Source organism: Schistocerca serialis, chromosome 1 (assembly GCF_023864345.2).
Source record: "Schistocerca serialis cubense isolate TAMUIC-IGC-003099 chromosome 1, iqSchSeri2.2, whole genome shotgun sequence".
Classification (NCBI taxonomy): Eukaryota; Metazoa; Arthropoda; class Insecta; order Orthoptera; family Acrididae; genus Schistocerca; species Schistocerca serialis.
Genome location: NC_064638.1, coordinates 82120910 through 82265088, shown reverse-complemented (window position 1 = coordinate 82265088; position 144179 = coordinate 82120910). Strand labels below are relative to the sequence as shown.

Genomic DNA, 144179 nt, shown 5'->3' with positions numbered 1-144179 from the left:
CCACCCCCTCGTACTTTTACAGATTTATGGACAGCCCTGCAAGATTCATGGTGTCAATTACCTCCAGCACTACTCCAGACATTAGTAAAGTCCATACCACGTCGTGTTGCGGCACTTCTGCATTCTTGCGGGGACCCTACACGATATTAGGCGGGTGTACTAGTTACTTTGGCTGTTCAGCGCATGCACTTAAAGGAGTAAGTTGCACCTGACCTGCGATGATAGTTGTGGAGTCAGAATCTTTTACCTATTCAGAACATGAACAATTCCTTAAAGCAGTTGTTAAGCACGGAAACAAAATCTGAGCTGTTGTAAATCTGTGGAAGGTTCACAGAGCCGACTCTCATTGTTGTGGTAATCAGTTGGTATCCAGAGTAACAGCTGCGTGGACAGCGGAAGGCGGGACTGTAAGCGACGCAGCGTAGTTGTGGAACTTAAGGTACGTTTCCTGTAAGCTTTTGATTTTTTGCGAACTCTCTTTAAATTATACTCAATAATTTAAGACGTGGACGATATACAAAGTGATTATTACTAACGTTTAAAAAACCCCGAAGCGACGTAGATGACGATGAGACAAATGATTTGAGACATATGGGGTCACAAATGTTGGGAAATACCCCAAAAGTGGATGACACATGTTGAACATGTGACCTCATACGTAAAACACGGAGGGGTCTAGTTTAGCAGGGGATACAACCCGTCGGCTTTGACCAATGACGTCAGAATTGGCCAGAGAGCATATATTACAAAGATGAAAGATCTGAGAAGAATGTTCAGAAACAAAGGAATGCAAGAGAAGAAACTGTACTTCACATATATAAGAGCCAGAAGTATTTTCACGTTAACGATGTCGCGTGTTTGTATCTTAGTATTTCTCCGCAGAATACAATGGAAAGAAATGAATGAAATATATTACAAGCAAAGAATACATCACGTTACATGTATGTCAGTTGTATCTCGAAACTCTTTAGAACTGTATTGCTTAAGCGAAGTACGGGATACAAGTTCAGCGTACGTCGATTTCTTAGTTTCAACTAGCATTGCTGCCCTGTTGTTCACTTGAACTATGTATCCCCTGCTTCAGTAAACCGTAAATGAAACACCGGATACAAATTAAAACCTCGCTCGAAGTGTGTTGCTTAAGTACAGTACGGAATACGAGTTTGTCGTAAGTCGATGTCTTCGTTTTCACTAGTATTACTGTCCTGTTCTTCACTTGAACGATGTATCCTCCGCTTCAGTAAACCGTAAGTGGAACACGGGATACAAATTGTAGATGTGTTGTTTATTTCGTCTCCGCTATTACTAACAGTCCTTTCTTACGTACATATAAGTACTACTGATGACAGACGGACCTACGTATGTGATATATGTATACCAGACTTCCTTGACCTCTATAGATGTACACTGATAACTAGAAGGTGGAAATAGACGTAAGTTACATTTGCAACCTGTACCACAGCTGAACTACACGGAGACAAGAAGACGACACATGTACAATTTGTATCCCGTTCTTCGCTATAGGGTACAGTTTTCTTGTTGCCTTGGACGCTAATAGTATCCCATTCGTTACTTGAGCTATGTAGCTATACGCAACATTTGTATCTTGCCCGCCAATTGACATATATAGTGTCGGTGTAAAGGCAAAGTGAAGGACGGGATACAAATTTTAGTTGTGTCGTCAGTGTAAAGGCGGAGTGAAGGACGAGATACAAATTTTAGTTGTGTCAGGCTTTCGCCTGTAATATAGCAAGTACACATTCGAAAATGTCGTACTGATACTAGTGCTGGGAAACGAAAGAAGATCGACAGCTGAGAAATTTCTATTACGTACTTCACAACACGAAAATACACATATAGGTGGAATAAAACAGTGAAATATGTCAAAATAGTGACATACAGAGAAAGAAGCAAATGGAAAACTGAGCTTACGACACTGAAATATCGAGGAATAACCGAAGCTCACCTACACAGACAGTAACGAAAATTACATACCCACAGACAGACTAATCCATTCCTATAAACGAAAATAAGACAGTATAAATTGTTCTACAATAACAAACTAATACTCCAAATTACCTCAATATCATTGCGAATAATTTTAAAGTACAATGATAGCTTTTATCCGGAACACAGAACTGTTTTATTATCTATGCCACGAAGTGAAGACATTACTATCTATGACTAATGTATGACGTCATTGGTCAAAGCCGACGGGTTGTATCCCCTGCCTCACTAGAGCCACACGGAGTGTATTTCCTAGCGCGTGCGTGAACGGTTGACTGAGCGATGCGATACTTCCATTGTAGCAAACGGTGCAAATGTCGAATAGCTTTTACAATGTGATCTATTATAAACGCACAAGTTAAAAAATTATTGTTCTGGCTGTAACCAATCAAAAAGCTGTTCCTACTTAAAGTGTCTTTCCTTTACCTACTTTTTTGTTTACAGACATCGTATGGTAAAGCAAACGTTGGTCATTCACTGGTAATGACGCAGCTCGGAATCTTATGCTTATTTGCTTGTGACGCAATACGGTAAGTTTTTGTTGTATCGTACTTCGCAATAAATCTGCGGAGACTATGCGACCGGTAAACAAATTACTCTCTCTATGTAAACACATAACTGTGTCAGGCAGTGAAAGAAATACTTCGTCCTAAACGCATGACTCAAACGCCGAGCCCCACGTGCTGAAGTCATGCACGTAGGCGCGCAGCCATACCGATGTGAATACTTGACTTGCGCTGGAATGATCATGTGTGACAGAGTGATAGCCTCAACCGTTGTAAGTGCGGCGAGGTACGTCATCTGGTGACGTTACATGTTCAACATTCATCATCCATTTTTGCGGTATATACCGACATTTACGACTCCATGTGTCTTCTATTAAATTACTTGTCTCATCATCATCTACGTTGCTTCGGATTTATAAACGTTAATAAGAATCACTCTGTATAAAGTTCTTTGCAGCTGACTTATTTCAGGCCTTTCATTAACATCAGTTCCTCATAATCACGCACAGTTTCTACACAGCAAAAGAAATGCAATTCGGATTCCGGTTATTAGGTATTACACATTAGACTTTTATGCTTGGAGATATACTGCCAGAGACAGCAAGGCTAATCAGTACGTCTTACAACAAAATGATTTCCTATTTGTCTTTATTGTGTTAATGTGATTTGCAGGTGAGGTTCCGAAGCTTATTATTAGCTTTTCCACACGTACAAGGTGAAGTATGGCATGTTTACGACTAAACGTGAAGAATAAGTCATTGTAGAAGCAACATAACGAATTATGACTTTAGAAACAATGTTGTGATTGTGCTGAACTAATTTTGTTTTCGTGAGTGTCGATACAGATAGAAATAATTACTTCGCAAATCATTTGACGATTAGTTTAAAAGGTGTATGTGTGTTTGCATTTGCTTTCACAATTCTCATAGGTATTGATAGCCAAGGCCTAATATTTTAATCATGTGCAAAATGTAATACGAAATGCCACGAAAATGTTTGTAAAGGTTCCTACGTGACCAATACCTCTAAAATTGTCACACAGCAAACACTTTCATACAAATGAGCGCAGAGAGAAATGTTAAGGCTATGCTTATTTGAAAATAACACAAATTGATAAATAAATAACCTCATCAAAACAACAATTGGTGCTAACAGATGCTGTCTTTTCGCTTATAGCGATTGTCAGTCCAGAGGCCAGAACACGTGTTAATCAGTTCACAGTTAGTGTAATTATTAACCGTTCTGTAGAACACAACACCTCTCGTAGGTGAAAAACAATAATTCGGTTATATTCTATGTGTAACACACTAGCGACCTGCAGCACAGGAATGTACATCGCATTACCGTATACCTACCCTGCAAGAGATAGCACTAAATTTTATCAACTGATTTGCATTACCCTATACCTACCCTGCAAGAGATAGCACTAAATTTTATCAACTGATTCAGGTCATATCGCATAACATGTAAACTTAATAATCAGAATAAGTTTCACCTCAGCCACAGTTTTGCAGCTCGTATCAAGATGGCAGCATGCTCCTTAAGGCACATTTAAGTAAAGCATAAATCCAGGAAAAAATGAGTAAAGCACTCGTTTTGTTAATAACCAGTTGTATTATTCCTCATAAACCAGCACTCGAACTACAGTCCCATGATGACAATCACATCCATACCACTATTTACAAAACCAAGCTTTTATAGTTGAAGATACAGTCTGATGCCATGCAGATAACAGATCTTGCACTTCTCGTGAATTTAGAAGTGACTGAATACGGACGAAATGAGCTTAGAAATGATGCAGTACTAGTCTCCAGATAATATTTCGCTATCTCTTCAAGCCTGCACTACAGCACGTGACTACGCGGAGCCATACCAGTGCGCTGAGTGATACAAAAGCACGACCTAACCAGACTATAGATCAGAGTTCATCAATAAACAAAGGGAATGATCGTACCGGTAATATGGTTGTACGTAGAACAAACTATTCAAAACCCTGGCTGCCCGTCAAACACAAGTAATTTCATCAGAAAAGCATGCTCTTTCAAATACAGCTCCATAACTAGACACGTCTTAATACTTCCAGGCACTGTACATGACACACTGTGTAACTAGAAGAGCTTACCGCTTTTCGAATAAGCTAACACATGCTATTCTCAGCACGCTACTGGCGGAGGGTCAAACGCTCACTAAAGACCAAGTTTCCGACGCAGTGGCTGATCAAAGAGTTTACGAAAGTGTCTGAATAGATACATATTGAAACTACCTAACATCTCACAGATAAGATCATATCTCTCGAAAAAGAACAGTAAGTGGCGAAGGAATGAAAGAGGCAGCAAACAGATATCTTTCAACCTACCTTCTTTCTACATAAATTATGTTGAATAGAAACGAATACAAAAACAAATTTCAGCATTCGAACAAACTACCAGTTATTCTGAAGAACCATCGTCACGCCTCCATAACTAGATAATGACAATGAAAGAATGAAGATATATGAAAAGATGGAAACGAAGGTCCTTGACTTCAATAACCGAGCACAAGTTTATGAATGTAGGGAAGAGCTAGTAGCCGTAACATATGTCGCATTCGAAATAATGTGCTACATCTGACCCTTCTTTAGAACAACTGAGCTACGAGGATTAATACGGACTAACTATGGACGAGAATCAGCTGTAATCTTCCTATCTGCATTTTTCATAACATCCAGCTTACAATTACAATAATTACTATTACAGTTACATTAATTTCCCCTCCATCTTCATCCACTCTCCCCCCCCCCCCCCCCCCACACACACACACACAAAAAATTCCCTTTGCACTCATACAAACACACGATTTACGGAGATTGGTCTGAGTAGAGACTAAATTGTGAGACCTTAGTTTCTCAGGTCGTGTACAATATGCAAATAACTTAAGGAATGCAGCCAATTAACGTCGTCGACAACCGCCGAAATTTCGACAGGAGCACACCCTGCCAATTTCAAGGCAAAACTGCAGCAAGTAAGCACTGCGAAAGCGAATTTAATATCTCGGTTTTCACTGAAATTCCGTAGTGATACACACACACACACACACACACACACACACACACACACACACACACACACACACAACACAACACACACACTATAACTACTAGCGCCATCACAAGTCAAAGATGACCGACGTCAGAAATAATCGATAGTGTAATTAATAATCAACGCACGGGGTAGCATAAATTTCGCTTCCACTCATTTGTTGTATGGGGTACGTCCACCCAACAGTAATATCACAGCGGCTGACAGGGTTGCTTTATGTTCCCAGAGTTGATCTATACTATATGATCAAAAGTGTCCTGACACCACTAAAAACATACGTCTTTCATATTAGGTGCATTGTGCTGCCATCTACTGCCAAGTACTTCATATCAGCGACATTAGTAGTCATTAGACATCGTGAGAGGGCAGAATAGGGCTCTCCGCGGAACTCACGGACTTCGAACGTGGTCAGGTGATTAGGTGTCACTTGTGGCATACGTCTGTACACGAGATTTCCACGCTCCTAAACATCCCTAGGTCCACTGTTTCCTATGTGATAGTGAAATGGAAACGCGAATGGACGCGTACAGCACAAAAGCGTACAGGCCGACCTCGTCTGCTGACTGACAGAGACCGCTGACCGTTTACGAGGGTCGTAATGTGTAATAGGCAGACATCTATCCAGACCATCACACAGGATTCCCAAACTGCATCAGGATCCACTGCAAGCACTGTGACAGTTGGGCGGGAGGTGAGAATACTTGGATTTCATGGTCGAGCGGCTGCTCATAAGCCACACATCACGCCGGTAAATGTGAAACGATGCCTCGCTTGGTGTACGGAGTGTAAATATTGGACGATTGAACAGTGGAAAAACGTTGTGTGGAGTGACGAATGACGGTATACTGAAACGTCCCCTTTGAACAATTATACATGACTGTGCTTAAACTGACACACAATATTTTGTTAGCGCAACGCAATCTGACTTTCAAAATTCCCTACAAAAGAATGGCCCTGACTAACATTAAACTATACCTTTCACAAATCACTTACCTCACAAAAATCTTCGCTGCTCAAGCTACTGCAATACAGCGAGCGCCACTACTGCCAGCTAAATAAAAGATTCAAACTATGGAAGGCACTAACTACTGATAGGGATAGTTAGCAAATGCAAGATATTAATAGAGAACAAACAATGTATTTACCTTGATATCATCATATATAAATACAGCAGTTCATGACAAATTTCAAAACTCCGCCATCTCTCTCCCCACATCCACCACTGCTGGCGGCTCACCTCCAACTGCGCAACGCTACGTGCTGTTCACATCCAGCTGCCGCTGCCCAACACTACAATGGCGAGTATTACAACAATGCAAAGCAGCCACAGACTGCACACAGCACAGCCAGTGATTTCCATACAGAGGTGGCGTTACCAATAAAAAAACCTAAACAGCCTACTTACATAGCCCCCATGCTCCCCACAAAAAATTTTACAAATTGGATTGGGCAGTGGCCAATACAGATTTGATAAAATTTTTCATAATTACAATAACAAAGATATCAAATGCACACACTTATTGATACAATGTTGGTCAAAAGCTAAAATTTTCTCACAGTCCATAACGACAGTCCTCATCATTCGTCACAGTAAAATTGCCATTTCTTTTCTCAAAGTCTGAGCAGTAAAAGAAAATGCACACCGAAGTAGTGGATTTCCATGCAATCTTGAAGAAGTAGTGTTGTCCTTCCAACGGAAAGACAATGCTGACTCTTGACATGCAGACATGTATTGGTCCACAACAGAGCAAACCCACAGCAGAGTCAGTCGTAGTTTGGAAGAATATTGGTAGGTAGGTCATCACAGAGTAGACCCACTGTAGTCCTTGTAGAGATTACGGTATTGGTGGGCCACCAGAGGTGCAGACCCACTGCAGTCCTTGTAGAAATAATGGTATTGGTGAGCCATCGAAGGTGCAGACCCACTGTAGTCCATGTAGAGACGGCCAGCAGCCATCTGATGCGACTGTGCAGGTGCACAATCACCATCGAACAGTCTTGCGGAGAATATAGCAAGTCCATAAACCACCACTTGTCCACTCACAAAAAATTTTTTTTTAAATGTCCTTAGAACCAGCCATGCTGTTATCCAGTCCCTTGCTGAATTATTAACACACGTGCAAACACTATCAGTCCCTACTTCTCACATATTGTCCATATACTACGACCAACAGAAACGTGTGCAGTGAAATGTAACTTACAAGTTAATAATAAGATGAACTGGTGTCAATTACAATTTTATAACATGAGAATACAATTACAAAGGTACAAAATACATCATTAAAGAACGTAACAATACAGATAACATTTGTAGTAAAACAGGCATTACAAAAGAATAGAAATAGACATATACGTCAGTGTTACAGGAATTGTGACATAAGTAAATATATAAAATAATGAGAATAGTTTTCGAAACATTACTTTCACACATGAACATTGAAACAGAACAGAATTGTAAACAACTTTACAAAGAAAATAACATATTATTAATGCAACCTATATTTGAGGATAACAGTATTCCTCCTCATAGTGAATATAGCTTAGTACTAGAAAAATTCTACAACATAAATCGTATTAGCTAAACACACAATGACAGGAAAAACACAAATACACAAGAGTACACACACATATAATGGAATAATACAAAAGGAAAAGGACAGGGTTTGTTTTACTGCAGTATTTTGCATGGAGATCTCCCTTTGTTCGTCATTATTCCCAAAAAGTCCTATCTAAGCCTGCTTTCTGTATTCTGTCCATATTTCTTTCAAAATAATTATTTCTGATTGTACAATACTCATTTGGGCCCAAATCTTTTTCATATAACTTCGCAGAGCATTCTTTACCTATTCTCCATAGTCAGTTTCTTATATAGTCTACTCCTCTTAAGCTAACTTAAATCTACTGAGCTCAGATGCTAAACTAAGGGATGGGGCAATGCAGCAGCACATAACAAATTAACACAAACAGCAATGCAAAAAGAATGGAAAATTGCAAAGCAAGCTTCAGTAAATATAAATTACCAAGCAATGCAACATTACAACTAATATGAGCCAATGTGCAGTAACAAGAAAAATAAGTCAGTAGTAAAACTAACTTAACAGAGTAACACAATTTAAAATTCAGTAGCACTATGCCTGGCAAACAGAAGCAGCAAATATAAAAAATATAAAAAATATAAAACTTATATCTATACATGACAAAGCTCAAGCAGAAAAGATATTACAGTAAAAACAACAATGCAGATAAGGGAAGTATATATTCACATCTTAAAGTCTATGTGAATTAAAGTGGTGCACCACAAATTATTCTACAAAAGAAATTACCAAGTACTTGAAAAGAAAATTATAGATGCAGTTACTGTTATTAGTCCCTTCTTATTGTTCTCTCCATTCCAAGAGCCCCTTTTTCGAAGAATGTGGATCAGAAAATACTTATTTAATAAATCTGTTGACAGAAAGTGTTCACATTAGCAGATGCATTTAAGTTTATTTTATAAAACCAATGCTGCAACACAGCTGGAAACCAGATATTAAACAAAATGAGCAATCTCTTAACTACAAAGACAATAGATGTAAAATGTTTCTAATCATTTCATTAGGCATTTTAGTAAATATCATAAATTACGAGCTCCACAGTATGCTTTCAACAAGGAAATGTCAATAGCGAGGACAATGGCCTCCCTTTTCTTTTATTCTACCTGTGCTTCTGATGAGGCACTCACTAATGACTTGTTCTCCCGGTGTCTGACACAGCTGCGTGCCCACGAAGCATTACGTGCAGGTGGTCACTTAACTTTCTTACGGAAATATTTACGACAGCAGTTTCCGCTACTGTGACAGTCTCATATACAAAATTTCACGGGTCGAGAATTTGCGTTGCAAATGTGTAGAAACAAAACCCTATAAATATAAGTGTCCAAATAAAATATTCGTCAGCATTGTGATACAGTCACGCATTTACGCACATTTCATAACTCTTAAAGTACGATTCTTGGTTTCCAACAACCTTTTCCACAAATCAGAGTCCCTAAACACTACTCATTATTCCTTACCTTATTCATCGACACTTCTTCAATATTTCATCATAACAGCTACGTGGCTTAATCAAATAACTCATATAGCATCAGCCTATTAATCATAAACATACCTCAGCAGCATAATACACATAGTCATCGTAATAATAACATCATAGCACCTCAGTCAAGTCTCAAAATCGTCGTAGCTTTCTCCAATAATTTCAAAACCTAAAAAAAAATTCTCTCCTCATTTAAAAAGTGTCATCTACCTCAAACGTACTTTAAAAATCATGATCTCATACCAAATACATCATTCAAAGCTCTCATAGTATCACAATGGTTCTGAAAAAATATGAACAGTTTACAAAGTACAGACAAAATACAATTTCATAAGTGTGAAGTTATCCAACTGTGTAATTACGTAAACATCTGTCACTGATATAGTAAAATAAATGTTTGTCTCTCTCAGTTACATGATCAGATAGCTGTGTAATTTGTGTGTTAGAGAAATATGGTACCGATATGTAAAGTTGTATAAGCAAATACCATATTAGCTAGGGTTCCTTGTGGTTGCCACACACATGGTACACAACGTAAGTGTGTACCCCCCTGAGGATTAATGTAATTATACCCTCAGGTGTTACAGATTACAACAATGGAATGAAATGTATTACAGAAAACCTTTGTATCATTGTCCTTCAAATATCTTTAAAAATAAATGATTTAAGTACAAAATTAATCACTCAAACACATGTCCTGTAGCGCTAAATGTGCGTCTTGCTGTAAGATAATCTCTGTGAAAGTGTCGCAGTTATTGTCCTCTGAAAGCTAAGTTCTGCAGAAGTCAATGTACTTACCTCATAATACACAAAAGTGAAATGCTTTGCGTATAAATGTCTTAGTTATTACGCTTATTGCCGTGATGAGGAAAGTACTGTGCTGTAACGTATTGTTGTGCTACGGAAAAGGCAGTCTCATTGTAGCTATACCACAAAAGTTACTGCTAAAACCTGTTTTACTTTCCAGAATAATTCAGAAAAACTGTGCAGATATAAAACAGAAACACTGCTAAAGCAACATTGTAAATTGTCACTCATTAGTAGCATCGTGATAAAATCGTGTATCTGTCACATAAACTAATCACTCTGTCGTCTGGTATCTCACAGAAAGTACTTTAAACCCAGAATGTATTTTCAAGTAAACCAAAATGTTGCATTAAAATCTCATTAGCACTACTGGTAAATGTTCTAAGTATGTGAGCCTTATAGTCGTTATGTAATCGTGCAACTAAAAGCAAGAATGTACACACACAATAACACTGTGTCGTCTGTTCACAATAACAATGCACTCGTAATTTCTGTTTCAATCAGTTCTCTTGGTTCTTGACTGGATATTTAACTTCAAACATTGTTGCATGTTAACAGATTCTAAGTCTGACAAGCATACTAGTAATCTAAAGTGAAAAGTCTTATGGCAATGACAAAGTTAAAAAGTAGATTATCTTTCAATAAACGGTTTTACATGTGAAATGTGGTGTAAACCTTTACTCTTCCTAGTACGCAGAGTTTCAACTTCAACGCAATAATCATGTGGTATACGTCGGTAAAGAATACTGGAATTTTTCTCAAGGTTAGCGTCTATGTTATTTTTCTCTGAGCCAGCCGGCGCACGCGGATGCCTGCGGTGCGAGTCATTGTCTGTTCCTTTGTTGGCGCGCGTCGTTATTGGGATTAGGAGACCTAACTTCTACAAATTCACCTTGCCGAGAGGGCCCAGCTCTGTTAGAATCCCGCCAGTTCTGATGAAATTCACGTCTGTCGTTTTGTCGGTACTTTACATAGTTTCTTGTTTGTCGGTCATGTGGTGGAGAATTTCTCCCTGAATCGTAACTCTGCGCCGAACTGTTGCGTCTGAAGTTATTCTGCCTCCCTTGATAATAATTGTTCTGGTTCCCATATTGTCTGTTTCTCTGATTGTCTCTGTGATAGTCATTACTACGGAAATGCGATCTTTCTTTGTAACTATTATTACTCTGCCAGTGGTTGTCATATGGGTGGTGTCTGTTTTGGCCACGATTTGCGTTGTAAGAATAGGCTTGTCATGTCCAGTTATTGCTTTTGTCGTCACGGAATTGTGACGGATGTGACCTGTAATTGTTGTGTTCCTGGTTTCGCGTTCCGCGATTGTCAGTGTCAATTTCTAGTTCTTGTAAGAGTCCCTGAAATGCTTCAATGTCGTCTTTGCAACGTCCTGCCAAAATAATATGTCGTAAATGTTCAGGCAGTTTGATTAAGCAAATGCGGATGAGTTCTGAGGGGCTGTATGGGTTTTAAAGATACTGATTCTTACGCAACATGTCTTCAAAATATTTCATAAGACTGGAAAATTCAGATTGTTCGAAACGTTTCATCATTATGATGCTATGTTTTACTCGGTCTTGTGTGGCTTGAGACCAATATGCTGAGAGGAAGGCATGATAAAACTCTCCTTCACTGTGGCAATCGTGAATGACCGATCGCATTCTTACAGCTGGTTCATTCTCTAAGTAGCCACACATAAATTCTAATCTGTGCTCTAATGACCAGTTGGGAGGAAAACAATGAGAGAATTAATGGAGCCACGCTTGTGGATGAATGTCGTTGCCAGAATTCTTAAATATTTTGAATTTACGTGTAGTAATGAACAGCTTATAGTCAAAGTCATCATGTCGGCGAGTCGCATATCGGTCATTGTTATGTCGTTTCGGCGGTTCCATTTCAAAATTCGGTGCACCTTGCCAATTTCTTTCATAATTTCCGAAATGCCCTGTGTTATTATTTTGTGGCTTTTCCGTATTTCTAAGTTCCCCTTCCCATGTTGGAGCGCGAGTGTCCTCTGAAATATGAAATTTTTGTATTACTTGTGCCAACTGATCTTGTACTTCCCGGATTTCTCTTTTGTATTGCGTATTAATTTGATTCTGATTTTGTTTGAATTTCCTAATTTGTTTGCACTCTTCTGTGTCATTCAGATTATCATCTACCTTCGTAGATAAATTATTGAACTGATCCGAAAGTTTGGCTACTTTCTCTGATAGTGAACACATTTCCTCAGTGTGTTTTTCTGAACCAAGTTACAGAGTGTCCATTTGTGTTGAAATCGAATCTACCGTGTCCTTTAAGTTTTCCTGAGTTCTTGCAAGTTGCGTAACCAAATCGGTAGATGCAACTGAGTCAATTTTAGCTTGCAAGGTCTCATGATTTTCATGAACAATAGTTTGCAGTTCTTTTATGGCTGCTTCGTGATTCTGTAATACATTTTCATGACGCGAAAAAATAGGTTGGAAATGCTCACAAATTTGTGATTTTACGTCATTACAGACCTTTTGACATTTCGATTCAATGTTATGTAACTCAGTAGTTAAATCTTCACGTGTTTTTTCAAGTGTGGTGTCTAACTTTTCAAGCTTTTGCTGTGTTTGTCTCTGATTTTGTTCCAGTGTGTCTAACTTTTCAAGCTTTCGTCCCATTTGTTGCATTAATTGTAATAACAGTGCACTGGTGTCCGAAACATGTTCCTCAGTGCTTTTCGGCAGTGAATTTGCACCGGCAACATTCACATTTTGACAAGCGGAAAATGTGTCTTGACTCATTTGAGAAAACGGTGAGAACCCAAAACCTGAGTCTACAGTATTTGCAAAATTGTGTCCTGTCATTCCCGATTCCTGAGGCGAGCTGTTGCCGACCGATCGATCGATAATGCGTCCCAGTTCACTACCTGTTTCACTGTCTACACCATTGTTTGCAGCCCGCTCCATTTCCCTATGCACAATTACCAAATTACTACTTTGAACATCATTTAATTCATTACTCGGTGGCGCTAACACACTGCTTTCACTTTCACTGTCATTTCTCAGTTTACTTTGGAGCCTAGTATTACGCTTTTCACACGCCATTATTGTCACAATATTTCACACGACAACACAGAAAAGCACAATTTGAAGAGCAAAAATAAGAGAACATATTAACATAACACTGAAAATAATATTTAGTTAATTGCAGCTGCGAAATACTTGGTGCAAATCTACATGCATGCCACAACTGTTTTACTGTACAACAATGAAAGTCTGCAATTACAAAGGAGATTTTCTCTACAATTGCGCGCTAGCAATAAACAAAATCTACACTAATTACACAAACTACAACAAAAAATAAGAAGATTCCAGTGAGGTATCCTCGGCTAAGGGTCGACATATGAAACGTCCCCTTTGAACAATTATACATGACTGTGCTTAAACTGACATACAATATTTTGTTAGCGCAACGCAATCTGACTTTCAAAATTCCCTACAAAAGAATGGCCCTGACTAACATTAAACTATACCTTTCACAAATCACTTACCTCACAAAAATCTTCGCTGCTCAAGCTACTGCAATACAGCGAGCGCCACTACTGCCAGCTAAATAAAAGATTCAAACTATGGAAGGCACTAACTACTGATAGGGATAGTTAGCAAATGAAAGATATTAATAGAGAACAAACAATGTATTTACCTTGATATCATCATATATAAATATAGCAGTTATGACAAATTTCAAAACTCCGCCATCTGTCTCCCCACATCCACCACTGCTGGCGGCTCACCTGCAACTGCGCAACGCTACGTGCTGTTCACATCCAGCTGCCGCTGCCCAACACTACAATGGCGAGTATTACAACAATGCAAAGCAGCCACAGACTGCACACAGCACAGCCAGTGATTTTCATACAGAGGTGGCGTTACCAATAAAAAAACCTAAACAGCCTACTTACAATACAATGTGGCGATCGGATGGCAGGGTGTGGGTATGGCGAATGCCCGGTGGATGTCATCTGCCAGCGTGTGTAGTGCCAACAGTAAAATTCGGAGGCGGTGGTGTTATGGCATGGTCGTGTCTTTCATGGAGGGGACTTCCGCCCCTTGTTTTTTGCTTGGCATTATCACAGCACAGGCCTATATTAATGTTTTTAACACCTTCTTGCTTCCCGCTGTTGAAGAGCAATTCGGTGATTACGATTGCATCGTTCAACACGATCGAGCACCTGTTCATAATGTACGGCCTGTAACGGAGTGGTTACACTATAAAAGCATCCCTGTGATGAACTGTCGTACACAGAGTCCTATAGAACACTTTTGGGATATTTTGGAACGCCGACTTAGTGCCAGGCCTCACCGACCAACATCGATACCTCTCCTCAGTGCACCACTCCGTGAAGAATGTGCTGCCATTCCCAAAGGAACCTTGCTGCACCTGACTGAACGTAGGCCTACGAGAGTGGAAGCTGCTATCAAGGCTACGTGTGGGCCAACACCATACTGAATTCCAGCATTACCGATGGAGGGCGCCATTAACTCGTAAGTAATTTTCAGCCAGGTGTCCAGATACCTTTGATCATATAGTGTAGATATTTTTAGTTTAACTGCGGACAAGAGCAATCCTGGACAAGGAGGATTACGTTCAAAAGATGCAGTGTTTACTGCTTGATTCAGCGTGTTGCAGAATCGGTGCTGACCCAACAAAAAGAGATGAGAGAAAAAATAAAAACCTCATGAAGGTAAGTTCATGATGACAAGAGACCATCAAGAGTCTCAGTTCTTACTGTGCTTTCACCCCCATGGTTATATCGGTTCCTTAAGGTCCACAAGGAAGAGGATCCACTTCGTCCAATTGTGAGTGGTATTAATGGGCCGACATATCGTGTAGAAAAACTCCTTGCTATCCCGTTGAGCACTATAGTAGGTCGGTGTAGGCGCCGCGTTAAGAGCTAGGTAGATTTCTTAGTCACTTAGAGGAAATGCGTTTGAATGACTGATATTCTAATAAGTTTCGGTGTGCCCTCTCTTTTCATTCGTGTTCCTCTGTCTCACTCGTTTCGCTTGAGTGGGGTTATGTTTGGTGCTGAATTCACGAAACTATTTAGACATGTGTTGACTTCCACTTACTTTTTTAGTCATTGACCAGTACTACGAACAGACACATGGAATGCGATAGCAAGCCGGTTGTCTGCTATTATCGCCAATCTGTTGACGGAAGCTTTCAAGGAACGTGCTGTGGAGTCAACTGTCTTGAAACTCGCGTGTTTTTACAGATCTTGTAGAGGATACTTACGTTACTTGGCCTTGTGGAATTGAGAATTTGAACGACTTTTTTTAGAGCATCTGAATTCAGTCCACCCGAACATTCGTTTCTCGATGGAGGTGGACAAGGTTGCCTGTCCCCCCTTCCTTGATGTACTGGTCAGGAGGAAGGTGGATGCTACGTTGGGACTTGCTGTTTATGAGAAGCCTACTCACACTGACTTGTATGTGCAGTCTGACAGTTGTCACCATTCGGCTCAACTTGAAGGGATACTTCATATCTTGGTTCACAGGGCTCATGTCATCTCGGATCCTGAGAGTTTGTCAGCTGAGTTGGTCAATTTGGAAGTCACGTTTCGTCAAAAATGGTATAGTGAAAGACAGATTAGACATGCGTTGCCCCGTCTACCAAGCCCGCAGCGGAGATTCTGGCGTTCAATTTCAACTATTGAGATAGTGTTCTGAACGAGCAAGTAACCTTATAAACAGAGATGGTGGTTATTGTTTAGGTTCTGCTTCGAATCCTCCTTTCTCACTTGGTGTGGTGTATGTACTGTAAGACCTTCGGTACACACACCATCAGATTATTTGACTTGTCGCTCTAACGAAGTAGGGGAGTGTCAGCAATATGTCTCGTGGTCTTATAGTGGCGTGTTTATCTTCTGCCGTTAGGTCAGACGATGGAAATGCCACTTGCACTCTTAGATTAGCAGATTGGGGGTGACCAACTTTAAACAGAACTTGATTAATTTTCACACACATTTATTAAAAAAATAAGAAGCATAAACATTACTTAACTTGGTTCTGGATGCTATTTACAATTGACAATCTGAAGTTCCTTTGGTCTTGGTACGTTAATCTTATTCTCACATATCTCTGATACTTGACAAAGTGTCTATACATTTATCTTCACGGCTATGTACAGGAATATGATGATCTTCTTAGGTGCAGACTTAACCTTAACTATAGACTGGTACAGACTAATGCAGACTGGTACAGACTGGTGCAGACAAATGCAGACTGATTAATCGGAGGTCTGTACACTCGTTATAATACCTCACGCATTCAGGTATCACTGCGCGAGTGTGATCCGCGAGGAGAAAAGGTTCTACGTTAGCAACAATCTCATTGGCTGCGTTACATATTAATGCGTGGATCGGCGGAAGCAGAATTTGGTCCGTCTCTAAGGCAGCGCCCTCTCATAGTGCGGAGACGGACGAGCGCTGCGCCTGCGCTGTTGTGCTTGGTGGGGCGCGCTGTAATGGGAAAGTTGTGTACGCGCTGACTACGCGGAACTATGTACACAACACTTGGCAAGAAACAGAAGGACAGAGCTCGTGATACCTCACCCATTGATTATAAATTTCACTATCGATAACTTCTGGTGTCGGTCATTTTTGGTTTGTGAAGGCGCTAGTGTTTACAGTTTGTGTTTGTGTACTGTCTTTACGGAATTTCTATGACCACCAAGGTATTAAATTCGCTAGCTGCAGTTTTGCTTTGAAAATGGCAGGGTGTGCTCCCGTCGATATATCGGCGGTTGTCAGCGACGACACTCAGCTGCATTCCGGTAAGTTATTTGAGCAGAGAGTAAACTGCGTTGAAATCCATCCCAAGGGTGCTGATTAGGATTAGGGGTTGTTTATCGCCGAGGCTACGTAAGAATTTACATGTCCGTGTAGTTTTGATGGTTCTGCAGAACGTATTAGTAGCATCCTCACGCTATCGCCAATAATTGTGGTCTGTGACACTGTATTGTCAATCTGAGATAGAGCAGAACCGATTGGTAGGCTATAAAATGATAATAACGTGTTTAAAGTACATTTTTGAGACTCATATTTCGTTATAATACTAGGAATAACTATATCCGCCAACTGGATAAATTCACAAGATACTAAGCGTCCATGTGACGTATGATAAATGCAACTGCCAATGTTACTCTTACGTTCCTTTCTACGCCTCCGTTACTCGTGGTCGGTAGAATCAAATACAAAGTATGTGCGCACATTAGACTTACGTAGCGCATTATTGGGCCTCATGGTACTGTGGTACATTTTCGTTAAGTGTGTGCGTGGATGAAGGGGGTCAGCTAAAATGAGTTTTTATAATGTTATAGTTTTCCTGTTCACTCCTTGTTAACTATCGAGATGTTCTATCGGTCATGATTTTTCGCCATCTGATATCTAACTGCAATAAGAAGTCAGATTGAAATGTTTTCAGTTAGTACATTTACGTACTTTTGAGCTATGGAGCTCACCCTAGTGCATCGTTGGTTAATGGTCCTGAATGACATGAGAGTGTTTAGTTGCCCTGGGTGTGCTCCGGTTAACGATATGTATATGAAATGAAATCGTTGCGGTTAAAAATACAGTTTTTGTACGTTTCCACAACCAGCAGCTTCTGTTTCATAAAATTATAGGTTGCTCTTGAAATAAATGTAAGGAGAGATTGGGTGGGGGAACAGTGCTCACCGACTTAACAGTTTTCTATGTCTCTTTGCAGTCGGAGAGGAAGGCTTTTAGACTTTCGGATTGTGGCACTTCCTGCCGAGCTACTGTGGGTAGAGTCGCGTTCTCGATGTTGACCATGCACTGGATAGATATCCACCTCACGAAATGAGACTATTTACACCTCCTGAGAAGGCCGGTGACCTTTGTATTAGATTAGATTTCATAAGTCAATGTTTTCGGTTACATGTTATCTCATTAAAATTTGCAGAATTTGTGCCTAAGTGTCGCGTTACTAATGTTTAGATCTGATGATGGCTGTAAAGCCGTCACCAGATATAAATTCTAATAAAGTAATTCGTGAGCAGAAAGACTTTTGTGATCTAATTAGGTGTGTGCCCAGTAGAACAGTTCGTGATCTGAAGGACGCTCCATGCTGTCATTGCAAAGAAACTTACAAAAAATGGTTCAAATGGCTCTGAGCACTATGGGATTTAACATCTTAGGTCATCAGTCCCCTAGAACTTAGAACTACTTAAACCTAACTAACCTAAGGAGATCACACAACACCCAGCCATCACGAGGCAGAGAAAATCCCTGACCCCGCCGGGAGTCGAAACCGGGAACCCGGGCGTGGGAAGCGAGAACGCTACCGCACGACCACGAGATGCGGGCAAGAAACTTACAGAGACTACTGCTTATCAGGTGTAAAACGAAGCATAGTGCTATAGACAGATGCTTAATTAAACGCAGTTGGCTGTCAAGAAAACAATACGTGAAGCCTTCGATGACTACCGTAGCAGAATACTATCGAAAGATTTCTCACAAAGCCCAAAGGAGTTCTGGTCGTTTGTGAAGGCTGCTAATGGCACCAAAGGTAGTGTCTAGTCACTCACAGGCGTGACAACTGAAATTGAGGGTAGAAAAGCAAACGCAAAAATGCTCAATTCCGTTTATTTACAAAGCAAAACCCAAGGTTATTTCCGCATTTTAATACTCATACCACTGATGAGAACAAATATTAGTGAAAAATTTGGAAATTTGTGGTAAAGTCTTATGGGACCAAACTGCTGAGGTCATCGGTCCCTAGGCTTACACATTACTACCTAATCTAACTTTAACTTACGCTGTGGACAACACACACACCCATGCCCGAGGGAGGACTCGAACCTCCGACGGGGGGAGCCGCGCGAACCGTGACAGGACGCCTCAGGCCGAAATATTAGTGCCAGTGTCGTTTAGAGACAGTAGTAAACGCTAAAATTTAATAAAGCTCCAGGGCCCATGGAACCCCTATCATGTTCCATGAGGAATTTGAGGCTGATCTAACCTTTCTTTTAATAATAAAATACCGTACATCATTCGGTGCCCAGTAGTTCGAAGAACGCACAACTCACACCCGTACAGCAGGAGCAGCAGTACAGCAGAAATGATCCAGAAAATTAACGTCGAATATCCTTGATGTCAGGTTTTTGCAGAATCCATATCGTGTTCTGACCTTAAACGTTATGAAGTATCTCCAACATATTGCCATCCAGCATGGATTTCGAAACATCGATCGCGCAAAATCCAACATGCGTCTTTCGTATAAGACATCCTGAAAGCAACGGACAAAGAAAGTCAGCAAGGTAAAGTATTTTTTGACTTCTTAAAGCCTTTGACTCAGTACTGCATCCACGCTTTTATCGAAAGTACTACTGTATGAATTGCCAAGCGAAATTTGTGACTGGATTTAAGAATCTTTTGGTTGGGAGGGCGCAGCATGGTATTTAGGATGGAGAATCAGCGACATAAGCAAATGTAATTTCAGGTGTGCGCCAGGAAAAGTGTATTGGAATCCTTACTGTTCATATTATCTTGTAGTCAATACTAATAGTAATTTCATATTGTTCACCGATGAAGCGGTTATCTACAACCAAGTACTGCTGTAAAAAGTTCTGCAAATGTTTAGTTATATTGTTAGATTAAATTTTAGATGTCCAGAAACGTTAAATTGTGCTCTTCACGAAATGAGGAGACTTAGTACCCTATAAATATAATATCAGTGAGCGTAATTGGAAATTATCAGTTCAGAGAAAAACCTGCGTTTAACACTTTGAAGGACGTGAAACGGAACTCTCACGTAGGCACAAGCGTAAGTAGATTAGGTGGCAGACTTCGGTTAGTTGGTAGAATATTAGGGAAATGCAATCAGTGTACACTACCGGAAAAAATACGACACCATCGAGGTAAAGGTCATTTTAGTGACAAATGAGGTGACAGCTAACTCATCATCATAGCGGTATGTGAAGACAAATGCAGACTAAATGAAACACATATATCACAGTAGAGGCTGCCCAGATAGTGGCAATAATACAGAGTTGGTCAACCTCTGGCGGCAACACAGACCAATATACTTCCACGCATATCATCAGAAAGGTTCTGAATGGCATCCTGCGACAGATTGACCCAAGGATCTTGCTACGGTTCGGCGATGGTTCTTGCAGACCCTGGAGACGAGTAAGTTCCCGTTTCATCATGTACTGCACGTATCCAGTTATCAAGAGTGATCTTGCTGGCCAGGACAGTAATCGTACTCCACGAAGTGTACGTTGCGTCGCTGCAGCTGTATGTGGATGTGCGTTGCCCTGCTGAAAAAGTACATTCTTTCCTGCGAAAGAAATAGTAGTAGAACGCGGATAACAACCTATGCAGTGTTGCGGGCGCTGGTGTCTTTAACCTGCAGAAACGCCAACTCAGACAGCGAGTTGTAACTAAATGCCCCCATACCATGAAGCTTGAGACTGAACCCGTGTGTCGTAAGTGAATGCGCTCTGGAACAGGCAGCTCACCAAGTCTACGCTATACACGTGTACGTCCATCATCAGCAAATAGACATAACTTTCATCACTGAAGACAACAGAACTCCATTCCACTCTCCAGCCGGCTCTTTCACGGTACCAAGGAAGCCATGCTTGGTGGTGTCGTCGTGTAGGCCCTTCCTTGGCCAGGGACACAAATGATCTTAATCCTGTTGTACGAAGATGGTTACCTATTATCCTTGACGCCCGGGATTGGTCTCTGGATGACGTTCGGTCGGTCGTCGCTGCTAGCAAAATGCATCGATTTTTACTTGCGTCTGTATTCCGTGGACGTCCAGAATATGGACTAAGGGTGTGTAAATGTTTCACAGATCACTACTCAAAGCAACGGTACACCTTAATACGTTGTGCCCAGCAGGTGCAGCAGTCCATCAAAAGTTCAGTGGAGCTTCCCACATACTCACAATGCGACCCCAATCATATGGCTCTTCTTCACCAAGATTAAATACTGCCGGCGGATATGGCCGTCGGTTCTAGGCGCTTCAGTCTGGAACCGCGTGACTGCTACGGTCGCTGGTTCCAATCCTGCCTCGGGCATGGATGTGTGTGATGTCCTTAGGTTAGTTAGGTTTACGTAGTTCTAGGGGACTGATGACCACAGATCTTAAGTCCCATAGTGCTCAGAGCCATTTGAACCAGTTTTTGATTAAATACTCGTAATATGGAGAATCGTTGTACCGTGAAGTGAATGTTGAAAACATTGTTTTCACCTCCAAACTCAACCCTGGGGAGTCGAAACATACGATGAAGATGATGATGGTTTATGGGGCGCTCAACATTGTGGACATCAGGGCCCGTGCAAGTTCCATATCTTTCCATTTTCAATCTCGACACTTCCTGAATGACGATGAGATGATGAGGACCACACAGACACCCAGTCCCCGGATGGAGAGAATCCCCGACCCGGCCGGGAATCGAACCCGGGAGCCTGGTGATCCAGAGACAGTAACGCTAGCCACTAGACCACGAGCTACCAACGAGTCGAAACAGAAGGAGCAAAAACTGGCCTCACAGTGCAGGCTGATCGTCAATGATCGTGGCAACACTACAGCCCCCCAGTACATGGTTAACTATTATAACCTTTTATGACTGCAAGCAGCCCTTGAGATTTTTGCTTTTTTTCGGCAGTGTACAACGAAGATTGCTTACAAATCACTCGTGTAGCACATCCTAGAATAATGCTGAAGTGTGTGGGAACCATACCAAATAGAACTGAAAGGGGATAGTGAAGGTATAGGAATGAACGACAGCACGAATGGTCACAGGTTCGGTTGACTGTCACGAAGATGCTGAAAAACTGAACTGTCAGGTTCTGAAAGATAGACGTAAAGTACTCCGAGAAATTCTGCTTAAAATGATCTGTCTAGGCCATTTATTACAACCCCACATCTCGATTTTTATGGTTAGAGAAAAGATGATTAGACTAATTTACATTTCTCACAGATTATAATGTCAACGCCAGTATTTTGTGTCACCAGTGTATGGGACAGTGCTTGAGATTTATAAAGTAATGAATATTTTTTCCAGAAATGACTTTTCAGCCTATATGTGAGAACTGAGAAAAGACTTATTATTGTGTTGTGACTTATTCGTATATTGTGAAATAACGACAATAGGTTTTATTATTTTTATAACCAGTTTTCCACAAAGGATAATCATGTTAACAAAAGAGAATACCATGAAAGGAATGTATTGGCATTGTACTGTCCCTGAAATTTTTCTTTCTTCTGTTGTTCTCTATGATGTATGAAGCAGATGAGATCGAGGATACACTGAGGTCTGTTCTTTTAAATACTGTTATCAAAAGAAAACTACAACGTACAATTTACTAAATGGAATTCTAGTGTACGAACTTTCATTTGTAACTAGATAACCAACTACGAATGGTTTAAGTTTTGTGTCCGCAGCAGTCCAGACTGTGCTGTGTCTGCCGCCATTACATGAGCGTATGGAGCGTGGATTTCAAACTGCAGAAATAATCAGACATTATTTCTTTCGATCAATATTACACTATTTGATCTCCGAGGGTAAGAACCAAGAGAAACTAACATGCAGTTGAACAAAGTTAGATTTTACATAAATGAAATAATTTTTATGGCTGGTGCGTAAGATTAATTTTTCTCAGAATAATTTATTAATGACTTTAAATAAAAATATTAACGACATCATTGTTGTTATGGATAGGGGTTGTGGTGTCATAGATTAAATATTTGGTGCATGCATTTTAATGTCAAGTATTGAATTATTGAAACAGCATTTCAGTATTTATTTGTAGTGATAATGTATGACAAAATATGATTCTTGAGTTTCTCCTGGCGTATTTGATAATCAAAATATCCACGAGTGTACTGCCGGTCTACAGTGTCCAACGGACACAATATTTCGGCGATCATGCATGTCGGCATCATCAGGTAAACTGACGGACTGAGCTCCTGTGAATGTGCCGGCACGGAGATCCGTACGCTATGGCTGCTCGGGGGGAATTGGGTTCGGTCGCGGCGGCGGCCGATTTAAATACCCTCCGCCCGCGGCGTGCTCCATCCGCCGTCCGCGCCCCGCGCCACGGTCGCGCGGTGGAACAGATTGCGACGGCGTCTGAGATGACGCCGGTGTGACCTGGCTTTGCCCGCCGTGGTCGTCACAACTATACGTTTGCTCGATTTACTGTTGATTAACCGAATCACTGGTTCCCAAGCCTTGCTAAGATTATAGCCACAGTCACGGTTTATGAGGTCGTCTTTGGTGCGAATTTCGATGGCCTCTCTAACAACGCTGTCCCAGTATCTCGACGTCTGTACCAGAATCCTCGTGCGTTCATACTCCACAGCGTGATTTTCCGACAAACAATGTTCAGCGACCGCCGACTTGCTCGGATACATCAGTCGAGTGTGCCTTTGGTGTTCACGGCATCGATTCTCGATGGTACGCATCGTCTGACCAATATACGACTTGCCACATTGACACGGAATCTGGTACACGCCGACCTTCCTCAAACCGAGGTCATCTTTGGCGCTCACCACCAGTGCATGAATTTTATTCGGAGGACAAAACACAGTTCCGACCCGGTGTTTCTTCAAAATGCGGGCGATTTTCCCCGAGAGTGCGCCAGTATATGGAATAAACGCAGTGCCTACCTCCTCCCTCGTGATTTCATCCATCTCCACAGGTTGTGCTGTAGTGGTTGGACGGAGAGCACGTTTAATCTGCCACTCTGAGTACCCATTTTCTCGAAACACAGATCTCAGATGTTCCCATTCCTGGGGTAGACTCTCTGCGTCAGAGATAGTGCGCGCCCTATGTACTAGAGTTTTAAGTACCCCATTCCTCTGTGAAGGGTGGTAGCAGCTGTCTGCGTGCAAATACAGATCAGTGTGCGTTGTCTTCCGATACACCACATGACCTTCTCTTCACCAAGACGTCAAGGAAAGGTAATTTACTCTCCGTTTCAGTCTCCATAGTGAATTTGATGTTGGATTGTATGGAGTTTAGATGTGTAAGGAAGTCAAGGAGTTTATCCATACCATGTGGCCAGATGACGAACGTGTCGTCCACGTAACGGAAAAAGCAAGTAGGTTTCCATTCGGATGACGACAGGGCTTCCTCCTCGAAGTTCTCCATGTACAAATTCGCTACCACCGGTGAGAGTGGGCTACCCATGGCGACTCCCTCCGTTTGTTCGTAGTATTCTCCATTAAAAAGAAAATACGTGGAAGTCAAGATATGCCTAAAAAGTTCAGTGGTCTTCTCGTCAAACTTCTGACTAACCAGTTCTAGTGACTCTCGCAGGGGTACCCTCGTAAACAAGGAAAAGACGTCAAAACTCACAATGATATCTGACTCATCCAACCTGAAGCTATCAAGGCGTTTAACTAAATCCACGGAATTACGGATGTGATGAGGGCATTTACCCACATAAGGACTTAATATTCCCGTCAGGTATTCGGCCAACAAATATGCAGGTGCCCTTATGTTGCTGACAATGGGGCGTAATGGTGCCCCCTCTTTGTGAACCTTCGGGAGTCCATATAGTCTAGGCGGTACCGGACCTTGGGGTAACAATTTCTTAGCGTCACCCTCCGATAAATCTGCGTCCTTGAGAAGCGACCTCGTCTTGTTCTCCACCTTCTTTGTAGGGTCAACGCTGATCTTCCGGTAGCAATCGTCATTTAGCAGGCTCTGCATCTTATCAGTGTAGTCCTTATGGGAGACAACAACTGTAGCATTGCCTTTGTCAGCCGGTAAGACAACAATTTCAGAGCGCTCCCGCAGATCACGAATGGCCGCTCTCTCTTTACTGGTGATATTAGACTTCATCGGCTCGGATTTCGTCAACGCACGACAAGTTTCACGACGTATTTCCTCAGCTGATTCAGGCGGAAGTCGAGTTGAGACCTGTTCAACAGCACTAACAATTTCTGCGACCGGAGTGAACTTGGGGGTGGGAGCGAAGTTGGGACCTTTCTGCAAAACCGAGACCGCATCATCACTCAACACCATGCCACTCAAATTGATGACAGTCTTGCACGGAAACTGCGGAGATGGTTTGCCAAGGAGACGTGAGAACTTAGCTGTTTGACGTCCCGTTGCCTTCTTATGGGCGGAATCAGCTGCAACCCAGGTGACACCATCAATCCAATCCCAGGAAGAAGAAGTGAAATTACTAGCCAGTTGCAAATGTAGTTTGAGTAATTCCTGTGAGGTAACTCAAGGCTCCGGCGGGTGAATTGCACTGTCCGCCGCGGGCGGAGGGTATTTAAATCGGCCGCCGCCGCGACCGAATCCAGTTCCCCCTGAGCAGCCATAGCGTACGGATCTCCGTGCCGGCACGTTCACAGGAGCTCAGTCCGTCAGTTCACCTGATGATGGCGACATGCATGATCGCCGAAATATTGTGCCCGTTGGACACTGTAGACCGGCAGTGCACCCGTGGATATTTTGATTATGACAAAATAATTCATTATAGTTGGGTTCAGCACACGTAAGTAAGAATTATCAGAGATTATTTTTTTCTTTCAAATAATACTGCTATTCTTGCTGCTACATTTTCATGCGTTTCACGACAGCACTTACACACCACCACAGGAACTTAAACGAACCAAAAAAACTCATTACAAGAGCCATTTAAGTAATCATTCTTTCAACGCTCCGTACTAGAACGGAACAAGAAGATAGACTAGTAACTGGCACAGTAAGAATTACCCTCTGTCATGCACTTTATTGTATTTTGCAGAGTATGGATGTCAGTGGACAAGTCTTCCCGAGTCGAACAGAGGTGGTAACATTTGAGACACACGGTATTGGATTCATGGAGGTGACTAGAGTTGTGGTCTGCCAATACTGCGGTTCAGTAGTTTTGATGCAGTACATAAATGATGTAATAAATTGTAGAGTTATCGGTAGTATTGGTAGCATTGGTAGGAAAAGGAACGTAAGTGATCCTGTAAGACAAAAACTGGAATATTTCCTTTTTTTCGACATAGTTTGAACTGCACATCATTCAATGTTGCTCCATTGTATATATTTTATGTCCTTACAGCATACAAAATTGCATTTTATAAGTAAAAAAATTAGTTGATCGCATAACTTATGCACTTTTATGTAATCAAAGCAATTACCTTCGATGCAAGTACAGTTTATATACACAAACGTTAAAAAATATATGTGTTATAGTTGTCTTGCACTCAGTAGAATGTTCTTCCTGACGGTCAAGGGCAACAGTGTCGTGTTGTTAAAGTTAAATGCGAAATCTGTTTATGAATAATAGAATCATGTTTTATGTAATTTCGACATATTTTTGTTTTGCTTTTTTTTCTTTTTTTTTTAATTTTACGTTTTTCTGGCGGTGTATGATAGATCTGTACTTTTTAATTTTTTTTATTTTTACTACAATATCACACTGTTTTACGCTACAAGACAACAATTTTCCAATAAATCCTAAATTTTACACTGACAGTTACAATTTTCTATATATAATCTTTATTTTTAAGTAATATATGGGAAGATAATAATGAAAAAGAAAACGATCCGAAGCTTATGTTGACCTTTATTCACCCTCACTCAGTTTCGAGACGGTTCACTGCTTTCCAATTGTATGGGAGCCTACTAAGATACTGATCGCATACGTAAAGAAAGCTCCCATTATGATTTAACACCCAATACGTACGCAACACATCTAACGTACGGTAACGTGTACTTGTTTGTGTGTGCGTGTGTGTGTGTGACTGTGTGTGTGCGAGTGTGCATGCGTGTGTCTGGAGCTTACGGGCGCTCACCGGTGAGATTATCAGCGCCCGCACGGTAATGCGAGCACAACCTTAACTGACCACAGCTTCTGGGAAAACTACTGTAGACTGCGCTTACTTATGGTAATCTTCCATAGTCTAAGGTAGTTTTACAACTCCAGAAGTGACAGGATACATTTTCTTCCAACAGGGAAACAGTTCACAATTTAAATTTTTATCACTGACACTCTGTAAAATAACTTTTTTTGAATAATATAATCAATATTTATATATGTGTTTGGAGGGACAGAGATTGATTTTTGATTGGGATTTTTACTTTAAGTCGTAACTGGTACCTGAATTTTTGGTTGCTGTCTCCTTGAATGATCAGCTTCTGCACCAGTTGTTGACATATTGCAATTTGGAGCAAGTTATTGTTCTTTAAGGTTTAAAATACGACTCTGTTTGTTACTTGGCCGTATTGTGGATAGCTTTGAGCCCAAGTTTTCGTAACTTTTCACACCTGAGGGACCACTGTTGTAAGTAAGTAAGATCAAACAGCAGTTTGCTTTTCGTGGGAAAAGGAGATTGCTTGACACACAAACTTCCTTCTAACTACACATCCTGCTACATAATTGGTCACTGGAGTTCAGCACCATACTATTGTACAAGAACATAATCCAATTACTGTAATTAAGAAATTATGAGAGGTTGTTACTTATTGAATGAGAACTATAGAGAATGCATTTGTTTTCCGGTATTTTAGTGAACTTTGTACACTTACAATTCTGTCAATTGATTGATGGCGACAACAATGAAGTTCACCTCCTTTTCCAAAAACAAGACATTTGTATTCTTCACTTCCAGAAAATTTGTATACATAAATGTTTGGCAAGTCTTACACATACTTCACTCGGTTTTTTTCACTAAAATATGAATTTTCATTAAATATAACAATACGTTCTAAGCGACGGCCTAGCAGCACATCCTCTTTCCACAAGATACAGATTGACAGTCCTCTTTTTTTTTAATAAAATCAATTGTCTTTTTTTTTTTAGAGTCCTTACTCAAAGATTCTCTAATACTATCGTTGCGAGGATTACGCGCTAAAGAGTTTCTTGCTGTCCTGCTGCGCTTCACTTCACTTCAAGTACTTTTTGAATCACATTTACATTTTCGGTATTTACATACATTACTGAGCTTGTCAGAATAAGATCAGACACAAATTAACTAAAGGAGAAAAGCAGTGAGGCACACATAACATTACAACTCCACTAAACCATGTTCATTTCAATTTGTCATACACACCTAAATGAGCAAATTTTTTTTTTTCCTTACTGATACAGCTATTGAGAAGGAAGTGAGGCAGCGGCAAGTGAACCATTCGCAGGCGAGCCGAGCACCAGCCCCCACCATCGCCCCTACAGGGTCGTAGGGATTCGAAGCCGGGAGCGCCGTTGCGCGGCCTCCGGGTATAAAACGTTTATTGGAGGCGCGGCTTGCGGCGGTCGTAAAAGCCGGGAATCCCCGGCTCTGTAAGATAGGGGGGCTGCACTGTGCCAGGCTGGGCATCCACCGCCCTGCCTCGCTTCCCGCCGCCGCAGCCGCAGCCGCTCCTCGAGTAGTCGCCTTCTGACTTCAATTAAATCTCGGCCCCGCTCACAGGCAGAGCTCACCAGTTAGGAATGTCTGGTCCCCGCATGAGCCGCCCTCTGCTGTGTCTGTCATTTACATAACGTCAACAGATCCCTCTCAACAACCGGGATACATTCTCCATATCGGAGGCGCAGTAGCTTCAAGACGTTAAGCAGAATCAAGAAATAAAGTCGTACGTCCTCAAGGGCATGCTGCTCACGGCTACAAACAGAACCAACCGTTTTGGGACTGTTAGTAAGACATCGCTCCTACTTTTTCCACCAATTTCCCCTTTCCTCCATTTTGTATAACTTTTGGATTGTAGCTTGGATAAATTAGAGATTCATTATGTCCAAGCGGGACACTGAGACATAACATGAAATGGAACGAGCTCAGAAGATCAGTTTTAGGGAAGACGAATGGCCGACTGCTGTTTATGCGGAAATTTCTGGGAAATTGTAGCGCACAAGTCAGGAGACAGCACATAAAACGCTTGCGCGACCTACTCTTGAGTACTGTTCTCTTGTTTGGGATCCGCATCACGTCAGATTAGGGGAAAATGTTGTAGATATACTGCCTCCAACATTCATGTAGGGTACGGACTGCAAGGACAAAGTAAGGAAGATTAGGACTTATATTGAGACATTCAGGAAATTGTTTCGTTCCCTCGCTCCATCTGTGCGCGGATCAGCAAAGGGAATGACTCGTTACGGTACAATGCACCACACAGCGAATTTTAGATTCCCTGTCGGACTTTTACGCCGACTCTGACGATCAAAACCTTTTTTGTGTTTATCTTATTTTATATTTTAAATTGAGAGCAGATGTGAACAAGTAGTTTAAATGCCTAGGAAGAAACGAAAACAACAGTTTGACACCGCACTAAGATAGATGTCGAACACTAGCACTGTCTGCTAAGGATAACAAACAAAATTGGCACTCAGTTTCTTTAGGAAATCACTAGTCTTCAACCCCTCTATTAAAAAGTGCTGCCACTTATGACGTTAACCAATTGTAGGCTTAAATTACATTGCCTGAAAAGAAAGTGAAGCACACAGAAGACATGGTAGAATGTCAGTATGTACTTATCAGCGTGTAGATGATTATTGTTGAAGTTCAATGTCACACATAGAATGGCGATCAGAATGCATTATCGTTGTTCCTGTTTAGTATTGTTGCCATTTCTGATAGGATATATAAGGGACGTGGACAGCGTCAGATGTTGAGTGGTTGTTGTGGAGGGCACGAACATGCTGCATGCTAGTCCGGGACAGATTTAGAAAGCATCCTCTTTGGGGATCTCCTTTAGGTAACAGTTAGAGTTGTGAAATATCCAGAGTGGGGGTGTGGAGTAATCTGATGTGACGGTGACCCAATACTGGGCTGCATGGAAACGTGAAGGCTGACACAATCGCCGTCAAAGTTCTGTTGCCCATGTCTGACCACCACAAAGGACGATCGCCAATACACCACGTGTATCGTAACCCCTTCATATATCCGCGTGCCATTCAAGAACAAGTAACGGACTACCTGAAACATCCCACACTATGGTATGGGAATAGCAGCAGTCAGAAAGAGAACTTACCATCCTACGCATAGTTTACCATTATCATCAGAACACAGATGGCTACTTTTGAATAATACCATGACCGGGAAGCATTAACTACTGATGAATGGCACTGCACTGTACTGCGTTCAGCCACGCACTATCCCAGATCACCATCGGCAAGTACGGCAGTCACATGCAGAAAGGTCCCACTCTTCCAGTTTTTGGATGTGCCCAGCGGTTTTAGTCCTGGTTGCATGGTGTGGGGAGCTATCAGAAATGGGTTGACATCGTGGCTGGTAGTGATTGAGGGAACTCTGAAAGCACAACGATACGTCATTGTATCATGCACCTTCATGTGTAGCCGGCCGAAGTGGCCGTGCGGTTAAAGGCGCTGCAGTCTGGAACCGCAAGACCGCTACGGTCGCAGGTTCGAATCCTGCCTCGGGTATGGATGTTTGTGATGTCCTTAGGTTAGTTAGGCTTAACTAGTTCTAAGTTCTAGGGGACTAATGACCTCAGCAGTTGAGTCCCATAGTGCTCAGAGCCATTTGAACCATTTTGAACCTTCATGCGTTTTTTATTGTATGATCCTGCCAGATGTGGTCTCCTATGTGTGAGTGTAGGGTAGAGGGGCGGAGGTGCAATAGTGGTGCCCTGTGGAGCACTGAGGTGCTCGCGGACCTCATTCAGTTAAGGTAAATTTCTTTCTGAGATATTAAAAATCACTTTGTCTTCTTTCCAGTGCTTACTAGCAGCTGCCATGCTGAGCTCGTGTTGCACTAAGGCACAGCGTAGCACGTCAGCGCCTGGCGAGGAATTTCAACAAACTTTATCTGGCGTTCTCTGGGGCAGAGCCGCAGCCCGAGGGTCCAGCGGCTGGTGTGTCGCTACAGCCCAGCGCAGCTACGGATGTCAGAGCCTCAGCACTCTCGTTGAGTGAAGCTGCATGCTGTTGTCTGTCGTTGAGATGGCGTGCAGATGGAATGGGCGACACTGACATGGACATCTCAAGAATCGGTCCCAGCGTACAGTCGGTAAGGCGGTATTTGCACTGCCCGGGAGTGGCGGCACGGGCACTGCATTCAAGTAGAACAGCTCGCAGATGGACAGATCGATTTTTCATCTATTAAAAACTGGCCCAATCCTTATCTTCCTTCAGTCACATTTCTGACCAACAGGAGTGCAGCTCTCAGAGTTAAAGTTCCCTTCACAGCTAGAAGGCTCTTGATTCACAGCAGTGGAGTCCAAGGTAGAAGAGGCAGCAGAAACTTGGTGGTATTCAGCAGGGCATCTGCAGCTAGTAAAGCTGACCTTCCATCGGTATCAGTAATGGAGCTGGAGTGGTCTGACTCTGAAAATGAGTGGAAGGAAGGCGAGGGTTTATAGCAGTCAGTGACATGTTTGCTCGGATACGAGTGACCGAATATGCTAACATTTTCTGAGCCTTCAGCACTGTATGCTAGCCTGACACTTAACTTCAGGATAAAAAATGTGTGATGTTGAGGTAACCAACATCTGATGATCTGTCCCTAATAGATCATGTGTGGGACCAGCTCGGACATCAGATCTGTCATAAGGCTAGGATCCAGGATATCAAAGACCTGTTATAACAATTGTAGACCAGCTTGCCTTAGGGACCTATACCAAAGCTTTATGACTTGTTTGTCAACTGAGTGCAAGGGGGTGCAACGTCATACTGATAAAAGGGCTACTACTGCGGAGGTCCCTGCAAATATCACTCTATTTTGTTATCACTGAAATAACATAACGTACAATCTCAAAATCTCAAGTTTCGGTTTGTTACGTCTTCTTTTTATGAGTGCTTCAAACTTTTTTATCCGGCAGTGAATTTTAAGTGCTATACTGAAGTGTTTCTCCGCCTCTGTAGTTGAGTGGTCTGCGTGGTTGACTGACGTGCGGGGGACCTATGTTCAATTCGCGGTACTGTCAAGGACTATTCCTTGGTGTTGGTGCTGGAGCTGGGTGTACTCAGCCCTGTGATGCAAGCTGAGGAGCTACTGAGGAAAGTGGCCAACGCCCTCCAGGATCACATGGACCTTAGGCGAGTAGCTGTAGACAGGACAGACACTGTTCTCTCTGCAGCTCTGGATCGACGGCCACGTCACTCACCTTGAATCAGCTTATGGGATTGTCAACAACAAACTAAGTCTTTACATGGTGTGTGTGACGATCTATGGAGCACCACGGACTGTCAGCCTGCCGGCATTGATGCGGCTTCCCTTGACGCCCCAGCAGGTAGATGAATGCCGAGATTGATGCCACTCACTGAGAAGACTGTATGTAATAGGACAGCCCACCACAGCACGTTCTCAGACAAGTCTTGGTTGTGTGTACAACATAAAGATGGATGTATCTGTGTGTGTGTGTTCTGAGGAGAACCATCATTGCCCGACTGCGTTCATCGTAATACAGGACCAACTCCTAGTGCAATGGTGCCGACTGCTACGGGCTGCACAATATGATTATCAATGCTTCGGAATAGCGGTAATTTCAACTGCAGGCACTATATTTCTAACGACTTAAGGCCTGTGGCGATCCCTTGTTTTTAAGTCTCTGTAACATTACCTTTCAACAAGATGGACGTGTTGTTAGTATACTTATGGGGACTTCAGCCCCACTTCAAATTTCCTTTGCTAGTCAGCACTGCAGTCACGGTGGTATAGTAATAGATGGTGGTGAATAAATAAAATGTTCAAGATGGCAGACGTCATGGAATTAAAAAATCAAAGATGGCCCTTGCAGAAAATTGAAAACGCGAGACGCCACTGTTAGAAAAGCAAAAAATGCAAGATGGCAGAATTTAAAAAGAAAAAGAATAAAAAATGAAATCCTAAATATCGTAAATTACAGAGTTGGCCCAGCTGTGCGTTATAGCACCTCCCTTCAACTCTGATACCCACTTCGCCTCCCCTCTTCTCCCTAAACTGCGTAAAATGATACCATACTAAAAAATACAACCAACTCTGATATCACAATTTACTAAAAATGTTGTGTAATATACTGTCAGTAAATTTCATCTCACGTCTGCAGTTTTCATCGAAAACTATATAGCTTCAATATGGAATATGATTACAAAACATACTACCCATAAATAGTTGAAAACTAACGTCCGCCTATGCAACGTAATTAATGAATTAGAAATATGTAGTTGCCAAAGATGAGTTTTCCTTTAACTGTTGTTGTTGTGGTCTTCAGTCCTGAGACTGGTTTGATGCAGCTCTCCATGCTACTCTATCCTGTGCAAGCTTTTTCATCTCCCAGTACCTACTGCAACCTACATCCTTCTGAATCTGCTTAGTGTATTCATCTCTTGGTCTCCCTCTACGATTTTTACCCTCCACGCTGCCCTCCAATACTAAATTGGTGATCCCTTGATGCCTCAGAACATGTCCTACCAACCGATCCCTTCTTCTGGTCAAGTTGTGCCACAAACTTCCGCAATCCTATTCAATACTTCCTCATTAGTTATGTGATCTACCCATCTAATCTTCAGCATTCTTCTGTAGCACCACATTTCGAAAGCTTCTATTCTCTTCTTGTCCAAACTATTTATCGTCCATGTTTCACTTCCATACATGGCTACACTCCATACGAATACTTTCAGAAATGACTTCCTGACACTTAAATCAATACTGGATGTTAACAAATTTCTCTTCTTCAGAAACGCTTTCCTTGCCATTGCCAGCCTACATTTTATATCCTCTCTACTTCGACCATCATCAGTTATTTTGCTCCCCAAATAGCAAAACTCCTTTACTACTTTAAGTGTCTCATTTCCTAATCTAATTCCCTCAGCATCACCCGACTTAATTTGACTACATTCCATTATCCTTGTTTTGCTTTTGTTGATGTTCATCTTATATCCTCCTTTCAAGACACTGTCCATTCCCTTCAACTGCTCTTCCAAGTCCTTTGCTGTCTCCGACAGAATTACAATGTCATCGGCGAACCTCAAAGTTTTTATTTCTTCTCCATGAATTTTAATACCTACTCCTAATTTTTCTTTTGTTTCCTTTACTGCTTGCTCAATATACAGATTGAACAACATTGGGGATAGGCTACAACCCTGCCTCACTCCCTTCCCAACCACTGCTTCCCTTTCATGTCCCTCGACTCTTATAACTGCCATCTGGTTTCTGTACAAATTGTAAATAGCCTTTCGCTCCCTGTATTTTACCCCTGCCACCTTTAGAATTTGAAAGAGAGTATTCCAGTCAACATTGTCAAAAGCTTTCTCTAAGTCTACAAATGCTAGAAACGTAGGTTTGCCTTTCCTTAATCTTTCTTCTAAGATAAGTCGTAAGGTCAGTATTGCCTCACGTGTTCCAGTGTTTCTACGGAATCCAAACTGATCTTCCCCGAGGTTGGCTTCTACTAGTTTTTCCATTCGTCTGTAAAGAATTCGTGTTAGTATTTTGCAGCTGTGACTTATTAAGCTGATAGTTCGGAAATTTTCGCATCTGTCAACACCTGCTTTCTTTGGGATTGGAATTATTATATTCTTCTTGAAATCTGAGGGTATTTCGCCTGTTTCATACATCTTGCTCACCAGATGATAGAGTTTTGTCAGGACTGGCTCTCCCACGGCCGTCAGTAGTTCCAATGGAATATTGTCTACTCCGGGGGCCTTGTTTCGACTCAGGTCTTTCAGTGCTCTGTCAAACTCTTCACGCAGTATCATATCTCCCATTTCATCCTCATCTACATCCTCTTCCATTTCCATAATATTGTCCTCAAGTACATCGCCCTTGTATAGACCCTCTATATACTCCTTCCACCTTTCTGCTTTCCCTTCTTTGCTTACAACTGGGTTTCCATCTGAGCTCTTGATATTCATACAAGTGGTTCTCTTATCTCCAAAAGTCTCTTTAATTTTCCTGTAGGCGGTATCTATCTTACCCCTAGTGAGATAGGCCTCTACATCCTTATATTTGTCCTCTAGCCATCCCTGCTTAGCCATTTTGCACTTCCTGTCGATCTCATTTTTGAGACGTTTGTATTCCTTTTTGCCTGTTTCACTTACTGCATTTTTATATTTTCTCCTTTCATCAATTAAATTGAATATTTCTTCGTTTACCCAAGGATTTCTACTAGCCCTCGTCTTTTTACCTACTACCTACTACCTAAGTATCTACAGACGTAGCGAACTTCACCCGGATGTTATTTCTTAGTACTTTCGTGTCCCACTTCTTTGCCTATTGATTCTTCCTGACTAATGTCTTAAACTTCAGCCTACTCTTCATCACTACTATATTGTGATCTGAGTCTATATCTGCTCCTGGGTACACCTTACAATCCAGTATCTTTAACTACGACTACTATAATCGGCTAAGGAAGAATTGACAGAAGTTTCAATAAATGAAGAGCTGGAAAATTCAAAATTTGATACAAAAGCAGCTTTACTATATGATCCTATTGCTTGTCATCAGCAGCAGATGTCAGCACTTGTAAAAGTTCGTAGTCTGTTTACCGATCTTACAGGTTGCAAGGCGGAACAAACACTCAAATTAATTTTTCTCCAGCTCTAAATTCCTGTATGGTGCGCTTCAGGTGTCGTAATATTCCTTCCATGTGTAAAGGTATGCAATCATTTGTCAGCGAAAAAGTATTCTTTACTTCAAGTGTCACGTTCCTATATTCCATAGATACGCTGTCAAGAACTATCTCGATACTAGAAGTATTTGCTCTGAACAGGGCCTCCTCCAGATCTATCATTCATTTGAAACATCGTGATGTGTTGCCAGAGGCAGGTACGCTTCTGCTCCCCAGCCACATAGAGTTGATGCCGCCCGGTAGTCTGGAAACTCAGTTCAGTTCGACATGGTATAAATTTTAATATATTCATGAGCGATTCCTGACTGGGGTATCGTTGCAAGACAGTCTTTCGAATTTCGAAAATTTGTCCATGGGCTGTTGTCTCAAGAAAATTACTTAAGAGGAAAGATTTAGCCTTAGTAAGCTTTTGGTTCTTATTTTGCAAGAGGACTAATAATCAAGCCATTTAGTGCCTTGAAACCAATACCACCTTCATCACCATAACTGTCATTATAATCATCGTTATCATCATACGTGTTAGTGCCATTGATGCTGCCAGAGATGGCAGCTGTGTGTATTAAATATTGGATCCTCTGCGATCCCAAATCACGTAGCAATTTAACCGCGTTTTCTTCCTACTATAGTGATGCAGACAATAAGTAAAATTTCGTTTCTCATTTTCCTTCTTTGTGTAGCAGTTGTAATCGCCAGTAGCGTAATATTTATCAAAAACTGAAGCTAAGTATAATAATGTTTGTTTGTCGGAAAACATTATCAAGCACACCACGGGTGTTCCAGTGCATTATTACAAAGAAAATCTTCGTGTAGAAGCTTCGTTGTAGACTATAGGTTCCCAACTTTTCTTTGCCTATCACCCCCTGATATTAAAAAAAAAAAAAATACTCGCTGACCCCTTTACCGAAGAAATACACTGAGACTCTTTACCTTCAAGTAAATAAGATAATAGTTTTACAGCTTTTTCCAGTCACAGCTCATGTCTACCTGCAGTGATTCAATGGCGTTCCTCTTAGGTGAAGGAAAAATGTCAGATTTTCATACTTTGTTAAAAGGTGTTAACAGTAACTGTTTGATATTCGAAAGGCCGGCCGGTGTGGCCGAGCGGTTCTAGGCGCTTCAGTCTGGAACTGCGCGACCGCTACGGTCGCAGGTTCGAATCCTGCTTCGGACATGGATGTGTGTGGTGTGCTTAGGTTAGTAAGGTTTAAGTAGTTCTAAGTTCTAGGGGACTGATGACCTCAGATGTTAAGTCCCATAGTGCTCAGTGCCATTTGAACCATCCGATATTCGAGAATTATTAACAAATATATATTACAGTGACATTAATTTTACGATATTTCACCAAATATTTGTAATCACCAATCTGCAATCCTATCGCTCGGCTGCTGACAGCGTATCTCTTCTCTTTGTTAGTAATTTACTGGTTGCACTAAATTCTCTTTCGGCTACTTATGATGGTAAGAATGCAGTGAAAAATTTCTTTCCGGCAACGCGTAACATTATATGTAATGTACGTAACTTTGAAGCCAAATGTCTTGATTTTTCTTTTTCAGTTTCAGCTCCAGCTCTTCATTTATTGAAACTTCTGTCAATTCTTCGTTAGCCGATTATCCTGGTGTTTTTGAGCTTGAGAAAAGTATAGTACCCACTCAACAATGATCATATTATGGACATCCTGAGATCTATATCAAAAATCCTGTTTAAGTGCTTCCAAATGCCGGCAATGTACCACAATGTCACATTCATTTATCTCCACGTATGAAAAGATTTGTAAAAACGATATACCTTCCTCCCAACTGAACTTTGTTTCTACGAGGCAAGTCTTGGAATGAACTCGGGAATAGGTGCTTCTCCTCTGACCAAGTTCGAATCATCTCCTTTTAGCAGTAGATTCATTTCGTTAAATTTATTATATCTACCTGTTAATTAAGCGATTTCAGCCTAAAATTTCAATACATACCTCCATAGGGAGTCGCCTTTGTTTTCAGAAAGCGACATAAGTGAATCAAAGAGGTCATACAATCCTTCAAGGCAAGTACCCTTTAATAACCAATGAACTTCTGTGGACAACGTTAAACGATTGTAATTTTCCTTATCTGATACTATTGTCCATCCAATTTTCCATGGACGAGGAACGCTTTCTTAGATCGCTTCAACTTTCACCACTGCTACAGACTATCATTTCCCGTCCGTAGTATCACCTAATGCTTTCCGGTTTAACTAGTCTCTGTCAGTTTGCCGCGTATTATTGGACTCTTTGAGGAAATAATAAAACTCAGCCCAGATCCAACAGATGAGAAGAATTTAGTCACTAGTTAAGATATTTCTGCTAGAGACACACAACCAAATTACGAAATATGTGCAGACGTTGATTTTCATTTTGTTTTCAGTCTTAAAAAGCCGTAAAGAGATGGCGAGGTAGTTTCCACGCAATGAGGTATTATAATTTCAAATTTTCAATTCAAGCATAAAGCTTTGATGGAATGACAACATTTTATTTATAATATGAAAGACTACAACATAGTATCGTTGCACACAATCCTGTAGTTAACTAAATCTCTATGAAACTCCTTTGTGTAACGTATTGCCGTTATCTATTGTTTACCAGGTTGATGTACGATTTATACATACACTGTCTCACAAAGAAAAATAGATCAGGAAACGAAATGAAACTTAACGAATTAAGAAGGTGTGTGAAGTTATTTCAGTGATTACAAAATCGAGTCAAATGTATAACGAATTTGGCAGCATGAGCCCACTTGGCGGTATGATGTTACACCCCTCTGGCATTGTGCCTGCAACGATTGATCTGGGGAGGGTACCATACGTCCGTTGAATCCTCTCCTGCGGCAAGGTGGCCCGCACCTGTTGTGATGCCTCCTTCATATTCTGGATACTGCTACTGGAACAGAGATGAAGTCCGGGTTAGACCCATTGGACCCCACTTATGTTATATCGGGAACAGAGCTGGAGATCTTCCTAGCAACGGGAGTATCTCAACATCGCGCACACAGCTCATAGCCATGTATGGATGACCGTTGTCCTGTTGAAGAATAGCACCACGATACAATGACATGGGAGGCAACACATGAGGATGTAAGGTGTCCGTCACGTACCTTTCTGTTATCAGAGTTCCCTCAATCATTACCAGCCGTGACTTGAACTCATACTTGCTGGTTCGCTACATCATTACGTTAGGATCAACATCAGTGTGTCTCTCCAAAGTATAGGAAGAATTCTTCTCCCGAGGTCCGCCACTATTCTCGACAACTATACTTATCTGGAATCGTGAACAACCGCTATCCATCGCTAAATACATTACAAAGACATTAATTAGCAGGCAATGGTTTCCGGTCTTGGCACCACGCTACATGTAACCATTTTTGTTGTGATATTAACGGCAGGGTTCGCATGGAACGATAATTCCCTACTCTGACTGCTGCTAGTCTTCAACCATTGACGCGGGATGACACAGAATGTTTCAAGGAGGCCATTACTCGTTCTCGGACGCCAGGCGCACATGGGAAAGAGTCATTATGTACTTGGTGCAAAGTACGTCTGTTCTCCCTTGTGATGGTGGGACGCGGTCGACCGAAACCTTGACGACGAGTAGGGCTGCCCCCACACTCCCATGTTGCTCAAAACCGGCCGACTTTCACATAAAGATGCCCCACATATTTGGATAATGCACGATTCATCTGGACAAAAGAAAACCTCTGTCTCACACGAGTGCAGGGTGTCTCTTTGTCTCTCACAGTGATTAATCAACATCTGACGCTGTTTACGTCCCTTACATACCCTGTCAGGCATATCAAAACACTAAACACGAAAAACAATAATCCATGTTGGTGGTCGTTTGTATATACTGGTTGTTCAGCTGTCTTAATAAATCAGTTTCCCACATAATATTTGATGCAGTAGCGATAAGGTCAATCGTCAGAATAGAGCGCGTGTATGTGAATCGCTGTTTCGACTATAACCAGTCATTGCAGAAACGTAGTTTTTGAGCGGATTATGAATGTAGGAACCTTATACGAATATACATGGGTTTTAGATCAGAGATATCTCCTGATATGCAAATTACAGAGTTCGTTTCCCGTTTTCCGTAAATACATTAGTACTGTATAACAGATAACACTATTTAACACTACACAAATATTTAACTTTGTCACAAGCAAATTTAAACACTGAACGAAGAGTTATGCATGTTGATCCATTTTTCAGATATAGTTATGTACAGTTCCGTATTGCACTTCGGCAGGTGTCTGCCTCTTCAGTTTATGACTAAGCATTTAGATACAGTTGTGCCCTTTATACTGTAGTAGATGTCAGATTACTTATGATCACTGTAATGATTCTTAATGCTTCATCAGTAAGTGGGAACTGCACCTGGGAGTGGCCGATGGCCAGTCGCACCACAAATTGTTGACGATATTACTGTTGGTGATAGTGTTGGACTCGTTGTGCAATCTTCAAGCAGTGCACGAGCAGTGTCGCGGCAGTTGAACACTCTGCGTTCCACCTTAGCTTCGGACAGCAGAAGAACAGTCTCTCGTGTGGTTACAGGCTGCTGTGCATGAAGCTGGTCGTCACGCTCAGCAACGTCTGTAATGTGCAACGTAAATATGATCCGCAATTAACAAATTTTATCCTGTCATGTGGAAATTAAAATGAGTTTGTTTCGATGGTTTATTCGTCATTCCTCTTCGGCATCTCCTTACAAATGATTCCACAAACGTTCACTGTCCTACGATCACTCATTGTCCATGGGGGAATTTCAAGTCGAAAATTATAAAAAGATGGAGAACCAAAGAAATACACGGTAGCATAGTTTTACGCAAGAAAGAAATGCATTCTGGACAGTCGTGTGAATTCACAGATCTAAGTGATTCACCGCTGTCGTAATGTACTTGTGAAACACCGTGCAGTGTTTAGCTACCCAATCCAGACAGCATCCCATAGCAGGACACTGCTCTCCATTTGTCCCTTCAAGATGAAATGCAGTCCTGTCAGAAAAATTAGTGTCTAACATTCAGAGGGACAGGATACGAATAAACAAAGACGGACCAACTTCGCGAAAAGGATAAAAGATTGGTGTACAGGACCAAGTCAGACAACTGCAAGATCCTTGAGCGTATTCGAACCTCAAACATTAAGACTTTACTGCAGGAAAAGAAAGAAAAAATTCTTACAATATATTTTGCAAAGAAAAGTTGCAAGTGGAAAGAACTTGATATTGTGCCACATTGTCAACTACAGATCATCAGCTAATCATATGGAGCATCCCTGCAAATATGTGACTCGCTCGAAGAATATTTCATCAAGAGAACCTAGTGCGTTGTACTGGATAACGAATGTTTCACAGAAACTAAAGGAATTTAGGCTGTACTTCAACGAAGCATATCAGGACCTATAATGTTCTCCATGTACACTAAACGAGTTCTTCGCCAGCCCATGAAGTACCAAGGGATGTTGGGGTCGCCGTGTCATCCTCTGCCTTAAAAGCACCATGCGGATGCTATATGGAGGGGCATGTGGCCAGAACAGCGCTCTGCCGGCCGTTTTGTATACTATCCACTCTGCTCGATCAAGTAGCTTCTCAGATGGCATCGCGAAGCTGAATACCCCCCGCACCAGTCCTCCCACCAAGCATAAACCCTTCAGAGCGCCGGGAATCGAAGTTTTTCTTCTCTGCCGCGACTGTCACTGAACTTAACTCACACTCTCAGAAAACCACATAAAAATTAGAATCTGTTGGTTACATGAAGTCCATCTCTCGCGAAAAAATCCAAATGTGACAACTACGCATATTGTTCAGAGCCTAAGTCCAACTACGTATTTGTACAAATTTAGAAGTTAAGCTACGAAACGATCCGCTCAAAATCAGAGGTCTACTGCCTGTCTCACAGTGAAGATTTACTAAATCCGAGGCCAGCCATCTGCTGCCACCTACAATATGCTGCTCCAAGCCCAAAAACGTCTGGACCAGGAAGTGCTGGACACACTGCCACAAATAGGCCATGTCCCTCTCCGCTACCTACTCCCACTGACGTCCATCAATCGAATGGCGCAAAATTTAGAAACTAGTCATTTGTTCGAATTTAGACAGTAAATACATCAACACATTATGATTATTGTACAGTACTGGCCATTAAAATTGCTACACCAAAAACAAATGCAGATGATAAACGGGTATTCTTGGACAAAGATACTATACTAGAGCTGACATGTGATTACATTTTCACGCAATTTGGGTGCATAGATCCTGAGAAACAACCACCTCTGGCCGTAATAACGGCCTTGATACGCCTGGGTATTGACTCAAACAGAGCTTGGATGGCGTGTACAGGTACAGCTGCCCATGTAGCTTCAACACGAGGCCACAGTTCATCAAGAGCAGTGACTGGCGTATTGTGAAGAGCCAGTTGCTTGGACACCATTGACCGGACGTTTTCAATTGGTGAAAGATCTGGAGAAAGTGTTGGCCAGGGCAGCAGTCGAACATTTTCTGTATCCAGACAGGCCCGTACAGGACCTGCAACATGCGGTCGTGCATTATCCTGCTGAAATGTAGGGTTTCGCAGGGATTGAATGAACGGTAGAGCCACGAATCGTAACACATTTGAAATGTAACGTCCTCTGTTCAAAGTGCCGTCAATGAGAACAAGAGGTGACCGAGACGTGTAACCAATGGCACCCCATACCATCACGCCGGGTGATAGGGCAGTATGGCGATGACGAATATACGCTTCCAATGTGCGTTCACCGCGATGTCACCGAACACGGATGTGACCATCATGATACTGTAAACAGAACCTGGATTCATCCGAAAAAATGACGTTTTGCCATTCGTGCATCCAGGTTCGTCGTTGAGTACACCAACACAGGCGCTCCTGTCTGTGATGCAGCGTCAAGGGTAACCGCAGCCATGGTCTCCGAGCTGATAGTCCATGTTGCTGCAAACGTCGTCGAACTGTTCGTGCAGATGGTTGTTGTCTTGCAGACGTCCCCATCTGTTGACTCAGGGATCGAGACGTGGCTGCGCGATCCGTTACAGCCATGTGGATAAGATGCTTGTCATCTCGACTGCTAGTGATACGAGGCCGTTGGGATCCAGCACGGCCTTCCGTATTACCCTCCTGCACCCACCGATTCCATATTCTGCTAACATTCATTGGATCTCGACCAACGCGAGCAGCAATGTGTCGATACGATAAACCGCAATCGGGATTGGTTACCATCCGACCTTTATCAAAGTCGGAAACGAGATGGTTCGCATTTCTCCTCCTTACACGAGGCATAACAACAACGTTTCACCAGGCAACGCCGGTCAACTGCTGTTTGTGTATGAGAAATCGGTTGGAAACTTTCCTTATGTGAGCACGTTGTAGGTGTCGCCAGCGGCGCCAACCTTGTGTGAATGGTCTGAAAAGCTAATCATTTGCATATCACTGCATCTCCTTCCTGTCGGTTAAATTTCGCGTCTGTATCACGTCATCTTCGTGGTGTAGGTATCTTAATGGCCAGTGGTGTACATTTTTTCACGCCAGATCTTTCTACATTTGCTGTTTATCAACCACAAAATTTGTAAATCTATTAATCTGTCAAAAATACATTGTGCAAAGAACGTATCTAAATATTATTATACTGATCAATACGGTGTGTCATTATAAACCAGTTTTTTCTGCTCTTTTCAAATTATCTTTATGGTCGAGGGTGGTTAATAAGACGGTAGAGGAGACGAAATGTGTTATATTCGTTAAATAGTTGATTAACTGGTCACATACTATATAGTTGGAAGAAGACAATAATAGGGCGTCAGTCGAAGGGTGCTGTAGCAGCGTCATCGTCGGAACGCAGTTTTACGAGGCCAGGACTCTAGACTGTATGGATGATGATGTTTGGTTTGTCATCATCGCCTGTATAAAGTCCCAATTTTTACACAGTCAAAATTTTTACTCAATCAAATATAGCCACTGTCACGAATGGCGATGATGAAACGAGAAGGACAACACAAACACGCAATCCCCGGGCAGAGAAAATCCCCAACCCGGGCGGGAATCGAACCCGGGACCCCCCGATCAGGAGGCAGCAATGCTAACCACTAGACCACGAGCTGCGGACGAAGACTGTGTGGGAAACTCTCGTGATTAACGAGTGGTTCGAGATAATCAATCGGACTGTGATGCCATAATGTCCATTAGATGCTGATTTGATATGCATGATGGATTTTTAGCCGGCCAGCGCGGCCGAGCGGTTCTAGGCGCTCTAATCTGGAACGGCGCGACCGCTACGGTCGCAGGTTCGAATTCTGCCTCTGGCATGGATGTGTGTGATGTCCTTAGGTTAGTTAGGTTTAAGTTCTTGTAAGTCTAGGGGACTGATGTCCTCAGCTGTTAAGTCCCTTAGTGCTCAGAGGCATTTGAACCATTTGATGGTTTTTTTTTTTTTGTGCTAGCATTAACATGTTTAAGTCAGAATTTTTCCTTGTTACTGCTTGTTTTCATGAAATAATCAGTAGGTCAATGTTTTGTTGGAAATTCGATTTCGGTTCCCGGAAAAAGGAAGCAATGGATTAGATCCTTAATCAAGACAATGGAACCAGCTGCTGCTCTTACTTAGCCTATACCAGGAGTACGCAGCTCTCTCGATAGGCCAGGTGGTCTTTTTCTGTTGCTCGGAAATGTACAGGCGTGCCTGATTTCAGCATTTTTCGTAGCTTTATTGATTCTGTTCTGTTTTTGCTTCTAGGAAATGTGATTTTGAGGAATGGGATGTAGTTTGTATAACCGGTAAGAAGGAACTGTTTAAGTTCATTCACTAGCAAATGTGCAAGTTTCCTTCACACTTTTCCGGTCTTTTGCGGAGCATATTTGTCATATAGTCGAGTGAATTTGTCAGTAGAATGTGGTACAGCCTTCGTCTGCCGAAACTCAGTGAGGCGACATGGAACTGACGTAGCCTACAGCTAGCGCCGCCTGCTCAGTGCTCCGACTCGCGGCCTGGACGAAACAGGGATTCGTGTGTGAACTGTTGGATGACTGCTGTCGGAATCTGTAAGATGGCCTTTGATGTACTGAAATCACAAACGGCTGGAAAATGCCAGATTGTTTCATCGATGCTGAAGGACATGCATGCACAGGCATGCTGTAGGTCAAGCTGCGCAAACGTTGTCGTTTGTTACTCACTGTGATCGGTGTTAGACTGGAGACTAATGGGGCTACCGATTAAATTCATTACTGTTATACGGCTGTTTTGAACTGAGAAGATTATTACAGCATGGACTGTGTGTTACTTAAGTCATTAGCTTTTGTGTGTTATACCAAATTAGGCTGCAAGGAGTTTGGTTGGTGTTTAGTTTGATAAAATTAAAAGCGAGAGTTATCCTGCTATTATTGAGACATTTCGGTTTTAATTCATTATTTCAATTCAAAGGCAAGCTAGTTTTTCTTAAAGTGAAAAATCTGAATTGTCGAACGATTTCCCATAATATCGGTATTGTTGATGAAGTTTGTCTTTTCTATAGCAAACTAGGAGAGTAACTAACGTTGCCCATATTTTATCTCAGTCTTCTATTAGTCTACCTCTCATGTCGTCGTTCTCCCTCTTTTCACCCCCTACTCCCCTCACACCCTGTTCATGTGCTCCTGCTCTTCTTCTGTCCATCGGCTCCTACCCCCTTCTCTGTCCCATCAACTCCTTCCCGCCTTTAAGTCCATCTCGTCTTCGCCCAATCTTGGTTTATCTCCGTTCCCTACTCTATGTTCATCTCCTCGCCCTCCTAAAGACAGATTCCTCCTCCTCGCCTTTCTGTCTATCTTTTCCTCCCACTCTTTCTATTCATCTTCTCCTTACCCCTCTTTCGATCTGTTTCTACCTCTTCCATTTCTTCGTCCATTTCCTCCTCCCTCTCTCTCTGTCCATCTCCTTTCCCCCTATCTGTGTCGATTTCGTCCTCCCGCTTCTCTGTCCTCTCTCCTCCCCAACTCCTATAACCATCAAAAAGTTGTCACGCCTACCACAATAGCAGTCTGGTGGTTCTTATCCCAACAGCACTTGTTTCTAGATAGTAGGTAATACGTACACCAAGTTTGGTTGAAATCGACCAAGAGACGTAGAAGAAGCTTTTCCACGGGACTTTGCCGAAGTACGCACATTTCACTTATATTTCACATATATTTCACATATATCACACATATTATGCACATATAACACATTTAACCGCCGCAGATTTCGTCCTGTAGTTTCATTTTCAACAGCTTAGTGTTTATGACGTCGTATCTCCTGAACAATGCGTTGTTCAATGTCATAATTTGGCAGGTACATTCTGAGCTATGTTTGTATACTGTCTGCAAAACGTGTTGCGAATAGAGCCGGTAGCAGAGAAGTAATAAATTTAAACGCCATGCATGATGCGGAATTTTTCACTTATCTCAGAGTTGAAGAATATATCGTACAATGATATAACTTTGCAGGTGAATTCAGTGGTGTTCGTGAATGAAATGGAAATGAGTGTTTGGCGTGATTGGCCGGGAGGTCCCTTACGGGCAGGTCCGGCCGCCTTGGTGCAGGTCCTGCTACATTCGACGCCACATTGGGTGACCTGCGCGCCGGATGGGGATGAAATGATGATGAGGACAACACAAGACCCAGTCCCTGAGGGGAGAAAGTCCCCGATCCAGCCGGGAATCGAACCCGGGCCCCTTAGGACGGCAGTCTGTCACGCTGACCATTCAGCTATCGGGGCGGACGTGTTTGTGAATACTGTATGCAGACCGTGTCTTGGATAAATTTAGTAGTAAAGAAAAATCTTGTCTGATACGGCAGATTGACTGCATGAACAGCGAAAAGGTAGTGAGCGATAATTTTCTTTTCTCCTTTCGTAAATTTGTGGGCGTTGTCAGCGAGTAAAAGTTTCATAAAAATTTGAAATTATGTATAAAGTTTGCTGGAAGTCACTAAGTGCTTCCATTCTGTGGCCGAGCGGTTCTATTCGTTTCGGTCCAGAGCCGCTCTGCTGCTACGGTCGCTGGTTCGAATCCTGCCTTGGGCATGGATGCGTGTGATGTCCTTAGGTTAGTTAGGTTTAAGTAGTTCTGACTCTAGGGGACTTATGACCTCAGATGTTAAGTTCCATAGTGCTTAGAGCCATTTGGCTCCCATTCTGAAATAACGCATGAAGAAAGTTTGCGAACTGGTGTGTTGATAGTTTCACTAGTTTCCCACCCTCATCCCTGCCCCTATGATAGGTACGTGGTCCTTATCCCCACAGCGATTTTTCTCTGACAGTAAATGATAAGCATACCACATTTGCTTGAAATCGATCCAGTGGGTTAGGAGGAGATCTGAAAAATACATACATATATACCTACTTACATACACTGATAGGCCAAAACATTATGTCCACTGGGCACCGCGACGCTGGATGCCGCCTGGGGCCGTTGCGGACACGTGACGTGCTAATAAAGGTGTGTAAGCGGAGCAGCCACTGACGGAGGATCACACTATCGCCGATATGAGCTGCAAATGGGGATAACCATCGAATTAAGCGATTTTGATAAAGGACAGATTATCACAACTCTGAGTCTGTGAACGAGTACCTCGCAAACGGCGAAGGTGGTCGAATATTCGCGTGCTACTGTCGTGAGCCTCTACAGAGAGAGGTAGAAACTGCCACTGGGCGCTAAATGGTTGAACGTACACGACTCTTCACCCGAAACAGCACAATGCTGGTGCATGCACAAGTGTTTCGGAGCACACCGTTCATCGTACACTATTGAACATAGCAGACCAACTCTGCACGTTCACATGTTGACCAGCAGCAGTCCACCTCTACATGTTTACATGTTGATGCAAAGGAATCGTCAGTTACGATTCCTGCAAGCAGAGAACCGTCAGGATTCGACCGTCGATCAATGGAAACGTGGCGGCTCTTCTGACAAATTACAGTTTTTATACTCTAGGTCGATGGTCGTCTCCACAAACGCCGTCATCGAGATGAACGGCTGCCCAAAACATGCAGCGCGCCACGGACGCAGTCTGGTGGCAGCAGTATTGTGCTGTGGAAGACATTCTCATGCTCTTACGTGGGGCCTATATTAGTAAGACACGCTGACAGCTGCAAACTGCCTACGTCCCTTTTTGCTTGATGTCTTCCCCAATGGCAATGTCATCTTTCAGCAGAATAATTATTCGTGTCTCGGAACCAGAACCATGCTATAGAGGTTTGAGGAGCATTGCAGTGAACTCACGTTGACGTCTCAGTGACTAAATTCGTCTCATGTAAATCCTGTGGAACCCATCTGGGTCGCTATCGGGAGACATGACCGCGTACGCAAATCAGCGGTACACGTTATTTACGCGAATTACATGACCTGTGCGTAGACATGTAATGTCACATACCTCCACAAACCTACAAATTAACTGCCGGATCGATTATACGCAGAATCAGTGCTGTATTTCGTTCCAAAGGCAGACAAACAAGTTGTTAAGCAGGAGGTCATAAGGTTTTGCGTCATCAGTGTATACAGGATGAATCACCCAATACATCGTATTGCAGACATGGAAAGTGCTATTGACGTGCGGCTTTCATAGAATGGTTTGATAGTCAGCAGCTCGTACTCTTAGCCAATAAACAGATTATAGTACTACCTAGAAAGCATGTTTTTTGTGCAAACATTCAAACAGAATAATGCTTATTGACATTAACAAATGAAATGGAGGTTAAATTAGGATGTCAGTGGTGTTTGTTGCATGATGCTAGTGGGAGTCGCTTCGAGATATCGTATTTTGAAAAGTTTCCTCACTGACACACAGTCCAAGCAGTAGGCAGTGAGTGGACGATAGGATTTACCAACGTAGAAGAAGCCGACATGCTCATGGTGTATGCAAGCTGTAGGAAGAATGAAGTTCTTCTCTCGGACGGTGTATGCGCCAAGATATCCCAATAGGCGTCAACCATCTCGGCAATTGGTTATCAGCCTCTTCAAACAGTTACGTGAAACTGTTAGTGTAAAACTTCGACAAAGGAAACAAGTGACGACAGAAGATGAGGAAATTAAGCATCTGGCTGCTGTTGCAGTTGATCCGCACCATAGTTCCCTCGCAATCACATTAATAAATGGCATGAATCAGACAAGTGTTCTACCAATTCTCCATCTTCATTGGTTCTATCCCAATCGTATCTCTCTCCATCAGGAGCTTCAGGGAAATGATTTTGAAATCCTGTTAACTTCTGTAGATAGGTATTGAGACAGGATACTCCAGATGCACCCTATATCTTGTTTAGTGATGAAGTCACATTTACCAGTCATAGCCAGAAAAATTCGGAGTAGGTATTAAAATTCATGGAGAAGAAATAAAAACTTTGAGGTTCGCCGATGACATTGTAATTCTGTCAGAGACAGCAAAGGACTTGGAAGAGCAGTTGAATGGAATGGACAGTGTCTTGAAAGGAGGATATAAGATGAACATCAACAAAAGCAAAACAAGGATAATGGAATGTAGTCTAATTAAGTCGGGTGATGCTGAGGGAATTAGATTAGGAAATGAGACACTTAAAGTAGTAAAGGAGTTTTGCTATTTGGGGAGCAAAATAACTGATGATGGTCGAAGTAGAGAGGATATAAAATGTAGGCTGGCAATGGCAAGGAAAGCGTTTCTGAAGAAGAGAAATTTGTTAACATCCAGTATTGATTGAAGTGTCAGGAAGTCATTTCTGAAAGTATTCGTATGGAGTGTAGCCATGTATGGAAGTGAAACATGGACGATAAATAGTTTGTACAAGAAGAGAATAGAAGCTTTCGAAATGTGGTGCTACAGAAGAATGCTGAAGATTAGATGGGTAGGTCACATAACTAATGAGGAAGTATTGAATAGGACTGGGGAGAAGAGAAGTTTGTGGCACAACTTGACCAGAAGAAGGGATCGGTTGGTAGGACATGTTCTGAGGCATCAAGGGATCACCAATTTAGTATTGGAGGGCAGCGTGGAGGGTAAAAATCGTAGAGGGAGTCCAAGAGATGAATACACTAAGCAGATTCAGAAGGATGTAGGTTGCAGAAGGTACTGGGAGATGAAGAAGCTTGCACAGGTTAGAGTAGCATGGAGAGCTGCATCAAACCAGTCTCAGGACTGAAGACCACAACAACAACAGCCAGGCAGACATCCGATACATCCACTACTGATCTCTTGAAAATCGCTGTTGGCTTCGTCGGGTGGAACGTCACTGTCCATGGAGTGAAAAAGTGTGGTGTGTGGTTGTCAACTATTTTTTCATAGACGGAACACTCAACACACAAGTATCGCAGCCTCCTAACAGACCACATTCCACGGATGCTAGAAGATGTTTCTCTGCAGACTAGGAGGAACCTCTCGTGCCAACATGATGTCTGTCCAGCCCATAGTGAACGAAGTACTACAGCTTGTTTTCACGAACTGTTTCCAAATAGTTGAACTGCATGCAAATGACCTGTATCTTGGCTGGCCCATTCCCGGATTTCACGACTGTGAATTTCTTGTCTGTAAGGAAAGGTGAAAGAAGTTGTTTCCAACCACATACAAATTACACCCGATGATATGCAACGACGTTTTGCTGCAGCCTGCTCGGACATCCCCGCTGAAACGCTAGCACACGTGCAGCTGTCGTTCCATACCAGAATGAAGACGCGTATTGCAGCTGCCGGTGGTCGTTTTGAACACAACCAGTGATGGTCAGTTGTCTCGTTATTCTCCAGGGTCCACATAACTAGTGTATGCACCTGCGTTGTTCTTTAGTGTGTGCTACTACAAGTATTGTACAAGAGTCGATGTGGGAACTTTCCAAAGTGAGATATCTCGCGAACGACTCTCACTATAATCGTGTAACAAACATCACTGATATTCCAATCTTAGTCTGTTACTATCAATAGGCATTGTTCAATTCAAAAAAGTACATGTTTGCGCTAGAAATACGCTTTCTAAGTAGTATTAAAAATCTGTCGATTGGCTAAAATATGAGGCCCTGACTACCAACTCATTCTGTGAAAAGTACTCCGCCATCAGGCTACAAGTGGCCCATCGGGACCATCCGACTGCCGTGTCATCCTCAGGTGAGAATGCGCATAGGATGGGCGTGTGGTCAGCACACCGCTCTCCCGGCCGTTATGATGGTTTTCTTTGACTGGAGCCGTTACTATTTGATCGAGTAGCTCCTCAATTGGCATCACGAGGCTGAGTGCAGCTCGAAAAATGGCAACAGAGCATGGTGGCCTGCAGGGTCACCCATCCACGTGCCGGCCACGCCCGACAACGCTTAACTTGGTGATCCGACGTAAACCGGTGTATCCACTGCGTCAAGGCCGTTGCCCAGCATTCTGTGAAAACCGCATACAAATAGCACTTTCCATTTCCCCAATAAATGTGTTGCAAGTTTTAGGTGATTCTCCTGTATATATACATACATTCTTATAATATGTATGAATGCTGCTTGCTTTTCTTAATTATGATTAATAATCAATGAAAGCACGTGAACCCACCCCAGGCCTCCACTGTGAGACCATTGGTCTCTCATTACAAGAGAATATCGAAAAACCTGTAATAGAATGACATATCAGGAGACGTCATATAATATATTTATTATATACATCAATAAATGCGTGTTACAGGCCACCGAGGTTATTTGGAAATATCATGAAGCGAAATGCGTAAAGCATATAAACAACCAGGTTTTCATTTACACTACTGGCCTTTAAAATTGCTACACCAAGAAGAAATGCAGATGATAAACGGGTATTCATTGGACAAATATATTATACTAGAACTGACATGTGATTACATTTCCACGCAATTTGGGAGCACAGATCCTAAGAAACCACTACCCGGAACAACCACATCTGGCCGTAATAACGACCTTGATACGCCTGGGCATTCAGTCAAACAGAGCTTGGATGCCGTGTACAGGTACAGCTGCCCATGCAGCTTCAACACGATACCACAGTTCATCAAGAGTAGTGACTGGCGTATTGTGACGAGCCAGTTGCTCGGCCGCCATTGACCAGACGTTTTCAGTTGGCGAGAGATCTGGAGAATGTGCTGGCCAGGGCAGCGCTCGAACATTTTCTGTATCCAGCAAGGCCCGTACAGGACTTACAACATGCGGTCGTGCATTATCCTGCTGAAATGTTGGGTAGCGCAGGGATCGAATGAAGGGTAGAGCCACGGGTCGTAACACATCTGAAATTTAACGTCCACTGTTCAAAGTGCCGTCAATGCGAACAAGAGGTGATAGAGACGTGTAACCAATGGCACCCCAGACCATCACGCCGGGTGATACGCCAGTATGGCGATGACGAATATACGCTTCCAATGTGTGTTCACCGCGTTGTCGCCAAACACGGATGCGACCATCACGATGCTGTAAACAGAACCTGGATTCATCTGAAGAAATGACGTTTTGCCATTCGTGCACCCAGGTTCGTCGTTGATTACACCATCGCAGGCTCTCCTGTCTGTGATGCAGCGTCAAGGGTAACCGCAGCCATGGTCTCCGAGCTGATAGTTCATGCTGCTGCAAACGTCGTCTAACTGTTCGTGCAGATGGTTGTTGTCTTGCAAACGTCCCCATCTGTTGATTCAGGGATCGAGACGTGGCTGCACGATCCAATACAACCGTGCGGATAAGATGCCTGGCATCTCGACCGCTAATGATACGAGGCCGTTGGGATTCAGCACGGAGTTCCATATTACCCTCCTGAACCCACCGATTCCATATTCTGCTAACAGTCATTGGATCACGAGCAACGCGATAGGCTACAATCCGACCTTTATCAATGTCGGAAACGTGATGGTACGCATTTCTCCTCCTTACACGAGGAATCACAACTACGTTTCACCAGGCAACGCCGGTCAACTGCGGTTTGTGCATGAGAGATCGGTTGGAACCCTTCATCATGTCAGCACGTTGTAGGTGTCGCCAGCGTCGCCAAACTTGTGTGAATGCTCTGAAAAGCTAATCATTTGCATTTCACAGCATCTTCCTGTCGGTTAAATTTCACGTCTGTAGCACGCCATCTTCGTAGTGTAGCAATTTTAATAGCCAGTAGTGTAGTTACATAGGCCGCCAAATCTCCAGGAACACAATAATAATAAAATTTATAAAGTTTGTGGTTTACGCATCAATAGCTGTATTCTGATAACCCTTCTGCGACACGATCAAAAATGTATGCGTCTGTGTATGATATTGAGAATGGAACTCTCTTATCATGGCTTAGTACCGTGAGAATCTGAGGAAGATTGTCGCCAGTGGCTGGGCGATAAGAAGTCTGGTTTTAATAAGGCGGCGATCTGGCCTGCGCGGACGGCGCCTCTCCCAAACAATAAGAAGGGGCTGCGCCTAGCAGTGGTGGGGCGGGGGTGGATGGTCGGGGGCGGCAGACGGGGGCGGCAGACGGCCGTAATCATCGGCGGCGGCAATCTGGCCCGCGGGAGCCATCCGCCCAGATTTATCCCCGGCCGGCGCGTGCTGCCGCATCGCGTATTCATGGCGCGCGCCGCCCAGGTGCTGCGCCGGGGCCAAAAATCCCCGCCCCCCACCAGCCTGCGTCCGCCCCTCTGCTTGACCTTATTCCCTCCTAGACACCCACCGCTGCCTAGCCTTCATTGTCTATGCACGTGCACGACGATTTCTCAGCCCTCGCAGCCTTCTTGCCTGAAAGGTGAAGATGCCGACCTGGAGCTAAGGCCGTGGCTAACATCAGTGCTGCCAACCCACCACCTCTGCGCGATTACCGCTCCGCACGCACGTCCCGGGGCACTCTAAGCAACTGCTTGAACAGAACACTGCCTGCCATTTTGGTAACTGATTACAGCTCATATCTCCCGTCCCTTGTGGATTCGCTAATACACTCCTGGAAATTGAAATAAGAGCACCGTGAATTCATTGTCCCAGGAAGGGGAAACTTTATTGACACATTCCTGGGGTCAGATACATCACATGATCACACTGACAGAACCACAGGCACATAGACACAGGCAACAGAGCATGCACAATGTCGGCACTAGTACAGTGTATATCCACCTTTCGCAGCAATGCAGGCTGCTATTCTCACATGGAGACGATCGTAGAGATGCTGGATGTAGTCCTGTGGAACGGCTTGCCATGCCATTTCCACCTGGCGCCTCAGTTGGACCAGCGTTCGTGCTGGACGTGCAGACCGCGTGAGACGACGCTTCATCCAGTCCCAAACATTCTCAATGGGGGACAGATCCGGAGATCTTGCTGGCCAGGGTAGTTGACTTACACCTTCTAGAGCACGTTGGGTGGCACGGGATACATGCGGACGTGCATTGTCCTGTTGGAACAGCAAGTTCCCTTGCCGGTCTAGGAGTGGTAGAACGATGGGTTCGATGACGGTTTGGATGTACCGTGCACTATTCAGTGTCCCCTCGACGATCACCAGTGGTGTACGGCCAGTGTAGGAGATCGCTCCTCACACCATGATGCCGGGTGTTGGCCCTGTGTGCCTCGGTCGTATGCAGTCCTGATTGTGGCGCTCACCTGCACGGCGCCAAACACGCATACGACCATCATTGGCACCAAGGCAGAAGCGACTCTCATCGCTGAAGACGACACGTCTCCATTCGTCCCTCCATTCACGCCTGTCGCGACACCACTGGAGGCGGGCTGCACGATGTTGGGCCGTGAGCGGAAGACGGCCTAACGGTGTGCGGGACCGTAGCCCAGCTTCATGGAGACGGTTGTGAATGGTCCTCGCCGATACCCCAGGAGCAACAGTGTCCCTATTTGCTGGGAAGTGGCGGTGCGGTCCCCTACGGCACTGCGTAGGATCCTCCGGTCTTGGCGTGCATCCGTGCGTCGCTGCGGTCCGGTCCCAGGTCGACGGGCACGTGCACCTTCCGCCGACCACTGGCGACAACATCGATGTACTGTGGAGACCTCACGCCCCACGTGTTGAGCAATTCGGCGGTACGTCCACCCGGCCTCCCGCATGCCCACTATACGCCCTCGCTCAAAGTCCGTCAACTGCACATACGGTTCACGTCCACGCTGTCGCGGCATCCTACCGGTGTTAAAGAATGCGATGGAGCTCCGTATGCCACGGCAAACTGGCTGACACTGACGGCGGCGGTGCACAAATGCTGCGCAGCTAGCGCCATTCGACGGCCAACACCGCGGGTCCTGGTGTGTCCGCTGTGCCGTGCGTGTGATCATTGCTTGTACAGCCCTCTCGCAGTGTCCGGAGCAAGTATGGTAGGTCTGACACACCGGTGTCAATGTGTTCTTTTTTCCATTTCCAGGAGTGTATGTTATGACGACCTCAAGAGGAAGATTTCCTTCTTGTTATGACGAAAAAATGGAAGATATTGATGCTGAAGCTGTAATCAAATACGTACAGTTTTCAGTGCGTTCGTGTCCATGGATGTGTAGAACGAATTCCCGAATTGTTGGAAACGCGGAGACTCGTCCTGAGTCATGGCTGAAAGTATAAAAAATAAGTTACTAAGCTTTCAATATTTCTACTTTTTACCGAGCACTGTTCGCTGTGTAAATGTTAGAACATGTATAATAAATACAGATTTTCACCCCTGTTCCCCCTGAATACTGGTTAGCTTTACGCACTTACATACGGCTTCAGTACGACTAGGTCACATTACACTATCAGAGTAGTGGCCTACTCTTCACACATGTCCTCTGCGTAGAGTTGTAAAACTACCGTAAACTACCATAGTAGCTTTGGTCATTTACGGTCATATCCGTGACACCCGAACATTAACTGTGTTCCAGAATGAGATTTTCACTCTGCAGCGGAGTGTGCGCTGATATGAAACTTCCTGGCAGATTAAAACTGTGTGCCCGACCGAGACTCAAACTCGGGACCTTTGCCTAGGTGGTAGGTAGGAGACGAGATCCTGGCAGACGTAAAGCTGTGAGGACCGGGCGTGAGTCGCACTTCGGTAGCTCAGATGGTAGAGCACTTGCCCGCGGAAGGCAAAGGTCCCGAGTTCGAGTCTCGGTCGGGCACACAGTTTTAATCTGCCAGGAAGTTTCATTAACTGTGTTGCATGCCTGTCAGGCGTTAACTCATAACGAGCGCTTTCTGTACATACACGGTTAGTGTCCTACAACATTCCCCTAAAAATCAGAGGCAATGAATCATATAAAAACTGACAAGGAATATATAAACGGCTACCTAACCCACTGAACATTTTTCTTCCACATAGTTATCATCCTGTCTGTTACTTAAGCAGTATTTATAGTTCAATTTACGTTTTATTCGAAAATTGTTGATCTGTAACTTGAAACAGAGGAATGATGTAGTAAAAATAAAGAAAACAGTACAAATTTATCACATAGCGCAGAAAACGCAGTTTACGAAATAAATGTAAAAGAAAAAAGAAAAAAAAGCACAAAAGAAATATATATGGAAATGCTTGCCTTTGACCGTGTCGAAGAACAATATCGGGTGCAAAGAAACAACAGTAATTATGTATATTATTTAAGTTTATCATGTAAACAGTACTATCACCAAACGTAATTGCTTTGGTTGTATAAAAGCGCAGAAGTTATGCTTTCAAATAATTTTTATTACTAGTAAAATACTATTTATACTCTGTAAGTATGTGAAGTAATCAATGGACTAACACTGAATGATGTGCAATTCTAATTATCTGCAAAACAAAGGGCCTAACAAACAAAGAATCAAAGAGAAGTCTTCGGCTCCCCGTTTGTCTCTTACACATTCATTTATGTTTCTGTCCCTATCAGTGCTGCCAAAACTATTGGCAATTCTATCGTTTACTACGTCCTTTGTGGAGTGTACCTAAACTACCGAACTCCAGTGTTGGCAGAGCGCAACTCTAGCTCTGCATAAGGAAAATTCCAGGAACGTTTCTCCACTACCGAAATATTTCTATACTGCCTACACTTTGCCTTTGTTGTCACACACAAAAACTTCTGAGCCTCATAGTAGAACAAACTACACGTAGTTATTAGTTTACTGGCGGACGTTGCGTTCCAGTTTCATATGTTGTTGTCCACAGCATACACTTGGATACGTTCCGTCTCTTAACGACAGTGCAATACCAGAAGAACCCATAGATTTTTAGTTACCCCTTCGAAGTAATAGTTACATAATCAATCTTTTGTTTGTCTGCCGATACATGCCTGCAGTCCTGGTGCACATGGAAGTCCACCGGTGGCAGTACCGTAACACGCTACTAGAGGATCCAAAAGGAAATAGCATGGCACAGCAGCACATTTATTGAGTGGAGATTGTAAATGGGCTGAGCAACCTTTTTTCTGTTTTTTAATGTGGCGCTGGGATTTTCACCATCAGGCAGGCTTGTATCTGCAGAAAAAAGCAAAAACTTAATTGTGTAACCTTACTTTTTCGGAATAATAATCAAAATTTTATGACTAGCCATCTTAGAGTTCTGTCCTCGCGTCGGCACACAGCCCACTTATTTTTAACTGCACATATGCACGTCTCATATTAACGTCCCATCCAAATGACGAATGCATATCAACCATATTGCATATACCCAAGTGATGCCGCACTGTTAAACAGTTTGTGGTGTAATTCACTACACTGTTCACTGCTTTGTTTCTTCCGTCCAAACGAATTCTGCCACGCACGGCTAAGAAGCTGCAACATTGAGCTTTGTTATTGTCACAGTACAGTACCAGTACGAAATATTGGGCCAGCCCAAGTCGAAACATGCAAGTTGTGACATCCTTTCTCACCGTCCTGTTTATCCCGATTCTGAATTCGATACTACTGCCGAATCTTGTTGTCAGATCGATGAGCAGGACATTGAACTTTTACAGGCTTTTCCACTGAACTATACGAAAACTGATGAGGCCACAGAAACAGGTCCTGAACTTAACCGCCGGCCGTTGTGACCGCGCGGTTCTAGGCGCTTCAGTCTGGAACCGCGTGACCGCTACGGTCCCAGGTTCGAATCCTGCCTCGGGCATGGATGTGTGTGATGTCCTTAGGTTAGTTAGGTTTAAGTAGTTCTAAGTTCTAGGGGACTGATGACCACAGATCTTAAGTCCCTTAGCGCTCAGAGCCATTTGAACCATTTGACCTGAACCTCTTATTGCTCTAAAAAATGGTTCAAATGGCTCTGAGCACTATGCGACTTAACTTCTGAGGTCATCAGTCGCCTAGAACTTAGAACTAATTAAACCTAACTAACCTAAGGACATCACACACATCCATGCCCGAGGCAGGATTCGAACCTGCGACCGTAGCGGTCACGCGGTTCCAGACTGAAGCGCCTAGAACCGCACGGCCACCCTGGCCGTCTCTTATTGCTCTACACCCATATAGCTTGGCCTCCTCCAGTGAAAAGCATTTAGAAATTTTTTGTGTGTCGGTACTTTGCTCTTCAGCATAGCCCCTCTGTCCAGCTTAATGTGATATTACTGCGAAACGATTCTGGAAAATCGCGTTTGCTTATTTCTGAAATATTGTAAAACGATGTCTTTTGATTGCTCCTCGAAGGATATTGGGGAATTGTACACACAAAACAGTTAGCGTGTCGGCACCGTGATGGCTGTGCATGGACTACCACATTGAAAAGATGACTTAACAGCTTCGCGCTTGTGTTCAACATCTATCGGCCATGCCGTTAACGTTTTCATTTTGGCCTAGTTCTCAATCGCCGTGACAACGAGTGCATATTGACTTTGCTGGCCCCTTATGGAACACTCGATGGCTTATTGTTATGGACTCTTTTAGCAAATATCCGCCTGCAGTGCCAATGAACTGAACTGCATTGCCTAGTACCATCCAGACTTGGTCATGTAGTTTTTTGCTTAGAAGGTTAGAGTGAAGTGTTGTTTACAGGCAGCGGGCCACAGTTTACGGCTCAGGACTTTGAACTGGTTTGTACAGCCATCGGTGTCACCCACCTCACCACTGCTTCATTTCGTCCTCCGTCGTACGGAGAAGCTGAACTATTTGTGCGTACGTTCAAGCAACAGACGAACAAATTACGTGCCTCCCAGGCACGGCAGCAACCACTGTTGCTCTTCGTCGCTACACACCGCTCCCAGCTCCGCGAAGGTCTGTCGCTGGCGGAGCTTCTATGTGACCGGCGCCACGACAAGCTGTTCCAGTTACTGCACCCACCCCCATGCATGGCAGCTACCAAGCTCTGGAAGTATCTCTTTGCGCCTAATGGTTCTTTTTCAGAGATTTTGGTCGCAGAAGGCGCTGGGAGAGAGGAAAGATTCTTTGACATTTGACTTGGGTGCTTGCATGTATTTAATTCAAGGTCCTGATGGGTTGTTGCACCCCCATCAGAACCAGATTCGTGCCTGAGGATTGAGAGATTCTTCTGCAGATTTTCTTTCCTCAGATTCGCATCCTACCAGGATCTTGCGGCCGACCACAGGTGCCTCTTTGGCACCGCCCACAGAACCGATGGAGCTTGACCCCTCGCCGTCACCCCTGCAGTCGTCCTCGTCGTCGTTACCACGGCCGTCATCATCGCCATCCTGCTTGTTTTTCGTAGGTCCTGCTCAGGAAGTGGGTGAGCGCCTTTTCGGAAGTATCCGACCCACGTTCCCGTCAGAGCGCAGGACGGATGTCGTGGCGCGGCCGGGCGCTCGGCGTCGATCCCAGCTGCGGCTCCGTCTCCTCGCGCCACCCTCCATCCTGCCTCCCCCCCCCCCTCCCCCTTGTCCACCGTAGTCGTAAGATGGATCCTTACTTGACAACGGAGCGGCACTTCGCGGGGGACGATTGTGCAGTCCTGAAGCATCGAGTGCACACCAACCGTGAAACGGCATCAAGAAGGCGCTGACCCGCACACCAGTGGAAAGAGCGGGCAGTGCCACACCTCCAAGAAGACAGAATTCAGAATTCAGCGCCTCCTGTCAACGCTGACTTAACCAGACCAGTCACCATTAGCTGGAGGGCCGAGTTCGGGTGCAGACGTCGAGAGCATCGGTACTGAGAATTAGGAAAACAATATTTAGGCTGCATTCTGCGAGTAGTAATAATGTTAAAATTAATTTCATGTAGGAGGCAAAGGAAGCCCATCGAGCCACCACGAAAGGAGACATTGTCTCTCTTTCCTTTTTAAGAATAAAGTGTTCTATTAATCGGCAAGTGTTTTGTACAGATCATGTTCGATTCCTGCCGCCTTATTTGTGTCGGTGCTGACTCCCACAGTAACCGACACAACACGTTGTGCTGAGAAATAACTGGTAAGAAGAAATCAATATGTAGTAGGTTGCGCTGAGAAATAATTGTTAAGAAAAGTTCGATATGCGGCGTTGTCCGTCAGTTAAGTAACATTGAAACGAGCCTATTAGGTCGTTGGGCACATAAATTCAAGGTTCCAGCCAGCTGAAATTAGTATCAGTTGTTCTCATAGCATAGCTGATAGCACACGAATCTGTGCAGCCTTCGGCTTGGTTTCGATCCTTCCTATCGTCACATGTACAGTTCTTGAATATCTCTCCCGTTAGGTTTTAGGAAACCAAATGAAGAACACGTTTGGCGAAACAGTTTCCCGTGGACTGTATGCGTTTGCACGCACAGTGATCTGCTTTGCTAACTTTAGTATTAAGTACCTGAGAAATGGTACAATGTATCGAATATTTTTCTTCTCGATACTTCTCAGCACAACCTACCATGCGACAAACTAGCAACCTTTTCATATCGGCCGCGAGGGATTAGCCGAGCGGTTTAAGGCGCTGCAGTCATGGACTGTGCGGCTGGTCCCGGCGGAGGTTCGAGTCCTCCCTGGGGCATGGGTGTGTGTGTTTGTGAAGTAGTGTGTAAGCTTAGGGACTGATGACCTTAGCAGTTAAGTCCCATAAAATTTCACACACACATGTTTTCATATCGTTTTTGCCGACACTGTACATCGCTAATTTCCGCATCAGCACTTTCTTGTCATCAAGGCTATTCCTATCTCTTCCATCCACGCGTGCAGCCCCTGCCCCCTCATATGCCCCCTCCCGACCTCGTGCGCCCGTAGCCTCCACTCAGCCAATGGCTTTCAAGTTCAGTGCCCGATCCTTCGAGCATCTATTTTATAATAATTTGATTTCCTGTGCGAAATCATTTGCGTCTAGCATGAAACATGCCCATCAGCAGCGATCGGCTTGGAAGAACAGGGTTGTTGGCATGTATTTTGTCAATTCATCACTTATTATTATTATTATGTGTGTATACTGTTACACTCAGAGCATTATTATTGTTACAAATGAGGACATGAAGGTGTATCACACATCACAGCAGCAGCCACTCTAGGCAGGATATCTTCCTGACCCAATGTCGTTCACCTACGTAGTCGTACAGTTGTTGCTACAGCTATAGCAATGACCACCTTATCCAATGCTGGACGAGGGTCCGTAGATGTTTCCGCTTAAACCACAGATCTTCCCGACTTTTCGCACCTGCTGTCGTCAGAATATGCTGTAGCACAGTCACAGAAGTCAAATCCCACTGGAGTGTGTTACTCACCGACACATTCAATGTGATTTCCAGTGGCTCTGAATACGTGAAAGTAGGCGTAGCACCTGTCATTGACTTTGAAGCAGTTGTAGCAATAGAAAATGCACGTCACGTCGCTACTAAAGTGCAGTATTCATGGTATCAGGAGGACTATCTATGAGTATGATGGAATATGTGGAGAGGAAAATGATATATGAGTAGCTACGACCCTGCAAAGTTTGTTGGCAGCGTTTTGCAACACCCTGTAAAAGCCTATGTGTAAATAAGAAATATATTTTACAAAAACCATTTTTAGAATGTGCTACAAACCTGTATTAACGTTAATGGCAAAATGATGAAACAGTAACACAGATGTGGCAAATGAATTCATGGTTTATTATCAGTAACAATGCGTTTTATTGTTTCAAAATATCAAGATTGCAAAAATACTTCATGTTATACGAGGAGGAGAATGATTTTACACCCATAACAGCGACTGATCAAGTGCTCTGGATGATTTCTTTAAATACAGTGTTTGTACCATCACACACTATATATGACCAGTAGATTTGTATTGTACTAAGAGAGGAAGACAGTTATTTTTATTTACAATATTTACACAACAACTAATGATCAATAAGTATGGAGTGTACAATATTAGAACACATAGGGACTAGCAGCAGCAGTTGAAGGTCCACGCACATACACATACACCCAAACATATATAGAAGCATACACAGTTTGCAAGGGAAAATGTGTACACAATACACATAACAACATCATTTTGAAGCACATGCAGCTATGACAAACGCTTCATATATCTATTCCAAACACAGACACACATTCACACACAAACTCTCACACACGCACACACTAACACACGCACACACAGACACACACACACACACACACATATTCACACAAGGGAATATTTTGAGAATGATAGGGTTCAGAATCATCTGCACACGTGAAGCATTTGTCATAATCGTACAACAGACTGACTTTCAGTTGCAGTGAAGTATGCACTTCATGTCCATATGGCCAAAAGACTACTTGGTTCAAATGTCAGCCCTTATGGCCGATCGGTTCTAGGAGCTTCCAATGGTTCAAATGGCTCCAAGCACTATGGAACTTAACATCTGCAGTCATCAGTCCCGTAGAATTAGTACTAGTTAAACCTAACTAACCTAAGGGCATCACACACATCCATGCCCGAGGCAGGATTCTAACGTGCGACCGTAGCAGCAGCGTGGTTCCAGACTGAAGCGCGTAGAACCACTCGGCCACACCGGCCGGCTCTAGGTCCCTCAGACCGGGACCGCGCTGCTGCTACAGTCGCAGGTTCCAATCCTGTCACGTCACGGGCATGGATGTGTGTGATGTCCTTAGGTTAGTTAGGTTTAAGTAGTTCTAAGTCTAGGGGACTGATGACGGTTTAAGTAGTTCTAAGTCTAGGGGACTGATGACCTCAGATCTTAATTCCCGTAGTGCTTAGAGCCATTTTTTTTGTCAGTCCCTTTTCATTCCCACCCCTATGTGAAACGTCCCCTTTGAACAATTCTACACGAGACTGTGCTTAACCTGACACACAATATTTTGTTAGCGCAACGCAATCTGACTTTCAAAATTCCCTACAAAAGAATGGCCCTGACTAACATTAAACTATACCTTTCACAAATCACTTACCTCACAAAAATCTTCGTTGCTCAAGCTACTGCAATACAGCGAGCGCCACTACTGCCAGCTAAATAAAAGATTCAAACTATGGAAGGCACTAACTACTGATAGGGATAGTTAGCAAATGAAAGATATTAGTAGAGAACAAACAATGTATTTACCTTGATATCATCATATATAAATATAGCAGTTCATGACAAATTACAAATCTCAGCCATCTGTCTCCCCACATCCACCACTGCTGGCGGCTCACCTCCAACTGCGCAACGCTACGCGCTGTTCACAGCCAGCTGCCTAACACTACAATGGCGAGTATTACAACAATGCAAAGCAGCCACAGACTGCACACAGCACAGTCAGTGATTTTCATACAGAGGTGGCGTTACCAATAAGAAATCCTAAACAGCCTACTTACATAAGAACCTAAACAGCCTACTTACATAAAGAAAACATAAACAGCCTACTTACATAGAGAAAACATAAACAGCCTACTTACATAGAGAAAACATGAACAGCCTACTTACATAGCCCCCATGATCCCCACAAAAAATTTTTACAAATGGTGTTGGGCACTGGCCAATACAGATTTGACAAAAATTTTTCACAATTACAGTAACAAAGATATAAAATGCACACACTTATTGATACAACGTTGGTCAAAAGCTCAAATTTTCTCACAGTCCATAAAGACAGTCCTAATCGTACATAACAGTAGAAGAGCAACATGCTGACAGAGAATGGGCCACAACAGAGCAAACCCACAGCAGAGTCAGTCGTACTTTGGAAGAATATTGGTAGGTAGGTCATCACAGAGCAGACCCACTGTAGTCCTGGTAGAGAGTATGGTATTGGTGGGCCACCAGAGGTGCAGATCCACTGTAGTCCTTGTAGAGATAATGGTATTGGTGGGCCATCAAAGATGTAGACCCACTGTAGTCCTTGTAGAGATTACGGTATTGGTGGGCCATCGAAGGTGCAGACCCACTGTAGTCCTTGTAGAGACGGCCAGCAGCCATCTGTTGCGACTGTGCAGGTGCACAATCACCCTCGAAGAGTCTTGTGGAGAATATGGCAAGTCCATAAACCACCACATGTCCACTCACAAAAAAATTTGTTTCAAATGTCCTTAGAACCAGCAATGCTGTTATCCAGTCCCTTGCTGAATTAGTAACACATGTGCAAACACTAACAGTCCCTACGTCTCACATATTGTCCATATACTATGACCAACAGAAATGTGTGCAGTGAAAGGAATGCTTACAAGTTACTTAATTTGATGAACTAGTGTCAATTACAATATTATAACATGAGAATACAATTACAAAGGTACAAAATACATCATTAAAGAACATAACAATACAGATAACATTTGTAGTAAAACAGGCGTTACAAAAGAATAGAAATAGACATATACGTCAGTGTTACAGGAATTATGACATAAGTAAATACATAAAGATCACAAGAACTTTTGAAACATCACCTTCACATGTGAGCAACAAACCAGAATAAATAATGTCTAAGCATATTTACAAGGTAAATAACATATTATTAATGCAAATTATATTTGAGGATAACAGTATTCCTCATCATAGTGAATGTAGCTTAATATTAAAAGAAGAAAAAATTCTATGAAACTACACAGAGACAGGAAGAAAACAAATACACAAGGGTACACAAACATATAGTGGGATAACACCAATAGGAAAGGACAGGGTTCGTTTTCAGTGTAACATTTGGTACTGCAGTCCAACCCAAAACTTCATATATCTTTCCTCTTATTTCATCCTTTGTTTCCACCAAAAAAATTCTATCTAAGCATGCTTTCTGTATTTATATGTTCACACATTTCTTACCTCAACATTTATTTCCAAGAAAATCCTACCTAAACCTGTTTTCTCAATGCATTTCTTCCAATTCATCGCAACTCATTCTCTTAGAGGCTACCCCCTCTTAAGCTAACTTAAATCTACTGAGCTCAGATGCTAAACTAAGAAACGAGGCAATACAGCAGCACAAAATAAGTATCACAAACAACAATGACAAAAAAATGGAAATTTGCAAAACAAGCTACAGTAAATCTAAATTACCAAGCAATGCAACATTACAACTAATATGAGCCAATGTACAGTAGCAAGAAAAATAAGTCAGTAGTAAAATTAGCTTGACAGAGTAACACAATTGCCTGGCAAACAGCAGCAGCAAATATAAAAAAATATAAAAAATATAAAACTTATATCTATACATGACAAAGCTCAAGCAGAAAAGATATTACAGTAAAAACAACAATGCAGATAAGGGAAGTGTATATTCACATCTTAATGTCTATGTAAATTAAAGTGGTGCACCACAAATTATTCTACAAAAGAAATTACCAAGTACTTGAAAAGAAAATTATAGATGCAGTTACTGGTACTAGTTCCTTCTTATTGTTCTTTCCTTTCCAAGAGCTCCTTTATCGAAGAATGTGGGTCATAAAATAATTATTTAATAGATCTGTTGACAGAAAGTGTTCACATTAGCAAATGCATTTTATTTTATAAAAGCAATGCTGCAACACAGCTGGAAACCAGATGTCAAATGAAATAAGCAATTACGCAAACCAAAGCATAAAAACATCATTCAATAGCTATGTGGCATTTCGTAAGTTAGTACAAATTCTCTCAACTCTCATAGAAAGACGCTTGTCATAATCAGGTGTGCAGATGTAAAAATATTTCTCGTCATTTCATTAGGCATTTCAGTAAATATCAGAAAGTACGATATGTTTCCAAGTAATCAGCGTGTCGGATTTGCGATGCTTTCTCTAAAGGAATGACAATGGCCAGGATAATGGCCTCCTTTTTTTTTTCTTCCTGTGCTCTGAAAGGCACGCGCTAATGGCTTTTTCTCCAGGCGTCTGACACAGCTGGGTGCCCACGACGCATTACGTGCAGGTGGTCACTTAACTTTCTTACGGAAATCTTTACCGCTACAGTGACAGTCTCATATAAAAATATTTGACAGGTCAAGAATTAGCGTTGCAAATCTGTAGAAAGAAAATCCTATAAATATGAGTGTTCAAATAAAATATTCGTCAGCATTGTGATACAGTCACGAATTTACGCACATTTCATAAATCTTAAAGTACGATTCTCGGTTTCCAACATCCTTTTTCACAAGTCAAGAGTCTCTAACTTCTATTCATTATTCATATACATATAAACACGTAATCACATTCCTCATATATGGTAGCATCATCTTATTGACATAAACATATCTCAACAGCATAATACACATCGTCGTCGTAAAAATAACATCATAACACCTCAGTCAAATCTCAAAATCGTCGTAGCTTCCTCCAATAATTTCTAAGCCTAAAAAAATTCTCTGCTCATGTCAAAAGTGTCAGCTGCCTCAAACGTACTTTAAAAATCATGACCCCATACGAAATACGTCATTCAAAGCTCTCATAGTATCACAATGATTCCGAAAAATATGAGCGTTTCTCAAAGTACAGACAAAATACAGTTTCATAAGTGTGAAGTTACCCAACTGCGTAATTGCGTAAACATGTGTCACAGATGTAGCAAAAATAAATGTTTGTCTCTCTCAGTTAAATGATCGGATAGCTGTGTAATTTGTGTGTTAGAGAAATATGGTACCGATGTGTAAAGTTGTATAAGCAAATACCATATTAGCTAGGGTTCCTTGTGCTTGCCAAACACATGGTACACAAAGTAGGCGTGTACCCCCCTGAGGATAAATGTAATTATACTCCCAGGTGTTACAAATTACAGCAATGGAATGAAATGTATCACGGAAAACTTTCTTTGTAATTAAAAAAATATTTAAAAATAAGTGTTTTAAGTATAAGATTGATCACTCAAATGCGTGTACTGTAGCGCTAAATGTGCGTCTTGCTGTAAGATAATTCTGTGGAAGTGTCGTAATTATCGTCCTCCGAAAGCTAAGTTCTGCAGAAGTCAATGTACTTACCCCATCAGAAACGAAAGTGAAATGCTTTGTGTATAGATATCATAATTATTATGTACATTACTGTGATCAAGAAAATACTACACTGTAAAGTATTGTTGTGCTAAGAAAAAGGCCCTCACATTGTAGCTTACTACTAAAACATGTTTTGCTTTCCAGAAGAATTCAGAAAAACTGTGCGGATATAAAACAGAAACACTGCAAAAGCAACATTGTAAATTGTCACTCATTAGTAGCGTCGTGATAAAATCGTCTAGCTGTCACATAAACTAACCACTGTGCCATCTGGTATCTCACTGAAAGTACTTCAAATCCAGAATATCCCCTCAAGTAAACCAAAATGTTGCATTAAAATCTCATTAGCAATACTGGTAAATGTTCTAAGTATGTAAGCCTTATAGTCGTTCCATAATCGTGCAACTAACAAGCAAGAATGTAAAAATACAACACTGTGTCGTCTGTTCACTATAACAATGCATTCGTAATTTCTGTTTAAAAATGTTCCCTAGGTTCTAGACTGGATATTTAACTTCAAACATTGTTGCATGTTAACAGTTTCTAAGTGTGACAAATTGTACAAGTAGCGTGAAGTGAAAATTGCAAAGACTAAGTTAAAAAGCAGATTATCTGTCAATAAATGGTTTTACATGTGAAATGTGGTGTAAACCTTTACTCTTCCTAGTACGCAGAGTTTCAGCTTCAACGCAATTATCATGCGGTATTCGTCGGTAAAGAATACTGGAATTTTGCTCAAGGTTAGCGTCTATGTTATTTTTCCCTGAGCCAGCCGGCGCACGCGGGTGCCTGCGGTGCGAGTCATTGTCTGCTACCTCTTTGTTGGCGCGCGCCGTTATTGGGATTTGGAGACCTAACTTCTACAAATTCATCGTGACGAGAGTGCTCTGCTCTGTTTAAATCTCGCCAGTTCTGATGCAATTCAGGTCTGTCGTTACGATCATATCGTCTGTCGTCATGTCGGTAGATTCGAGAGTATCTTTCTTGTCGGTCACGTGGTGGAGAATTTCTCCCTGAATCATAACTGCGCGCTGGACCGTTGCGTCTGAAATTATTCTGTCTCCCTTGATAATAATTATTTTGGTTCCCAAATTGTCTGTTTCTCTGATTGTCTCTGTGATAGTCACTACCGCGGAGAGGTGATCTTTCCCTGTAATTATTACTACTCTGCCAACGGTTGTAATACGGGTGGTGTCTGTTTCGGTCACGATTTGTGTTGTGAGAATAGCCTTGTCGCGTCCAGTTATTATTTCTTTCATCGCGGAATTGCGACTGATGTGATCTGTAATTGTTGTGCTCCTGCGTTCCGCGATTGTCAGTGTCACTTTCCAGTTCTTGTAACAGTCCCTGAAAAGCTTCAATGTCGTCTTTGCAACGTCCTGCCAAAATAATATGTCGTAAATGTTCAGGTAATTTGATTAAGCAAATGCGGATGAGTTCTGAGGGGCTGTATGGGTTTGACAGGTACTGATTCTTGTGCAACATGTCTTCAAAATATTTCACAAGACTAGAGAATTCAGATTGTTCGAAATGTTTCATCATTATGATGCCATGTTTTACACGGTCTTGTGTAGCTTGAGACCAATATGCTGAGAGGAAGGCATGGTAAAATTCTCCTTCACTGTGGCAATCGTGAATGACCGATCGCATTCTTACAGCTGGTTCATTCTCTAAGTAGCCACACATAAATTCTAATCTGTGCTCCAATGACCAGTTGGGAGGAAAACAATGAGAAAATTGATGGAGCCATGCTTGTGGATGAATGTCGTTGCCAGAATTCTTAAATGTTTTGAATTTACGTGTAGTAATGAACAGCTTATAGTCAAAATCGTCATGTCGGCGAGTCGCATATCGGTCATTGTTAGGTCGTGTCGGCCGTTCCATCTCAAAATTCGGTGCACATTGCCAATTTCTTTCATAATTTCCGAAATGCCCTGTGTTATTATTTTGCGGTTGTTCCGTATTTCTAAGTCCCTCTTCGCGTATTGGAGCGCGAGTGGCCTCTGAAATACGTAATTCTTGTATTACCTGAGTCAACTGATCTTGTACTTCCCGGATTTCTCTTTGGTGTTGCGTATTAATTTGATTCTGATTTTGTTTGAATTTCCTAATTTGTTCATACTCTTCTGTGTCATTAAAGACTACGGGTCTTGTGTCATTCAGATCATCATCTACCTTTGTAGATAAGTTAGTGACCTGATCCGAAAGTTCGGCTACTTTCTCCGATAGTGTACTTATTTCTTCAGTGTGTTTTTTCTGAACCAAGTTTCAGAGTATCTACTGTGTCCTTAAAGTTTTCCTGAGTTTTTGCAAGTTGTGTAACCGAATCGGTAGATGCAACTGAGTCAAATTTAGCTTGCAAGGTCTCATGATTTTCATGAACAATAATTTGCAGTTCTTTTATGGCTGCTTCGTGATTCTGTAATGCATTTTCATGCCGCGAAAAAATAGGTTGAAAATGCTCACAAATTTGTGTTTTTACGTCATTACAGACTTTTTGACATTTCGATTCAATGTTATGTAACTCAGTAGTTGAATCTTCACGTGTTTGTTCAAGTGTTTGTTCCAATGAGTCTAACTTTTGAAGCTGTTGCTGTGTTTGTCTCTGATTTTGTTCCAGTGTGTCTAACTTTTTAAGATTTTGTTCCACTGTGTCTAACTTTTTGAGATTTTGTTCCACTGTGTCTAACTTTTTGAGATTTTGTTCCACTGTGTCTAACTTTTGAAGCTTTTGCTGTGTTTGTCCCATTTGTTGTATTAATTGTAATAACAATGCATTGGTGTCTGAAACATGTTCCTCAGTGCTTTTCGGCAGTGAATTTACACCGGAAACATTCACATTTTGACAAGCAGAAAATGTGTCTTGACTTATTTGAGAAAACGGTGAGGATCCAAAACCTGAATCTACAGTATTTGCGAGATCGTGTCGTGTCATTTCGGCTTCCTGAGGCGAGCTGTTGCCGACCGATCGATCGATAATGCTTCCCTCTTCACTAATTGTTTCACTGTCCACGCCATTGTTTGACGCCCGCTCCATTTCCCTGTGCACAGTTACCAAATTACTACTTTGAACATCAGTTAATTCATTACTCGGTGGCGCTAACACACTGCTTTCATTTTCACTGTCATTTCTCAGTTTACTTTGGAGCCTAGTATTACGTTTTTCACACGCCATTATTGTCACAGTATTTCACACGATAACAAAGAAAAGCACAATTTGAAGATCAAAAATAAGAGAACACATTAAAATAGCACTGAAAATAATATCTAGTTAATTGCAGCTGCGAAATACTTGGTGCAAATCTACATGCATGTCACAACTGTTTTACTATACAACAATGAAAGACTGCAACTACAAAGGAAATTCTCTCTATAATTACGCGTTAGCAATAAACAAAATCTACACTAATTACACAAACTACAAGAAAAATCAGAAGATTCCAGTGAGGTATCCTCGGCTAAGGGTCGACATATGAAACGTCCCTTTTGAACAATTCTACACGAGACTGTGCTTAACCTGACGCACAATATTTTGTTAGCGCAACGAAATCTGACTTTCAAAATTCCCTACAAAAGAATGGCCCTGACTAACATTAAACTATACCTTTCACAAATCACTTACCTCACAAAAATCTTCGCTGCTCAAGCTACTGCAATACAGCGAGCGCCACTACTGCCAGCTAAATAAAAGATTCAAACTATGGAAGGCACTAACTACTGATAGGGATAGTTAGCAAATGAAAGATATTAGTAGAGAACAAACAATGTATTTACCTTGATATCATCATATATAAATATAGCAGTTCATGACAAATTACAAATCTCAGCCATCTGTCTCCCCACATCCACCACTGCTGGCGGCTCACCTCCAACTGCGCAACGCTACGCGCTGTTCACAGCCAGCTGCCTAACACTACAATGGCGAGTATTACAACAATGCAAAGCAGCCACAGACTGCACACAGCACAGCCAGTGATTTTCATACAGAGGTGGCGTTACCAATAAGAAATCCTAAACAGCCTACTTACATAAGAACCTAAACAGCCTACTTACATAAAGAAAACATAAACAGCCTACTTACATAGAGAAAACATAAACAGCCTACTTACATAGAGAAAACATGAACAGCCTACTTACATATGGAATGTAAGTGATTCTTAACCCCTCGCTGATAGTAAATAACCAGTGAAATCAAGATTCTTTAAAGAGTGCCCTGTATAAAACAGCTTCAAACTTTTGATTACTTAACAACTGAGTTAATGTGCTTAAAATTTGACGTTAAGCATGAAAGCAAGAAAGACGTTTGAAATTCTTCTTACAATTTATTGGACTCACTAAGTGTTCTCATTGTTAAAGGCAGGATGAGTATAATGTGGATAATTTGGCCTCCATTTTAAGAAAAGCTAGTTTTGTCGTATCTCGGTATTTAAGGTGACATATATTCTGAAATATGTGCCGTACAATGATATAATTTTGCAGATACATCCAGTGGTATATGTGTTGCGAGTAGAGTTGGTAGTAAGGAAGTAATGAAACACTACATTGTACCTTCTATGACGGTTTTACTTCATGAGCGGCAAAAACGTAGTAGGCGATAAACCTGTTTCCTTTCATCATGTTGTGGGAGTCGTCAACGAGAAAAATTTTCATAAAGACTTAAAATTACGTGTGTACTTTGCTGTGAGTCATCCTCAAATACTACATGAATATAGCCAAAGATGTTTGCCCAATAGGGGCCCGCCAGATGTGGCCTCCTACTTGAGTGTATGATAGACGAGCGGGTTGTGGTAGTGGAGTCCTGTGGAGCACCGGGACCCTAATGAGACATCATTTAATGAACAATCGTTCATCAGCAAGAGTTTGACATGCATTCCGTGTTCCACCCGGCGCTGCCTAGCGGCGGCCGTGCTGAGCCCGCGTTGCACGAGGGCGCAGACTAACACGTCAGCGGCCGGCGAGGAATTTGCAGGTGCAAGCTCTGGCGTTGGAGGGGGTCAGTGCTGCAGCCCCATCGCAGGAGTGTCCGGTGGCTGGTGCGTCACTACAGCCCAGCGTAGCTGTGGACATCTGTCGGGCCAGCTGCGCTCTCACTTAGTGAATCTGCTCTTAGGTTCGGCCCCAGAAATCCCCACACCTCTGTTATCAATTGTCGAGATCGTGTGTAGAAAGAAGACCCAGCAGCGGCACTAGGTGGCCACAGCATAAAGTCAGCAAGGCAGTGCACGTACCGTCCAGGAGTAGCGGAACAGGCTCCCTGCTCCCCAGATGAACTGCTCGCAGACGGGCCGACAGGTTCTTAATTCACAGAGGACTGTCCCAGCCCTCATCTTCAGTCACTCAATGTCGTGACTGCCACGGCTGCAGCTCACAAAGTTAAATTTCCTCCCTCAGCCAGATGGCTGTGGACTCGTAGCAGCGGACTCCAAGGTGGCAGCGGTGTAGATACTTCGTTGTATTCACCACGACATCCTCCACTAGTAGAGCTGACCTTCCATTGATATCCGTCATGCATATGGAATAGCCCAATAGTGAGTCGAAGGAAGATGAGGTTTTCATAACCGCTGATGTCGTGATTCCCCCCATATGGGTGACCAAATGTTCTGTCGCTACTATTTAAATTCAGTGCTTCAGAGCATTCCTTTAGGCAAAGTTTGTGACCTGAAAGGCGTTCTTGTGTCAGCCCGGTGTGGAGTTACTGCATGTATCCTCGTTACAGAAAAGTGTTGTCTGCTCTGCACTGCTTTCTAAGGGTTGACTCAAGCGCTTCTGGCATCCTCTATGGCACACTATGAGGCAACAAACTCGCTGTATATTTGTAATTCAGTTCTTCCTAGTGTCGACATTGGTTACACCATTATAGCAAGACCAGCGAACGTGTTCCACTTCGCATTGTCCCAGGCGGTTGCAACAAAATTTTATTCCTACAGTTAATCAATGTTTTGTTGTACAATAGCGCTGGACATTATACTTCTTTTTCACGCCACATCCTTGCGAGGTAGGTGTTTCCTACTTATCAAGTGTTATAGTACCAAATTTGCTTCAAATCGATCCAGTGGTGTAGTAGGAGATGTTGAATATACGAGGGTCGTTCAAGAAGTAATCGAATAGATTTTCAAGCTATGTATAGCGCCGCAACCTATCGGAACTTCTTGAAACTGTAGCGACTGAAGGGGAAATATTCCAAGACGTCCCACAACAAATTCCGCGTTTTTTTAGTCTAAATTGGTCGAGAAATAAAATGTGTCGCATTATTTACTGAGCGTCCGTCGTACATATATACGTGCATACTATCACATCATACTTGCATTTTTAATAGGCACGGAGACAGATATGCTGATTTGTTGTTACTAAAATTTGTAGCTGTTATTACCCAAGTATCAAACTGTTGTTAATGTATATGGTTATCACTACATGTTTCACAAACTTGGCTGTGACGATCGCTGCTCTGAGTTAAGTTGTCTATGAGGCCTCTTGCTAATTGACTCAGTTTCCCCTAAAACGAGCAGTGCTAACATGTGGACGATTAATAGGTGGTAACAGATGGGATACAATAAATGGTCGACAGTATTGACACCTGTGACCCCTGAGGACAATATATGCCTCTCCATCCAGACATTCATCAATCAGAGCACTACGTTGCAGACCAAACACGTTTTTCGTATGTCCCTGATACATGCAGATTCTTCACAACAGGACCCTGTATCCACAAAAATGGCACTCTCCACACGTTCTTATTACTGAGTCCGCCACTCTCTCCTTAGCATTGAAAGTGTGAACAGAATCGCTGTGTAAGAGTAAGGTGATCCTAGATTTAATCCTTCATTCTGGAGCGGAGTGTGCACTGTTTTGAAACTACCTAACGGACTAAAATTGTGTGACTGTCCAGGACCTTAAACTACACTCCTAGAAATTGAAATAAGAACACCGTGAATTCATTGTCCCAGGAAGGGGAAACTTTATTGACACATTCCTGGGGTCAGATACATCACATGATCACACTGACAGAACCACAGGCACATACACACAGGCAACAGAGCATGCACAATGTCGACACTAGTACAGTGTATATCCACCTTTCGCAGCAATGCAGGCTGCTATTCTCCCATGGAGACGATCGTAGAGATGCTGGATGTAGTCCTGTGGAACGGCTTGCCATGCCATTTCCACCTGGCGCCTCAGTTGGACCAGCGTTCGTGCTGGACGTGCAGACCGCGTGAGACGACGCTTCATCCAGTCCCAAACATGCTCAATGGGGGACAGATCCGGAGATCTTGCTGGCCAGGGTAGTTGACTTACACCTTCTAGAGCACGTTGGGTGGCACGGGATACATGCGGACGTGCATTGTCCTGTTGGAACAGCAAGTTCCCTTGCCGGTCTAGGAATGGTAGAACGATGGGTTCGATGACGGTTTGGATGTACCGTGCACTATTCAGTGTCCCCTCGACGATCACCAGTGGTGTACGGCCAGTGTAGGAGATCGCTCCCCACACCATGATGCCGAGTGTTGGCCCTGTGTGCCTCGGTCGTATGCAGTCCTGATTGTGGCGCTCACCTGCACGGCGCCAAACACGCATACGACCATCATTGGCACCAAGGCAGAAGCGACTCTCATCGCTGAAGACGACACGTCTCCATTCGTCCCTCCATTCACGCCTGTCGCGACACCACTGGAGGCGGGCTGCACGATGTTGGGGCGTGAGCGGAAGACGGCCTAACGGTGTGCGGGACCGTAGCCCAGCTTCATGGAGACGGTTGCGAATGGTCCTCGCCGATACCCCAGGAGCAACAGTGTCCCTAATTTGCTGGAAAGTGGCGGTGCGGTCCCCTACGGCACTGCGTAGGATCCTACGGTCTTGGCGTGCATTCGTGCGTCGCTGCGGTCCGGTCCCAGGTCGACGGGCACGTTCACCTTCCGCCGACCACTGGCGACAACATCGATGTACTGTGGAGACCTCACGCCCCACGTGTTGAGCAATTCGGCGGTACGTCCACCCGGCCTCCCGCATGCCCACTATACACCCTCGCTCAAAGTCCGTCAACTGCACATACGGTTCACGTCCACGCTGTCGCGGCATGCTACCAGTGTTAAAGACTGCGATGGAGCTCCGTATGCCACGGCAAACTGGCTGACACTGACGGCGGCGGTGCACAAATGCTGCGCAGCTAGCGCCATTCGACGGCCAACACCGCGGTTCCTGGTGTGTCCGCTGTGCCGTGCGTGTGATCATTGCTTGTACAGCCCTCTCGCAGTGTCCGGAGCAAGTATGGTGGGTCTGACACACCGGTGTCAATGTGTTCTTTTTTCCATTTCCAGGAGTGTAGAATCTATACTTTCACCAGCAACGGAAGACTGCACATGCCTGTGTACTGCTGTGAACAGGACATACCGTGTCGAAAGTATGGCTTACAGACACGTGGACAGCCGTGGTGGCCGAGCGGTTCTAAGCGCTTCAGTCCGGAACCGCACTACTGCTACGGTCGCAGGTTCGAATCCTGCCTCAGGCATGGACGTATGTGATGTCCTTAGGTTAGTTAGGTTTAAGTAATTCTAAGTTCTAGGGGGGCTGATGCCCTCAGATGCTAAGTCCCATGGCGCTCAGAGCAATTTGAAGCATCGAACAGGCACATGGTATGGCTGAAACTCCTGAGAAAGCTGTAGGCACTGCAGTTGACTCGCTGACACACGACGTTGTGTTTCTTCATAAACTCTGGCCAGATGTCGATCAAGTTGTGAAGTCTTTTGCTATTGGTCAACCTTGTACTGACTTACCAAATAAGACTCAGAATCGTCGTCAAATCCCTGATACTGAAACTGGTCTTTCTCTAAGCTCGTTGAAAGCGTCCGCGTGTGGTACATGCAGATTAATATTTGTGACAGTTGGATGTAAACTTCATGATGATTCTGTAACATTCTAACAGCGAAAGTGCGAAACGGTCTCGAAAAAAGAACCAGATTATGATTTCAAGTCCTATTAGCGACTAGGTGATTAGTGGTGGAGAACAAGTCCAATTGGGGATGGTTTGGGATTGATATTGGCGGTTTTCTTGCTTTAAGTGATTTTGCAAACCCTTACGCTAGTGTAGTGCCTTGACCACTGCACCATCTACCTCGGTGAAATAGTCTCAGGCACTTTATATTTAATTCATAGCGTTTCGTTTTCTGTGGATCAATCACGTATTTGTTGTAGGGCGATGTCTTCCCTTGTACAGTTTGCACTACACTGAGTTTTGTGGAAGTTATTTGCAGTGACTGCTTACGTTTCTTCTGTCCATTTCTTTCTTTTTACAATCGTACTTGGCAGTAGAGCCCTATTTTTCCATATACTAATTGAAGAATCGTTTTCGTGTGTTCAGTTAAAAAAGTTACGACTTTAGACATACATTTCTAGATATCTTATAACAGGAGTTTCTGTGCTAGTGTAGGAGACGGACTAAAGATGCTAATGGGATGATGTTAACTAAATGAACACAAAATCTCAGAGAATAAAATCAGTAATCTTCAGAATTTAAGTAGACTAACTAACATCAGAAAACACAGCCTAAGATTTGCTCTTATCAGCAAGCCACTGACTGCTTCTCCTTACTAAATGCTGTGATACCACTCATTCATTTCGTCTCTGGGCGGGAGGTCTAAGTCCGAAAGTTGTTACTGATTTCCATATATGTCCATAGAATAGATGAAGTACAGCACACGGTAGCCCTTTAACCCTCACTTTAAAATTCCATGTATCTGTCGATCAGTATAGAATTATTGGAGTTATTGAGTCAATATAGAAGGGAAAAAAACATAAAATCCCCTGAAGCCACACAGACAGAGCACCGATGATTTCACTGAGCTTAACGTCCATGTCCGACGGACATATCTCCACCACGTGCGTTACATGCCCTTATTTTCTGGGACTCTGCGAAGAGATTCAGAATTTGACCAGGACTTTCTGGAAGTCAGACCTGTTTGCCTTTCAGTTATTTATCAGTCACGAAACGCTTCTTCACGAGATGAATTCGAAGAATTCGAAACAGGTACTTGCAAACACAACGCGCTGAAGCAAAACAAGTACTGTATCGTGTGTGAAACACAGAGACGGGCGATTGTGCCGGGACTTACCCCAGTTCACTGCTAGTAGCGTGACGTCACCACAACGCGTCTGTGCGTGCCGCACAAGTATTGCACCATAATTAAGTATAAAATTAAAAGTGAAAATGTGCGTTTAAAAATTTGTTATCATATATTTTATTGTAATAACGTTTCTAATATCAAGCTACCTCTTATAGTTTTTGAGTAATTAAGTGAAAATCAATTTTGTAATTAATGTATACCCAAATACAGTAGATTAAGTATCTGCAGTTTCAATTATAGAAAATTTTTGTTAAAGCACATGATAAAACCTACTAAATAATAGAGCTAAACCAAATTTTAGGGTTGTAGTATTAATAACAGCCAATACAATTTCTAGTAAAGGTATGGTTCAGAGGTAACAATCTACCGTAAGTGCCATTATGAAAATTCTAGAAAGTAAAGCTTTTTTCAAGAGAGCTGAAACTTTTTCTGTGCTTTCAAACAACTTACCTAAGCACATGCGTTAATTCATGGCTGTGTTATTAAAGATTATGTGTCTGAGAAAGCGGTCGTTCTGAGACTGCTGCTGTGTGTTAAGGCAGTAGACAACAAATGTTCCCTAGGCCGTCCGCTGCGGAACCTATACAAATACAGTCCGAGAGACAGGAAAGAGGTTCACTTCACACTCAGCCACTGTAAGATCCACGTCTGGTAATCGTCGGATAGCGTCTGCCTCGGATGACCTCAGAGACGAACTGTGACAAATAGCGTATTTGCGGATAGTGAACTCGCGAGGAGTGTACACCGTCCTGAATCGCTTAGAATTCGCTAAAGTAACTTTTTGTGTGCCGTCCGTGATAACTATAAATCCGCGTGGCAAGTGGTGAATATTATTTTCACTTTTGTGGCGATCATTTATGTTGAACATTTGTTTTGAGTATTAGTAGTCAGGGCGAAAGACAAGTAGATAGAAACGTACCGTAGAGGTCGCCTCTGAGCTGATAATAGTGCTGTTTAGAATAAAAACATTTACTGTCAATTGAACATAGTGAATTTCGAAGTGTTGTACGTGATAGATTTTACTCAATGTATGTTTGAACTAAAACCTTATACCTTCATTTATAATCATAGTCCTGATCCCGCTAAATAGAAAGAGAATAGGAACATTTCTTTCAGTGGGCTGGACCAAAACGTGGCCATGCAGACTGGAAACTAAGGTCAGTATGTTCTCCTTCGCCTTCTTGCTGACCACAAAATTAGTTGCCAGGCTCGCGTGAGAAAGACGGTGAACAATCCTCAAACAACCACCAACCATCATAATATTTAACCCGCCACCCTACAACGCCATATCAGCATGCTTTAAAGACTTGACTTCGGAAGATGATATCACAGAATTCTCCGGTGTAAGATCTTGATTCATTCAGTGGGTCTGATTTAATTATTCTGAAGCGTCGTAGATTTACAGAGTGCATTTTGCTGTTCTATTACATGTGGGAAAAATACAGGACTAGTCGAGGATGTAAAAACAAACTGGTGGAGTTGCAGAACGATAGGTAGTGAAGAGCATAGGTAGTTAAGAGCATACGTCTATCACAAATTTCTTCAGTGCTGCAGGTAGTGACGTAGTGTGGTAATATTTGCTACTTCACCACTACCTTTTAAAAAATAACTATTATTCGTATTTGCAAGTGAATGACTTGTTCTGTCCAACATGTTTCACTTGGTTGTTTCAGGAATTTTCTGTGGCCTAGATAGAAAATGTTTATTAGACGTGACTGTACAACTTAACACAAAATATTTATTGTTCGGTAAATATTTATTGTAAAACTTTCAGTGTAGACCACTGAAGGGGCCTAAAACAATTTCATGAAACCTACATCTACATCTACATACATACTTCGCAATCCACCATACGGTGCGTGGCGGAGGGTACCTCATACCACAACTAGCGTCTTCTCTCCCTTTTCCACTCCCAAACAGAACGAGGGAAAAATGACTGCCTATATGCCTCTGTACGAGCCCTAATCTCTCTTATCTTATCTTTGTAGTCTTTCCGCGAAATCTAAGTTGGCGGCAGTAAAATTGTACTGCAGTCAGCTTCAAATGCTGGTTCTCTAAATTTCCTCAGTAGCGATTCACGGAAAGAACGCCTCCTTTCCTCCAGAGACTCACACCCGAATTCCTGAAGCATTTCCGAAACACTCGCGTGATGATCAAACCTACCAATAACAAATTTAGCAGCCCGCCTCTGAATTGCTTCTATGTCCTCCCTCAATCCGATCTGATAGGAATCCCAAACGTTCCAGCAGTACTCAAGAATAGGTCGTATTAGTGTTTTATAAGCGCTCTCCCTTACAGATGAACCACACCTTCCCAAAATTCTACCAAGGAACTGAAGACTACTATCCGCCTTCCCCACAACTGTCATTACATGCTTGTCCCACTTTATATCGCTCTGCAATGTTACGCCCAAATATTTAATCGACGTGACTGTGTGAAGTGCTACACTGCTAATGGAGTATTCAAACATTGCGGGATTCTTTTACCTATTCATCTGCATTAATTTACGTTTATCTATATTTAGAGTTAGCTGCCATTCTTTACACCAATCACAAATCCTGTCCAAGTCATCTTGTACCATCCTATAGTCACTCAACGACGACACCTTCCTGTGCACCACAGCATCATCAGCAAACAGCCACACATTGCTATCCACCCTATCCAAAAGATCATTTATGTAGATAGAAAACAACAGCGGACCTACCACACTTCCCTCCCTGGGGCACTCCAGATGATACCCTCACCTCCGATGAACGCTCACCATCGAGGACAACGCACTGGGTTCTATTATTTAAGAAGTCTTCGAGCCACTCACATATTTGGGAACCAATCCCATATGCTCGTACCTTAGTTAGGAGTCTGCAGTGGGGCACCGAGTCAAACGCTTTCCGGAAGTCAAGGAATATGGCATCCGTCTGATACCCTTCATCCATGGTTCGCAAGATATCATGTGAAAAAAGGGCGAGTTGCGTTTCGTAGGAGCGATGCTTTCTAAAGCCGTGCTAATGCATGGACAGCAACTTCTCTACCCCAAGGAAATTCATTATATTCGAACTGATAATATGTTCGAGAATCCTGCAACAAACCAATGTTAAGGATATTGGTCTGTAATTTTGAGGATCCGTCCTTCCACCCTTCTTATATACAGGCGTCACCTGCACTTTTTCCCAGTCGCTCGGGACTTTACGTTGGTACAAAAACATCAACAAAGACGAATAACAGTTATTTTTATCTGGGTGTTGTAATAAATATCATTCTTTTATGAGAATAGATTTAGATATTTGTCTCGCTATCTGTAATTCTTTAGAAAGGAAGTAATTTATCTCTCACTAGATGCCGAATAAAAGCCTGATTAATTACATTTTTATACAGGAAAATAAACGAGGAAACAGAATTTGTTACACTAACACACTAACCCGTGACATCATCAAATTCCCTTTAAACAAATGCATACACTCCATTGGAAACGTCCGGTGACCGTAAGCTCACTGAATTTTAAACTGTGTAAATAAAAGTATCCATTGTCACGATCGACTGCATTTAAACAGCCGACTCGTCAACTCGAATCATTTTTCAGCAATTGTATGTACATTAACAGGTGGTTGTGATTGCAGTTTTATGCCGCCAGTGCGCGCAACAGAACGAATTAAAACAACGCACGGCCCAATGACCTCACGCTGTTCTGCAATTCGTTTTGGTGTTTATTTATGAATGAACGAGCGGTTAACATTTTAATGTGGGGAGAACAATGACAGGTGACTGCTGTGTTGCGCTCTGTACATAGAGTCCGAAGTAAAAACGGAAAACACAGTTTATTTATTTGTGACCCTTCCGTTTGCTAGCGGAGTGGCTGGATCAATATTTCAGGGCACCTCTGGTACAGTCCCATAACTACCTCGTGTAGGTCAGCTCCGTATGTCAGACTGTTTCAGATTCTGAGATATCTTGAAATAATGAAAGGTATTGTGGCCAGCGTCTGGGAGAACACATTGATCTAAAAGCTGCTGTCTGAAAACCTGAACAAATGATGATATGCGTTTGTGTGTGGGAGGGAAGGTCGGGGGCTGAAGGAAGGGGCAATTATTAGGCCTTCTAATGGTGCTGAACATTTTTCTGTGGGACACTTGAATTTTTGCGGTTTATGAAATCACACTGGAGTCATACACTCCTTATCATTTTTTTCCAGTCAATTTGAATAATAATGAGCATTTGTTTGATGTGCTTTGACGACAGAAACACTGTTTTTCTCTCTGTTCGCGTTTCTATTTAATCCCTTTACACTGAAGAGAATTGTTGATTTCCATACGTCTCCGCTATTTAACTATGGATCTCTTCTCCTTATCACATTGTCCAGTCGCAGAATTATCGACAAGTGATCCCCCAGCGACAAACTCGTAGACATTAGCTGGTGTGTTGTTGGATAAGGTTGTTGTCCTACATCTGCATTTACGACTCGTCGCACTGTCTCAGCAGCAATCTACAGATCCCCTTTACAAAACTCTCAGATGTTGATCAGAAATTTAGGTGTATTATTGAGCTACCTGACTAACAAGAGGAAACAGTAGTTTGTGGAGATTTCAGTGTAGACTTCTTGAAAGACACACACAAGGAAAATGAAGTAGAATCATTAGCTGAGTGTTTCAAACTGATTTCAGTAGTTAATTTTCCAACTCATGTGCAGCAAGAAAGTAGGACCCTGGCGGATAACATTTTTATAGACAGTGCTATAGTTGGAACAATTAATGTGTACCCTGTTGTTAATGGACTATTTGATCCTGACGCACAATTAATGGAAATAAACAATATAAGAGCCTACAGCCCTGAGGAAGATTCATACAGAACACTGAGGCTAATTAATGAGAATAGGATAGAGTATTTTAAGTCAGTACATAGGATGAAAACTGTATGGAATATTGTCAAACAGGAGACAGGTCAGTCTGTCAGTGTCAAGGTACCATAAAAGTTAAAGTAAATGGCAATATGACTGACCATCCACAAGTTGAGAGTACTTTTAACAATCGTTTTATAATGTAGTATGAAAAACACGATTAAGTGGTTCAGTTTAAAAAACAATAGAATATATCTAAATTTCATTCCATAAAACTTTAAGCAATGAGAAGTAGTACTAACACCCTTTACTGAAATTAATAGCACCATAAAATTCTGAAAACGAAAAGCTTGTATGGTGTTGATGCAATTTCAAAACTGAGTTCTAAAAAGTTGTTCTAACTTTATAAGTAACGTCCTTACCGATATATGTAATGCATTATTGGCACAGCGAATTTTTCTCTATAAGTGAAAATATGCAGTTCTTAAATCTATTTATGAAAAAGATAAGATGAAAAACTTAAATAATTTTAATATATATTCTGTATAATTATTATCGTCAGTTTTCCTTGGTGATATCTTTTTCCGAAACATTTGACAAAGTTATACAGTCAGGAGCAGTCTAACAAGGAAGTTCATGCAATTTACTTAACATGTTGGAGTTTGGATTAGAGAAGGGTTGCTTAACTGTGAATCCTATTTATACACTGACCCAGCATATACTTAGAGGCTCAAATAATAAAATGTCACCAGCTGGTATTTTCCGTGATCTTTCTAAGGCTTTTGATTCTGTAGATGATGTTACATTAGGACAATAATTTAAGTTTTATGGAGTTGAAAGCTTTATACACAACTGGCCTGAATCACATCTAACAAACACAAGGCAAAAGTTGTGCTGAATAATGATCAGTGTTTGAAGGAGATAAAATTGTGGGGACTAACGAGAAAAGAGAAAGAGAATCCCACAGGGTTCAATATTGTGTCATCTCCTACCTTTTAGACGTGACCTTCCACATAACATTCAACAGGCAGAAGTGACACTTTGCAGAATTGGTACTAGTACTACAATCAATTATATTAGAGAGAAAGCAACAGAAGATTTTGTTAATTATGTTGGCAGAGAATTATTAAACGGTTATGATGAATAAAAATGCGCTGATAGCCGATAAAACTTGGCTTTATTTGACCATGCTACCGGTTTCATGGCTTGCTGCTGCATCTCCAGATACAACCTAGATATCTGAGAAATGAAATATAAATTGTATTACAGAACTGTGCTTTATTGATGATTGTTTGAAGACTTTTACTCACAAAAATTATTACATTCATCCATCATAGTTGAACCCATCGTTCTGAGAATACTGCCATTATTTAAAATACCATAGAACAAAGGATAATTGGCCCATGTAACATCCTCTTAGGTTACCGGGTAGATTAAACTGATGTACTAGCCATTCATTGCACAGCAAGTGTCTGTATGTAAAGGAAATAATGCTGATGACTAAAACCAATTTCGGAGGTATACTCATACGAGCGTAGTTAACGGTGGAAGTAGTGCATGACAGTAGTCACAAAGTATAGTATAATAGGCAAGCCGCCTTCTTTTATGTCGATACTGAAAGTGCAGCTTGCAAAAGTAGGCCCTCACTTCTCCAGCTCCCAGGAAACACTGGATGCCTAGGTAAATTATAGCTATAATATGAACACTGTGTCGCAATGTACACATGACTAAGAACACTGTGTCAGTCTCTCATATTCAAAATATTCTTTCTTGTACATATTATTTCTTGTACATATATTACTTATAGGAAATATTGTCTTCATATCTAAGTTTTCTGCCCATATTAGAAGAAATGAAATATGCAGGAACGTTGTTTTTGGGGAACCTAAATATGGTAGTCGGCTAAAAATTACCGTTGCTCCTCTATCCCATCTGGGACACAACATTATTCTTTCTTATTATACTCTTACTTATCGTATTAAGAAATTTCCGTTTTGATAAGCAGTATTCTGTATCAGTGTGTATTCTTTACTTTGGGTCTCTTTTGAAAGGGGGACTTCACACATACGATTCAGTATGGCACTAACTGCAGCCGATGTATGCTTAAGTGTTTGGCATGAATCTTTACGACTAAACAAATCTGTCGTTGTAAGCTTTCTGTAATTGTCAAAACTGAGTTTTCTCGTAGTTTAACGTCATTGAGAGAGCCAAAAATTGAACAGGGCGATCATCTGCATGGTGTAAGACAAACTGTATTATCATTCCTTCTGGCCCGTTCCCTCTATTCCATGGACGAATTTGTATTTAGTAGCTAGTAAACTGTAAAAAAAAAAAGCGTAGTTGTATGATTAGGTCTACAAAATAAAGTGTTCACTAATGTTAACACTTAACATGTATACATATTCTGTAAAGTGACTCGTTCCACATCGATACGATCAAAGAATGGTTCAAATATAGCATACAACACGAACTTTGAAATACTTATCACTAGAACACATGGCTTAGTGAGCAGATTTGGAAATTGAGAGAATGGATCTGGGTTTCAATTGTAGTGGGACAGTGCACGAATTAAATAGTTTTGAAACTAAAGCTCTCCATTGTGTGAATATATGTCCACTCCAATCCTTTAATACAACAGAAGCGAAGGAGTTTACAGGCATGAATATAGTTTCACTTCCTAGTGAAATTAAATGACGAATGAATCATCATGTAGCTACCTGACCAAAAACCAACAAAATAAGCATTTCTGTGCATTTAACGCTGTCTTCGGTTACATTCCATCCGGTCTGACCTCATTTCGTCATAAGTGTTAAACTCAATGTATAGTACTACCTTTTCCAACTAGCATAGCGTGTCCTCATTATTTACGAATACAATAAACCCTGCTACCATTCAAACTAACCCAGGCTTTTTTAACTCGTCCATTCATTCAACACAAATTTTTCATAGAAATATACATTTATTTGTTCTTTTTAGGAATTACTTGTTTTCTAACATTTTTCTAATCGATTTGCATCACCATTCTGCAACACAGTTTTTAAATTCACTTAATTTCTCCTTTACTTTTTTATAGCTCTCCACGCTTCACCTTAATATAGGGCTGTAATTTAAACGATCACATATTTTTCCCCACTTAAAACAGTTTCCATTAGAAAAGTTTTGCTCATGAAGTAACTCTTCATGTGCGTCGCTTGGTTCTGTATGTTTCTGATGCATCGATCGTCTTCCGTATCACAACTTTCCAGACAACAGAATCGTTAAGGCACTGTGCTATATCTCCTAAATGTTCATACTCTTTACCATAAATACACGTGTCACTCCACATTACTTCTTTCCTTATCATTGCAAATTCTATATTAAATAGTTTTTGATTGCGTACATTATTTAATTCCTTATATTTTTGTTTCCAGCAACGAGGACGGTGTGATTCGCAAAAGCTACGTTGATATCAGTTTCCACCTTAACTTCCTTCACGTTCAGTGTACTTCTTTCACTTTCTTCATTTCCACTCTTACATATTTTTTACATAGTTTGTCTTTTCTGACTTGTAACATTTGTTGTTTGCACTTGACTCTTCTTCGAATTACAAATAACGTGTTCGGGTCCATAAATCATAATATTCTTCTAAGGATTTCTGCGATAATACTTTACCATACATCTCTTCTCTAATTCCGTTTTTGCCCTTTTGCCTTTTCTCATTACCTCAAGTGCCTACTCAGCGCTCTTCTGAGCTAGTACTGTTCCCTTAAGCTGATCTGATCATCCCCCAACCTTTCCTTCCACTATATTCTATTCTGCTACTGAAATTAATACAGAAGTTGGGGTGTTAAAACTGATACGGATCATTATACTTACTTGCTACTACCTTGTTCAGTAGTGTACTTATAATCCCCTTCTCAGAACGTTAGACTGTTTCTCCAGCTCTGTGATGTTCCTAGATTGTATTCCCTTAACACAATGTTATAATGGTTCTTTCGATTGTTTGACACTGATCTACCGTAGTATTTGTGGTAAAAACGTGTTTCTATTTCAGAGATTTGTAACTAACTTTGAATATATGCTAAGTCTGTACACTTTTATAACTGAATTGAGAGGAATTTGTTTCTTGAGGAGTGAAACTAGCGTATCAGCCAGGGTATTGGTCCTAAGATAAAAAAGTTATAATAAACCTACCTAAAATACAAATTCCGAAACCATTACTTAAAGTGGCTTGTTATCTAAACCAGAAATAAACAGTCTCCACGTATAGAGGCAGAAATACTTGAGACGAGATAGTAACGATACAAATATACATCTAGCGCAAAGCTCAAGGCGCAAAACAGAATTTACGCTCTAAAACGCGTAATGATATTAAGGTTGTCTTTTTTAATGCATTTCATTTACATTGCTTGAATGACTAACCACCTCCTCCTTCTCTTAACCAGTGCGTACCTACCAGACACAAACGACTTCTGTGACCTACGGTAGATATTCAGATTCATTTTTCCCTAAAATTTTTCCTCATCTTCGCTCGTTCAGATATTTGTTAACTATTCGCGGCTAAATTAATCCCTCAAAAATTCAGGTGACCATTGAGAGGATTGGACGATACAAAGTGAGACAGAAAAGTAAAACTTTGTCTCCTTGCTTTTCTCAGAAATGAACTCTACCCAGTTTTGTACAAACTAAATTTAACTATGACAGATCGTGAAAAAGTTACAAACACGGAAAAAGATGACGTCGATAGTCTTCGACAGTTACTTCGAGAATGAGGCATATCGGGAACTCGTGTCCAGTGCATTTTTCGTCTTCCTCTCACCTTAATGTATGAGTGAAATACGCCACTTCTGTAGTTGTTCCAGGTAGAAGAAGAACTGATTGTTTCAACGGTATGCTGTAATTTTATAGATGAGTGCAGAAGCGAAATATTGACCAACGACATTCTCTTCGAATATAACCGAAATGGTCTTTCCAACGGGCTACACATCCCAAAAACTATTATCTGGTTTCTCCTACGAGAAATTGTAACCTCTCAGTGTGGTCCATTGATCTGCGTATTTTACGACTAAACGGTAGGGATCTGCATGTTATGAATAAAGCAACTTTTAGCGTACATCTGTGGCATTCTTGTAACTATTCATTGGACCTTAATTGTTTTTTACTCTTCCAGGAATTGCCTTCTTCCCTTTGTCTGCTTGTTGAACGTCACCCTATGTATAATACTAGTTGCGGGCTATGTAATTAACTTCTTGTTACTGTCGTGATAAGAAAGGATTGACTCGTAAGTCTTCGTCACGTTGGCCAACATATGCTTGCTACTTCGAACGGCTAAAAGCAAGAGGCAACTACAGCCGTTATATTTCTCGAGAGCACGCATCTCAGGTTTATAATTTAATAATAATGGCATGCTCCCAGGAAAATAATTCGGTGATAAAATAGTCCCCCATTTAGAGCTCCTGCAGGGAACTCTCGAGGAGGAATTTGTTACAAGAAAGGAAAAATGTGGCGTTACGCGAGTCAGAAAGTGAAATAACATTAATAGTTTAAGGAAATTGAAAAGTGAAACTGTTATGTCGAAGTAGATATAGTGTCAGTGAAATGTGGTGGCAAGAAGAACAGGATTTATAGCTGTATGAGTACAGAGTTATCAAAGCAATATGAAAAAGGAATAATGCACGAATAAGTAGCACTAAGAAGAAAATAAGTATATAGCTATACTTATACGAATAATATAGTGAACAAATCATACTCAAGACAGAAACCAACCCAAGAATCACCACTGTAGTACAAGTATTATTTCTACTTCCACCGCAGATAATGAAGCGCTTGAAAAATGATGAGATAAAGAAAATTATTCAGCACACTAGATGAGACAAAAATTTCACTGTCATGTGGGCTCATGTGTGACTTTTCAGTCTTTAGGTACAGACCGTTCATCGAGCTATTGATTGTATAGGACTGATAAGTAAGGAACTATTGTATCAGCATACTCTGTATGCTGTAGGCTAATTGATACAGTATGGATGAGAGAGCCTGCCTTTATTAAGTGATTTAGGCTGCTTCGCAGAATCCGGAATATTTACTTCTAAGTTACTGATATTGACAGCTCTTCTTGATTCGAATTCTGGAAGATGTTCTTATTTTTTTGTGAACGAATTTCGGAAAACGGTATTTAGTAACTCGATACTATTGGTAGTATTGTCTGTAGCATTATCTTTGCTATTACACAGTGAAGGTGTTGATTTTACGTTACTGTTGGTGTATTATAAGTACAATCAGAATGTCTTTGGATTTTCTGTCAGTAAATTGATAGGTTGATTTTCAACAAGAAAAGCTTAAGAACGGGAGCGTCTAAGCGGCTAAAGATATTTTAGGTTTTCAGTTATCAATTTCCTCACGGTGCAGATGACTGGATTTTAGGCAACACACATTGCTTAAGATCGCCACACTGTGCCTAAGTCCTGGAGTCTCTCAGGGGCATAACCAACTATAAAAGGCGGTTATAATTGCTAGGATGCGTTACTGGACAGTCTGTCTTTAGAAAAAAAATTGTTTCCCCCTCTACATTTTTGATGCAAAGACTTCGAAACACTCTGTGTAGAAAAGCTGTGTAAAGGGAAAAAATTTGAAGTCTTTATTATAGAAAGGTAAGAGGAAGCAGATGGAAGATGTGGCAGAGCACTACGGGGACTAAGTAGGAATACATGATATTCCTTCAGAATTACGCTTCAGAGAAACTCCCATGAGAATGTTCCACGCGGTATGTTGAATATATGAGAGAAGCAAATTACTCCCACACTTCAGGAAGAACGTAATAATCCCTTTACCAATGCAGGCCTCTGCTGTTAAGTATATTAGCGACTTGTCAGCGTAATAGATCATGGTTACTAAACACTAACACGAATTATCTCCAGAAGAATGTAACAGCTGGTAGACGCCGACTATGGGTCATACCTCTGGGTTATGGAGAAATGTAGGAACATGCGAGACAATAATGACCTTACGATTTGTCTTAGAACAAAACTGGAACATTTGTAGATTAGAAAGTTTGCGACTAAGTCAATGGAACTTTCTTTCTTTCTTTCGCTTACGCCATAGTCCTTCAGCGATCGCAGGGTCGGCGTGGTTACAACTGATTTGGCAGTGTTAGTGTTAGGGATGCCCGGATGCCCTTCCTGCCACCATCCTGTACCCCCCAGGACGGAATCAGTGTACCCCAACTGTCTGCGTCTAGTGTAAATCGTGAAATAGCGCGGACGTGTTTCAAATGTATGCGACGCATGTAACTGAGGCGGTACATGGGGTCCAGCCCGGTATTCACCTAGCGGGATGTGGAAAACCGCCTAAAAACCACATCTAGGCTGGATGGCACACCGGCCCTCTTCGTTAATCCGCCGGGCGGATTCGATCCGGGGCCAGCGTGCCTACCCGAGTCCAGGAAGCAGCGTGTTAGCGCTCTCGGCGACCCTGGCGGGTTGCGACAAAGTCAATGGAACATACTCTGTCAAATTCTTACTGTATGAGAGATAAAACACAGAAAACGAATGGTTATCTAAAATTTGCACAGATACCTCACAGAAGTTATAACAACTGCACGACACAAGAAGGGGGCAGAAATTGAGAAAAAAGTGAGACAGAGTGGTAGCCTACACCTAAGTTATTACTTTTTACGCCGAAGGGAACTTTGGAAATGGAATTAAAGTTCAAGCTGAAGAAAAAACCTTTAAGGCTTGCGGAAGACATTCTAATTCTGTCACAAATGGCAATGGAGCGTGAAAGATTATTTATAGGTAATAGATAATGAGCTGAGCAAGAGATTTTAAGTTGAATCTTAACGAAACCCAGTAAAAGACGGTAGTGGAATGTAGTAGAATTAAATCATGTGATTATGGAAGGAATGGGGCTATGGAGTGGGACATTACAAATAGTATACAAGTTTCGTTGTTTGGGCAGAAAAATAACAGACGATTGCCGCAGTAAAGACAATATAAATTGTAGACCGGCAACAGTAAGAGAAGCTTTTTTGAAAAAAGAGAGATTTGTTGACTTCGAAATTAAATTTAAGTGCCAGAAAGTTAATTCAGAAAGTGTTTGTATAGAGATTATCCCTCTACGGAAGCAGAAAGACGACGATGGACAGTACATTCTAGAGGAGAATAGAGGCGTTTTAAATCTCTTGACGTTGAAAAATTCCGAATATTAGATTGGTAGATAGAGATCTAATAAAGGGTTACTGAATCGACTGAAGAGAAAAGTTTCAAGGATGAACATAACTAAACGAAGGTATGGGTAGGAAGGACACATTTGCAAGCATGTAGGATTTGATCATTTTAAAATTGAAAAATGTGTAGGGAGTAACACAGTAAATGAGACTAAAGTTTGACTATAAGATGAGTGTTCAAGTCTATATAGGTTGCATCAGTCGTGTACAAATGAAGAACATTGCTCGGGATAGACAAACTTGGAAGGCTGCATCAAACCAGTACTCAGACTGAATTACACGCTTACAACAATCCGTCTCCGCTCCCCTTGCAGGACAAATCTCACTAGAGAATGAGTTGGAGCTGGTTTCCTCGAATCACAGCGCTAAACGTCACGCGAGATCCGTTCTCCATTGACAAACTGCCATAACAGTTGGTCGGTTTACTACCAGTTCCTTGCCCTTCTTTCTTGATGTCTTTGGGTCCCGCGTTAAGAGTCTAGCACTTCCGTTTCGTATACCATCACAAATTATAACCACACCAAAAATAACACACACCCACACATCGATGTTAATGAAGCACGCACGTTTCGTACGCAACACTAACCAAACACTACTTGACACTTCCGCACAAGACGCGGTTCAACGTCACATATACAGTTATCACAATTACAGTGATCGGTTTAAATTAGATCAGCTTCATACGATATTTAGTGAAGTCGAATTTTCGAAACCTGCAGTTCATTATTGTCATTAGATCACTACAGTTATAGATACAAGTAGCGAAGGCAATTTTGTTGCATAGCAGGGGCAGATGTGGACTCTGACCACAATCTATTGGTTATGAACTGTAGATTAAAACTGAAGAAACTGCAAAAAGGTGGGAATTTAAGGAGATGGGACCTGGATAAACTGACTAAACCAGAGGTTGTACAGAGTTTCAGGGAGAGCGTAAGGGAACAAATGGCAGGAATGGGGGAAGGAAATACAGTAGAAGAAGAATGGGTCTTTGAGGGATGAAGTAGTGAAGGCAGCAGAGGATCAAGTAGGTGAAAAGACGAGGGCTAGTAGAAGTCCTTGGGTAACAGAAGAAATATTGAATTTAATTGATGAAAGGAGACAACATAAAAATTCAGTAAATGAAGCAGGGAAAAAGGAATACAAACGTCTCAAAAATGAGATCGACAGGAAGTGCAAAATGGCTAAGCAGGGATGGCTAGAGGACAAATGTAAGGATGTAGAGGCTTATCTCACTAGGGGTAAGATAGATACTGCCTACAGGAAAATTAAAGAGACCTTTGGAGAAAAGAGAACCACTTGTATGAATATTAAGAGCCCATATGGAAACCCAGTTCTAAGCAAGGAAGGGAAAGCAGAAAGGTGGAAGGACTATATAAAGGGTCTATACAAGGATGTACTTGAGGACAATATTATGGAAAGGGAAGAGGATGTAGATGAAGATGAAATGGGAGATATGATACTGCGTGAAGAGTTTGACAGAGCACTGAAAGACCTAAGTCGAAACAAGGCCCCGGGAGTAGACAACATTCCATTAGAACTACTGACGGCCTTGGGAGAGCCAGTCCTGACAAAACTCTACCATCTGGTGAGCAAGATGTATGAGACAGTCGAAATACCCTCAGACTTCAAGAAGAATGTAATAATTCCAATCCCAAAGAAAGCAGGTGTTGACAGATGTGCAATTTACCAAACTGTCAGTTTAATAAGTCACGGCTGCAAAATACTAACGCGAATTCTTTACAGACGAATGGAAAAACTAGTAGAAGCCGACCTAGGGGAAGATCAGTTTGGATTCCGTAGAAATACTGGAACACGTGAGGCAATACTGACCCTACGACTTATCTTAGAAGCTAGAAAGGCAAGGAAAGGCAAACCCACGTTTCTAGCATTTGTAGACTTAGAGAAAGCTTTTGACAATGTTGACTGGAATATTCTCTTTCAAATTCTGAAGGTGGCAGGGGTAAAATACAGGGAGCGAAAGGCTATTTACAATTTGTATAGAAACCAAATGGCAGTTGTAAGAGTTGAGGGGCATGAAAGGGAAGCAGTGGTTGGGAAGGGAGTGAGACAGGGTTGTAGCCTCTCCCCGATGTTATTCAGTCTGTATATTGAGCAAGCAGTAAAGAAAACAAAAGAAAAATTCGGAGTAGGTATTAAAGTCCATGGAGAAGAAGTAAAAAATTTGAGGTTCGCCAATGACATTGTAATTCTGTCAGAGACAGCAAAGGACTTGGAAGAGCAGTTGAACGGAATGGATAGTGTCTTGAAAGGAGGATATAAGATGAACATCAACAAAAGCAAAACGAGGATAATGGAATGTAGTCAAATTACGTCGGGTGATGCTGAGGGTATTAGATTAGGAAATAAGACACTTAAAGTAGTAAAGGAGTTTTGCTATTTGGGGAGCAAAATAACTGATGATGGTCGAAGTATAGAGCATATAAAATGTAGACTGGCAACGGGAAGGAAAGCGTTTCTGAAGAAGAGAAATTTGTTAACATCGAGTATAGATTTAAGTGTCAGGAAGTCGTTTCTGAAAGTATTTGTATGGAGTGTAGCCATGTATGGAAGTGATACATGGACGATAAATAGTTTGGACAAGAACAGAATAGAAGCTTTCGAAACGTGGTGCTACAGAAGAATACTGAAGATTAGATGGGTAGATCACATAACTAATGAGGAGGTGTTGAATAGGATTGTGGAGAAGAGAGGTTTGTGGCACGACTTGACTAGAAGAAGGGATCGGTTGGTAGGACACGTTCTGAGGGTTCTAGGGATCACCAATTTAGTACTGGAGGGCAGCGTAGAGGGTAAAAATCGTAGAGAGAGACCAAGAGATGAATACACCAAGCAGATTCAGAAGGATGTAGGTTGCAGTAGGTACTGGGGGATGAAGAGGCTTGCACAGGATAGAGTAGCATGGAGAGCTGCATCAAACCAGTCTCAGGACTGAAGACCACAACAACAACAACAGCGCAATGCTTAGCGCACGAACTTCAGGTTCAGGAGATTGTAGGTTCGAGTCTCATGAAACGTAGCGATTTTTTGTTCGTTTGTTTGCGAATCGAATCAAAAGCTTTTGATTTAAGTGATTTAAATGTAATAGTTTTTTTTGTTTCTGATATTTTGCCCACGTCATTTCATCATCAAATTGACATTTATTTGCTGTTTGTTTTTTAAGTTCTGTCACTCTTTGGCGTTTGGAATCTGCCTATGTCACCTACAATAATCTGCAACCAAGTGGCAACGAGCACAGCTCATTAGTTGGCAAAGCGGCATCTCGCGCAGCCAGTGCGAGGATAGTTTCAGGTAGCCAATGATAGCGAGAAATTGCGGTTTTCTTTCAACAATTAAACTGAATTTATTCTGTCTTGCATTTGATCGCTCAGGTGTGCTTTAATTGCACTGAACAAAGCCATCGTGATTTTACGAGGGTTGTCCAGAATGTAAGTTCCGATCGGTCGCGAAATGGAAACCACTGGTAAAATCCGGTAAAGCTTTTACACATCTGTTGGGCAGTGTCTCTAGTATGCCCGTCGAGCGTGTCACGTCGCTCTTTTCAGTTTTGAGTGAACAGAGAGCACGTAAAGATACGTAGGGAATAGCGTCTCCCATCAAGTATGAAGGCCTGGTTAGGGATTTCGCCTGTGTCATGCAGCCCACAGAACACAACTGTTCGAGCAGTTCCTTCTTCATGTCAATTCTCGGCCGCACACAGCAGCGGCAATGAAGACGCTCCTGCAGCATTTCGGATGAGAAGTGTTTGATCACCCACAATGCAGTCCGTAATTGGCTGAGTCTCATCTCTGCTCACAAGAACAGCTGGCTATGAAAACAAAATTTTTCCACAGACAACGAGCTGCAGACCAGTGCAAATAACAGGCCGAAAGCACAGGTTGCTGCTTTCTATGATGAGGATATTGGAAAGTTGATACAACGCTACAACAAAACTCGAAGTTTGAGGAGCGACTATGTAGTGAAGTTTCTCGTTTTCACTGTGGTTCCCATTTCACGAGCGATCGGAACTTACTTTCTGGACAATCCTCGCAGTTCGGCCGCAGATTATTGACTGCCCTTTTCTTGGATCGCTGCACATCACGAGGAGGTGAGCTACGAAACGCAGTACAGACACTGGTCACTTAAAACCAGCAATCTAGCATTTCCGACTGTGAGTTAACGAGCATAGCGCTCTCGTTTAAATATATGGCCGAAAGAGTCAGCCTACAGGAATTGTGAAACGAAACCTGTCGTCCAGGACCGCGCGCCACAAAGGGCGCAGATTCGCCACGAGATGGCGAAGCTCACAGGCATCTATTGTCTATTGAGACCTAAGCGCTGTAGTGCGTGTGAGTGAGACAGACGAGAACTTACATCATCGGGAACCCAGTAGACAGCGTTTGTGGCCGAGAAGACGTAGCAGTGTTAAATATGCGGACCTACGATCGACAATAAAGAGAAACGTTTATGTAAAACTATTTAATTCTGTAGCACTGCAAAGAATCAAGCCACAGTAAATTTAATCTTCCATCCTCCATAAACTTTCATGGTGATCCCAATAAAACTTGAATATCGATCATATCTATAATAGTTTAGGATTTACTGTTAAAGTGAAATAAACACGTTTTGTAACAAAGACCTGAATGCTGAAATCTGAACGCTTTGGTCGATCTTAACGTTTGAAATTTCATATAGAAGCGCATCATTAATATGGAAAACATTGTAAATATCAACTCTCTAACTTTACTTGTTTAAAAGATATAGTAAATTTAAATTATCAGTATTTTCAGTTAAGGATCAGATCATCATTTCCACCAAACAAAACACATTGAACGATGTCAGCATGACAGCTTATTGAATCATTAGGTAATAGAATATTTGTTACAAAGTTTATAGCATAATAGTTACTTTTGTTCTTTATTTATTTATCAGAAAGCACATTGGTGCAAGGCTACTGGCCGTGACATTCGAAGTTTCGTTTTATGTAAAATAATTTAACGTTTATTATGTAATGGATGTTATTATTACTTTATTTAGAACGTGAAAGTGGTCATGCTTTGATTATTTAAATGTGTTAAAATGTAAAGTTATGTAGAATAAGCTGTAGCGAATCAGATGGACGGCTTCAGGAAAGGGAATTGCGTTAGTCAGTTGAGCGAACATGTTCGGTTCGCGGGAAACGCGGTCGGAGACGGGCAGAGGGCAGTTCTGGTCTAGACACGAAAGGGTGGAGTTCGTATTGAGAAGCGAAAGCGAAGAGTGGGTCTTTAGCCAGCTAGGAAGTGAAAGGACTTAGAAAATGTCGGGTTGTGTGGTATCGCGGGACTTACTCTCTGAGCAGGGAGCGCCTGGTGTGAAGTCTAACTTTTCTTGTAAATATCGAGGTGGAGTATTGGACTCGTTTCGCGATGAGACAGTGAATGATCTAGCTGTATCAAATGGATTTGCGCTCGAGTGTAATAGTAATTCAAAATACTACCACTTTCACTGTTAGTTTTCTTTCTGAATAAACATTCTAATCAAATCAGAATTGTGTGGCCTACATCATTTATGGGTCGTTAATTTAGTTCTCGATATTATTATTACGGTTATTATATGTTATATTAACTGTGTATTTCGCAAACTTGCCATCGGCCAGACAATTTAGCCAAAGGGTCACAAGTGTCTAATTCAGGGCGTGTAATGCGACATGTGCCGCTCGACCCCTAGACGAATTTGAGCTCGATCATCTTTGGGATGTTAGCTCGCACGTCATACCTCGCGAACGTCACTTCCCACATTGCTCCGCACTACACATTAACTACAATTGTGAAGTCACCCGCTGCGTTTTTGTGTCAGGCAGGCAATATCGCAACACTGTAGCGGCATGTGAAAGACGTCAACTGTGATGTATTCAATCGCACTGTGGTTCCGTCTGCAAAGAGACGTCTGCAAAGGGACGTCTGTACAAGCTGATGCTGTGCGGTGTGTCTCGCATTTTCGCGGTACTGCGTTACAGGCGGCGGCGGCTGCAGGGGGCCGGTGAGGTAGCCGTGCGCCAGTAAGGAGGTCAGTCGGTCCCGGCGGTGTCCGCGCGGCCGCCCCCGCAGTGATTGCCCCATAAATCGCGCCGGCGGGGGCGGCTCGGCGGCCCGGGGGCGCTCCCTGCCCCGCTGCCGCCTTACCGCCAACCGTGCCGGAGGCGCCGTTCTCTTCCGGCGGTTTCTGATAACTTACTGCTTCTGACTCAACATTTGTACTCCAACTGCAAAAAGAGAGAGCACAAGTGCGAATTCCAACTGAACAGAGTTTTTTTTATTATGTAGCCTTTTGTCTAGTAAATTTTCGTTTGCAGTGGAATGTGTGCTGATTCGAATTTTCCTGGCAGATAAAAACTGTATAGCGAATCGTAACTCGAAACGATAACTTCCCGCTGCCAGTCGCTCTATCAACCCAGATCGCCAGCCGTTACCACTTCCCTGCTGTCGCCGAGTGAGTGAACTATTTCATGTTCAAAAGATTTCCGCTCTGTTTTACAGATCAACGAAGAATACCAGACACTCTCCTTTCGCTTATAACTCCATCAATAATTTTGTTATCGATAGAAATGGTTAAGATTTGTGACTCCTACATACACGATGAAGTGCTACGCGCTTCAATCTTTTCATTTCCTATATCTCAAGGGCTCCATGTTCTGAAGAAGAAGAAGGAGGTTATGATTTACCGTCCCGCCAACAGAAATGTTATTCTAGGTGGAGCACGGCTCGAAATATTGCAAGAATTGGGTCAGAAATCGGCCATATCTTTTCAAACCATCCCAGCATTTGCCTGGAGCGGTTTAGAGATATTACGGAAAGCTAAACATGAATGGTCTAACGCGGAGCTGAGCCATCATTCTCTCGAATCCGACTCCAGTGTTCACGTTCTGCCATCTCGTATCAGAACAGTTTTTAGAGCATCATCTTTTCCGTGAAAAATACACCCGGTATTCCATCGAGATATTTTGGTGTTTCTTCATGGGTGTTTTCTGGGCATATTGATGTAATGAAACCGTGGTCTCCTGTGTCTTGTTGCCGAGTAATAACGCAATCGTGAGTTATTCGATCTTTTATCACACTCTGGAAAAGTAAATTCAATACAGTGAAAAGAGTTGTGATAAGCGAACAGTAACTCTGGACGTAGAATAATGCGATAACCATTCGATGGAAAAAGTGCTGCGGCGTGGCTGCCGTTGTTGCGGGAATGCTCAACACATTGATGGCTTTGACGATTTGCCATGACGTTTAGTACACTCTTACACGACATGAGTATGAGTCAAGCCTCCATGAGTAACCCTATCCATACTGTTGTGCATCAGTTTTAACGTACAACTAACACTGCCGAAAAAATAAACACAAGATAAAACCGAGCAATATTTAATGCAAACTTGAGGGCGAACAGGAAAAGGGGCATTACGTTTGTCAACAGCCACTGCTGTGAGTGGATGGAACGAGTTTGTTTCCAAACAAGACAAGCATCCCATACCGTCATCGACACTTATATTGTTGTAGAGATACTTTCAGTGCAATACATAAATAGAGATAACTGAGATAACAATCACAAATTAGGAGAAGTATCTCTGTTGCAGGCCCTTTACAGCAAAGTATTCAGAAAATATTCCTCAAAATTCTCCGAGATTTTGTCAGTATCATTTTTCTGCACTTAATAATAGCCATATGTTTTACATCCTGTTGCAGTAGCTTGTCTGAATCCGTGTCTGGGAAATCACTGGGGGAATAGTCGGATGTAGGCTGTGTACTGGGGTATATAGTGCATGACTTATAAAGAAATGCCGAGTACAAATTGTGTTAGGTGGTCAGACACACGGGACCATGCGCTGTCGACCAACAACTGCGACTCAGTATACGAGAAACGTGATGGTGGCAGCAGTCTCCCACCAATACGTGTTCCATAAATTTTCACAAGGAAGTCCCGTGGGAAAATGCAACCTTTCTTCTAACTGCTTAGTAGCACAGTGGTCCTTGGAAAACAATACAGAAGCGATTCTGCGTGTCGTGGATCTAAAAGTCCTCAGTAGGTGTCCGGAAATATGTGACGCCAAATGTCTACGCCCAGGTCAGTCAGTCTCCTTAGATCATGGACATGTGGTTAGTGGGCGCAGAACTGACGTCCGTTAGTGTCCCGAACGTGTTCCATCTGGTTCATATTGGGCGAATCTTCTGGCTAAGATATCAACGTGATTTCAGTATCACGCTTTCAACACCACTGTAGCGTGGGTTTCGATATACTGACACGACATATATTCTTCTCGAAGAAATGTTCACGTAGTGCACACCTGTCATGATGCCTTCGGTTACCATCACAGGTCCCATAGAAGTGCGAGCCGATGTGTCTTTCCGACCGGCTCCCGTAGCGCGCTGCATATTGCGAGTAGAAGCTCGCTTTGATGGCCACGACCGTCGACCTGGTCTCATTCATCCTACCCGGTCCAATGACGAGGGACCCCTGCCTGCTGCAATTGTAATGTCAACATGAGAACACATAGGGACTTTCTGCTGCCGAAACTAATGTGCTCTGATCGGTGTGGCCTGAAATACTTGCACATGTACCAATACTGTCCTCTATCGTCAGTTTAGCCACAGATCGCCACTTACGCTGCTTCGCAGAGTGGGCAAGTCTCAAACCTCCGCATTCTCTGATAAAGAATGAACGGCCAGCTTCTTGTCGTCTACTCCTGGTTTCACTGTCCTTCAAGCACTCTCTGTAGATGCTGACCAACCTCGATGTGTCCGTTATGCTCGTTTCCAGGCGTCGGGCCATAACAATGTGGCCTTTGTCATTGTCAGTGGTTTACCCCATTTATGGTCCATACTTCGCTTAATGCGTCACATGACACAGTGGCACAAGGCAGCAGGCATTCAGTCACACGATGGGCAGTGGGAATAATGATTTGGCTCATCAATGGAGCCTTTTAGTAAACACCCTAAATATTTAAACTTGATCGCAGATACGGTTCCACGATTGATATTGTTTCAAACAATATAAAAAAAATGGAAAATACAGGATTATAGTAATGACGCTTTATGGCACTGAAATTTCAGACGTATTTAAAGTGCACATTTATGCAAATAATGCAGGTAAAGCACCAGAAGAGCCCCTAAAATTTGCAGTATATATGACAATTGTCTCACCAATGGACTAAAAGGTGGGACTGTAACTGAAAATTTTTCCGATTATTGCTTCCTGAGGCAGCTTCTTCTAAAAAGGAAACAGTCGAAGACCCAAATCCAAAAAGAATCTGCAAACTTCAGAGCAAATTATCATTAAGGAATATCATTTTACTTCCTAAACTATAGCAATGTGTTCCATTACAGAATCTCGTACTTAAATAATGTTCTCTCAAACTGAGAAGCTATTGGAATCAGAAGTTTGGAGATTTCCCCAGGACAACTCTTTGAGAATTCTGTCCTTGATGGGGCACCCATTTTTCAGAGACCAGTGCAGAAAACAGCCCTCTGGTGATGTGCACACGTTATAAATTGCGTCTGCTTTGCGATAGAAAAGAAACTTCGGTTCTATGTTGTTTCCAGCATATTTCATGAATATTCCTCCAATACTTACGTGGTACATATCTAAGTAATAATTGTATGTTGTTACAAACCTGTGGCGAGAGGCAATTAGCGCCCGATATAGTATCAGTTTGTGTGAAATATGTTTGTAGAAAACTCTTTGGACTTTCTTAACCACACGTGCAGCATCTGGAAGAACATCTAATAAATGCGTCAGATACCCAGCTCTCTTCTTTAGACTCATCTATCATAAAACAGAGTATTCCGTTTTTCTTTTGTATAATTATTCTTTCATACTTCCATTCTCTTTATAATCCCTAATCTTCATCTCTGCATAACCTAAACATTTAATAACGCTTGTGACTTAATCCAGTGATTGTTATTATATACTGTTTAATTTCTCTCTCGACTCAACCAGAGGAATAAATAGTCGTGGACGTCTCAATGCTTTTAGAATGCTCTCCTCGCTAGATGTATACGAACAACGTAAGTTGTAGGTATGTGCTTCATGGGAGATAAACATTCCATGTAATTTCATGATAAATACACGGCCCGTCATTATAAATGCTAGGTTTGTTGCTCAGTTTTACTGTTCTGGTGTTACGCCACTTATGTAGACACTTTAAACACAAAACGACTTCTGGTTTCTCTATAAAGTACAATTACATACTTGATGCTAAACTGTGACTGATAGATTCTGAAAGAGGAGACGAAACTTAAGGGAAATTAGCCATTGTAAGGTGTCTGTATCCAGCACACAGCTGTCTGATGGAAGCAGAAATAGTCTGGACTCATCATTTACGGAGAACGTTGTTTCAGGCATTCGAGCTATTTGTTTGGGACGCCACTGTCAACAGGATCCCGAATTTTCCAAAGATAAAGGACAGCGAGTTGAACACTATGTATAACACTAACAAGTATCCTTGTCTCAATATTTGTATCACTCCACGTCATTTATATAATTTTGTCTGCATTCACATGGACAGTTATACTTTCAGAATTTACACTGCCATAGCGAGCATCAAAATTTGTGAAATATGATGTAATTATAGCCTCAAATGTGTAATATATCAGAAACACTGAAATAAGTAGTGATTAAAATTGTAAATACTGTAGAGGCCTATAGGGTTGTACCTGAGATATAGATCATTTGAAAATATGCTTTTCTAAGACGGCTCCGGCTCTACGAACTTTCCGTAGAACCTTACATTTCCTCAACACATCGCTTCTGTAAACAGCTATGATGTTTGTTTCAGTGGTCTGCTGATTAGCAGCTAATAGCAAAAATTTTCAGGAACCGTTTCCATATGCCGTATGTTGATTATACACACATCAAAAAACGTTTTGTATCCTCCGGTTCCCAGAACTCCTAATGATAGACGTTGACTGTGGATACTGTATCACAGATACAGTTCCTTTGACTGTTCACAGATGTCACTAAACCCGCCCAGAGATGTAGACAACCATGCATCAGCAGCTCGTACTAGACGGAGGGAGTACGACAGCCGATCAGTTCCAGTCATTCCACCAGGAACGAGGTACACGGCTCGTGTTGTCTGTAGTTCAACCATGCGTAGACGGCCAATACCGCGGTTCGATCGCGTCCGCATTGTTACTTTGTGCCAGGATGGGCTCTCAACAAGGGAAGTGTCCAGACGTCTCGGAGTGAACCAAAGCGATGTTGTTCAGACATGGAGGAGATACAGAGAGACATGAACTGTCGATGACATGCCACGGTTAGGCCACCCAAGGGCTACTACTGCGTTGGATGACCGCCACCTATGGATTATGGCTCGGAGGAATCCAGACAGCAACGCCACCAGCCCAGAGCTGCGGCAACTGATACAGGACATGAATCTCATTGATACTTGGGAGACGATACATGGTGACAGACGCGGATACACCTACGTCACAAGTCACTCTGCAAGTCGTGTCGATCGCATTTACGTAACATGTTGTCTCGAATCTACGATCCTCGATGCGGAATTGTGGCCCGTCGCCTTTTCAGATCACATAGCACATATGTGCACGGTCTCTCTGAGTCGTCAACGAGTGTGGAGGAGTCGCACTGTTTGGAAACTGAATACAGCACACCTCAGGGAACCTGAGTGCAGGCGCTTAATCGAAGACAAAAAATGGTTCAAATGGCTCTGAGCACTATGGGACTTAACATCTATGGTCATCAGTCCCCTAGAACTTAGAACTACTTAAACCTAACTAACCTAAGGACATCACACACATCCATGCCCGAGGCAGGATTCGAACCTGCTACCGTAAAGGTCACGCGGTTCCAGACTGAAGCGCCTAGAACCGCACGACCACACCGGCCGGCTTAATCGAAGACACTTGGCACATGTGTGAACGACGCCTGCCGACATATCCGACGACGTTGCAGTGGTGGCTGGAATGCGTTAAGCGTGCATTGCACCGGGCGTTAATTGCATACGGAAGAGAGCGCTTTCACAGGATCGTAGTGCTGCTATAAAACGAGTATAGGCCCAAATAATTTCCACTGTGGTCATCTCTATGAAGAAGCGGAACACGATCAGGCAACCTTTCATGAGGTCCGACGAACACTCTCCGCGTGTCTCGACGAGACGGCCAACTGGGAGTTAACAGGGGAAGTCACAGTTTACGTAATGGATTCGCTTGATAAGGAAGCGTCGCACAAATCGCCGGGGCCCGACGGGTTTCCGTTAGAGTTTTATCGTACATTTAAAGATCTCATGACTCCACGATGGACTGCCATGTACTGCGAATTGATTTCTCCCAATGTGCCTCTTCCGCCCTCCTTCGTCGAAGGAATGATCATCCCCATCCACAAACCATCCTGCGGCACAGGAATACAGGTCTACCGGCCACTGACCCTTCTTAATTGCGACTACAAGATCTACACCAGGATACTTGCAGCACGCTTGAAACGCGAAATACGCCAAGTGATATCACTCGACCAAACGCAGCTAGGTGGAGATAGCAATATACAAACGGCACTCAGCTACTACCGCGATGTTATCGCACTGGCATCAGCATGTCTCCGGGGTGCACTGGTATCGATAGACTTCGATGGCGCCTTTGACAGGCTGAGCCATGCTTATCTCACGGAAGTGATGACGCAAATGAAGTTTCCAGAAAGTTTTGTCACCGTCATCATGAGACTACTCCACGGGGCCGCATCCAGAGTGCTCATCAATGGACGCTTCGTGAGGCCCATCACCATCTCACGATCAGTGAGACAAGGATGCCCGCTGTCGACGATATTGTATGCCATCGCTGTCGAGCCGCTGCTCTGCGGGCTCCGGAATCGACTCCAAGGAATGACCATAAGACACAACAAGTTTATATGCAGAACATTCGCAGATGACCTAGTGTTTTTAGCACGGTTAGGCGACGAGGCAAGAGCGGCCATACATTGGATTAAATTGTATTGTATGGCTACGGGAAGTCGTCTGAACATGGAAAAGTCTGGAGCGATGAACATCCGGAGAGGACACCCGAGAGGAAGTCTAGAGATCAACAAGATGAAATGCCAAGGAATTATCTTCACTACAGACGTTCGACGCACGGCGGCACTGAGCTACAGACATCTTCTGCAAACAATTCGTGCCAGTGTCCGAAGTCACAGGTTAAGGGCACTGGATATGATACAACGGGTCACCTTTGCCAACACTTATCTAGCTTCTCGCACCCCCACCTGGCGCAAGTTCTTCCTATGCCGGTGGTGTGGGCACGCCGAATCCTGGCGGCATTAGGATATTTTGTGAGCACAAGTCTGCTTTTTAAGGTCGGATACGAAATCCTCACCCTTCCTCGTAGTCGTGGAGGTCTTGGACCAGTCCACGTACGCGAGCGAGCAGTGGCTATTTACGTAATCACGATGATAAAGATATGGACACGCCACCGGACAAGGCTGACGCACACCTTGATCGATGAGATGGCTCCACCTTATCGTTCGGCACCGGTAGCGGTGTCTCACGTCTCACCATCGCTTGCCCATATGAGAACCATTTTTGTGGAACACAGTTATGTACCTATGGAACTAGCGACTACCTGGACGGCAACGGTACGTGATATATATCGCATCTTGACTCGACGACGGCCGAATAATGCCATAGAGCACCGCCAACCAACAGTTACGTGGTCAGTGGTATGGCGTACAGTGCACCACCCACACCTTGATACGGGAACGCGCGCACTGTGGTATCAGGTGGTAAACTGGAAATACATGACTCGTTCCAGGTTGCATACAATTCATATGGCGGGCGAGCCACTGTGTCCGCAGTGCAATGTTATAGACACAGAGGAACATCGCCTGATATGCGGGCCTTCGGCGGACGTACGGCGTTTAGTACCAAAAATGATCGCCTTCCTACTTCGGGTGGTGCCGCAAGCAATAGAACCACGGATACTACTTCTCCCAGATATGACCTATTATCCCCGAACAAAGCCAACCGCAGTGACTTGGTTACGAGGTTTCACTGTGCATTATCTTTTCCGAGACGGCAGTAAGACTGTACTCGACTTTTGGGTCTTACTACAAGAACATCACTCACAGTTTATGAGACATCCGAGATATCGAACATATTACGCTAATTTTTTAGAGAGTGGCTTGCTTGATCCGCCACCCAGTTCGGGTGTCCCGGATAGGAAAAGGTAATTGTTGCCTATAAGTATCAGAACAAGAAAGGACCAGGACAGTGGAGAGGATCCACAAACACACGTGAAGACGTACCCGACACCAACGCGAGGTATAACGGGATTAGCGAGGTACGCGCCCAAGTAGAGGAACGTGGTCCGTTATTGTTTTGTACTGACAGAAGCAGGATAAGATAAATAAATAAATAAATAAAAAGAAAATAAAAAAGTGGGTAGATCACTTGCCAGCAAAGGGCAAAGGTCCCGAGTTCGAGTCTCGGTCCGGCACACAGTTTTAATCTGCCAGGAAGTTTCATATCAGTGCACACTCCACTGCAGAGTTAAAATCTCATTCTGGATTAAGATCTTAATATTTATGTGAAGGGCCCATCTAAAAAAATACTGTAATATTTTAAGAAAAGTCATTAAAATATCCAAATGTATGCACGTCGTAGCAGAAATTAATAATGCAGATAATAAAATTAAAACTGTATGGGATATTGTCGAACAAGAGAAACGACAGTCATTCATTCTACAAGGTAGAACAACAGTTACACTAAATGACAATGTTGTAAGTGATAAATCACAAGTCGTAAGTATTTTGAGCAACCACTTTCTAAATATAGAAGCAAAAGCTGGATTAACCGGTTTAGTTGAAGAAGCAATAGAATGTATTAAAAACTATTCTACATAACTTTAAACAATTAGAAATAGCACTAACACTCAACACTAAAATTATTCGAGCGTAAATTTTTAGAGTGTAAAGAACAAAATATCAAATGGTGTTGTTGGAACTTCAAAGAGATTTCTGAAAAGATGTGTTGGATTAATAAATATTGTCCTTAGTGACACGTAATGCATCGATGGGAGAAACTTAAATAACTATCGTCGAGTTTCCTTACTGACATTTTTCTCCAAACTATTCGAAGAAGTAATGTACTGGTCTCATATTTAAGAAGAAACAATTTACTTAGCACATCACTGTGTGAGTCCCAGAATTGTTGCTTGACTGAGAATGCTGTTTCTGCATTTACTCTCCATACGTTGCAAGCCTTAAATAATGTAAATACCGCCGTTTGGTATTTTTTATGATCTTTACAAGGCATTTGATTGTGTATATCATGATAGTCTTTAAGATTAATAATACTAATAATATGGTCATTATAGTTAACACTAGTCATACAAGGTGTCTCAAACCTTTAGCATCAAATTGAGCCGGTCGGGATGGCCGAGCGGTTCTAGGCGCTGCAGTCTGGAACCTCGCGACCGCTACAGTCGCAGGTTCGAATCCTGCCTCGGGCATGGATGTGTGTGATGTCCTTAGGTTAGTTAGGTTTCTAAGTTCTAGGGGACAGATGACCTCAGTAGTTAAGTCCCATAGTGCTCAGAGCCATTTGAACCATTTTGAAACATCAAATTGAAACAGGTGATAACGGGCCCAAAACCGATTATGTTGAGATAGGGAACCAATGGTCAGATATGCATATTTATTACGTTACTGACACACACAGCGTACACAGCATAACGACAACATACCTCATAGTAATTGTTCAAAGTGGTGACTACCAGTCTCAGTGCATGTATGGCAACGGCGCATGAAGTTTTTCCGCACTCTCAAAGATCCCTGATGTGCAAGAGACAGGCATCTTAGACCCTAGCATGCAAGTCTTCATACGTTTTAACGGGTGTTTTATACACCAACGTTTTGAAGTAACCCAGGGGTAAAAGTCTAGAGGTTTTCGACTCGCCGATTGGCTGGTCATCGGACAGGACCTCCCTGTCCTATTCAACGACTACGGTATGTGTTATTCAGGTGCTCACTAACATTAACATCGAAGTGAGCTGGTGTACCGTCGTGATAAAGCCACATCCTTCCGCGAACAACAAGGGGTACCGTCTCCAAAAACTGTGGGAGAACTTCTCGCAGGAACATCAAAATGGTTCAAATGGCTCTGAGCACTATGGGACTTAACATCTATGGTCATCAGTCCCCTAGAACTTAGAACTACTTAAACCTAACTAACCTACGAACATCACACAACACCCAGCCATCACGAGGCAGAGAAAATCCCTGACCCCGCCGGGAATCGAACCCGGAAACCCGCGCAGGAACATCAGTTTACGTGGACCTGTCAAACGAGAATGCACCAAATAAGGTCCTGTTATATGATCTTTGACAACGCCTGCCCACGCGTTGACAGAGAACCGTTGCTGCATCCCCACGTTGCAGTAAAGAAAGTAAATAAGCGGAGCACAAACGAATGGGGGGGAATCATTTTGTCGACAACACGAGCAGGGTCAGTCTGTGGCCTAGGTGACACACACCGCCGTTTGGGACGCCAAGCTGAAAAGGGTGCGCCCGCATCTCGTGGTCGTGTTGTAGAGTTCTCGCTTCCCACGCCCGGGTTCCCGGGTTCGATTCCCGGCGGGGTCAGGGATTTTCTCTGCCTCGTGATGGCTGGGTGTTGTGTGCTGTCCTTAGGTTAGTTAGGTTTAAGTAGTTCTAAGTTCTAGGGGACTGATGACCATAGATGTTAAGTCCCATAGTGCTCAGAGCCATTTGAACCATTGAAAAGGGTGCACAAGTGCACAGTATACAGTACGTTATCATAGTTAGTAGTGAAAACTGACAGGGCCGGAAGTGTTCGAGGGAAAATGGGAGTGGGGCAGGGTTGGCAAGAGGGTTTGCAACAAATAATAAGTCGCATGTGTGAAAAATATTCTCGAACCAGCCCCGACAACAAGTCAATGGTCTGGTCTAAATACGCCGTGATCCAGGCGAGTAATTAAGTTGAAAATTTGTGCTGGATCAGGATGCGAACCATGTCTCCTGCTTGCTGGGCAGATGTGCTGAACACTACGCCATCTGGGCACAGTGGTCACCACAATTGCTCGGACTACCCTGGCACACTTCCTATCTGACGAAACTTCTCAACTTCTGTCACATACTACTGATGTGCTCTTGCTCGTTAGCCTCGTTACTCGCTCTGTCTCGCCGACTCCCACAAGAGTTGAAGCCTAGCGTGCAGCTGCACTGAAAGGGTCACTGGCAGTCATTGCCTTCTATATATATATAATTCTATTTGTGTCTAAATGTTTAATATATATTTCTCACGTAGTAAGTCTTGAATGGTTTAAGATGTCGGAACAAGATGCAGCTCTTATGCTATGCTCCATCGTTGCATCAAGCCTTTCAACTGCTTACTTGTTTCCACAAAAGCCCTTCACTTAACCATTTGAAATAGTTCTGCAAATAGTCTTCTAACATGTTAGAAGACTAGCATGGTTTCTTTTACAAACCGTTGCAGCTAACCTGTATCAATTTATAAAGTATTACCTAAACGAAATATATACATTACTGGCCATTAAATTTGCTACACGAAGAAGAAATGCAGATGATAAACGGGTATTCATTGTACAAATAGATTGTACTACAACTAACATGTTATTAGATTTTCACGCAATTTGGGTGCGTAGATCATGAGAAATCAGTACCCAGAACAACCACCTCTGGCCGTAATAAGGGCCTTGATAAGCCAGGGCATTGAGTCAAACAGAGCTTGGCTGGCGTGTACAGGTACAGCTGCCCATGCAACTCCAACACGATACCATAGTTCATCAATTGGCGTATTGTGACGAGCCAGTTGCTCGGCCACCATTGACCAGAAGTTTTCAATTGGTGAGCGATCTGGGAATGTGCTGGCCAGGGCAGCTGTCGAACGTTTTCTGTATCCAGAAAGGCCCGTGAAGGACGTGCAGCATGCGGTCGTGCATTATCCTGCTGAAATGTAGGTTTCGCAGGGATCGAATGAAGGGTAGAGCCACGGGTAGGAACACATCTGAAATGTAATGTCTACTGTTCAAAGTGCCATCAACGCTAGCAAGAGGTGACCGAGACGTGTAACCAATGGTACCCCATACCATCACGCCGGGTGATAGGGCAGTATGGCGATGACGAATACACGCTTCCAATGTGCGTTCACCGCGGTGTCGCCAAACACGGATGCGACCATCATGATGCTGTAAACAGAACCTGGATTCATCCGAAAAAATGACGTTTTGCCATTCGTGCACCCAGGTTCGTCGTTGATTACACCATCGCAGGCGCTCCTGCCTGTGATGCAGCGTCAAGGGTAACCTCAGCCATGGTCTCCGAACTGATAGTCCAAGCTGCTGCAAACGTCTTCGAACTGTTCGTTCAGATGGATGTTGTCTTGCAAACGTCCCCATCTGTTGACTCAGGGATCGAGACGTTGCTGCACGATCCGTTACAACCATGCGGATAAGATGCCTGTCATCTCGAGTGCTAGTGATACGAAGCCTTTGGGATCCAGCACGGCGTTCCGTATTACGCTTCATATTCTCTTAACAGTCATTGGTTCTCGACCAACGCGAGCAGCAATGTCGCGATACGATAAACCACAATCGCGATAGACTACAATCCGACCTTTATCAAAGTCGGAAACGTGATGGTACGCATTTCACCTCCTTACACGAGGCATCTCAACAACGTTTCATCAGGCAACGCCGGTCAACTGCTGTTTGTGTATGAGAAATCGGTCGGAAACTTTCCTTATGTCAGCACGTTGTAGGTGTCACCACTGGCGCCAACCTTGTGTGAATGCTCTGGAAAGCTAATCATTTGCATATCACAGCATCTTCTTCCTGTCGGTTAAATTTCGCGTCTGTAGCGCGTCACCTTCGTGGTGTAGCAATTTTAATGGCCCGTAGTGTATTAACTTAGCAGCATAGGTCTAGCTTCTTGGTGCATTTAACGACGGAGACTGCCAAGACAACCATACCTGGTGCTGTTTACACCGCAGTAGCATATTCCAGACAGCTTTCCTTTCAATTTTATCATATTCCTGTGATACGTTTAGGAATAATTTAATCGAACTTTAAGAAGTATTATAACACTGTACTCATCTTCCCAAGACGTTCAGATTTCTGTTAAGAAAAGGATATCATTCTTTTTAGAAAGAAATGATATTGATCGAAAATCTCTGTTGATACCGAAGGTAATTAAACATGCAACAAAATTATGTGCTCTCTGAGCACTGCCATTATCCGAAAACTTCGACTCGATATCTTCACCGGCCGGAGTGGCTGAGCGGTTCTAGGCGCTATAGTTTGGAACCGCGCGACAGCTACGGTCGCAGGTTCGAATCCTGCGTCGGGTATGGATGTGTGTGATGTCCTTAGGTTAGTTAGGTTTAAGTAGTTCTAAGTTCTAGGTGACTGATGCCCTCAGAAGTTAAGTCCCATAGTGTTCAGAGCCATTTGAACCATTCGATATCTTCAGCCATACCCTAAATTGTAAATGGTGCGTAACATCTTACGTGACTCACGCTCCATTCTATACGAAATCAAGCCAGAGACATAGAAAACATTCAAAGCTGAGAACAGTAATAGAGATGTCAGGCTACACTAATTAAGTGCATTTTATATTTGTGTTGTAAGATTTTCTTTATTTGACCTAACGTAGTTTCGATTTCAATTTCTTGATCATAACAGATGGAGTAAATAGTAATATATCTGAGATTTCGCATGTGTATAGCGATTAACAAAACGATTTATTGCTGACAGCCTCTTGAGTAAAAATACCAGGGGCGTTTGTAAAGTCCGTACGAAGTCCGAGAGATGACACCATCGGCACGTGTCGAGGTCATGTTTAGTTATTAGCATCTTTGGAAAGAAAGTACACATGTTTCAGCCATATTGGTCTGTTTCTTTGGGTTTGGCATTCGTGTGAATCAAGGAAGTTGAGTGATTGCCAAGAAATTGCTGAACGTTCTGGACGCCCTGTGGAGGTTACGGCTCCAGAAATCGTTGATAAAATCCATGATGTGGTGATGGATGACAGAAGAGTTAAGGTTCATGAGATTGCTAGTACTGTGGGCATCTCGAATGAATGGGTACAAAATATTTTGCATAAAGATTTGGACCTGAGAAAGCTATCCGCATGATGGGTTCCACGATTGCTCACGCTTGACCAAAAACGAAATCGTGTGAAGTGTTGCAAGGATGTTTTGCAATTGCTCAGGAAGAATCAGCAGGACTTAAAGTCGTCACTGTGGATGAAACATGGATACATTACTATTCTCCTGAGACCAAACAACAATCTAAACAATGAGTTACCAAGGGAGAATCTGCACCAAAAAAGGCGAAGACCATTCCTTCGGCCGGAAAGGTTATGGCGACTGTCTTTTGGGATACGCAAGGGATAATCCTCATCGACTATCTGGATGGTGCAATGCTTAATACATTGGACGCATTTGATTCAAATGCCCATACAGTTATCCAGATTCAGGTTTTTCATAATTTCCCTAAGTCGCAGAAGCCAAATGCAGGAATGGTTCCTTCGAATGGAAGCCTGGTTCATAGACCGAAGTACGAACTTGTACAGGTACTACCACAGGAGCATAAAGTAGCAGTTGTGGGACAAGCTGATACATTTTTGAGGTACTTTAATAGATTTTATCACAAGTGCACACATTTTCAGGGTAGGTTAATGTACACTATTGGCCATTAAAATTGCTACACCACGAAGATGACGTGCTACAGACGCGAAATTTAACCGACATTATTCAACATTAGTGGACTGTTTGAAAACAGAGCTGCAAGAAAAACGACTGCGACTGAACCGCAAAAAAGTACTTTTCCATCACGACAATACACCAGCACACACCTTAGCAGTTGTGGTAGCAAAATTAATGGAAACAGGATTCCAACTCGTTTCACATCCCCTCTACTCACCAGACTAGGCTCCCTCGGACTGCTATTTGTTCCCCAATTTGAAGAAATGGCTGGCGGGACAAAGATTTTATTCAAACGAGGAGGTGATTGCAGCAACTGATACCTATTTTGCAGACTTGGACAATTCCTATTATTCGGAAGGGATCAACAAATTAGAACAGCGTTGGACAAAGTACATATAAGTATATAAGTCTAAAAGGAGACTATGTCGAAAAATAAAAATGGTTTACACCAAACACGTAAGTAATTTTTATTTCTGCAAGACTTTTCTAACGCCCGTCGTATTATAGTGTCGGAATATTATTTCGGTGATTGCAAGTGTGTACTGTCATAAAATCAACTTCGTTAACGTGGAATAATATTGGTTACATTTTGGAGTGATTTACATAATCCGCTAATGGATGCAACAGTTAACAACTAGCATTTCGAGCAGTGGACTTTTCTAGAGGTCAGACCTATAAAACGTTCGGTGCACGGCGAGTTGTAGATGCAACGAATAGGACTGGGGAGGGAGGAGGAAGTGTGGAGTCGTAAAGGCGTCCCCGCGAGTAGACATTGTGTTAATTACGTGCGGCGTCGCACCTGCAGCGTGTGTGTGTGTGTGTGTGTGTGTGTGTGTGTGTGTGCGCGCGCGGCAGCCACGCTGATTGGAAACACGGGAGCACGCCCTGGTCTGGTCTGCCGCCGCACTTTACGACCGACAATCGTAAACTTGGGGTTTAGGGGCTCGTTAACTGCGACACGACACGGCGCCCTCCCAGCACCTCCAACCTCACACCTGCACTCCCTGCCAGCGCTTGTAACAGTACCTCATCATTTTCCGCCGCGTGCGTCTCAACGGCTCAAGTTCCTATCACCGCTATTGCCAACTGCTTGTTAACAATGGCCAAGAGCTTTTCAATTTACTTTATTTGTCAGGTTGGGAGGAGGGACAGGGGCGTTGTCATCAGTGTTTTGATATGATTTCCTCTCATGTGTCAGCCTCTTCATGCCAGAGTAATACCTAAACCCAACGTCGTTAGTTATTTGTTGAATATATATTACGATGGCTGCCTTCCCCTACAATATTTCCTCTCTACAACTCACCTCAGTACCGTCGAAGTAATGTCCTGCTTCTTAAAACACGTCATATAATCCCATCAATTTTCCTGCTTACTGTTCCCCGTACATCCGTTTCATTAACAGTTTACAGAGAATGATGCTGTAATGCTTAATACATTGGACGCACACGATTCAAATTCCCATACAGTTATTCAGATTCAGGTTTTTCATAATTGCCCTAAGTCGCAGAAGCCAAATGCCGGAATAGTTCCTTCGAATGGAAGCATGGCTCATAGACCGAAGTATGAAGTTGTATATGTACTGCCACAGGAGCATAAAGTAGCAGTTGTGGGACAAGCTGATACAATTTTGAGGTAATTTAATAGATTTTATCGCAAGTGCACACAATTTCAGTGTAGGTTAATGCATTTCGTGGCCAGACGGTACGTTTTCATGGCAAGTTGAAACTTCCCCTTTGAAAAATTAGTGAATTACTGTGCTGGTAAACCCCTTACGTTATTTGATTTTCAAACAGCTGAGCACAACTGAACGTACTCAGACATTTCGCTCTTTACCTATTCTGATCAACACTAAACTGACACATAATATTTTTGGCGCAACGCAATCTGACTTTCAAAAATCCCTACAAAAGAATGGCCCTGACTAACAATAACCTATACCTTTCATGAATCACTTGCCTCACAAAAATCTTCGTTACTCGAACTACTGAAATACAGCGAACGCCCATACTACCAGCTAAATAAAAGATTCTAACTACTGAAAGCACTAACTACTGATAGGCATACTTAGCAAATGAAAGATTTTGATAGAGAACAAACAATGTTTTTACCTTAAAAGTGTTCAAAAATCGTAAAATAAGAGACAGTAAATTTGTAAGACTGGATGTCATGAACCGATATATATATATATATATATATATATATATATATATATATATATATATATGTACACATGTACAGATCATCCGCTCTCAAAAATCCGCCATCTCTCTCCCCATATCCACCACTGCTGGTGGGTCACCTCCAACTGCACAACGCTACGCGTTGTTAACAGCCAACTGCCCAACACTACAATAGCATATACTCCAACAATGCAAACCAGCCAGAGACTGCACACAGCACAGCCAGTGATTTTCATATAGAGCGCTACGTGGAGTTACCAGCATAAAAACCTAAACATCCTACTTACAAAGTTAATGCAATTTTTCAATAAGCTGATAAATTTTTGTGGCAAGTTCACATATTTTTGGAGAAAGATGACATATTTTGGCTCCAAGTTGATACATTTTTGGGGCAAGTTGATATATTTTTGAGTGCAAATTGATGCATTTTTGAGGGAAGTGGATACATTTTTTCGGGCCATTACCCACGGTTCAATTCCGGTTACTTTGGTTCTTCGACTCATCACCATACTTGAGTCTGAATATAATCAGTTGATGTTTACGATGTTGGGTGGATGTTCTAGATGAAATTGGTCTAATGTTCGGAAATGCTGCGGTATGAAATTAGCGTCTCATAAGAATATGGTACATTTGGGGCACTTGTTTCCATAGAGACTGAGATTATCTTCACCATTTTAATATAGTGATGGCTTAAATTTTTTTTTTACTACCAAAAATCCGAAGCATCACTGGCAATCCTGAGACTGATTTCAGTACAATGATCTCTTTTTATATTAAGGAGCTATCCTAATATTTAAAGTGATCAGCCGGCTTCGAACCACCTCCACCAAACTGCATATGAAGAGGCTGAATGCTGTGAGGCTGGTACAGTGCCCTAGTTTCAGTCTTGGCGACGCTTTATTTGAGGTCAAAGTTCTGACAAAACTCATCAAATGCAAATATAAGATTTTGAAGCTTGTCAGTTAAATCAGTAGGGACCGTCGGCGTACATTATCTCGATGATGTTGGCATTATATGCTTTCGTTTTAGTAGGACGAAAGACAGTTTCACGCCACAAGCGACATAAAAAATCCGATTCTTCATCATTGCACAACATGATTATAATCCCGCAAGAGTCTAAACACACGTACAATCTCCTCACAGCATCCTGAATTCAACAGGATTGTACAGGGAACCACCACACGGAATTCGATCGAGTTTTAGGCATTACACAGCAAACACGCTGCGAAAAATTTTTAAGCTATATTTCTTCGACAGGGATTAAAAGAAATTAAGATATAGTTTTAGTGATAGAATGCATTTGGAAGTATCCTTTCTCACAGCTCCTTGGGTCTTTAACTCAAGGTTCGAAGCACCAAATAACCCAAGAAACGCACAACAACAGAATTTACGTAAACTACCGCATACAGCATTCCACTGCTAGACGGAAAACTGATTCTTAGCCTTTCTGTACGAAATCTGAAGTGTCATTTCGGTAAATGTCACTTTTCCCACCACAGGTGCTGTTCGCTCTCCAGTTTGAGAACAAATTAGACGTTCTGCTTCTTGAAATACAGCCTTCGCTAGTGAAACAGGAAGACTTCAGGAGTTGGTGGAACACAGCTGGGAGATGGTGTGGAGGAAGATTACTGATCTCACCATCTGAAAGGCCTACCATTTACGTGCAGTGTATCGTTGCTCGGATGAACAATGGTGTTACGCTATAAAAGTGTGTTATTAAAATGGTGCGACTTCTGGTGGAGATGGTAATTCCAATTCAACATCGTTTTAACATACAGCATAACCAGCGTATTTCATCGGAAAACGTTATTTGAAGACGTACAAAAAATTTTGAGTGAATTGGACCAATGTCTAAATGAAGAGACGTAAAACCGTTAACTTCTTATATTTCATTAGGAGCCTCTTCGTGCAGAGGAAACGGGATGGGTACTTTTTGTTATTGTTAGATCGGTCTTTTTTCCGAGCTTGAAGCTATTAAATCTGAGAGATCAAGCTGAAATGACCGCAACTCAAATTTTCTCACCCCACAACTTGCCATTTCTTCGGTGGATCATCACACGCTAACAGAACAAGGTGGGGCTACAAGCCATACCGCAAGAGGCTCGAAGAATGCTGTGAATGTCTTGCTCCACGATCATCTCATTTTACACCCTGAGACTTTCATTCTCTTTCGGTACCCGAAAAAATGACTCAGGCCAAAGCATCCGTATAAACCTCATCCTTGGGACAACGTTTTGTCAATGAAATTGTGTGGAACACCTATATTTTTGCAAAGCGCGAGAGCCATTTCAGAAGTCCTGCACACTGCCCAGGAGCGAAGGTTATGGTGGCGTGATCAAATTAAAATTCATGTCACCTGCGAGCGAAATTATAGGTTTGACGGTCATGTATGTTTTTACTGCTTCGCGTGGCTGTGTCGTCAGTAATTTGGTTTCAAATAGTAGCTGAAACCGAGTCAGGTCGGATTATAGTAGTGACCAACATTCTCACATTAAAATCGAATGCCTACAAGGAAAGAACCTAAAGGAAATTTACAACGCTTTGAGAGAGATGTGTAGGAATAGCGGAGTGGACTGGTGATCTACTCGCTTCGGTGTACATCGGGTAAACACTGAGGACAACCCGAGAAGTGAAAGGCCATCAACTCCAACAAATTACATCTCTCAGGTATTTGTTATTGAAATTTTGAGAAAGGATCGATGAAAAACATCTGAGGAAATTGCACATGAGGCCGGAATGTATGTCCCTTCAGTTTTCGTAATAGTAGCTGAAAAGTTAGCACTGAGAAATGCTATCAGATGGGTTTCGTATAATCTTAGTAGTAGTAGCATAATATAGTAAAAAATGTATAAATAATGTTTAGATATATGGAAATAATGAGACAAATTTTTCGGTGCTCGGACAAGCACAATAAGCTGAGCTACGCCTGTAAATGGGTTCATATTAGTTCACATTAGTCCTGCATGGGCGAAATAGTCTTTCTCTCTCTGTAGATTTATGCTTACCATTAATAATACTACTTCCGGTCGCTGTATCCACCTACAAAATCTTGACCGTTTCCATCGTTCCTTTTGTAATCGGATCTTCGCATTAGCTCCGAAGTACACAGGTAAGTTTCTTGAATTTTTTTATATTACATTACTACTTGGAATAATGATTCAATTTTTCACTAATGTAATACAACTACATTATTTCTTCTACACACATAAAAATACAGACTTCTTTACTTATCTCTCAACCCAAAATGGCTACCGCTGATTACGCTCTAAAATAACGTGCGTCTATCTTCGTTCATTAGCAGAGAGCGAGAACTTCCTCTCACCAAGGAACAGGAAAAACATCTTATGTTTTTAACATTTGAATATCAATAATACATGACGGTAGGCGCAGGCTCTACGCTGGGCTACCGCTTCACGTTTTCTCTTTGCCTTTAAAGAAAACGAAAATATAAAAGCAAGAAATGCACAAGGTACATCACAGTAGGCAGAAAGCAAGGTCATAAAAGAATCGCATAAGAATTGCTTTAACGTTGTCGAACAGAAGGAGAACAGTTTCTGAACAACACTATTTTACTTGACGAAACTTACATACGATATTTTGAGACAAAACTGAAACTTCAGTTGTCACAGTGGGAATGTTCCGCTCTCCAGGCCCGAAAAAAATCCGTTTCCAACAATCAAAGATGAAACCGGTGATGATCTTCGCGAATGACATGAATGGTGTCATAGCTACAAATAGTTTGCCGCAGGAGACGTCTGTAACAGGAACATACTACAAGCTGCAGAACATTCGTCACGGAAGGCCTGACATGCTTGTAGCTTATGTCCTCATACTGAACGATATTGTAAGACCGGATACTGCCGTACCAGTGAGAGAAGTGCTTGACAAATATGGGTGGGAAATATTTCCCCAACTACCATACGGTCCTGATTTGAACCCACCAGACTTCGATTTCTTTCTCAAATCGGAGAAACGACTCCTTGGAAAATGCTTTGATACAACTGGTGAAGCTTCCAGTGATGTGACCCTTGTAATCAGATAACTCAGAAAAGAAGGTGCCCTATCCTATCCGGAAGTTACCAAAAAGTTGGAAAGCTGTCATAAGGAACAACGGAGATTATATTGAAGGGCTGTAAAATTATTTTGTAAAATAATTTTCTTCCAGTATATCATACAGTGTGTAGAACTTTCGAAATGACTCCCGTAGTAAACATAAAGACAGTATCTACCAATGCCTTTGGACTTCAGATGTACTATTCAAAATCTGTGAACTGAATTGCCCGATATGTTGGTGTATCAGTGCGGACTGGCCAATGTGTCTACAAGATACCGTGTACCACTCACACCCGTGGGAACAGTGATCGTAAAAAAATTCTAACCGACATGGATTGGGACAAGTGTTACATTCTGTCAATGAGGACTGGTTTGAAATGCGACAGAAATTGCTGATTACAGTGAATACATGCCCTTCTCCAGCATTTTTTGAGGGAACATAGTATTCAAGAACGATTGTCAGTTACCTCACAAAACGCGATTCCTGACTACGAACCATGGAGCTGCACGTCTCTCTTGGGCGAAACAACTGAGAAACTGGACTGTATCTCACTGGAAAAATGCGCTATGGTCCGACGTCTTGACTTTGGCTCTTTACAAATTTCACAAGACCCTGAGTACACGACTGACCTATGAGGCGTTTAATCCACAGTGTACCAAATTGTATTACAGGCCAGAGGTTTCTCGCGTTTTCAGTTTGTGTTTCATACCATACCTTCTCCGACTGATTCACTTTACGGTGAATCTGAACCTTCACTTTCTCAAACACTAACTTTTCATCTACATCTTCATGCTGAGTATGGACAGACGTAACAGTCTCCCAAGATGAAACAGCCAGTTTCACAGACCTGCACGAAAACACATGCAGAAACGGTACGACACTGCGACTGGCCTTCTAAATTAGAAAATGTCTGTTTCGAAGAACGAGTGAACGGTGGTAATCAACATCCCCACAATTTGGTAGATCCAAGCGATCGTATCTTAAATGAATGTCTTCGGCTGGGTATTGCATTCCTGAAGAAAACACTGGACTGTCTTCTCCGGTGAATTCAGGCAGATATGAAGACTGGAGGTAGAATTACCGATTAACCATTCCTCCACAAGGCGCATCATAAAATTCAACGAGTGCATAATGATGGGTTGTAGGTAGAGTTGTATCATTTGTGTGGAGCTTGCTTTTCCTTATTACCAATGCTTGAATCATTTACGTGATTTGCTTCTTGTATATATGTTTCGCTGATGGACAGTGCAATCCGCATTCAATGATTTGTTTGGACCATATTAGTATTGTGCATAGTATTATTGCAATAGCTTTCATCAGGACGTTGCTCCTAGATCCAAACACAATTCTCTCATTAACTCTCTCATTAACTTCTCTCATCATAACAGAGGAATGGGTATTGTTCATACGTTATGCAAAAAGTCTAATTACAGTTTTGAATTTATACATTTATTTACTTTAACAATTTTGAACAAACAAAAACGTCAATCATTTGAAGATCATGCCTACAATGACAGAACACTCACGATGCCTGTTAACAAGGCTTATAGAATTGAATTATCGGATCCTCGGGAAAGAAGCTGAATAATGACCACGTGCGATCACAAAATCAGCCAAACAGAACAAATGAACGAAGAAAACCATTTAGAAAAAAAATAAAATTAAAGCATAGGAAAATAAAAGGTGAATAGCTATAACTGACTTGGCTCAGTTCGAAGTGAGGACTGTCATTATTCGTCCGTGAGACATGCAGTATCTAAGCATTTCAAACCCTCAACATTCAACCAATCATCTCTCATGGTCACGATATACTTCGACAACTGAAACGGAAGATACCTGGAAATGAAGCCAACAGTTTACCGACTAATTCGGGAGTGTTACTTACCCCTTAAAAAGCGCGATGTTCACGTGTGGTGATATCGGTGGTGCAGGAAGTTTGCCTTTGAAAGCTACCGTTGGAAAAACGATTTTTTTGCCCACACTCTTCCGAATTAGACCCTATAGTAGTCACGGCTGGTCTTAGTGAATATCAATGAGCTAAAATTAGCAACTGAGGAACTTGGTTATATCCTTGATTCGAGGTCTCTAGAGATGAAACTGCTACGGCTTCACGGCACATTGCGTGCTGGAATATGTAAATCTAATATCGAACTATCACAGCAAATAAATCACTGGGAATTTTGGCAATACATGGTAAGACCTATCTTAAGGAGGTATTGACTTCAGTTTACTGTGAGAATTGTAGGAAAGCATAATTCCTCTTTATAGGAGACCATGTAGAGAAGTCTCGGGCTACCCATTCATGAGCACTGCCCGAGTGTTTGCGATACCTAACACGTCGGATTTAAGAATTCATCGAAGCAATTCAGGTGTATGCTACTAGTTTCATTACCGATAGGTTCGATCAATACATGAGCGTTATGAAAGTGCTCCATGAACTCAAACTGGAATCTCTGCACGGAAGAAAACATTCTTTTCGTTGAAAACTATTGCGGATCTTTTTGTGTACGTGGAATTAGTCAGCTTTCACGTATGTTAGGAACTGGGTCATATAATGCATGGCTGTATTTATTTTATTTAAACTATCGAGTCCCGTCACATTATACCTTTTAGATTGTGTAACCTACAACTTCAATGTTTAATCATTGTGAAATGTTCTGTTGAAGTATAATGTGTGTTATAAGAAACATGTCTTCCGTCTTGCAATGTAAACACTAATAACATGAAGACAGAAGACGTTTTGCAACACATTTTATACTGCAACCGAGTATTTCAGAATGATTAATCATTTTAGATGTGGACTACACTGTTAAAACACACATTATAACTCAAATATAGTTTTAATTTGACCGCAATTGATAGTATAAAAAATAAGTAGAACAATGTCTCATACGATCCAGATCCTACACAGAAATTTCAGAGAATTGGCGTTTTCATTAGACTGCAGAACGGTTCTACTGTCACCAGAATACATCTCTCTCAAGGACAGCGAAGACAACATAATAAATATCAGATCCCGTACGGAAGCATACATACAGACGCTTTTCTCCCGCTCCATTGGCAACTGGAAGAGGAAACGGAGTGATTGGCAGTGGCACAACGTAACCTTCGTCCATGCCTGTGGAGTACATATGTAGATATAGATACAGATGTAAATGAGTGCCTTCATCTGGAGATGGTTTACTTGAAGAAAGCTATGGGCTTTCTTCTTCGCCGAACTGTGGCTAATATCAGGGTTAGAGGCAGTGTTATATGGTACTACCGTAATGTATCCTGGGAGAGGATGTCCTTACAAGCTTATAAGCTAAACAAGTAACCACAGCGGAAAAATGCTCCTGTTGGAACACCAAAAAGGCCAATATGCTCCAGCTTAAAAGGGTGTGACTGAACTTGTGGTGTACTTACTGCCTCAGTCTACTTTCCTCAGCTCCTTTAAAAATTTTCCGAAAAATTTTGGCACGTGAGCATATTCGCGCTCTTTTTAACAAGAACTCACATTTCACTCCCACAGGCTCGAATAAGTGTAACTCGCTCATACCCACTAGTTCATCGTTGTAAGTCGCTCGTCCCCATCCACTGCCACTTGCTCATTCTCACTCACTCATTCAGCCCAACACATTGTCAATGTCTATTTATGTCCTCTGCGACCGTCTCCTGCATCACAGCCAGATTCTCCTTCGTTCTGTCCTACTATTACTATCTCCTGTCATTATTATGGTCTCTCACTTGCTCCCTCTTAGTGCGCTATCTGCCCGCATCTCGTGGTCGTGCGGTAGCGTTCTCGCTTCCCACACCCGGGTTCCCGGGTTCGATTCCCGGCGGGGTCAGGGATTTTCTCTGCCTCGTGATGGCTGGGTGTTGTGTGATGTCCTTAGGTTAGTTCGGTTTAAATAGTTCTATGTTCTAGGGGACTGCTGACCATAGATGTTAAGTCCCATAGTGCTCAGAGCCAATGCGCTATTTCATTCATTCCTTCCCACAGCTGCTGTCTCTTCTTAGTGTGACTACCTCTGTCGCCTTATTAATCATTGTCATAAAGTCTCTCATTATCAGTGTGTCCTTCACTATTTCCTGTGAAAGAACAGTGCTAGGAAAATAGTGAAGTGTCAATAATCTTCCACTGTCGTTGTGTCCCTGTGTTTCTCTCATACTGCTATAGTCTCTTGTGTTCTTTCTATTCCGCAACCACTGCCTACTAACTTCCACTACTTGTTACATTTCCGTCTCTTTCCAAATGCTAGTCTCTTTCTCTCTCAGCGTGAAAAGTGCGAATATGTTCGCACGCCAAAATTTTCGAAAAAAATGTTAATGGCTCTGAGCAAGATAGAATGAGCCATTTTTCAGTCAGAATCTTTTAAACCGGATCGTATTCGCTTTCTTGTCCTCCAATAGCAGTAGTTTTCCATTGGCCCCCTTCTTTTCCCTCATACAGCAGGACGCGTCACTCATACGGAAAGAAATATATGGGTCAATGAAATTTTACTTATGTGAAACTGAAATAACGCAAAACTAATTTTCGACTTCAGACCGGTTTTTGTGTTCACAAAAAATTTGCATGTACCTTCAGTGCTACAACATTGTGGTTCCAGAACTTTTCTTATCACGATGCAGCCACTTTATAGCGTATTTCTCCGTGCTGAGTAACCTTATAAACTACGTTTTCGCTTCACAGTGTATTTTAAGTGTAAAAGTAGGATAAATTTGAACCTTTATATCTCCGAAAAGCCGGCCGGTATGGCCGAGGGGTTCTAGGCGCTTCAGTCTGGAACCGCGCGACCGTTATGGTCGCAGAGTCGAATCCTGCCTCGGGCATGGATGTGTGTGACGTGTCAGGTTAGTTAGGTTTAAGTAGTTCTAAGTTCTAGGGGACTGATGACCTCATGTGTTAAGTCCCACAGCGCTCAGAGCCATTTTAACCAGCCATTTATCTCCGAAAAGGATAAAGTTAGCAAAAAAGTTTTCAAGTTTGTTAAAGACCGGGCTCTTAAGAGCATATCGTAAAAATTACAGACATTTGCTGTGCATAGGCGTCTTGGAATCCGCTGCTCGGTTACTCAAAAGCTATCCGATTTCTTCCATTTGCCGGCCGCCGTGGCCGTGTGGTTCTAGGCGCTTCAGTCCGGAACCGCGGGACTGCTGCGGTCGCAGGTTCGAATCCTGCCTCGGGCATTGATATGTGTGATGTCCTTAGGTTAGTTAGGTTTAAGTAGAATGAAATTTTCACTCTGCAGCGGAGTGTGCGCTGATATGAAACTTCCTGGTAGATTAAAACTGTGTGCCCGACCGAGACTCGAACTCGGGACCTTTGCCTTTCGCGGGCAAGTGCTCTACCATCTGAGCTACCGAAGCACGACTCACGTCCGGTACTCACAGCTTTACTTCTGCCAGTATCTCGTCTTCTACCTTCCAAACTTTACAGAAGCTCTCCTGCGAAACTTGCAGAATTAGCACTCCCGAAAGAAAGGATATTGCGGAGACATGGCTTAGCCACAGCCTGGGTGATGTTTCCAGAATGAAATTTTCACTCTGCAACGGAGTTTGGAAGGTAGGAGACGAGATACTGGCAGAAGTGAAGCTGTGAGTACCGGACGTGAGTCGTGCTTCGGTAGCTCAGATGGTAGAGCACTTGCCCGCGAAAGGCAAAGGTCCCGAGTTCGAGTCTCGGTAGGGCACACAGTTTTAATCTGCCAGGAAGTTTCATAGATTTAAGTAGTTCTGAGTCTAGGGGACTGATGACCTAAGATGTTAAGTCCCATAGTGCTCAGAGCCATCTGAACCATCTTCCATTTGCCTAACCTGGAGGAAGTGTGTAATATTGAATTTTCGACTCTGTACTGTAGAACAGTTACTGTAACACATTCCTTCTGTTGTCCACACCCCAAAGGCTGTCCAACACACTTGACCTTACCTTTCTATCACCAATGGAACCCGATGTACGACCCCCGAAAAATCCCATTTTTATACGTGGGGTTTCGGAGCAAATTAACAGCGCGTGCTGTCGCCTATGTAGCCATTCATCCAGAAGCGTCCGATAGTACCGGCGCTAATACGCCGTGCATCTGGAGTTTCAGGGCTGAGGGAATGAGTGGGGCTGGCTGAAAGGTCTGCAGGGCCCGGGGAACAGGATCCCGCACTTGCGGGTCCTCGGCGAGACGTCCGCGCCGAGCCTCAAGAACGCCGCCAGCCCGAGGGCCGGCCGGGCTGCCTGCAGTCCGCCCCCACCCCGACCTCAGCCGCGTCTCGCGCCCGAAGCCGTGTGGTTGCGGGCAAAGTTTGCCGGCCTTTGGGGCGGCCGCCGCTCTGGCCGGAGAGCGGTCGGAGGCGGCGGCCCGGGGGGCAGAGGCTGGGGGCGGAGGCCGGGGGCCCGGTGTGGGGGGTGGGGGCTGCGCTGCGCGGCGTAATGGCGCCGCCTGCGGTCGCACCCCGCCCCGCGCTGTTTATGGACCGCACTTCCTCCGCGGTGGTTCTCCCCGCCTCCCCCCCCCCCCCTCTTCCTTCTTCTGCTCCTCCTCCTCTTCCACTTCTTCAGCAATTGTTTCGGAGAAGGTAACGCAATTAGGAGCATCGCGCAGCATTAAGTTAGCGCCTCGCGCAGACTCTGATTGGCGCCCGCGCCCGCCGCCTGCCAGGGAAAGTCGCGCACAATATCGGCCGCGGCGCAAATTAGCGGGGACTCGCCGGCCAGAGTTTGCGGCGCCCACCGCCACCCACAATGGGCGGCGCCGTCCTAATTAGCCGCGGGGCTATTCACCGGCGCGCCGCTGTCTCGCCGCGCCGCCATCCCAGCCCGTAGCAACGAGTTTGGAGGGACGCACAATATCTGGCCCAGCTACCTTGTCTCGTGACAAGTGAGCAGGACACTGCTGTGCAGCCGTTCTCGGCGACGCGCCGCATCTGTTGGAGCTACTCCTGCTGCACTATTGTAGATACCGCGAAAGCGCTTGTCGCTTTCAAACTGTAACCCGCATGGATTTCCACAGTGACAATTGTAATGAGTATAGGGTAAAGCGAAAGAAGATCATGCTTATTTCGAAAACATATTCTAAATCCTGTAGAAGTGTGTATGTGAAATCATAAATGCTTGCCAAATGTTCGGCACAAATTTCTCATCTTTGAAGAAAAGATCGCTTCTCTAACCATGTCACTGAAATTTAAAACACTATCTAAAATGTGATGTTTATATGTACATAGAACGATGAATAAAAATTTATACCAAGGTTGGGAGCCTAAGCCATCTATCCTTCTTACCAGGTAGAAGCACTAACCACAACGGCACTTTGGCGAAATGGCTTTACCCAACTACACGGAGTACGCCTCCGACCTCAATCAAAATCCTCGTTCACGCCTCAGCAGCCGGCCTCTGTGGCCGAGCGGTTCTAGGCGCTTCAGTCCGGAACCGCGCTGCTGCTACGGTCGCAGGCTAGAATCCTGCCTCGGGCATGGGTGTGTGTGGTGTCTTTAGGTTAGTTAGGTTTAAGTCCAGGGGACTGATGACCTCAGATGTTAAGTCCCATAATGCTTAGAGCCATTTGAACCATTTGAACCACGCCTCAGCGTACTCGGTATTCCCACTAAACTGAAACAGCATTGCAGAGGCTCCCCAACTGTACTAGAATAGCACCTCGGCATCGAATGAAACGAGGGATCGTCCCTGAAACTCAGACGCAGGTGCGTTACTCAAATCAGACCCTTTGAAGTCTCAAACACCTGTGTTATATATGTACAGACTCAAGCAACGAAAGAAAATTTTCATTTGTCACTTCGGTCTGCATATATCCACTCATCAGCCATAACATTATGACTACCGACATACAATGAATATAAACCTGTCTCTGCGACGGCAGTGAGGAATGACTGCTAGTCAGACACACACACACACACACACACATGGTACTTGTACACTGAAGCGCCAAAGAAACAGGTATAGGCATGCGTATTCCAATACAGAGATGTGTAAACAGGTAGAATACGGCGCTGCGGTCGGCAATGCCCATATAACGCAACACGTCTGACACTGTGAGATTGGATACTGCTGCTGCAATGACAGGTTATCAAGATTTAAGTGAGTTTGAGCATGAAGTTACAGTCAGCACACAAGATATGGGACACAGCATCAGAGTAGGACAAAGCTGCCAGCAACGCATTTTGTTAGTGCGGGTTGCCAACATCAGGGACAGCTACGCACACAGGGGAAAAGCAATTATTCTCCTTTGATTGACAGGTCATTAACCTATTGTTCTCCTTTTAGAGGTCCTTAATCTATTGTTCTGCTAAAAGGATACTTCGTTTTGATTGACAGATCCTTAACCTATTGTTCTCCCCCCCCCCCCCCGCCTCTCCCCACCCCCTCAGCCACAGGAAACCTGCAGCCCACCCCCTCCCCATCGCTGCTACAGGTGACCTTTTAAGTCCGAGTTATTGGAATTTGATTGACTATTAATTAAATTGATCAATTAATTAACTTCTCCCCCTATGGCAAACACTCTTCACTCCCAACCTCGCTCCTGGAAATTGGTGCGAAAAAGACTATGGTGATTGGTCATCTGGAGGGAATTCGATTACAGTGTATGGAATATTGTTTAAACAATTTAGACAATGTATAGAATATTGTTTATTTATGGCAGTGTATGCAACATACTTTATATATTTAGTCAAAGCATTTGTCCAGAAATCGATTGCAGTGTATGGAATGTTGTTTAAACAATTTAGACAGTGTGTGGTATATTGTTTATTTCAACAATTTATGTGTTTCAAGGCAATGTATAGTATATAATTTATCTATTTGTTTAAAGAATTTTTCAGGAAATCGATCCCCTCTCCCCGCCACCACATCCTCCCTTCTCCCCCTCCCCACTCACCGTCCAAATCTTTACCTTTATTGGTGACTCTCCGGTGGAGAGGAAGTGTCTCACAAAGACAATTTCAAGGTTATATTGTTTATTTATAAAAAAATCTGTTTATGGGGGTTAGATTTCGCTTGCTCATCATTCTCTGGTGTTTGGAAACATGCAGGTCTTGTAAGAAGTAATTAAATCGATCGTCTATCTATCTATTCCAATCACACATGGAGTACCATCATGAAACACACATAACACATAATTACATAGTTAAAAATTTTTCGATCACGAAGCACGCATCACTCTCCACTGGTCCGCACAGAACGCCACCGCACACAATCCCAGGAGTTGAGATGCACCGTTGGTCCCCACAGAGCGACGACGTGGCCGTCAGCTGCCGAACCAAGTACAGATGTCAGTTTGGGTCCCATAAACATCACAAGGCGGCATTCCTTTCATACCTGACACATGAGAAATACATGTCGAAACACATGTCTACCTAGGCACCATTGCTGGCACAATGACACATAGCCTTTGTACTTGTGGTCAGTCCATCGAGATGTTCGCATAGCAGGTCACTCTCAGCGAGTTGTTTACGTAGTGGCTCACATTCGCAGGCACAGCGAAAGGATTGTCAGTGTTATACTGATGTCACATGTCTATGTAAATGACATGAGAGTCTCCCTCTGGAAGTGCTATACAAATATTCTTCAATGCAGATGTTTAGAATTGATAGAATAGTTGATTTAGTTAAAATGCTTAGAACTCGAACCATCTGTAGCTCCATCATGCATAATAACCACAAGTTTCTTGTTCCACTTATCCGTCTGCTATTACATCACAATACTTTCAAATCTCCGACTGTACACCGATAAGGGGTGCCAACCTCCTCGACATGGGCGGATGTGGAGAATCTTGTATAGTTGGATGGGTAATCTCCATTCTTCACGGCAAGCTCCATTCATTCACGATATGCGGAGTGTAGTGGTCTACTCCTGGTCAGCTGCAGATTAAATCGGTAATGGTGCTCCAGGGTGGGTTGGTCAAAGGCAGTGCGTGGGGATCTTTCAGTCTAAGTCTGTGAGAATGCCCTGTGACTCCCATCTGCATAGAGACAGATCGTAAATTACGCACTGTGCTCGAGGTGTTATAAATATGTAGATCACTGTCTGGAATACTTTGATGATGTATATATTCGAGAATTAAAAAGGAATGGGTGTACTGCACAGTCATCTATCTACATTCGCAATGGTACTCGCAAAGTAGAGAATGGGCAGTTCAGCGATGATACTGTAACTGGGAAGCATACTGTCGCATCATGAAACGGTGTTGCAATTAGTGTAAAATTGCTAAAACTGTTTGCACTTTCAACTGTGATGTTTATTATTACAGTACGTCGACGGTGTCTTTTCCATCGAATCTGTCCACTGGTACGCTGTTGATTATTACATAATGATTGACTGACATCGCTTATTTGAGATGGAGAAAGAGTCCTGGTGGAGGGGCAACACATTCTGGGGTAGCTAGCGCCGAAACAGTGATCACATACATGACTGCAATATGAGGAATAAATTGAAATGGAACACAGAGTCAACAGCTACCCCGTCACTGCGACATATGAGTATAAATGTAGAGGTTGTCAATCACCTTTGGAGAGCAGTGTGGAAACACTCCACAACGCCACAAAACTCTGCCAGTTTCCTTATGTTGTAACTGTATTTTATTTAAAATAATTCAGTGTGTGTGTGTGTGTGTGTGTGTGTGTGTGTTATGGTAGCAGCAGCAGCAACATGATTTAGACCATGCGACGCCGAGTTTTCTGTGAAAGGCAATTGATCAGAACGTGTTAATGTCAGTTTAGAACCTGACACAGACCTCGAAGTCCAGTTGGTAAAAACAAACTATGTGGCAGTGGACAAAGCGTGTTACAGCAGAAAAAAAAGCATGTTTCAAACAATGACAAAGGGTCTCAGGGAGCGTCTTTTTCGACTTATAGTATAGTCCTTAGGATACGGTCATCCTAACAGTACAGGCGTTAAAACTTTACACTGGTCTGTGCAGCGAATCAATACCTGTAATTTGATAGGATCGTCACATGTGACCGATGTCGGCACACAGTCGGTATTTGTTCTCAATATATGGGCAGGAACAGATGCGGCAAAAGTCTTATCGAATTCTCTGTCGGATGGAGTTAGTGGAGCTTTAATAGTTCGTAATTTTTCTCTATTGTATGGTACAGAATAACGATTTGTTGAGTCTTCCTAACTTTCCCGATAAGAAACACCCCTGTACTGTCTTTGTACTACCTCGTGTTGCAGGAGTGGGTTTCGTTTGGCGTCGACCTTACGCATCATACACGGTTGGTGGAGATACAACAACATGTGGCATCTTCCATTGAATGATCAAAACAAGGTCACTAACACAGCTTAGACTGTTTCTGCATAGACTGCAAAATGTGATAGATATAGTTTTCTCCAACTTCTACTCAGTTTCGACTTAAATTGGAATGATCACATTAACAAGGCTGCAAGAATGGCAGCACAGAGTCTGAGGGGCTGTTGCAAGATGCGTAGGGACTACCTAAAATTTTACTGTAGCAGATAGGTTCGAAAATGGTTACTCGTTATGAGATATGATTCACTAGTGGCTGTAATCATTAAGACTTTTCCATAGGATCCAACCCAGTTATGTGGTTGAATGGAAAGACTTGATTCCAAATCACAAATATCATTTCTACTAGGGAAAGCATAGCACTAGGGATCTTAAAAGCTAGTGTATATTTCATACCTCAATAACCATTCCCTTACTGTTTCTGATCCTTCTCAATCAATCATCACCTATAACCCAGTGGATATATCGCAGAAACTCTGACGTGACATCAAGACAGAATGCACTACAAATACTGTAGAAATATCTAGTGGCAGCATGAGAATTGGAAATACCGACTTCATATCACGTTCGTTAGTCAAATAACTTTCTAAATTCGTTGATTTTATTAGGAGCTTAAACACACCAGCGAGATGTAACCACACTGTAGGTCTGATAATATACACTCCAGCGATCACCGTTTACATTCAGTATCGCAGTATTTGTCAGAGAAATCTACTTGATTTGGAAATAATGCCATAGCTCCATGTATAACACTTGTATAGTTTTTGACGTGGATATCGTTAGCAATACTTGTGAGCACTTGTAGAATCAAGATCGCTTGTGGCAGTAACATAGTTCTTGGCATAGTGTTATTAACATCTGGAGGCTTGTAAGACAGTTACATTTCTGGTACCACTCGGAAGAAAAACTTATGAGACATGTCCAGCCATCGCTGATTTTCGGTCAGTATTGTTTCATATCGCCAGCGATCAGTTATTGGAGAAGTATGATACTTAGTCATAGGGGATGCACGATAGGTTCGCCTTGAGCATCAGGCCTATAAAGTATATGTGTGTGTTCTGACATGTGCAAAGAAAATGACTATGTACAATAGTATGGAAGGTATGGATTTGATGTGTAATACTGTGATAGCAAAGGGAAAAGTATGCCAAGTGATAAGAATGGTACAGATATTTCTATTTTCAGAGCCACAGCCGTCAGCAGCGTGTATTAACAATACTTCGCTCATTGTCGAATGTCATCAATTGAGACCGAAATATAAATATTTAATTGTAAGTATAGCGATCAAATATGTATGTGGCCAGTTTGCTAGGATGATTCTGTCTGGGGTGTGTGTGGTGCGCAGCCGCTTGGGCTCGTAGCGGGAATGGTTCACGTTTCTGGCTGTCCGAGTGGAAAGGCCTGATGGTTTGCACGAATGTAGCTGAGCAAACAGTGTCGTCTTCTACATGGCCAAACAGCGAACTAATACTCAGTATGCAGTGGACAGTCTTCGTGCTCATGTGCGATCCCTGTGGAGATTTGTGAAGATTCAATATGGGCATGTGTTTGTGCTGTACGATTATTCACTGCCTTGTAAATTGTCCAGTTCACTGCTTCTGCACATTTCCCATCTTTATCGTTTGTGATGTGTGCATCTAGCACGTGAAAGATGGGTGGAATACACTTTTGCTGGTTCTCTAGACATGAGAAACACCTTAGTTGACTTTGTAAATCATAAGGATGATTTCGAATCTGTTATGTCACCAAGATCGGTACTCGCGAGTGGAAATATCAATTTCTTCTATTTTTTCGAGTTTTCATGAAGAGATCTTCACAGATGGGATACGTTTCTAGTTACTCAGTGGTTTACAGTACACTGTACCTCGCTAAACCTTGAGGTTTCTAGAGAAATAATTTCCAGTCTGTATCTTTGGAAATATACTGTGCAAGTGAAACTGCTATGCAAGCAATATTGATGTGTGCTTAATATCGAGAAGTGTCGCATAAATGGTATGATATTCTGGCAAACCATGGGAAAACATATGTGTTCTTGTAATCCCAGAATCTAGAGATTGATGTAGAAAGTAGGCAGGCAAGCAGATAGAGGCCAGAAACAGTAACGCCTTTGTGCCCAGGGGAACCGACCCAGCCTTTGTACAACAGTCTTCACAGTAAATGTACGGATGTGTGGTGGTCGCTAGCTGTATGCAGGATGCCGAAGTGATGATTTTGTAGGGTGCACGATACGAATCGCGTGTTTATACATGGACAGGTTGGAGATCGTTTTCACACAAAGATATTCAAGATTCTGTCGTCAGTGATAGGGCAGTGTAGTTTAGGAAGTGTCGTCCTATAGTATACGACCTGTAGACCACTTTTGCAAGGTTTAACTGTCAGTGCAATATGACGGTCTGTACTAAATGACTTCGCCACTATAAGTTTCGTCTGCAGAAAACAAAAGGCGGACAAAGCTCCCATACCGCGGGGGGGGGGGGGGGGGGGGGGGTAAATTCAGTACGAGCCAATCACAATGCTCCATTCATTCACAAGACATCCTTTGTGCTGGGACATAGGATCCTCGATGGACTGCTTATAGCAAGATGGGGGCTGGGTATCTACAGCAGGAACTGTCCCTCTGCAGTCATTCTGGCATGGGGACATCTACAGCTGCTGTAGGACACCGAAAATTCCAGCGATATTTCTATTCTGCCCTACAGTGCTTCAAATTCTCTTTGGGAAACTGTTCTGATTTGCCCCGTCTGTGCTGAGAGAGTGCTCTCTTTCCAAACAACAAGAATGCTTCTATGATTAACGGTGTTTTCAAAGGCGTGCAAAAACATGATGAAGTCTTTCAGCGGTGAGAACGTTTACTATTTGCGAGACATATGCTGAAACCAGGAAGTCTCGATTCACAGGAAGGAACAAATGAAGTCTCGTTAGGACCATCAAGAAGAATTCAATCGGTTGTATGCACACATACGCTCGATCTCATGGGAGAATAGACCTTGCCACAAGCATTGAGATTAATAGACAGGGAGAACTACTTTCGCAGTGTGTGGAGTAAGCTGAGAATGTGAGTCTGTTTGGGGGCGTGCTTGGGATAATTCCGCGTAGCCGCGTGAATTCCTGTGTCCTCGGTGGCCTAGGGACTTGAGTCGGCTTTCGGTCGTGGTCTCGTGCGGACCAGCTCTGCGTGCAGGACACCGTGCCGGAGTTTTTTAACTTCCGCGTCGCGGTATTTCGTGTAGCGTCTATTACTTCTGCACGTCATGGCGCTCTGTTATCGCCGAGCTACACTTAAAATAACATTCCAAACCGAACATGCACGACCACGCGATTATGAAAACGAACTATTCATTCGCGAAAAAGTATTCACTTCTCTATCACTGGCAGTATCGTCTATATCAAAATTACGACGGCGGAAGCATGGGCTGAGGTAGTTCAACAACACGCACACGGACTCAAGTTTAAGCATTCTGACAGGCAGGTAACGGTAGCTCCCGCTGGTTTCGGTCTTCGAAAAATTAGGTCTTTGAGCTCCCTTTCGAAGTGCCACAACACTGGTCGTCGAAGATTTCCGGCCCTAAGCAATGTTGTGGGCCACATCGCGAAAAAATAGCAAATGTTCACGACATACCACTTGTCGAATGGTATCCGCCAAATCAAGATCGAACTTTCCAAATATGTGGCGTGCGAGACATCTCTATGTACGATGGCCAGCAGCGGACGTTTGCTCCAGGTCCCAGTGATTCAGCGACGGTCTCTTCTTTACCAGACAGCTACGCCACAGCCTTGTGCAAACCCCGGTGCGTCAGTTCAGGAAACGCCTGTTCTCCCCGCGGCACTCCCCATTGAAATGATGGCACGGCCACGGCCTCACCAGCACCATCTCCTCCGACTGTTACGAGACCAACAACTTTCCAGAGCTCGATGACCAAGTCCACCTGCTGCGATGGACATCGATGTGAGTGTGTTGCCTACCTCTGCTTTTCTTCAGACGGGCGCGACCTTGGAGACTGAACTTCAACGTTCTGACACAGAACAGCACCTCGTAAAGTAGCGGTCGCCCCGAAAACGGAAGAAGAGAGGTCAAACGTCGTCTTACAACATCCTTCTTCATGTTGCATCACAGGCCGTAGACCAGATACAAGACAGTGATCCCCTTCGAGTGCCCTGTCGACAGGAATGGCCGCTCCTGACGTCCCATCTGAGGAGCGATCCCACCCAACAACGATGGATTTCACGGAGGGAGATTCCCTGGACCCCGCTACAGCAGTGTCACTACGCGTCGTCCTCGATGAGTGCGACAGTTGCTTGCCACTTTTTCCAGCCTCCTGCACTGACGATGTCGACGATCGAACAGATCGGGATGGTACCTCACCCTCCAGGCAGTGTCCCTTGGAGGTGTCTGACCCCCCTTCCATCCAGTCATTGCAGCTACAGTGACTGCGCCAGACGTTACACGCCAGCCGGACATCTCTGCCGGGCCATCAGTAGGAGCATGCCCACAACACTACCACATCGCGACAATTAATCTGGCCATCACTCGGGCTGCACAGAAAATGGCAGTGTTCTGAGAGACCATTTATGCTGCTGATGTCGACCTTGCCCTCTTCCAAGAAGTGATTGTCGCTGAATTTCAAGCCCTCACTGTCAACACGGCACACATCTCCCATACCTCTGGCAACGGTAGTGGAGTTGCCATCCTCCTCTGGACTCCCTTCTGAAGATGAAGTGTACCTTCCTAATGCTAGAGCTATGGCTCTATGGCTGTTCGCATCCTCAAAGTATAAGCACCGTCTGGCTCCAGTCAACGTCGTGACCGACACCTCTTTGCTGATGAGGCCCCACGGATGAAACGGTCCTCGCTGGTGCTTTCAACTAAGAACAAGGGCCTGCTGACCAACTTCCACGTCATTCCTGGTGTATGACTCTCTCCATCCTCATCGTCAGACCTCAGCACGTTGACGCATGGATAAAGGTTCATGGCACCCACGCAGGTTTCACGTACGATACAGTGCATTCGTCCAGTCGCCTCGACCGTATATACTCTCGACATGCCGACATGTGGCCTCTGAATTTCTCTGACCATGAAGCCTACATCTACGATGTAGTCCTAACCCGCCAACATGTATGGCACAGTCGCGGCCTGTAGAAATTCAACGTTTCCCATCTGACTGTACCTAATTGCCGACGGATCGATGAGGATGTGTATGTCTGTCGTTGATGTCACCCAGCATACACATCCACCTTATCCTGGCGGCTATCCTGCGCCAAACCAGCTCTACGCAGGGCACTGATGCGATATGGCAAAGACGTCAAAGTTTGCCAAGCGAGCACCAAGGACTTTTATTATGCGGTGCTATGTGACTGCACTTAAGTGGCATTCTTTCCTGTCCTTCAGACGATAGCGCATCGTGCTAAAGCGCAGATCACTTCACTCCTGCAGTGACGCTTGGAAGGGACACTTGTCAGGTGCTGTACCCATGACCATATGCCTCACATGACACCATCGATGTACCACTTCTTCACAGAACGCCGACGTCGATGTCGTGCTCTCATCCACGACCTCATCGATGCAGAAGGACGACGATACACTACGCAACGCGCCATTGGTCACGCTTCCTACTCTCATTACAGCGAGTTGTGCCCCGCCGTCCCACATCCCCCTACCTTAATCGAGGAGGTACAGGAGCGGCTCTGACTGTCAACACCATGCCAGAGGATGTGGCTCAAGAACCTAAGGAAGAAGTAACCCCCTATTAAGTCCAAGATACTATGAAAGTGGGAGCTGCCAAAGTCTCCTGGACCTGACGGCTTGACCCTCGAATTTTGCAAGTGTTTTAACTGTCTTTTGGTACCTAATTGGACGTCCAGCAGTCGTGAACTGATGTCAGCCACAACAACGCTCCCAGCCACTTTCCTTGATGGGGTCATCATCCTGGTCCATGAGCCACATGGGTCATCACAGGTCTGTGATTACCGGACTATCACTATACTTGCGGGCTCTCAAATAAAATAATGATGTGGTGATGTGAGGTGGTGGCCCCCAACTGTGTACCCTCAGATTCAAAGTTGAAGTATTAAAAGTTTTGGCTGGTTTCGTTGTCTAGGGGCTGGGATACGTAGTTGTCGCATTACAAGCCAAATACTGCTGATTCTAAAGTATACAATATGAATATACACATGAATCGAATGGTCGAGGGTTTCTATCACTCGGCAATCGCGAATGTAACGTAGAAATTTATAAATAAAATATTGCAATAAATAAAATCTGCAGTTACTATCTTAACGACTTTAAATGATTAATACGACAGTAGCAGTACTTTCCAGAATGTGGTATATCTCTTCAAATTACTTATAGGTGTCGATGGTCCAGCAATTAAATAAAATATAAGTTGAATAACAGGGAAACAGTAGATTTCTACTGCATGTAATTAGTTATGAACGACAACATAGCTCGCGAGATATTCACCTTTAAACGCATACTACGTCTTCACTGTAGAAACCTTGGAAATCTCACAAGTCCGCACTCCGAAGTATTTCTATCTATCGCGACCACGCGCGAACCGCTCCACTCTCCAAGTCTCTCTGTCCACCGTGTGTCCCTCGCGCCGTACTGTCCAGACTCCCCAGTATCCTCTCCCTTACTCTTCTCCCACTTCAATCCAGTCTCCCCATTCACAAGCGCTGTGATTGGCTGGACCCGCTCTGTCTTCAAGCCAACGCACACTCACAATCGCACACTCACAATCATAATGAAACACATTCGAAATACTGGATTTACATTTAAATAACTTGAAATTAATTAAATATTCTTACCGCTGGACCATTAACACGCTCTAAAACACATTATTAAATAAATAAATGAATTAAATAAACATACATCCAAGGAATAACAACAAAGGTAGGCCAATAGCCTAATGTCTCTGTGCTTTCTAAAACATGTTAAATATTTAACCAGTTTCATCATGAATAGTATATATCGGATATAAACAAAGACATAGATGAATAAATATATTTATAAGCATGCTGCTTCCGTTTTCTCGTGTAACTGTGGAGTACTTATGGCCTGACGCGATCGATAGTAATCGGCCATTTTGACCTCTAATAACTCGTGTACTATTGAAGCTACATGCCTGTAATTTATACCAATTTGGATTTACACTAATAGCTCTCTAAATACATGACGATCGACGAAATCGGCTGAACCCTTTAGATTTTGGAAATTCGTTGCTGGGTGTTACTTGTATAATTTATTGTCACATACTAAACTTGAAAATCTGATTACACTATCAGAATCTTCAAGCAAATAATGGTAATGTATATGTTTATTTTTCAGGTATCATGATTCATCTGTCTACCATTAATTTCTATATGAACAGTGAAATGTCTACCATGATGGTTCCATGAAGTCCTCCATCTTTGCCACTCTCGGCATACAAGTCTCTTTCATCAACACAGCGTCACCACGGAATTCCCATACTGGGCCCGGGCTTACCGAGCGGCCCATGCGGCCACGCCAACTAAGAACTTAGAATATGTCCAGGGCGCCACAATTCGCCTGTTAATACTCAACAATGACTTGAAAATTTTCACCCGTTTGTGGCCTCACCACTCAATAAGGCAGCAAGACACGTCATCTCCCTTAACCATTGCTCAGCTTGACATCAGTCAGGCATTCGACCGCGTCGACCACGCCTTTCTGAAATGGGATTTCCAGCGCATGTAGTGACAGTAGAAATGCGCCTCTTGAGCGGCGCGACTCCAAGATTACTCTGTAATGGTCGCCTCACCGCGCCTATAGCGATCGAGCACTCTGTCCGACAGGGTTGCCCACTTTCCATGATACTGTATGCTTTGGCATTAGAGCCCTTATTCCAGAGACTTCGCCAACGCCTGGTGGGCCTGACATTGCATTGGCACCGCTTCTGTTGTACAGCCTGTGCTTACGATCTAGTCTTCTACCTCCGCAATGAAGACGATGCTCGCGCATCATTCATATGGCGACTTATGGGGAGGCATCGGGCAATTATTTTAACATTTCCAAGGCTCTGCTCATTGTTGAGAGTCTACCTGAGAGATATATCGCTCTAAGTGTGGCCACCAGAGTCCGCTGTTTGGGTATTGATTTTATGAATGACCTCCATCGTTCAGTGACGAAAAAACAGTAGACGTCCCCTCCAAACGATCAGGGCTGCCCTTGTCTACCACCGAATTAGATTCCTTTACACTGTACAGCGTGCGAAAGACGCGAATGTTTACGGCACCTCTCGCATCCCCCATGTGGTGCAATTCTTCCCGGTTTCGATTACGCTCACCCGTCGTATGTTGCTGGCGATGGGATCCTTTGTCTGTACCAGGATTTTACGTAAAGTTCAATATGTCTCACTTGCCCTCCCACGGGGGCGTAGTAGAGTGGGCTTAGTCCATGTGCCAGACAGAGTTACGGCACTTTTTGTTAGTTCCCAACTGAAAGTCTGGCGCCACTGCCAGAGGAGACTGACCGAACTGCTTTTGCATGAATATGCGCCAGTCTCCACTTCAGCCCCAGTCGTTATCAGACATTCCACCCCCCTTTTATCGCTTTCGGCACTTCTTTCTTGAAATAAGTTACATCCTCCACCCCCTACCCCTTCCACGTATACTCCAGACAAAGACTCCACACGACACATTACAAATGTGTCGAATCCCCAATCCCATCGAACACAGGTTTCCCCCAGATCATATGGTGCTGTGTGTGGAAAGCGGTGCATGGAGGTTGTCTCGACACCAGCGTCCAGTCCACCTAGTATTTCAAGGTCAATGGCAAACCGGTCAACCAGTGCCTGGCTGACACACCCCTCTGTGTTCACAGATGCTCGTCTATTCTCATGTGGTCCGTCGTCTGCGTCTGGAGGCTCGCGCAGCATATTTTAACTTTCCTTACCCGACAGACACCTGCTCAGATCACTTTCCTGACTCATTTATTCCTAGGTGTGATTCATTACCCAGCAACAAAAACTAACACTGTGAATTAGATACGCGGTCATACGGTCCGTCATCCTTTTGGCCCCGACGAGAAATCAGAACTAGGTTATTGGACGTATCTTAACGATCGACGCTGTGCACTTGTTCGCAACGCCGGATACAAGCAATTCTTTTTAAATTTTTTATGGAGCTCCTTTCACGACCCGCCTTCCAGCTGGAACGTCCAAGCCATGAGGTGGTAATGCTTACTTTGCCGAGATGATGTTCTGAACGCACTACAAACGGAATCTCCATTAAAATTTCGAGAAGACACGTTTGGATGTTCCGCCAGTCGGAAGGCGATAGCGACTCCTGGAATTCTGGTGTATAGAATAATGCAGTAAAAGCAAATAAATAAATAAATAAAAGAAAATAAAAATATAATACAAAAAATAAAAATAGACAAAAACGAAATAAAATAAACTAAACAAAAGAAAGCTCTTACACAACTACTTCCATTTTCATCGCTACTCTTATATGTTCTTCCCATGCACTTTCTTCCTTTCCTACACCCTTGCGGAAATAGGTTAATTGTTTTGAGATAGGCGTAGATAGGCGCCAGCGCCTGAAGCGATGCATTTTTTTTCTTTTTTTGTTAGGACACAAGTTGCGGTGGCAAGTAGATTTTTTTTTTTGTAGTTTCCTTAAGAAAAAAGGGGGGAGGGTTAGAGCCCCTTCCTAGTAATGAGGAGATCCCGGATTCGAATCCCGGTCGGGCACACATTTTAAAATCTCCCAGTTGATTCTGTCAACGTCCCGGTACACAACTGATGTTTGTAATTTGTTGAAATTTCACTTCTCGAATTATTCTCGTATATGCAGCAGTACTCAGCTGCAGCAAAAGTCTGTATCTTCTTCTTTGCCGTTTCCCGTTTCTCTATGGGGTAGACAACGTTACATGGGTTTTGACTATGTTGGTGGCAGTTGGGGCTAGATGCCATTCCCTACGTCACCGCTCCCCCTAGAACGGGAACTGTGTATCCATTTTATCTGCGTCTACAGTCATGCTTATATCCAAGCGTGAGGGGTTTTTCTAAATATTTCTGTAGCATGTATTTTATGCGAGACGTGCGCATCAGCACGTTAGTTGGCCAGTTGGATGTGGGACACATCCTGAAAACCACATCCTCAGCATTAATCGAAGAGGTGGATTCGATCCGAAGCTATCAGCTTCCCCGAATCCGAGAAAGTGGCACGTTAAAGATCTCGGCTATATGGGCCAATGCCTGTAGTAGAAGTAGAAGTCTGCTGAAAGACTATCGCATGTGAACATTGTACCCATTCTGGTCGTGAATAGCGGCGGAAGATAAAGTCACATTCTAATTTGTCTCACGTACCCTGGAAACCAGATTGAACAGTATTGTCGTGCTTGGTTCTTAATAAAACTGAAGAATGACGTCTATTTCAGATGCCTTGTTTCTGATTATATCTTTCATTGCTGTTGCGTCGGCGTGGTGCGTTGCAAAGTTCCATACACCTCATGGTGAATCTCTACTCACACTCACATTTCCTCGAAGTTACGAAAACGCAGTTCACAGCCGGAAAAAGCTATAGAGAAAATAGCTGTACACCTCGTAACCACAAGTCGCAAACAAATTGTTTTGTTCGTGAAAGGAGTGGTTAAACGAAAGTATTTATGTAGTTAAAATTTCGCTGTATTTTGGTAAGCTTGCATGAACCAATCACTACCAAGCCTTACTCTAAGCTGTACAAAGTCTGAAAAGTCGACACACAAACACACACACACACACACACACACACACACACACACATCATTCATAAACGTACCCAATTTATGTTAATTGTTAATTATCTTTCATCTAAGGTTTACAAACCGATTGTTTCCTTCAAAATTGCTCGCTCAAATGTTGCTATAATCAGTGTTACTTAACAAAATGCTCACGTTCGCGAGTAAGCAATACTCAACGCGGAATTTAAGTTATTTAAAACGTCACCACACGTTCCGAATTTCGCAATGTGGTTAAAATCGGACCCCCTTTCACATTTTACGGGACTTCTAAAACATTTTCATACCGAAATATCTCAATATTAATCATTTTCATGGGAGCACTTATCGATATGTCTGATCACTATCAGATTCAAGCCCCGAGTCTACTTCTCTCTCTACACAAAAGAAGCTCCTACTTTCCCAAAATGAAACGCGAATATGCTAATTTCTGATTGACAGAGAAATATCAGAGCCAATCGGAATGCAGCGTCAAACTCGGCCAACCCCGCGCGCGTATACAGAACCAACCAAAATTTGTCACTGAATCAGAACAATAAACTACCATAAATAAATTCTGAAGACCAACAAACGTAAAATTAATTCCTTCTTAACAAAACTACTTTACCGAAACCATAATATCATTTACCCAACACCATAAACTATCGAAATAGTTTATAACAAAGTCCCCAGTACAAATGACTTACGCACACGTCATTTTGCAATATTCGTTACGTGTTAAGTTGCTTCAAAATATAATATAAAAACTTTACTTAAATATTATTTCACATTCACACCTTCATTCACTCTCATACCTAAGAAAAATAATAGCAGGAGTTAATAAATAATTAGAAAATTAAAGAAACAGAACGAGAAATAAAAACAACATTATTTTGACTGCAGCTCAGTGTCCGTCAGCTAGTGATCTCTACCAGATCACTTACAAACTACACATAGACCGGCATTTGACATCGGCTGTCCTGCGCATGAGTCATACTGCACGTCTGATCACTGCTGTTATGTCCGATCTAAACAGCCGTGATGTAAGGAGGCACACCTCATTATGTGAGTGTTTTGTCGTACAAGGGCGATCAAAAAGTTTCCCTTCGAGTGCATTGGTGAAGCCTATATGCAAGTCAGCGCGACTCCCACGCGCGTGGAGTGGCCGCGCGGTTAGAGGCGCCATGTCATTGACTACGCGGCCCCTCCCGCCGGAGGTTCGAGTTCTCCCTCGGGCATGGGTGTGTATGTTGTTCTCAGCATAAGTTAGTTTAAGTAGTGTGTAACTCTAGGGACCGATGACTTCAGCAGTTTGGTCTCTTATAAATTCGCACACATTTTATGCGACTCCGATGAACGAATATAAACACCGAATGCAAGCAAGGAGTTAGTGCAACCTTCCAACGGAAACTTCTTGATCGTCTGCGAGTGCAGGCTTTCTCGACGAATTTCATATATTTATTTATTTATTTGTTTATTTATTGATTTATTTAACCTGGCAAGATTAGGGCCATCAGGCCCTCTCTTACATCTAACCAGGCATTCTACTTATTTTACATTCATATGTTTTAGTAGGCATGTTAAACTAAATCTAGTACAAAAAGTGAAATAAACAATTTGAAAGGTACACCTGGAAAAATACATACATATAGAGTTTATATTCTTAGGTCACAAGTACTGTTATAATTAGACATTATTGAAGAGACAGATTTTAGATAGGAGTGCCGGCAGCAGGGAGTATGAGGGAGACTCATGGTGAAGGGAGGAGAAGAATAGAGACACGATGAAACATAATTAAGGAAATATAAAGGAAAAGAAGATTGCGTGGCTAATAGAGAAAGATGAAGAGGAAGGCATCTCAGGAGCAAGATAGGAGACGCTAGCTTTGCTATTTGACAGATGAGGGGATTGTCCTTGTACATTAATTTTGTGGAGAACTTTGTGAGGATGATAGTAGGAAATGCTTCAACTTCTTCTTAAAAGCAGCAGGAGATCGAATTTTGCGCAAGGTAAGGGGCAGTTTGTTCCAGAGGCGGACAGCGGCAACTGAGAAGGAGTTTGCAAAAGTTTTTGTTTTGTGAGTGGGCACAGTTAGGATACCAAATAAGAGTGACCTCGTGTTTCGATTGTGATGATATGACAGGTTTTTAATCTCTGAAGCAAGGTACTGGGGTGCTTGCGCGATGAGGAGTCGGTGGAGTAGACATAGAGTGTGGTAGTCACGCAATTTGTCCGGCCGCAGCCACCCTAGCTCGGAGTATGAAGCACTAACATGATCATATCGGCGAATGTTGCAGGTGTAACGCACACAGGCATTCATGGTTAGCTCTAGCCGTCTTTTGTTTTCACTACTCATGCCTTGTTGAATCACATCACAATAGTGGAGGTTCGGTAGAACGAGTGCTTGCACGAGCTGGCGTTTCAAGTCCTGTGGAAATATGTTCCGAAACTTTTTGAGAGCATAGAGACAAGCAGACGTCTTTCGGCACACTGCGACTGTATTCTCCGCCCAGTTGAGATGCTCATCCAAAGTTACACCCAAGTTCTTCACTGTTTTCTGGTATGGTATTGGAGTACCGTCGAGCAGAATAGGAGGTAGCCGTTCGCGGAAATCTGAACTTATTAATTTCTGATGGGCTATTAAGATTACTTGCGTCTTTTTTGCATTTAGTTTAAGCCCCAGGTTTTTCGCCCATCTCACTACTGAAGACAGATCATCATTCATCTGAGCGATTGCAGTGTTTACATCTTCAGGTCTGACGCTTAGGTAGAGCTGGAGGTCGTCGGCATAGAAATGATATTTACAGGAGGACAGAACCGACGAAATATCGTTGACATATAAAGAAAACAAAAGTGGTCCTAAGACTGATCCTTGTGGCACTCCCGAGGAAACATGTTTCCAGGAAGATTTTTCATTTACGCAGACAACACATTGCTGTCTGTCTTTTAAGTAGCTTTCAAACCATCTCATTGCACTATCAGAGAAATTAAGCTGTTGCATTTTTCTGAGCAATATGTCAAAGTTAACAGTGTCAAAAGCTTTGCTGAAGTCCAGTAGCGTCAATATTGTTGCCTTTCGATTGTCGATGGCATATTTCAGGTCATCAGTTACTTTAATTAGAGCAGTGTTTGTGCTGTGATGTTTACGGAAACCGGATTGAAATTTGTCGTATAGGCTGAATTCATGCAAGTGTTCAGTGATTTGGTCATGAACAATATATTCAAGTGCTTTGGAAACAGCAGGCAGTATGCTAATTGGTCGGTAATCACTAGGCAGTTGCGGGTTTTCGATCTTAGGGATGGGTCGAATTAGGCTTCTTTTCCATGCAGTGGGATATATTCCGTTCACGAGGGAAAAATTAAATATGTCAGTTAAGACAGGTACTAAGATATCGGCAACATTCTTAATCATGGTTATACCGATACTGTCGTTGCCTATTGCATCACAAGAGATTCTCATTATTGCTTTTCTTGCCGTATTTGTTGTTACATGTTTTAGATGGAAGGTATCGTTGTTAGTTATCCTGTTTGGGGATTCTTGTGGACGGTAATTATCAGCTGTGCTGGTATTCAAAGGTGCAGAGAAGAATTCATTTAATTCGTTAGCTGACACATGAAAAGTAGTTTCCGATTTTGCCTTTCCGACCCCCAAGCTACGAAGATTCTTCCATAGAGTCGTGGGCGTCAGATCGCTGCATACAAGGGAGCGAGCGTGCCTGATTTTAGCATTGCGAATGCATTGTTTCACTCTGTTCCGTAGCTTTCTATATTCTTCGAAACGCTCGGGTTTCGGATCTGCCTTGAAACGCCTGTGGGCAGCATCCCTATTAGTCATCATTTGACGTAATTCAGCTGTCAGCCATGGAGCAGGAGATTTTCTTACACGGATTGTGCGCACAGGTGCATGTTTGTCATAGAGGGCAGTGAGTTTATCACCAAGTTCATTAATTTTGCTATCGTTTGTGGGTTTTCTGATTATTTGATGCCATGAGATTTCTGAGCAGTCGGCTGTTAGAGCATCAAGGTCAATACGTTTCATGTTCCTACAAGTTATGTAACGCGATTTGATCCTTGGGGGCTGCACAGAGTAGGCCAGGAATATTACATCATGTGCTGAGAGGCCAGGGGCCGATGTTTGACCAACATCTCTTACTTTGTCAGTCTGTTTCGTTGCGATTACGTCTATAAGAGTATGACTGTGCGCCGTATGGTGTGTAGGTTGTAATGGAAGAATGTTCATGCTATTGCAACTAAACAGTCTTCTTAGGTTTATTGCGGAGGGAGTGTCTCTTAGCAGGTCTATGTTCAAGTCACCCATTACGATGACATGTTCGTATTGACACTGAAGTGAATGTAATTCCGACTGGAAGGAACTCTTTGAGCTTATTTTTGGCGGCTTGTACACGACGCCAGTCAAGAATTTCCGACTTTGTATATTTATTTCAATGAACATGAATTCAGCCTCTTTTTCTCCAGCAGGATATGACGTACATAAGACTTTCGCTTTGAGATCTGTTCGTATATACGCGCCGACCCCGCCACCTCGCTTTTTTGATCTGTCTGCCCTAAGAAATGTGTACCCTGGGAGATGAAAAGATGCAGAGGATATGTGTGGTTTCAACCACGTTTCGGATAAGAGGATTACGTGGTAGTTTAGTTGGTTGAAGAGGAGGCTAAGTTCTTCGTAATGCGCAGGTAAAGACTGGATGTTGCAGTGAGCTGCTAAAAGCTCTGACGCGTTCCGCCGAGCAGCCTGTAGTAGGGTGGCAGACTGGTTTGTCCCTTTGTTAGGCACTACCTGCCGCGAGGGGCACTGGCCGCTGCTTCCGCCAAGTGACATAACACAGGGGTGTCCGAGATTTTGCACGCCCTGTTTGTGACACCGCGAGTGCCGAAAGAAAGGCGCCTGCTAAAGATTTCCTGAGGTTGCGGGAGTATAGAAAATGGATTAGTGGTATTCTGTGCAAGGAGAATATGACCGAAATAGTGACGGCTGTGTGTCACTGTGTATCCTCTGTCGTACGAGGA

The 144179-nt window shown here is 42.8% G+C and overlaps 1 protein-coding gene across 1 annotated transcript; it reads right to left on the bottom strand.

The window, feature by feature from the left end:
* Positions 1–53360: 53360 nt before the first annotated feature.
* LOC126478670 (potassium/sodium hyperpolarization-activated cyclic nucleotide-gated channel 4-like) lies at positions 53361–124100 on the bottom strand. The gene is made up of 4 exons (XM_050103763.1): positions 124040–124100; positions 123345–123549; positions 96242–96497; positions 53361–53528 (listed from the first exon to the last, which is right to left on the bottom strand). Exons 1-4 carry the CDS (start codon positions 124098–124100, stop codon positions 53361–53363), a joined length of 690 nt encoding a protein of 229 aa, XP_049959720.1.
* Between the last annotated feature and the right edge of the window lie 20079 nt (positions 124101–144179).

Excerpts from the sequence above, each read along its gene's own strand:
- LOC126478670 (XM_050103763.1), bottom strand. The coding sequence starts at position 124,100 with ATGCGGCGCGTCGCCGAGAACGGCTGCACAGCAGTGTCCTGCTCACTT. Across the intron at positions 123,550-124,039 it reads CTCACTTGTCACGAGACAAG|CCTCTGCCCCCCGGGCCGCC; the intron begins GTAGCTGGGCCA and ends CTCCGCCCCCAG. Across the intron at positions 96,498-123,344 it reads GGACGTCTCGCCGAGGACCC|TTGGAGTACAAATGTTGAGT; the intron begins GCAAGTGCGGGA and ends CTCTTTTTGCAG.